Source organism: Phyllobates terribilis, unplaced genomic scaffold (genome assembly GCF_046119375.1).
Source record: "Phyllobates terribilis strain yellow unplaced genomic scaffold, ASM4611937v1 Scaffold_85__1_contigs__length_6476398, whole genome shotgun sequence".
NCBI lineage: Eukaryota > Metazoa > Chordata > Amphibia > Anura > Dendrobatidae > Phyllobates > Phyllobates terribilis.
In genome coordinates this window covers 4249524-4371514 of record NW_027362845.1, presented here as the reverse complement: position 1 = coordinate 4371514, position 121991 = coordinate 4249524, and the positions used below count along the sequence as shown (strand labels likewise).

Sequence of the window (121991 nt, the reverse complement as noted above, 5' to 3'; positions counted from 1 at the left end):
GTTACGCCGTTTACTAAATGGATTAATTTATTTTATATTTTGATGGATCTGACTTTTACAAACGCAGCGATACCAAATATGTGTATTTTTTAAATGTTTTATATTTCTTAATTTTTAATGGAGGGAAAACTGGGATGATTTGAACTTTTATACTTTTTTCATTTTTTTTCTTTTACTTTTCACTGTATTTGTTAGTCTCTTTAGGGGGCTTGAACCTGCAATCATCTGATTGCTTGTGCTATATACAGCATTGCTATATATAGCAGAAATCACGATCTCCTATGAATACTAGCAACAGGCTGGCTGTCACAGGAATACAGTGATGACAGACAGTGTGCAGTGATGGGGCCACATATACCAGGATTGGGGGGTGAGGAGGCCCCACATACCAGGATTGGGGGATGAGGGGGGCATGCATACCAGGATTGGGGGTTGAGGGTGCCACATATAGCAGGATTGGGGGATGAGAAGGCCACACATACCAAGATTGGGGGATGAGGAGGCCATACATACCAGGATTGGGGGATGAGGAGGCCACACATACCAGGATTGGGGGATGAGGAGGCCACACATACCAGGATTGGGGGATGAGGGGGCTACGCATACCAGGATTGGGGGATGAGGGGGGCCACTCATACCAGGATTGGTGGGGGATGAGGGGGGGCACGCATACCAGGATTGGGGGATGAGGGGTGCCATGCATACCAGGATTGGGGATGAGGGGGGCCATATATACCAGGAATGGGAGATGAAGAGGCCATGCATGCCAGGATTGGGGGATGAAGAGGCCATGCATGCCAGGATTGGGGGATGAAGAGGCCATACATACCAGGATTGGGGGATGAGGAGACCATTCATATTAGGATTGGGGGATGAGGAGACCATGCATATCAGGATTGGGGGATGAGGGGGGCATGCATGCCAGGATTGGGGGATGAGGGGTGCTATGCATACCAGGATTGGTGGATGAGGGGTGGCCATGCATACCAGGATTGGGGGATGAGGGGGGGGGCTCATGCATACCAGGATTGGGGGATGAGGGGTACCATATGTTCCAAGATTGGGGGATGAGGGGTGCCATACATACCAGGATTGGTGATGAGGGAACCATACATACCAGGATGGTGAAATTTTCCAGTAGCTGCTGCATTTTCCACCCTAGGCTTATACTCAACTCAATGCGTTTTCTCAGTTTTTTTGTGGTAAAATTAGGGGCCTCGGCTTATACTCGGGTCGTCTTATTTAAAACATACAGTATTTTAAAATCAGTGAGTACGTGGTGCACATAATACTGCAGGACTGTGTGGTGCATTATACTATATGGGGGCTGCATTTTACCCTTTGGGGTGTGAAATATACTGTATGGAGGACTATGGGGAGTGCATTAAATTCTATCGAGGACCATGGGAAGTTCATTATACTATATGGAGGATTATGGGGGGTGCATTATACTATATGGAGGATTTTGGAGGGTGCATTATACTATATGGAGGATTATGGGTGGCATATTATACTATATGGAAGTCTATGTGGGGCCATTATGATATTTTGAGGGCTATGTGGGGGACTGTTATACTGTATGAAAGCAATTATACGGTGTGAAGGTTTGTGTGGGGTCCATCATACTGTTTGGAGGGCTGTGTGGGGCCATTATACTGTTTGGAGGGCTAGTGTGGGCCATTATACTGTATGTAGGCCCATTATACTGTACTAGATGGTGGCCCGATTCTAACGCATCAGGTATTCTAGAATAGGTATGCGGCCGACCGGGCGCAATCAGCAGAGCGGTATTTAAATTTGGCGCCAAAATCGCTGATTGGTCGAGGCCGGCAACCGCGACCAATTAGCAAAGCGGTGTTAAAATTTGACGCCTATATCGCAGATTGGTCACGGCGGGCGGTCGCGACTAATCAGCAGAGCGCGGTTTAAATTTGGCGCCAATAATGCTGATTGGTCACGGCCAGCGAACGCGACCAATCAGCAGAGCGTTATTTAAATTTGGCGCCAATAATGGTGATTGGTCACGGCCGCGACTAATCAGCAGAGCGGTGTTTAAATTTGTCGCCAATAATGCTGGTTATTCGTGACTGGTAACCGCGACCAATGAGCAGAGCGGTGTTTAAATATGGCGCCAATATCGCTGATTGGTCGCGGCCGGCCACCACGACCAATCAGCGAAGTGGTGTTTAAATTTGGCGCCAATATCGATGATTGGTCACGGCCGGTGGTTGCGACTAATCAGCAGAGCGAGGTTTAAATTTGGCGCCAATACTGCTGATTGGTCGCGGCCGGCGACTGCGACCAATCAGCAGAGCGGTGTTTAAATTTGGCGCCAATATTGCTGATTGGTCACGGCCGGCCACCGCGACCAATGAGCAGAGCGGAGTTTACATTTGGCGCCAAAATTGCTGATTGGTTGCACCCGGCGGTCGCGACCAATCAGCAGAGCGTTGTTTAAATTTGGCGCCAATCTCGCTGATTGGCCGCGGCTGACAGCTGCGACCAATCAGCAGAGCGTTGTTTAAATTTGTCGCCAATAATGCTGGTTGTCGCCAATACTGCTGATTGGTCACGGCCGGCGACCGCGACCAATCAGCAGAGCGGTGTTTAAATTTGGCGCTAATATTGCTGATTGGTCGCGGCCGGCCACCGCGACCAATCAGCAGAGCGGAGTTTACATTTGGCGCCAAAATTGCTGATTGGTCGCGGCCGGCGGTCGCGACCAATCAGCAGAGCGGCGTTTAAATTTGCCGCCCATCTCGCTGATTGGTCGCGGTCGGCCGGCCACCGCGACCAATCAGCAGAACGGCGTTTAAATTTGCCGCCTATCTCGCTGATTGGTCGCGGTCGGCCACCGCGACCAATCAGCGTCGTATTAGTGTGGGCCCGGGAGCGGCGCTGCTTGTGCGGCTCTGCATTAGCGAGGACCGGGGCGCGGCGCTGCGAGAAGCCGGGAGATGAGCGGCTGCTCGCAGCAGAAGCATCCCAACCGGCGGCGCCGCTCCCCGGTCCTCCGTTCACACTGGCTGTCGGGAGATCAGCGGGCAAAGCCGCTGATCTTCCGACGTTAGCCGCATGGAGGTCAGCGGCGCCGGTCGGGGTAGTTGTGCTGCTAGCACCGCTCATCTCCCCGCTGCATCGCCGCTGACCTCCGTCCGCCAGATGAGCCGCTAACGGCCGCCATCTTTTTTCAGAAATCCCGCGGCGCTGATTGGCCGCTGCCGGACCAATGAGCGACGCGGAATTTCCAGGACAGACAGAAAGACAGACAGACAGACGGGATAAGACAATTATATAGTAGATGGAGGGCTGTGTGGGAGTCACAGTTGGGGGAATCATACTGTGTTAGGGTCACCATACTTTGCCTTGGGAGTTGAAGTGGGGTACAATAAGGTCATTATACTGTTCATGTAGAGGCTAATGTGGAGGAATGCACCATGGGGGTATCATACTGTGTTTGGGGGGCACTTTTATTGGCATCATAGTTCATGGGGGCAATGAAAGAGGGATCTAGGACTTCAGTTGGAGGAAAATTAGAAAAACGAAGTACACTGTGTTCCAAATTATTATGCAAATAATATTTTCTCAGATTTTCCCAAATTACCTATATGAATTGCAGTCATTGTAATTTTCCAGTCAAATAACTATTAGAGTACAGTTGAAAGGTTTTTGTACAAACTGCCTATGATAACAGTATATTTTTAAAAAAAATAAAAAACTCAAACTGCACTCAAAATGCATGTTCCAAATTATTATGCACAGCAGAGTTTTCAACCTTTTCATTTTAATAAAGAACATAGGACCCCATCTCATGCTGCACATAACACATCTGCATCTCTGGCTGCTATGGGCATAAAAGGGGACAAACTTATGGTGTGGCCCCCATGCTCCCCTGACCTCAACCACCCCATTGAGAACCTCTGGAGCATCATCAAAAGGAGTGTCTATGATGGCGGGAGGCAGTTCACATCTAAGCAACAGCTCTGGGAGGGTATTCTGTCCTCATGCAAAACAATTGAAGCAGAACACATCCAAAACCTGACAAATTCAATGGACGAGAGAGTTCAGAAGCTCTTTTCGAACAAGGGGTCCTATGTGCAAATGTAACATCACCTAGAATAAAGTTTTGAGTTGAAAACTGTTTGATTTCAGTTTGTAATAACCTGCTAATGCTTATAATTTCAAAAATGACCATTTTTTTGTTGTTTATTAAAATGAAAAGGTTGAAAACTCTGCTGTGCATAATAATTTGGAACATGAATTTTGAGTGCAGTTTGAGTTTTTTATTTTTTTAAAAATATACTGTTATCATAGGCAGTTTGTACAAAAACCTTTCAATTGTACTCTAATAGTTATTTGACTGGAAAATTACAATGACTGCAATTCATATAGGTAATTTGGGAAAATCTGAGAAAATATTATTTGCATAATAATTTGGAACACAGTGTAAAGGCTGGAAAGTTGTGAGATCGGCTCTTCTGTGACACAGACAAATATTTCTTTATTTTTTTGGTGGGGGGGTCCAATTAGAGCTTCTGCTATGGGGCCTCATGATTTCTATGTGCGCCCCTGGCCATAATCATCAACAATAATAGAAATAAACACGTGAAATAGATCACTTTGATTGTAATGACTTTATATAATTTATGAGTTTCATTTTCAGCATTGAAGAACTAAAATAAATAAACTTTTTGATGATATTCTAATTTAGTGAGATGCACCTGTATATATAAGGGGTGTGGGTGCCATCATACAATAAGGGGCTATGGGAGTCATCATGCTATATATAAGGGGCAGTGGGGCCATCATATTATATAAAATGGGGAGTAGGTGCCAGAATACAGTTTATAAGGGGCCGTGGGGCCATCATACAGTGTAAAGGGAGCTGTAGGGGCCATAATATAATGTACAAGTGGGTGTGGGGGCCATAATACAGTATATATTGAGCTGCGGGGGCCATCATACAGTACTGTATATATGGGGCTGTGAGGGCCATTATACAGGATATAGGGAGCTGTAGAGACCATCATAGAGTGCATAGGGAGCTGTGGAGACCATAATACAGTGCATAGGGCACTGTGGGGACCATCATACAGTGCGTAGGGAGCTGTGGAGACCATCATACAGTGCGTAGGGAGATGTGGGGACCATTATGCAGTGCATAGAGAGCTGTGGGGACCATTATGCAGTGCATAGGGAGATGAGGGGACCATCATACAGGGCATAGGGAGCTATGGGAACCATTATGCAGTGCGTAGGGAGCTGTGGGGACCATTATGCTGTGCATAGGGAGTTGTGGGGACCATCATACAGAGCGTAGGGAGCTGTGGGGACTATCATACAGTACATAAGGAGCTGTGGGGACCATCATACAGTGTATAAGGAGCCGTGGGGACCATCATACAGTGTATAAGGAGCCGTGGGGACCATCATACAGTGCATAAGGAGCTGCGGGACCATCATACAGTGCGTAGAGAGCTATGAGGACCATCATACAATGCATGGGGAGCTGTGGAGACCATCATACAATGCATAGGGAGCTGTGAAGACCATCATACAGTGCATAGGGCACTGTGGGGACCATCATGCAGAGCATAGGAAGCTGTGGGGACCATCATACAGAGCATAGGGAGTTGTGGGAACCATCATACAGTGTCTAGGGAGCTGTGGGGACCCTCATACAGTATCTAAGGAGCTGTGGGGACCATCATACAGTGTGTAGGGAGCTGTGGGGACCATCATACAGTGTATAGGGAAGTATGAGGACCATCATACAGTATCTAAGGAGCTGTGGGGACCATCATACAGTGCATAGTGAGCTGTGGGGACCATCATACAGAGCGTAGATAGCTGTGGGGACCATCATACAGTGCATAGTGAGCTGTGGGTTCCATCATGCAGAGTGTAGATAGCTGTGGGGACCATCATACAGAGCGTAGGGAGCTGTGGGGACCATGATACAGTGCATATGGAACTGTGGGTACCATCATACAGGGCATAGGGAGCTGTGGGGACCATTATGCAGAGCATACGGAGCTGTGGGGACCATCATACAGGGTATAGGGAGCTATGGGGGTCATCATACAGTGCATAGGGCGCTGTGGGGATCATCATACAGTGCGTAGGGAGCTGTGAGGACCATCATACAGTGTCTAGGGAGCTGTGGGGACCATCATGCAGTGTATAGGGATCTGTGGGGACCATCGTACAGTGCATAGGGAAATGTGGGGATCATCATACAGTGTGTAGTGAGCTGTGGGACTATCATACAATATATTGGGTGCTATGGGGGCACTCAGGACATTATTTCTTTTAAATGGGTGCATCATCAGAAATGTCTTCTTTCACCACCCCGAAATCATCGTCCATACCCTTGAAGAAGAACTTTGTAGTTGGGTGTAGTTTGATTGTGGCTTTAAGGGGGCATTATTACTTAAAGGATATACTCAACAGTATTTGTTGCTTGGAGGGAACACTTCAGATATTGAAACTTTCATACGAGCATATCTGGCATTATTACTTGCTAGGTAGCACAGTGGGGTCTTTACTACTTTCTATGGGACGCTATTATTTTTATAGGTCCACTCTATCTGGCACAGTCTTTGTAGCATTAATTGGTGGAGGGTAATCATAGTAATGACATAATTTTTTAAGTATTGAGGTTCCTATTCCACGTCGGAAGAGCAGGCAGCATGGGGAGGTTGTGCAGGGTGGGAATAGATGGGGACGGTGCTGGAAATGTGAGAAGTCAGATGGTCTTTGTACAGTGTGTTTTTTTATGTAGAGGTAATGGTCATATCATAATACTATGTACTCACTGTGTAGTGTTGATGGTAGAGGGCATTGTGTAGCGGGATTATTATTGCCTTGTACAGAAGTCATTTTGGGAATATTGGTCTTTCAGTTGTGTATTTTAGGTTAGCAACAATGGTGTACTGTAATTATATATGTATAGGTCGTCTTTTAAGTGGCTGGGAGGCTGTATGGGGAAACACCTACTTTGGGGCTTTGGCCCCTGATCTTTTAGGACCCTAGCAACGTCCCGGCATACAAGGGATATCGGGGGGCACAAAGTGTTCTGGCCATTTCCTTTACAGTATGAAGCATTTTCCACACAGTATCCTTCCTCTGTAATATACTCCAGGACTGGTGAGGCGCACTGTCGCTCCCTATTTCACCATAACTCGGCCTCAGCACTGCAGTGCTGATCAGCAGGTCAGCTTACTTGTTCTTCGGTTTCGCGCACTATGTCTTCCACTACTGGTGCCCTTGAACCCTTGCACTCGTGACTCCCACTAGTACATCATATTCAGTGCTGCTTTGGGGTCCGTAACTTGGCGTCCAATCCAAGGACCCTTCTCTGTAAGGCCACTCTGTCTCATCGGTCCAAAAAGTCGGGCGCACTTCATGGCCGCCTCATATAGAATGAATGGAGCAGCATTTTAGCATGCGGACCACCGTTCCAATCTAAAGGGGATGAAGGTTCCTGTAGATTGGAGCTTGTTTTCCTTGGACAACCCCTTTAATTTTTCACACACTGTTTCTGCATTTAAGTCTATTTTTTGGTAAATATTCGGTGACCTGGTGTAATTTGTGATGTGTTGTTCTTCACCTGAGGTTGTATTGGCCTCATTTTATAACTTCTAAGGACCAGACTTTTTTAATGTATCCTGAATAGAACACAATAGAATTGTATGGAAAACATTATTGTGTTCTTCACAATTCAAGGCAACGTGTCCTTATGAGATCTTTTTCTTGAAGGTATATGGCCCTCAGGTTCTTTATCACCATGCAATCTGAAGAGCCAACTTAGACTAAGAGTGGCCTCCACTGGGCATACACCATGGTGCAGCAAGGGCTAGCAATCTGTCCCTCCAATTGTGTGGGTACTTATTGCTTAGGGAATGTCAGTCCAATTCTTCTTTTTAAGAGGGTTCACTGTCTGTGCATCTCTGTGCCCGAAGAATATTAACCTGGTGTTACTGTATTACTGCTGTTCCAAGTGGCAAGCACATGGTTCTCTTAGAGACAGTGCCCTTGTATAAACCCAAGTAGACTTGAATTGGAAAGGCCACTGGTCGGGACCAGGACTCTGGTTGTGGACGGTGATGGCGGCATGCACGGTTTCTATGTACGTGTCTGTGTGTAGTCAGAAAAGCATTTCAGTGGTGGCCTAATAACTGCAAGGACCGACGGAGGTGTTGGACAAAGGTAAACGAGTGGCTGCAGAACGGTTGGTAAATGTGGCCACTTCATGCGAATATTGGCCACTGATGACTGAGGCCTCCCTCCTGGTTTGGTCCTGGAGCCCCCCGGCCACTTGTTGAACATCTTTCCTGTTTTTTACTGTTACACAAGACCCTGTGTCTCCTGTATTCTGCGGCTGCGTCCCATTCTTCAGTCTTCTTTCTGTAGCATGGTGTGTACGACGTCCTGGATACAATGTTACTGCTCCATCACAGACTGAACCCCAGAACAATTGTCATGGAATTTGGTACCAGAGTTCTCTCTGTGTATGGAGCCCCGTATTTTGTGATTACTCTTATCATTCTCACTGTGTAAGGTGAAATCCAGGAAAAAAAACACACAAAACAATATATATATAATTAATTTTTTTATTGAAATAGCAATAAGCAACATTGTAATGAAAATATTACTGGTTCTTTAAGAAATTAAACTATGGTCACAGTCACTCTCAGATTGGCCCCGGTGGAGACCACAAAACGAGCTGCGGTCATTGGTGACCACCTGAGAATCATTGGGACCCAAAGATCCAGAAGAAGGCAAAGAAACCCCCCCAAAAGAATTCTGATTCAGGGGGGAAAAAAATTCCTTCCTGACCCCATTTCTGGCGATCGGATATTTCCCTGGATCTCGTGTATCCTGCTGTATATTGCTGTATATAACATAGGCTTACGTCATGTGAACAATGGCCAAATAGCTGTTGGCTGAGAACTCGTCCTGTATGATAAAATCTGCGATGGAGGTTCCTAATACGGCTTCCAACGAAGATGTGACATCATCCAAATGTGTATAAGAACTAGCGAGTGATAAAGGAGACAATGGCTGGTAGGTAATAAGTCATTACCTGTCTGCCAATATCTTCTTCTGGAAGACTTCAAGATATCATGTATTACATATTACATATTATTCTGAAAGCGAACCATGTAATACCACATGTGTCCTGAAGAGGCCGCTACGTCCAGCAAAACACAGCTGATTGCTGAGGGTGTTCACTGCCGGACCCCCGACTATCAACTGATCGCCTGCAAGTCCTCATTTGGGGACAGGAGTTGTTCACACTTGGCATATTTTGTGATTCATGAGGGGAGGACAGTAGCCGGATATAGACTTTTTCTATAAAGTCAGATTAAAGGGGTTTTCAGGAATGTTTTTATGTAATATATAGGAGGTTCCCAGTGGTAGAGAAAACACACAGAGCTTTACTTTCTCCTGCTGCTCCAGCTCTGGATCTTCAGCGCTTCCTGTGCTCTATTGTGACAGGCTGCAGGGGTGATGGCTCAACTTCAGCACACATCATTGCTGCAGCCAATCACTGAGCTTAGAAGCTCTGTCAGCATGGGCCACTGAGCCAAGTGATTGGCTACAGAGCTGCAGTCATGATGTCACCCTTGAAGCCAGTGACTAAAGATCAGCGGCAGCGGTGAAGTGCTGGAACTGGAGCAGGAGGTAGTAAAGCTTCATCTCTTCTACTTAAGTGACGATTTATAGGATTTATATTTAAGTGATGAAAAAAAATTCTGAAATTTGTAAAAATAATTTGCTTGTGTCGCCACTTTCCGAGATCTGAAAGCCGCGGCGTTTTCATGTTTCGGGAATGGGGCTGCGTGAGGGCTGTTTTTTTGCACCACAAACTGATGGTTATATTGATATCATTTTGGGGTATATACAATGTTTTGATTGTCTGTTATTATATATTTTTTTCTTGTTGCAACGACTGAAAATCTGTAATTCTGGCATTTTATTTAATGTTCTAGTTACGCCGTTTACTAAATGGATTAATTTATTTTATAGTTTGATGGATCTGACTTTTACAAACGCAGCGATACCAAATATGTGTATTTTTTAAATGTTTTATATTTCTTAATTTTTAATGGGGGGAAAACTGGGATGATTTGAACTTTTATACTTTTTTCATTTTTTTTTTACTTTTCACTGTATTTGTTCGTCTCTTTAGGGGACTTGAACCTGCGATCATCTGATTGCTTGTGCTATATACAGCATTGCTATATATAGCAGAAATCACGGTCTCCTATGAACACTAGCAACAGGCTGGCTGTCACAGGAATCCAGTGATGACAGACACAGGGATCTTCAGTGATCAAGTCACGGGTGCGCCAATGAAGAGATGGAATGGTGCACCCCCTGCTGGCGCACATTAAATGCCGCTGTCACACACTGATAGCAAGATTTAATAGGCTAACTGTCGTGGGCAGAGCTCCGCTCAACCTGCGACTGTTAGAGGCATATGATTGCTGAATAACACAGCCATCATCTGCCGAGAAAGATGCAGACTCGGCGTGTGAGCCTGCAAGAAATGCGGGGAGCAGAATTATGACGGATATAGTCCTTCATAAGTTAAGATGCATTTCTTAGTTAAAGAGTGACCGTCATTAACTGTATTTTCTAGACTATATGACTCACTTTTTAACAACAAAAAATCTTGCTCAGTATTGTGTGCGTCCTATAGACCAGAAGCAGCGTCCTATCAAGTATGCTTATCATGTGTCTGGCACCTGCCGGAGCAGAATTCAGCTGATCGTGGGGGTGCCAGATGTCAGACCCTCTGATCTCATACTGAGGAGCTATCTTACAGATAGGTCATCAATTCTTAAGTCCCAAATAACCCTTTAAGGGGACTGGGAATGAAATCACCACCAAGGCACCAACAGAATAATAAATATGTCCTTCTATAAACTGTTGGTTCATTATAAGCTCATTTTCTACACAATGCAGAAATGAATGATTTATACAGGGGCATCTTTATAAACTCATTACACAGTGGTATTTCACAATGGTGGTGGTTTAGGGGCCTGAAATGAAGTGATGGGTTACCTTTAATACATCCATGAACATTCACACACATACACACTCACCTCAACACACACATACATACACACAGACACAAATACACACTCACCTCTATACACATACAATAAACACACGTGCACACACCCCTTCAGTGCTGCAGTGCTCGGTACACAAACACACAGACTGTTAGTCCAGGGACACACAAACCATCACACATCCACCCCTTTATTGATGGGGTCACAGAGACACCCCTTCATTTCGGGGTCACAGACACACATCCCTTTGGTGCTGAGGTCATACAGACACAGACACACACCTTCAGTGCTGGGGCCACACACACAGCCCTTCAGGTGACATGTACACGTGTGCCAAACACATGTGCACACACCCCTTCAGTGCTACAGTGTTGAGGACACAAACACACACCCCATTAGTGCAGGGACACGCAAACCATTACACAGCAACCCCATTATTGATGGGGCCATAGAAACACAACCCCTGAATTGCTGGGGTCACAGACACACATCCCTTTGGTGCTGAGGTCACACAAACAGACACAGACACACACCTTCAGTGCTGGGGCCACACACACAGCTCTTCAGTGCTGCATTTCATGGGACATGTACACTTGTGCCAAACACACGTGCACACACCCCTTCAGTGCTGCAGTGTTGAGGACACAAGCACACACCCCATTAGTGCAGGGACACGCAAACCATCACACATCCACCCCTTTATTGATGGGGTCACATAGACACCCCTTCATTTCTGGGGTCACAGACACACATCCCTTTGGTGCTGAGGTCACACAAACAGACACAGACACACACCTTCAGTGCTGGAGCCACACACACAGCCCTTCAGTGCTGCATTTCAGGCGAAATGTACACGTGTGCCAAACACACGTGCACACACCCCTTCAGTGTTGCAGTGATGAGGAAACAAGCACACACCCCATTAGTGCAGGGACACGCAAACCATCATACGGCCTCCCCGTTATTGATGGGGCCATAGAGACACACATCTTTATTGCTGGGGTCACAGACACACATCCCTTTGGTGCTGAGGTCACACAAACAGACACAGACACACACCTTCAGTGCTGGGGCCACACACACAGCCCTTCAGTGCTGCATTTCATGGGACATGTACACTTGTGCCAAACACACGTGTACACACCCCTTCAGTGCTGCAGTGTTGAGGACACAAACACCCACCCCATTAGTGCAGGAACACACAAACCGTCACACAACCACCCCTTTATTGATGGGGCCATAGAGACACACATCTTTATTGCTGGGGTCACAGACACACATCCCTTTGGTGCTGAGGTCACACAAACAGACACACACCTTCAGTGCTGGGGCCACACACACAGCCCTTCAGTGCTGCATTTCAGGGGACATGTACACTTGTGCCAAACACACGTGCACACACCCCTTCAGTGCTGCAGTGTTGAGGACACAAGCACACACCCCATTAGTGCAGGTACACACAAACCATCACACATCCACCCCTTTATTGATGGGGTCACAGAGACACCCCTTCATTTCTGGGGTCACAGACACACATCCCTTTGGTGCTGAGGTCACACAAACAGACAAAGACACACACTTTCAGTACTGGAGCCACACACACAGCCCTTCAGTGCTGTATTTCATGGGACATGTACACGTGTGCCTGGGACATGTACATGTGTGCCAAACACACGTGCACACACCCCTCTGTGCTGCAGTGTTGAGGAAACAAGCACACACCCCATTAGTGCAGGGACACGCAAACCATCACACAGCCACCCCATTATTGATGGGGCCATAGAGACACAACCCCTTCATTGCTGGGGTCACAGACACACATCCCTTTGGTGCTGAGGTCACACAAACAGACTCAGACACACACCTTCAGTGCTGGAGCCACACACACAGCCCTTCAGTGCTGCATTTCAGAGGACATGTACACGTGTGCTAAACACACGTGCACACACCCCTTCAGTGTTGCAGTGTTGAGGAAACAAGCACACACCCCATTAGTGCAGGGACACGCAAACCATCACACTGCCTCCCCGTTATTGATGGGGCCATAGAGACACACATCTTTATTGCTGGGGTCACAGTCACACATCCCTCTGGTGCTGAGGTCACACAAACAGACACAGACACACACCTTCAGTGCTGGGGCCACACACACAGGCCTTCAGTGCTGCATTTCAGGGGACATGTACACGTGTGCCAAACACACGCGCATACACCCCTTCAGTGCTGCAGTGTTGAGGACACAAACACACACACCATTATTGCAGGGACACACAAACCATCACACACCCACCCCTTTATTGATGGGGTCACAGAGACACCCCTTCATTTCTGGGTCACAGACACACATCCCTTTGGTGCTGAGGTCACACAAACAGACACAGACACACACCTTCAGTGCTGGAGCCACACACACAGCCCTTCAGTGCTGCATTTCATGCGACATGTACATGTGTGCCAAACACACGTGCACACACCCCTTCAGTGTTGCAGTGTTGAGGAAACAAGCACACACCCCATTAGTGCAGGGACACGCAAACCATCACACTGCCTCCCCGTTATTGATGGGGCCATAGAGACACACATCTTTATTGCTGGGGTCACAGTCACACATCCCTCTGGTGCTGAGGTCACACAAACAGACACAGACACACACCTTCAGTGCTGGGGCCACACACACAGGCCTTCAGTGCTGCATTTCAGGGGACATGTACACGTGTGCCAAACACACGCGCATACACCCCTTCAGTGCTGCAGTGTTGAGGACACAAACACACACACCATTATTGCAGGGACACACAAACCATCACACACCCACCCCTTTATTGATGGGGTCACAGAGACACCCCTTCATTTCTGGGTCACAGACACACATCCCTTTGGTGCTGAGGTCACACAAACAGACACAGACACACACCTTCAGTGCTGGAGCCACACACACAGCCCTTCAGTGCTGCATTTCATGCGACATGTACATGTGTACCAAACACACGTGCACACACCCCTTCAGTGTTGCAGTGATGAAGAAACAAGCACACACCCCATTAGTGTAGGGACATGCAAACCATCACACAGCCTCCCTGTTATTGATGGGGCCATAGAGACACACATCTTTATTGCTGGGGTCACAGACACACATCCCTTTGGTGCTGAGGTCACACAAACAAACACAGACACACACCTTCACTGCTGGGACCACACACACAGCCCTTCAGTGCAGCATTTCAGGGGACATGTACACTTGTGCCAAACACACGTGCACACACCCTTTCAGTGCTGCAGTGTTGAGGAAACAAGCACACACCCCATTAGTGCAGGGACACACAAACCATCACACAGCCACCCCTTTATTGGTGGGGTCACAGGCACACATCCCTTTATTGGTGGGGTCACAGACACACATCCCTTTATTGGTGGGGTCACAGACACACATCCCTTTAGATCTGGGGTCACACAAACCTTCAATGCTGTGCCTACACACACAGTCACATGCACGCACACCTACCTTCTTGCTGAATCCCAAAAAGTCTTCTCAGTTGATAATTACCGGACGTATGATAGTTACTCCACAGATCTCAGAACAGCCTTGAGGAAGGTCAGGAAGAAAGAAAACAATGCAGCTAATAATCATCTGGAAATATCATGGGGATGAGGACACAGTCCATACAGCGCACACTGCAGATCTCTTCCTGATCCTGCTCTGCTGTTTGTGCTGTGACACAATGCTGTTCAGCCAGATCTCCTCACTTTCCGATGTGACCCGATCCCCAGCGTTGAGTGATGAGCTACTTACCTGGACTGGTCCTCTTCAAGCTGTGACACAAGATGGCTCACGAATAGAACTTTGTACATTCTGTAGCAGTTATGATGTCATGTGAGGTCTATGATGTCATGTTCTCGGTGCTGTCATGTGCTTTGTGATGTCATCATAACGGACACTGCTGTTTTATGTATCAAGTTTACACTTCAGGAAATAAATTACTAAACAAAAAAGTCACAGACTGCAAATATCCCACAGCCCCATGTTATAATTCATGACAGCTATTTAAATGAACCTTTATTTTAATCCATATAACCTTCTGTTATATGAAAAAAACCTCAAGACCTGAACTGGAATATAAATTGTCGTGCATGCAGCATGTAAGAGCATGTTCACACATGGCCACTAACCAGAAAAAAAACTAAGACAGAAATACAATACACAAACACCCTGCAGTAAATAAATAAATCACAATAGTGCATGAAAATAATAAAGCATACTTAGTTAATAGAATTTTGATCGAAATAATGCGAAAGCCATCCTGCCTCGTCACAGCGACCCTTATGGGACAGTCCTAACTCTAATATTTAAAACTTTACCGTTTGTCAAGTGACGTACATGTGGATAAAGGAAGAGGGACTGAACCAAAACAGTGGACACGGAGACATGGGGAGCAAGATGAATAAGCTTTCCAGCTCAAAGAAAGCATCTTGCGCCCCATGTCTCTGTGTCCACATGACAAACGGTAAGGTGTTAAATATTAGAGTTAGGACTGTCCCATAAGGGTCGCTGTGATGAGCGGGATGGCTTTCGCATTATTTTGATCACAATTCTGTTAACTAAGTCCCCTTTGTTATTTTCATGCACTATTGCGGTTTATTTACTGCAGGGGAATTGTGTATTGTGTTTCTGTCTTTGTCTTCTACTGCTATGTGAGTTACAGGAAAACACTGGACTAAAATCACTGACTGCGGTGGAATCCCCAATAATATGTACATTTTATTTCCGTAAATAACATTTTCCTATACACACCTTACCTAATAATCGTGACATTTTGTGGAGCGTGCCAAATATTACCCTCCATTTAAAGTCTGCCAGCTGTGTTTTGTTGAACCTATTCACACTTGGTCGCAGACCAATACCACACTACAAGGCCAGTGCCTAAAACCGTGGTCATCAGACGTGATCCCATATCACTGCCGTAAAAATCCTGAAATTTTTGGTAGCTGTCAAATATTATACTCCATTTAACCCCTTTAAAGCATGGGGCGTAATAGTACGCACCAGGCTATCACCCCCGGTTCAGTGAGGGCTCCGGCGCTGAGCCGCACTGAACCGGGCACATGTCAGCTGATTTATACAGCTGACATGTGACCCCAACAGCCGCGGGTGGAATCACGATCCACCCACGACTGTTAACATGTTAAATGCCACTATCAATCTCTGACAGCGGCATTTAACAGCGCCGCGCCGGATGTGCGTCACTTATCCCGCCCATCGGTGACCCCGTCACGTAATCGCGAGTCACTGATGGGTGGGCATGACAACCCTGGGTCTGCAGCAGACCCCAGTGATTGTCATGTACTGACGCTATGAGCGCCACCTAGTGGTCGGCGCTCATAGCACAGGAGCATTTCTGATACATAGAGCTGATCTGCTCATCACCTCTATGTAGCAGAGGTGATTGGACAGTTGCTGCTTCTAGCCTCCTAATGAGACTATAGAAGCAAGCAAAAAGTGTAAAAAAAAAAAAAGTTTTTAAAAATATAAAAAAATGTGAAAATATCTAAAAGTTTAAATCACCCCCCTTTCGTCCCATTCAAAATAAAATTCTAAAAATACCACCTACATACACATATTTGGTATTGCCGTGTTCAGAATCGCCCGATCTATCAATATAAAAAAAGAATTAATCCGATCGGTAAAAGGCGTAACGAGAAAAAAATTTCCAAACGCCAGAATTACGTTTTTTTTGTCACCGCAACATTGCAATTAAATGCAATAACGGGTGATCAAAACATCGGATCTACCCCAAAATGGTATCAATAAAAACTTCAGCTCGGCGTGCAAAAAATAAACCCGGTCCCAGATCCCGAAAAATGGAGACGCTACGGGTCTTGTAAAATGGCGCCATTTTATTTTATTTTTTTTAGCAAACTTTTAGATTTTTTTTTCACCACTTAAATAAAAAAGAACCTGTACATGTTTGGTATCTGCAAACTCGTAATGACCTGGAGAATAATAATGGCAGGTCAGTTTTAGCATTCAGTGAACGTGGTAAAAAAAATAAAAAATAAAAACATCTGTGGTATTGCACTTTTTTTGCAATTTCACCGTACTTGGAATATTTTTCCCGGTTTCCGTACATGATATGGTAAAACCAGTAATTTTGTTCAAAAGTACAACTCATCCCGCAAAAAATAAGCCCTCACATGACCATATTGACCAACAAATAAAAACGCTATGGCTCTGGGAACAAGGGGAGCAAAAAATGAAAATGCAAAAACGGAAAATCCCAGGGTCCTTAAGGGGTTAAAGTACAGCGTATATAGTGTGTGTGTGGTGCATACGGCGTATACAGTGTGTGTGGTGCGTACGGCGTATACAGTGTGTGTGTGGTGCGTACGGCGTATACAGTGTGTGTGTGGTGCGTACGCCGTATACTGTGTGTGGTGCATACGGCGTATACAGTGTGTGTGTGTTGCGTACGGCGTATATAGTGTGTGTGTGGTGCGTACAGCGTATACAGTGTATACAGTGTGTGTGTGTTGCGTACGGCGTATACAGTGTGTGTGGTGCATACAGTGTGTGTATGGTGTGTACGCCGTATACAGTGTGTGTGTGGTGCGTACGCCGTATACTGTGTGGTGCATATGGCGTATTTGCATATAAAGGATGTGATGTGATGTTTTGTGTGTAACACAGACCTGTAGACGCGTCTTCACGTGAATCAGCTGTTGTCGGCTTTTTTCTTCCCCGCTCTCCCTGCTCGCCGGACTTTTTATCCTCAGGGAATAAAGATACTGCTTTTAAGGACTGGTGAGTGCAGCTCATTTTTCTTTCTTATGGTTATTTTGGAATTATTGACAAGTTTATTATGACATCATAAAGGTGAGTGCAACCAGCACTTATTTAATATATATTTGAATCTTGATATTGCACTTACAATCTGCGCTCTCTCCCCTCTACTTATTTTATAGTATGTTTTTGGAGTGTGGGAGGAAACTGGAGAACCCAGAGGAAACCCACACAAACACGGGGAGAACATACAAACTCCTTGCAGATGTTGTCCTTGGTGGGATTTGAACCCAGGACCCTAACCACTGAGCCACCGTGCTACCCTACCTTTCCACCCCTCTTTGTTACTTCGGGAGCCGGGCTAACTATGGGGCAGCCGCCACTGGCTGTTGAGCACTGGTCAGCTGCCCATATATTGATAGATTGGATGATTCTAAATGCAGCGACACCAAATATCTGTATATTTTATTTTTTTTGTTATTGTTTTGAATGTGGTGAAAGGGGGCGATTTAAACTTATATTTTTTAAATATTTTTATAAACATTTTTTTTTACTTTTCACTTCCTTCAATAGTCTCTATGGGAGAGTAGAAGCTGCGATCATCAGATCACCTGTGTGTAGCAGAAATGCTCACTGGCTATAAGCGCCGACCGCTAGGCGGCGTTCATAGCATCCTGGCAATGACAACCGCAGGGGTCTCCTGCAGACCCCAGGTTGTCATGCCAACCCATTGGCGATTCACGGTCATGTGACCTGGTTTTGGCTCCCATTCTTGAGAAAGAATACTGACCAAAAACTGATAGTGGGGCCATAGCCTTAATTTGAGGGTATTCACATCCTAATTGAAGGGTTTAGGAATTACAGCTCTTTAATATGGAGCAGTATCTTTTTCATGGGACCAAAGTAATTGGACAATTATCTCAAAAGCTCTTTCATTGACTGCATGGGCTCTTCCCTCATTAATCCATCATCAATTAAGCAGGTAAAAGGTCTGGAGCTGATTCCAGGTGTGGCATTTGTATTTGGAAACTTTGCTGTGAACCCATAATGCGGAAAACAGCTCTCATGGAAGTGAAACAGACCATCATTATATTATATTAATATTAAAGTGTAAGAAATGCACAGTGGCATAAAGTAACCTCACCAGTCAAAAGGGAAAAACATACCCGACGCACGTTTTGCACCTGGCTTCGTCATGGGGAGATGGTGGACTGAACAACATGGCTATTTACATGTAGGACCCAATCAAAAAAGTTGTAACGCATGTGGATTCCTGCACATACAAAATGAATGGAACATCATCCAAGAAGCAGTAGTGACTTCAGACACTATCTTCAGATGGCCCGCCCACTGAAAACAAGGTGCCTGTGCGCATGATTGATGGTGCTGCTTTCATGTGATGCGACAAACACGTGAGAGGAAGCAGTCATCTCACCGGTGACGCGCCAATACTAGAAGTGCTGACGTAATCGGCACATAAAAAAAAATCACATGATAATGAATAATGTGGTGGCAGAACGGGAAGTGATGTACGATCACATCATTATAGTCACGGTCATGTGGCTGGGCGGAGAAGATCACATGGACAGCAGTCACATGATCAGTTCTTCACAATACAGATGGACAATGACCCAAAACATAGTGCAAAAGCAACCCTGGAGTTTTTTACTGTAAAGAAGTGAAATATTCTGTAATGGCGCAATGGTCACGTCAGTCACCAGATCTCGTCCCCATCGAGCTGCATTTCACAGGCTGAAGACAAAACATAAGGCAGAAAGACCCACAAACAAGCAACAACTGAAGTCACTGCAGTAAAGGCGGCAAAGCCTCACAAAGGAGGAAACCCGGCGCTTGGTGACGTCCATGGCTTCCAGACTTCAGGCCGTCATTGCTGCAAAGGATTCTCTACAAAGTATTAATGAGCATTTTATTTATGGTAAAGTTAATTTCTCCAATTACTTTTCAGCCCCTGAAATGAGGAGACTTCGTAGAAAAATGGTTGTAATCTCTAAACGTTTCACAGGAGATTTTTGTTTAATCCTTTTAATTAAACCTGAAAGTCTCCACTACAATTACATCTCAGTTGTTTCATATTAAATCCAGATTAGCGGCCTGCAGAGCTGAAATCACGAAGATTCACTGTCCAAATATTTCTGGACCGAACTGTATTCATATATTTTCACTATATGGACAAATATTGCATCTCTTGCCCCCAAAACAAAACCCAAAATGTTCTCCTGCCCCTTTTCCTAACTCCCAATCCCCAAATAGACTAGGACATTCGGAGTTTCCAATCCTCCCTCTTAGGCCACGGTCCCACTATCAGTATTTTTTCTCAGGAGTGGGAGCCAAAACCATGTGAGGAGCAATCAGAGAAAAGGTATAATAGAAACAAGTCACCAATTCTGCATTTATCACCCACTCCTGAGAAAAAATACTGACCGAATACTGATAGTGGGACTGGGGCCTTTTGTAGACAAAGCGTCTTCAGCCTCGGCTCTTTACCTCCTACAGACAAAATGGTGGGAAAACAAAACACTTTTTATTAATCCGTTATATTTTATTACAGTTTTTATTACAGGGAAATTACAATAAAATGTCTCCATTCTCTTTTTCCCTTCTCCCAATCCATAATGCTGGGGTAAGATTATCTCTACAGAGACCCCTGTACAGGAATATTAGGGCTCCAGCGACATCACATCTATTATACAGAGAATAGCGCCATCTCCATAGCTCTGTACACAAGGACATAGAGATCAGACAAGGTCCTCATATTCAGGCAGCTTCTATTCTACTCCAACCCTCTTTATAAGAACAAGATCAGAGTCTCATTATACCGAGCAGAGAAGCTCCAGGGACAAAGACCCCGTCTGGTCCTAACACGCTGGGGGTCCGGAGTATCCAGCCACGGGGCCCGGATTCTCTCATTTGTGGCCCCAGCGTTTCTTGTAGAATAAATCCCTTTCTCATCCAGTCCTGTAGTAATGACTTTGTTATCAGGTTTTGTAGGAGGGTTCGTCTGACTCCATCTTATGTCATCAATATCTGTGCGAGAAACAAGAGACATCCGAGTGCAGTTTTACCGAGTGTCCAGTGTCAGTTCTTCTACAGTCTGATAAAGAGCCGCGGTGGGACCGAACCTGGGAGTATACAGCTGTATACAGCATACACACAAGGCTCTATACACACACGCGGCTCTGCTCCGTACACGTGCGGCTCCGCTCCGTACACCTCGTACACACGCGGCTCCGCTCCATACACCTCGTACACACGCGGCTCCGCTCCGTACACCTCGTACACACGCGGCTCCGCTCCGTACACCTCGTACACACGCGGCTCCGCTCCGTACACACACGGCTCCGCTCCGTACACCTCGTACACACCCGGCTCCGCTCCGTACACACACGGCTCCGCTCCGTACACCTCGTACACACGCGGCTCCGCTCCGTACACCTCGTACACACGCGGCTCCGCTCCGTACACCTCGTACACGCGCGGCTCCGCTCCGTACACCTCGTACACGCGCGGCTCCGCTCCGTACATCTCGTACACGCGCGGCTCTGCTCCGTACATCTCGTACACGCGCGGCTCCGCTCCGTACATCTCGTACACACGGCTCCGCTCCGTACGCCTCGTACACGCGCGGCTCTGCTCCGTACGCCTCGTACACGCGCGGCTCTGCTCCGTACGCCTCGTACACGCGCGGCTCTGCTCCGTACGCCTCGTACACGCGCGGCTCTGCTCCGTACGCCTCGTACACGCGCGGCTCTGCTCCGTACGCCTCGTACACGCGCGGCTCCGCTCCGTACGCCTCGTACACGCGCGGCTCCGCTCCGTACGCCTCGTACACGCGCGGCTCCGCTCCGTACGCCTCGTACACGCGCGGCTCCGCTCCGTACGCCTCGTACACGCGCGGCTCCGCTCCGTACGCCTCGTACACGCGCGGCTCCGCTCCGTACGCCTCGTACACGCGCGGCTCCGCTCCGTACGCCTCGTACACGCGCGGCTCCGCTCCGCACGCCTCGTACACGCCCGGCTCCGCTCCGCACGCCTCGTACACGCCCGGCTCCGCTCCGCACGCCTCGTACACGCGCGGCTCCGCTCCGTACGCCTCGTACACGCCCGGCTCCGCTCCGTACGCCTCGTACACGCGCGGCTCCGCTCCGTACACCTCGTACACGCGCGGCTCCGCTCCGTACATCTCGTACACGCGCGGCTCCGCTCCGTACATCTCGTACACGCGCGGCTCCGCTCCGTACATCTCGTACACACGGCTCCGCTCCGTACGCCTCGTACACGCGCGGCTCTGCTCCGTACGCCTCGTACACGCGCGGCTCTGCTCCGTACGCCTCGTACACGCGCGGCTCTGCTCCGTACGCCTCGTACACGCGCGGCTCTGCTCCGTACGCCTCGTACACGCGCGGCTCTGCTCCGTACGCCTCGTACACGCGCGGCTCTGCTCCGTACGCCTCGTACACGCGCGGCTCCGCTCCGTACGCCTCGTACACGCGCGGCTCCGCTCCGTACGCCTCGTACACGCGCGGCTCCGCTCCGTACGCCTCGTACACGCGCGGCTCCGCTCCGTACGCCTCGTACACGCGCGGCTCCGCTCCGTACGCCTCGTACACGCGCGGCTCCGCTCCGTACGCCTCGTACACGCGCGGCTCCGCTCCGTACGCCTCGTACACGCGCGGCTCCGCTCCGCACGCCTCGTACACGCCCGGCTCCGCTCCGCACGCCTCGTACACGCCCGGCTCCGCTCCGTACGCCTCGTACACGCGCGGCTCCGCTCCGTACGCCTCGTACACGCCCGGCTCCGCTCCGTACGCCTCGTACACGCGCGGCTCCGCTCCGTACGCCTCGTACACGCGCGGCTCCGCTCCGTACGCCTCGTACACGCGCGGCTCCGCTCCGTACGCCTCGTACACGCGCGGCTCCGCTCCGTACGCCTCGTACACGCGCGGCTCCGTACGCCTCGTACACGCGCGGCTCCGTACGCCTCGTACACGCGCGGCTCCGCTCCGTACGCCTCGTACACGCGCGGCTCCGCTCCGCACGCCTCGTACACGCCCGGCTCCGCTCCGTACGCCTCGTACACGCGCGGCTCCGCTCCGTACGCCTCGTACACGCGCGGCTCCGCTCCGTACGCCTCGTACACGCGCGGCTCCGCTCCGTACGCCTCGTACACGCGCGGCTCCGCTCCGTACGCCTCGTACACGCGCGGCTCCGCTCCGTACGCCTCGTACACGCGCGTCTCCGCTCCGTACGCCTCGTACACGCGCGGCTCCGCTCCGTACGCCTCGTACACGCGCGGCTCCGCTCCGTACGCCTCGTACACGCGCGGCTCCGCTCCGTACGCCTCGTACACGCGCGGCTCCGCTCCGTACGCCTCGTACACGCGCGGCTCCGCGCCGTACGCCTCGTACACGCGCGGCTCCGCTCCGTACGCCTCGTACACGCGCGGCTCCGCTCCGTACGCCTCGTACACGCGCGGCTCCGCTCCGTACGCCTCGTACACGCGCGGCTCCGCTCCGTACGCCTCGTACACGCGCGGCTCCGCTCCGTACGCCTCGTACACGCGCGGCTCCGCTCCGTACGCCTCGTACACGCGCGGCTCCGCTCCGTACGCCTCGTACACGCGCGGCTCCGCTCCGTACGCCTCGTACACGCGCGGCTCCGCTCCGTACGCCTCGTACACGCGCGGCTCCGCTCCGTACACCTCGTACACGCGCGGCTCCGCTCCGTACACCTCGTACACACACGGCTCTGCTCCGTACACCTCGTACACACGCGGCTCTGCTACATCCACACTGTAAACCCCTCCTGACCCCACACATAAACTTCAGCTCATCCAGCACCATGACAACCAGCACAGCAGAGTCCTGCATCCACTGAGGCCCCTGATCATGTGACCCCTGACTCCTCCCCTCCTGTGACCTCATCACAGCTCCTGTGCTCACAGAGCAGCCATATATGTGGTGGCGGCTCTGCAGGTGGAGGTATGTGGAGACCCCCATTACTGGGCGCAGGGGGCATTAACCCCTTCAGCACGGAGACTCTTTTGGGGTCTTGTGTTGCCCCTTTATAAGAATCATAAGGTTTTTGTTCTGTTTCCTGTAATAGATACATACGACCCAACTATGGAGACAGGAAGGGAGGAAACGCATTGTTCTCATAGTACAGGACCCCTTTACTGGCCCCACAGTGTAATGCCCCCATTATGTCCCTTATGCAGGATATATGATGCCCCCACACAGTGTAATGCCCCCATTATGCCCCTTATGCAGGATGTATGATGCCCCCATACAGTGTAATGCCCCCATTATGCCCCTTATGCAGGATGTATGATGCCCCCATACAGTGTAATGCCCCCATTATGCCCCTTATACAGTATGTATGATGCCCCCATACAGTGTAATGCCCCCATTATGCCCCTTATGCAGGATGTATGATGCCCCCACACAGTGTAATGCCCCCATTATGCCCCTTATGCAGGATGTATGATGCCCCCCACAGTGTAATGCCCCCATTATGCCCCTTATGCAGGATGTATGATGCCCCCCACACAGTGTAATGCCCCCATTATGCCCCTTATGCAGGATGTATGATGCCCTCCACACAGTGTAATGCCCCCATTATGCCCCTTATGCAGGATGTATGATGCCCCCCACACAGTGTAATGCCCCCATTATGCCACTTATGCAGAATGTATGATGCCCCCCACACAGTGTAATGCCCCCATTATGCCACTTATGCAGGATGTATGATGCCCCCCACACAGTGTAATGCCCCCATTATGCCCCTTATGCAGGATGTATGATGCCCCCCACACAGTGTAATGCCCCCATTATGCCCCTTATGCAGGATGTATGATGCCCCCACAGTGTAATGCCCCATTATGCCCCTTATGCAGGATGTATGATGCCCCACACAGTGTAATGCCCCCATTATGCCCCTTATGCAGGATGTATGATGCCCCACACAGTGTAATGCCCCCATTATGCCCCTTATGCAGTATGTATGATGCCCCACAGTGTAATGCCCCCATTATGCCCCTTATACAGGATGTATGATGCCCCCACACAGTGTAATGCCACCATTATGCCCCTTATGCAGGATGTATGATGCCCCCACACAGTGTAATGCCCCCATTATGCCCCTTATGCAGGATGTATGATGCCCCACACAGTGTAATGCCCCCATTATGCCCTTTATGCAGGATGTATGATGCCCCCACACAGTGTAATGCCCCCATTATGCCCCTTATGCAGGATGTATGATGCCCCCATTATGCCCCTTATGCAGGGTGCATGATGCCCCCACAGTGTAATGCCCCCATTATGCCCCTTATGCAGTATGTATGATGCCCCCACACAGTGTAATGCCCCCATTATGTCCCTGTAATCAGGTGACAGGATACAACACACAGGTAAACTGAAACCCTTTAATCGTATGTTATTTTACTGACAGGAATGATGGTCCGGACACATATAGGCCATTATGCTCTGCGGCGTGGAACACATAACTACGGTCATGCGCAGTCACAGGTACGAGTGGCGCGACGGCAATCAGTTTATCCGGCGTTTCAGTGTAAAGCGTGTCACTTCCGGACATGCACACTAGGGGATGGACATTATCTGACCTTTAGCTCATGAGAAGTAGCGTAGGCGCAGTACATTACTGTAGACTGACTCCATTCTGTATATCCTATGACAATTCACCTTTAGGAATGGGAATGGGTCTCCTAGTCTGGGAGGGGTTTTGGATGAAGTGGGCTATTTAAACATGGACACCTGGCTATTAGGCACACTATGCTGAACATCATGAATTATCATCCCTGTATCAAGCCTCCTAATGAATCTGTTGGGGAAACGTGTTGGGGCAGATTATTGAACCATTCTCTGATGAGTACCATACCCTTTCCTTTATATATACCTGGAGACATATCTGATCCTATTTAATTTATCAGTGTATTTTTTGATATATATCAGCATGAACTAGAGCTTCGGAGAGACAGCCACCAGTGAGCGGGGGCACCATTGTTGTGGGTGCTAACCTCCGCAGCTAGGCAGTATCCGCTTTGTTTAGGTATGGGATAGGGTATGGTAGCGACTGTATCAATTATTCAGCAGCATCATTGTTTAGATCTGTTTATATACATCCACACCAAGTCATTGCGCTTGTAATTTTGCTAGCTTAAGTATATTGTTGATTTTAGGGATATATTCTTTTATGTTTGGAGGTTCATTGTCTTTCCAGTGCAAAGCTATCAGCTTCCTGGCCTGGTATAGTAGACGGAGGATAGCTATCTGATGGGCCTCTTCAGTTGGTAAGCCACTTACATATCCTAATAGACACACAATAGGATCATGGGGAATCTCACATTCAAACACATTGGACACAAGATCTAGAATCTCTCTCCAGAATCCCCTAAGTTTAGGGTAGTTTCACATTACGTGACTTAGGTCTGCATCAGGATTACCACACCTATAACAGTTTGAGTCGTTTTTGTAACCAAAATTGTGTAAGCGCAAAGTGGTATTATATACTCTATGAATCAGATAGTATTGCAAAAGTTTTTGCCTCTTGCTTGTCGACACTAGTGGTATGGACTTTACAATATCTTCCCATGTGTCTTCCTCTATTGGGCCCAGGTTTTTCCCTTTAGTTTTAAGATTACTACCTTGCTCTTTGAGGACCTGTTCCATTAGACATTTATAATGGAGCGAGATTACCCCTCTCGTTGACCCCTTCCCCACCACTGTGTCCAAGAAAGCTGTTCCTCTACTTTGAATAATAGGCTCCCGACCATTTTTTGTCATGAAGGCGTGCCTCAACTGCAGGTATTTATAAAATCCCTTGCTGGAGACCCCAAACTAATTCTGGAACTCCTGGAAAGAATTAAACTTACCATCCTTGACTAATTGTATGATCTTATAAAGTACCAGTCTTTGCCATTGACCAAACAACTCCAGGCTATCGAATTCTGGATAGTTAGAATTATTCCATATGGGTGAGTATTTTGAGTATCCCACTATCCCCATTGTCTTTTTAACTTTAGACCATATTTTATGAATCCCTCTGATTGTTCCTCTAACTAGCTCGTAATTCTAGCCAATGAGGATGGGAGTTCCGGCTCTCCCACCCCCTCAAATGCTGTAATTGTGAGGAAAGATAATACACCAGTGGGTCAGGAACCGCAAGTGCTCCATCCCCCTTTGGTCTCTGCAGGGTCTCAAGTTTTATCCTTGGCACCTTTTTTTCCATATTAAGTCTCTAAAAATTCTATTAACTTTATAAAAAACTTGTAAAGGAAGCCATATTGATGCATTATGCAGCAGGTACATTAACTGTGGCATGAGGATGATCTTAATTAGATTGGTTCTCCCTATCACCGACAGGGGCAACTTACACCAAGCTGCAATTTTGTTTTGGGGGGGGTCAATATTTAGAGATAAATACTTCTCCATATTCTCGCTTATTTTAATCCCAAGATACTTAAATGAGTGGACAATTTTAAGATGTCCCACTTCCATTGCTTCATTTGAGAGTTTAGTTCCCACCATCATAAGCGCTGATTTACCCCAATTAATAGAGAGGCCTGACAAAGAGCCGTTGTTGTTAATAATTGCCATGACTTCCCTCAATGATTCCGGACAGTTATCTTGAAAAAGAAGTATATCGTCTGCATGTAATGCGATTTTTTTCTTGATGGTCATCATAAGGGAACCCCTGAACCCTTGGGGAGAGGCGAATTGCTGCAGCCAACGGCTCTATAGCAATGGCGAACAACAGTGGAGAAAGTGGGCATCCCTGCCTTTTGCCCCATATCTGATTTATGACTGTTAACTTGAATTTTGGCTTGGGGGGCAGAATAAAGAAGCTTAATCCAGGAGATAAATGTATTCCCAAATCTCATGTGTGACAATGTACTCCACAGAAAGGCCCACTCTATACTGTCAAAGGCTTTGGCTGCATCCAAAGATGCTATAGCCCTGTAGCTGTTATTTTGATTAGGGAAAGACCTAGAATTGTTGGGAAGCTGAAGGTTTAAGTACAGTCTACGTATATTAATCGCTGTTGACATGTTTGGCATAAAGCCTGCCTGGTCTTGGTGGATTATGGACTTTAAGCCTATTGGCTAGTAACTTTGCCAGTATCTTAATGTCCACTGTAAGTAATGAAATAGGGCGATTGGAATCACTACAATTATGGCCTCGTTCATGGACTGTGGAAGTCTCCCACTCTGTAAAGCCTCATTGTAAACCTCCATCAATTGTGGAAGAATATATTTGCTATACTTTTTGTAAACCTCTACCGTGATACCATCCTCTCCTGGTGCCTTATTATATGATAAGGAGCCCAAGGCTTCTTCTAATTCCCCAAGTGAAAGTGGTTTGTCTAAGAGTTGGGATTCTGTGTTTGTCCGTGCAGGGAGAGAGGGGAAAGGAAGCCCTCTAGGTCTTCCGTCGTGGGTTGTACCTTTTGAGGCATACAATGAAGCATAGAAATCTCTAAACACCCTAAGTATATCCGGGGGAGAACAGAGCTCTACTCCCATCGAATCTTTGATAGTCCCAATATATGATGATTTTTGTTGTGTCTTAACAACCATAGCCAACATGTGCCCTGCTCCCTCCCCCTATTCATAAAGTGTCTGCTTCATAAAGAACCTCTTATTAGTCGCTTTTGTGATTTAGACTATGTGCCCACGATGCAGAAATGCTCAGGATTTTTTCCTGAGCGTTTCTGCATCTCCCTGGCAGAAAAAACGCATGCGGATTGTACATGCATTTTTCCTGCCAGGGACATGCGGATGTGAAGCGTTCTTCACTTGCATTTCCGCATGCGGGTTGACAAGCGCTTTCCAAGCAATTTTAGCATCACTTGGAAAGTGCTTGTCAACTTGGTCACACTATATAAATCCATGCAAACGGCATGGATTTATATAGTGTGACCGTAAAGAATGTTTAAAAAAAAAAAATAAATCTATACTTGCCTTCTGATGTCCCCCGGAGTATTGCTTCGCTCCGTCCTGGCATGCTGGCAGCTCGCGGTGTACTACACTGAAGGACCTGCCGTCACATGACTATGACATCAGCGCAGGTCCTTCAGTCCACCGCGATCTGCCGGCAAGGGAGTACAAGCGCAGCGGGGGCCATCAGAAGGTAAATATGATACATATTTTTATTCTTTTTTTTACAGGTTCTATGGTACCTGGGTTCGGAGGAAAGTCTCCTGTCCCCCACACCCGGGTACCATCCACACATTGAATCGCTTGGATTCCACAGATGCAGTGATGCGGAATCCAAGCGATTCAATGCAAGTCAATGGCGGTGAAAACGCAGTGCTTCCGCAAAATAATTGGTAGTGCTGCTTTTTTTTCCGCAATGATAATCCGCAGCGGAAATTTCAGCTGCATGTGCATAGCACATGCGCATTATCATTGGGGAACATGGCTGGCCTTCTACCATGCATTTTTTAAGTGTTTCTGCAGCGTATTTGCCGCTGCGGAAAGCTTAAAAAAAGCATCGTGTGCACACAGCCTAAGTGTTGTTTCAGTTGACCTGGAGAGTCTTGTAAGTTTTTATTTGTTAGAGTGGAGGGGTTCTGCACATGCTAAGTTTCTGCCCTTTGCACCTCCACCATTAGGTACTTCTCCAGTGCTCTGGAAAGTGCTTTAACACCATTAATCTCTTTGATCAACAGCCCCCTTAGGGCCTCCCAGATCATCAGTACAGAGGCCGTGCCCTTGTTGACCTCGAGAATTCTGTTATTAATTTAGGGATATTATTGTCAGGTGGTATGACCCCCAGCCAAAAAGGATTAAACCTCCAGGAACGATTGGGCAAACTGCCATTACCAGAGAAAATTAGTTCCACCATAAGCGGTGATTGATCCAAGAGCCCACGGGGAAGATATTCAATTTTACCAATCATCCCTGCAGCAGAGGCATTGTTTATTATAAGATCTATACATGACAGTGAACCATGCACGGCTGAGTGACATGATAATATTTTATCTTCGGATGTCTTGCCTTCCATATGCCTATCAGTGACGCCTCTTCTAGTACTCTTCCGAATGGGATTTTCCCATCCCTTGATGCACCCCCCGAGAGTCTATCCATCATGTAGTGTACTGTATTATTAAAGTCTCCCACAATCATTAAGGAGCAACCGGGGTATTTACTAGCAAATATTAGGACGTTTTGGAGAACCGATCCCGTATATGGTGGAGGGACATGAATCGTAGTTATAATGACCAGAGTATTAAGTAACTTCCCAAACAGGCATATTTATCTCCCCTCTTTGTCTATCTCTTCATCAGTACATTGAAAGGGAGTGGAGTGATGAAACAAGATACTGACCCCTCCAGAATATCTAGAGAACACTGAGTGATAACCTGATCCTATCCAGGAGGGGGTTAACAATTTGGTGGTTTGTGTTGTTTCATCTGTTTCTTGAAGGCATATTATTGAGGGCTCACTTCGAGATTTACGAGCATACTCGGGCGAGTACCTCTTATCATCGGAGTGCTCGGTGTGTACGTTTTTCCTGTTCCGTGAACATGATAAGAGGTACTCGCCCGAGTATGCTCGTAAATCTCGAGCAACGAGTATACTCGCTCAACACTACTCTAAATATATCCTAAAATGAACCTTTAACAATTGGGTCACTGCGACCGTAGCACAATATTTCCTCCCGTAGGGACTAGGGTAGAGTAATGGGCCGTAACCACACCAAACGGTTGCAGTGGGGGGAGAGGACAAAACGTCCCCAGTCTCACTGTTTGTTCCAACTTTTTTTACAACTACCATATATTTAACAGTTGTCTTAGGCGTCTCTTTAGCGCACAAGTGTGGGCGACCATAGATCTGTGTACGCCTAAAAAGATGGAGACCACTGGAGCAGACGCCAAATGGAGCCCAAAGTGTCTCCATCTGCCTCATTATCGTGGGTGGTTCCATTGGGGGTTTTGTCTGAATCACATTTCTGTGGTATTTACATGGAAATCCCGACGTAAGTGCTGAATGTGGAACACAAGATTGTGATCCCAGCCTTATACTGAAAGTGATCAAAAATGTTATGAACCCCAAAATGTTACCAATAGTGAAGAGCGATTACGCTTCATTAACCCTTTCGGCGAGCTCCGCTTGGGTGCTCGTTGAGTATTTTGGTGTGCTCTTCGTTTCATTCTATGTCGCCGCGCCTGCAGGTATCACGGCTGTTAGACAGTTGTGACACATGCAGAGATAAGCCGCTAGCAGAGGATTATCTACAGGAAAAACAAATGATTAGCCTCTGAAATTGAGGATGCCAGATCCTTCTCTGCCCTGACATCATCTGTCAGGAGGCCCCCAAATACATTATATGATTATAAAGTTGACCAAACCCTCCAAAATCAGTGCTTTCATGCAACTTTAGTCTAATGTATTTGGGGGATGTTAAAATGTAACATATTGGACGCTGTCTCTGGCCCGGCCTAATAGACTTTCGTACATTGCAGGCCCAGACACCATTATTAAACATTTCAGTATCGTGGTAACTAGACAGCCCCATACTATCCAGTACTTGGGAGAGGAGGGTCATTGAGCCGGACTCTGTCAAGCCTTCTGAGATGCCATGTTTGCTTATGATAGCAGCAAGTGGGTAAACTGCCAGGGTTTTGTTGAAGCCCCACCTGTGCCATCCCTGCAGTGTACAACTATGTTCTGGTGCCCAAAAGAGCGATTTTTTTTTTTTTTTTTTTAAACAATGTTTACCGTGTTGAAAATGGCAAAATGTGTTTTATATTTTTTTGCATGTTTTTTTTCTTTTTGCAAGAATTGTTGGTGCCAATTTTCTTTTGAAACAATTTAATATTTGCTTTTTTTTCTGGAGGTTTTCTTGTAATATAGGAAAGCCTAAGGCCAGAAATAAACCCCATAGTACACAGTATATTGAGAGTTCAGTATCAAATAATTTATGTCCGCAGTGTTTGTGGAGACAAAAAAGCTTTTATAAAAGCCTCAAACATCTGTGTGTGAATCAGACATGAGAACTAACATGACAGAAGATTACAGTCCGGGGAAGACGGGAAACATTCATATAGACGGCCGGTGGAGATGTAGTCAGTGATGGACTCTGGCCAAATATGTTTCTAGAGCCGTAGTAGAAGATGAAGATGTCGTCCTCCTCATGAAGTAGTTATTTCTCATGTCACGTGTAATGAATATCTCCTGCAGTATTGCTAATGCCGATTCCAGTGTCGGTAAATGAAATGAGAATTAGCAATAAGGAAGATGAGTCTATGAGAAAGGTATTCAGCTGCAGACTCCGAGGAAGAAACTGCTTGTTGTCTGTGGCCTAAAATATAAAGTTTTTATTAGTAGATGTAAAGAAGGAAACTAGATACGGTAAAATAATATATCTCCTCATATGTTTCCCTTATTATCTCCAGTAATTGTATTATTACACAGGATTTTTATGATGTTACATCGGCTCATCATCTTCTCATTCAGGTCCCTACAATATCAGATCCCCTCAGTGAAGATCTACTATAAAAGAGAATTTTCCTGATTTACCCATCAAAGATAGTTATGGACAGAAACGAGATGGTGGAGAGGATATTACACCTCACCCTAGAGATCCTCTTCCGGCTTACTGGAGAGGTGAGAGATTCTGATGACGTCACATTACATCATTCTTATCTATGGGAATAACAGATGGACAGAACTGGAGAGGTGAGGACTCTGGAAATGTCTGGAGTGAGATTTATTAATGTGTCTCTCCATACCCAGGATTACACAGTAGTGAAGAAGACCTTTAGTGAGCGCTGTCAGGACCCTGTGTCTGAGGGATGGGGAAGACCCCTGAGCCCAATCACGGGGCCTCCACCTCACCCCCTGATACATGAGGACAACAATGACCAGAAGATCCCAGAACTCGCCTACAAGATGATTGAGCTGCTGACAGGAGAGGTGACACTGCTGGGAATGCTGGGATATTATACAGTAACGCTATGAAGGGATCGGGGGAATAACGGTATTATTGTATGTGTCAGGTTCCTATAAGGTGTCAGGATGTTGCTGTCTATTTCTCCATGGAGGAGTGGGAGTATTTAGAAGGACACAAAGATCTATACAAGAACATCATGATGGAGGTTCCCCAGCCCCTCACATCACCAGGTAATAGACAGGACTAAATACACACGGCCTATAATTATCTGTATGTAAAGAATGAATTCAGTCCCTGTATGTGTTTCCTCCAGATCTATCCAGTAAGAGGACAACACCAGACAGATGTCACCGTCCTCTTCTTCCAAAGGACTGTAAACAAGAAGATCCCAATGTTCCTCAGGATCATCAGGTAGATGGAGAGAAGGTGTCATGAGATCTCCCCTATGATGTGTAGACGGCTGTGAAGGTCTTGTGTTCAGTCTTGTTTTATCCACTAGTATTATGTGTTTTATACTTGTGTGATGAGAACGGTGGAGATGGCAGGATTAGAGCTGAACATAGATGGGACTTCTCCATCTGTTTGTGACTTTTACAATATTTGTTTCAGGGTGAAGATCTGACCCATATTAATACTACAGATACATATGTGATGGGTGATGAGTTGTGTAAAGAGGAGATTCCTACATATTACAACCCAGGTGAGTAGTAACCACGAAATGTTGAGACGTCTCCGATTTTTCTCAGACTACAAGCTGTGGCTGCTTTTTCGGTTGTGTAGACTGGCCGTGTCACAATCATGTGATCACCATTTTGCCTCTAGACCACAGCATTCTCCTCCACCCAAATTTGTTCAAATGACTTTGGGTATTGAAAGCCCTTTTCTATAGAACTTACAACCAGGAAGATCCACATACGTAAATTAGAAGATGCTGACTCTGCCCAGATCTGTAAACTACAAAGCCAAATGACAACGTACTTAAAATGTAGAAGCCTATAAACAGACTTTGTAGTGAACGGCACTCCTAACAAGATATAAATTCTATACTAGACAAGGAGTATAACAGGCAAAATAAATAAAATAGTAATGTCATAGAAAATTTGAAAATCTTTTCTTCACCCCTGTCATAGATATTAAGAAGTCTCTCTCCCAGACCCCTCATTGCCTCTCACCCCTCCCTTATCCCTCATTTGTCACAAGAGGAGAGCTGACAGCCCAGCATCTGTCTCCCTGCAAATTATCACCCACAGCCAAAGTAGCTTAAACAAACGCTGGCACACAAGAGGTGTCACCAACTCGATTAAAAATGCGAGGGTCTTTCCCCCTGCAGAGGCAGGAGTTAGACACACTCTGCGACAACTTAGCTCCAGCTGAGGAAGCTTGACTCCCAGGACGTCAAAGGGAATTTATCAGAGGTCTCACAGGATTTTCGGAACCAAAACGAAATATGGAATAACTAAAGTTCCATATGTCCGATAATAACGGGATCTATTTTTAGTGGCAGGGTCAGCCAAGGAACCATCTGCTATTTTTCCATTGCCATAAGCCTCCAGGGATCGGTAATGCAAAAGTTCCAGAATAGCAGATCACAACTGCGCCATGTGAAGTCTCTAAATAAAGGTAAATTCATAACGGAAAATATGGTATCACATTTGGGCTTCTGGGATCAACCAGCGATAAGTTATCCCAAAAAACAGGTATCTTACTAAAAATGTGCAGGCTAGAGCCCAGCCCCTGTGATGTCAGGACAGGGGGGTGTGGGCAGGTTCCCCCTTCAGCATAAAAGAATCTGCTGAGGTTTGAGTAGCATTCTTGGCCCGGGAGTATATGTTTATCATAGTAAAAGATCGCGTTCGATAACGCGCAAATCAAGCGGAGTGCCTCCCCTCCACCTATATTGAACCATCTCAGCGATCGTATAGTAAGTCTTCTTTAATCCTGTTTTATTTTGTGTAACTGTATATGTATTGTAATTGTGCCCTTTGTAAAATTTTTGTATATTTTCCCTAACACTGCCTCCCTTTTGGATTAAATATAAAATGTAATAGTCTTGTTTCTTTTGCTCTGTAATCGTTCCCTCCCCCGAAGCCATATATGCTACCAAAAAGCAGGCATCCGGCCAGCCTCTATTATAGTTCAAACGCGGCCGGTGGTGGCAGCGAATAGTCATAAGTGGGCTATCGTGAAGTTGGCAGCGACCGTACGGGGCATAAACACATATTCCATGCATTGGAATTTGGAGGCGTGTATGCCATACGCTCGCTGTGCACTTGCTGATACCTACGTAGTGAGTAATCAGGATCGTGTGCTCGGAATCCCTGCTCAAATCTATGAAAAATTGTGTGATATTGTGTGATCTCCCCGGTGTCGTCCCTGAGGAACCCTGACAAATTGGTGGCAAGTGGTGGGATATTACAGAACATCAGTGGCTGGACTGAGCAATCATTCCTGTGACTGAAAAATTGCACGGTACTTGCGAGAATTCTGTGCAGAGTTTTAAGAAAGCAGACTCAGTGTTTTAATATTTTTTATCTGGGACATTACTGTACGTGTATCAGTTGCATCCCCTCCCCTTCTCTTGTTTTTCTGTCCTATCTTTTATCTGGCAATAATGGCTACACTGCCCTCTGTGATTTGGAACAGATTGACCCCATGGGCAAAAACAAGGCCCAAATAATTGCTGAACTGTTGGCCAGCCAAGGCCCCGATGGAGCTGTTGCAGGGATGCCACCTGCTATTGCCAGCCAGACCCACAGCCAGGGTAGTGTGGACCCCCACCTGCAGATGGCCTTGGAGCAGCTCGCAGCAGACGATTGTGACGGACGACTGCAGCTGATCCTGAAATTCCAGGAGCGAGCAGAGCAACAGGCCAAAGCTGACCGAGAGGCTGCCGAGCGACAGGCCCAGGCTGAGAGAGCCGAGCGACAAGCCCAGGCTGAAAGAGCCGAGCGACAGGCCGAAGCTGAGAGAGCTCAGTTACAGGCCAAAGCTGACCGAGAGGCTGCTGAGCGACAGGCCCAAGCTGACCGAGAGGAGCGGCAGGCCCAAGCAGAGCGTCTGTACCAGCTGGAGCTAATCCGGATTCAGAAGGAGCCACCCTCCACACGGACATATGAGTTCAACAGTGCCAACAGCTTTAAACCCCGTCCTGAGCTATTTGATGTAATGGAAAAGGACAGGGACTTGGACCTATTTCTGCGGGGATTTGAAAAAGCCTCTAGACAGTATCAGCTGCCTGAAGCCCAGTGGGCCAGGTATTTAACTCCCAGGGTTCTGTGGAAAAGCTCTGGAGTTGTTTGCTTCTCTCCCTCGAGAACAAGATGGAGACTGAGGCTGTTAAGCAGTAGCAGCTGACTCGGGAGGTTTACCGAAAGAAGTTCAGAGCCCACCAGCATGGACCACATGATAGCTACAGTGATGTGGTGGATGGGCTCAGGACCAACTTTGAGCAGTGGGTCCAGGGACTGTCAATCACCATCTTCGAGGACCTGAAAGAGCTATTAGTGAAGGACCAGTTTCTTCTTCTTTGCCCTGTGGAAGTGAGGCAGTTTGTGCTGGACCGGGAGCCGAAGGAAGCCGCCAAAGCTGCCCAGATCACAGATACCTATGAGGCCAACCGCACGCCAGAGGTGCGGAAGTCAGCCGCCGCCAGCTGGAATGGGGGTAAGCCCACAACCACCGACAGTGTTCCAGCAAGCCGGCCATCAGCGGCTCCTGCCCCACCTTGGTCTGTGGCAACTTACAATCAGTCACCGTGGGTGATAAAGTCACTATGGGGCTCAAGGACACCGGAGCCGAACAAACCCTCATCCGCCCTGAGTTGGTGTCCCCTGAAGATCTTATTCCCGGGAAAACCCTGACTGTCACTGGGATTGGGGGTGTTCACCGTCCTTTGCCTGTGGCCCAGGTTTTCCTAGACTGGGGTGCGGGGAGGGACTTGCGGGAAGTGGGGGTATCTGAGAACCTCCTGACAAATGTGCTATTGGTGACTGTTCTGGGATGGTTGATTGCCTAATCTATTCCTGACAACCCTCCCAGATCTGATAATGTCTGTGATGAAAATGCTGATGATATGAACAATAACATGATGCATAATGATAATATGTCTTGTGGTTACCAAGTGCTCAGCCATGTCACCCTGCGGGGTGATGCTGCTTTGGACCCCCAAAATGGAGCCAGTATGCATGCCAAGGGCGATGGGAGCAGGCACGGGGACTTTGAGGCCAGCGGTCCCGTGCCGCTGACCAGTGTCATGATGGACTGTGACCTGGCCGGTCGTAGCTGTCCCATGACTGGCACAGCTCCTGAGGTATTGGGGGCTGATGGGGAGGTGGTGCACCCAGCCTGTCAGGCTGATGGTAAAGGGTTGTTGTCCTCCAGGGAGACGGCCTACATAGCCGCTGTCACTCGGAGTATGAGTACCCTGAACGCACATTATGCGCTGCCTTCTGGGCCCTCATCCCCTGGCGGGACAACAGAACTGGCTGTGGATGCAGAGCCGGTCCCTTCTGGCTACCACCAGCCAGGAGTTCCAGGTGGCCCTGCGCAAAATGCCAGCCTAGAGGCGTTAAGGGACCTCGCAGAGAAGCCCATCTCTGACTCTGATAAGGAGAGGGTATTCTGGTATCAGGGGAGGTTGTACCGGGAAACAGTCCTGTGTAACCCCCAACAGGAGTGGATGAGGAAAAGATAGCTGGTCATGCTCTATCAGTTTAGGGAGGAGTTGTTGCGGGTTGCCCATGAGATCCCACTAGCTGGACACTTGGGTGTCTGCAAAGCCAAGGCCTGGCTGTCGCACCACTTCTATTGGCCCCAGTTGGAGACAGATCTGGCCAACTACTGCCGCTCCTGTTTCACGTGTCAAAGAGTGGGGAAGTCGGGGCATGCACCCATGGCTCCCGTGATCCCTTTGCCACTGATAGAGGAGCCATTACAGAGGACTGCTGTGGACATCATTGACCCACTGGCCAATGAAAAACTTTTCATCCTTACTGTTGTATACTATGCTACCCGATACCCAGATGCAGTAGCTCTGTCCTCCATTCGGGCTCATAAGGTGGCAGATGCCCTTCTGCCCATTTTTTCAAGAGTAGGATTTCCCAGGGACATGCTTACGGACCAGGGAACTCAGTTCATGTCTCGTCTAATGGATGCTCTCTTTTAGAAAATGCAGGTGCTGCACCTGGCATCAAGTTCTTATCACCCACAGACCAATGGTTTGTGTGAACGATTCAATGGTACCCTTAAGCAGATGCTTTAAGATTCTGGTTGAGTCCAATGCGAGCGACTGGGAGCGGTACCTCCCACACCTGCTCTTTGCTTACAGAGAGGTACCACAGGCCTCAACAGGGTTCTCCCCCTTCGAGCTCCTGTATGGCAGATGAGTCCGGGGGCGCCTTGGTCTGGTAAGAGAATCCTACGAAGGGGAACTGAACTCACCCGAAGTGTTCATCATAGAGTATGTCATGCTTCTCTATGATAAAATGCAGGCAATGACGCAGCTGGTACATGAGAATATGGTGCAGGCCCAGGCCAGCCAAAAGCTGTGGTGCGACCAGAACGCCCAGGAGTGGGTGTACAAAGTGGGTCAGAAGGTGTGGGTCCTAGTCCCCAGGACAAGCTTCAGATGGCCTGGGAAGGCCCATACCCCATATGCCAGAGCCTCAATGATGTGAACTACGTGGTCCCCATTGACCATGCCCGTAAGAGGCAGAAGGTCTTCCACGTCAACATGATGAAGGCTCATCATGACCGGGAGGCCTGTGCCCTTCCTGTGTGTAGCATCCCCGAAAAAGGCAAGACAGAAGTCCTTGTGGACTTACTGGCCGCTGCCCGGGACGGAGGGTCTATTAAGGGTGCGAAATTCAACCCGCAGCTATCCCCAGACCAGAAGTCCCAGCTGCGAGAGGTGTTCCAGCCTTACTTGACCCTCTTCATGGGTGTGCCAGGGAGGACACAGCTAGCTGTCCTCCTACAGAGAGTGAATCCGCTTGCCATGTCTCTTTAGAGGTGCAGAAAGACATGAAGGCGGAGATAGATGAAATGTTGGGTTTGGGGGTGATCCAAAGGTCCAAAAGTGCATGGGCTTTCACAGCTCCCCATGCGTACCCAATGCCACACATCGATGAGCTGCTGGATCGCTTAGCTGGAGCCCAGTACTTCACAATTATGGACCTGAGTCGAGGATACTGGCAGATTCCTCTGTCTCAGGAGGTCCAGAAGAGGTCCCCCTTCATTACACCGTTTGGGCTGTATGAATCCCTTGTCATGCCCTTTGGCATGAGGAATGCACCTGCCACTTTCCAGCAATTAGTCAACCATCTGGTCGAGGGACTGGAGGGGTTCGCGGTTGCTTACCTGGATGACATTGCCGTCTTCAGTCCCACCTGGGAGGAACACCTGGCGAACCCTGAGCCCGGGAAGGTTGGTGCCATCACCTCCTGGCTTTCCCCCAAAACCAAGAAGCAGGTGTTGTCCTTCTTGGGTACGGCAGGATACTATAGGAAGTTTGTGCCCAACTATAGTGCCCTTGCTAAGCCCCTGACGGACTTCACGAAAAAGAAGCTACCACAGACGACTGGACAGCTGACTGTGAGTGGTCCTTCACGGCGCTGAAAGCTGCCCTGGCCAGTTCCCCAGTTCTGCAGGCCCCGGACTTCGCCTGGCGGTTTGTGGTCCAAACGGGCAACAGTGCGTTTGGCCTGGGTGCTGTGCTCAGCCAGGTAAACTAGCAGGGGGAAGAGCATCCAGTGATGTTTCTCAGCTGCAAGCTCTTACCCCGGGAAGTAGCATATGCCACTGTGGAGAAGGACTGCCTCAATACAGGGCTGCAGCTTCCGCAGGGCCCACGCTATCTATATGGGTGCAACTTCACCATAGTGACTGACCACAACCCCCTCAGCTGGCTGCATCGGGTGTCCAGTGACAATGGCAAATTACTGCGGTGGAGCCTAGCTTTACAGCAGTACGATTTTACCATTCAGCACAACAAGGGTAGTGAACGACGGGCTGTCCCGTCAAGGAGATACCGAGGAGGTAGGCTTAAGGGGCAATCTGTAAATCCGCCCCTACGCCACCTCAAAGAGGGGGAGATGTCATAGAAAAATTGAAAATATTTTCTTCACCACTGTCATAGATATTAAGAAGTCTCTCTCCCAGACCCCTCATTGCCTCTCACCCCTCCCTTATCCCCCATTTGTCACGAGTAGAGCTGACAGCCCAGCATCTGTCTCCCTGCAAATTATCACCCACAGCCAAAGTAGCTTAAACAAATGCTGGCACACAAGAGGTGTCACCAACCCGATTAAAAATGCGAGGGTCTTTCCCCCTGCAGAGGCAGGAGTTAATTAGACACACGCTGCGACAACTTAGCTCCAGCTGAGGAAGCTTGATTCCCAGGACTTTAAAGGGAATTTATCATAGGTCTCGGAGGATTTTCGGAGCCAAAACTAAATATGAAATAACTAAAGTTCCATATGTCCGATAATAACGGGACCTATATTTTTAGTGGCAGGGTCAGCCAAGGAACAACATGCTATTTTTCCATAGCTGTAATCCCGTTTGGGGAGCATTAATGCAAAAGTACCAGAATAGCAGATCACAACTACACCATGTGTGGTCTCTAAATGAAGGTAAATTCACAATGGAAAATATGGTATCACGTTTGGGCTTCTGGGATTAAACAGCAATAAGTTATCCCCAAAACCAGATATCTTACTAAAAATGTGCAGGCTAGAGCCCAGCCTCTGTGATGTCAGGACAGGGGGGGTTGTGGGCAGGTTCCCCCTTCAGCAAAAAAGAATCTGCTGAGGTTTTCTTTGGCCCGGGAGTATATGTTTATCATAGCAAAGGATTGCGTTTGATAACGCTCAAATCAAGCGGAGTGTCTCCCCTCCACCTATATTGAATTGTCTCAGCGATCATATAGTAAGTCTTTTTTAATCCTGTTTTATTTCATGTAACTTTATATGTATTGTAATTGTTCCCTTTGTAAAACATTTGTAGATTTTTCCTAACACTGCCTCCCTTTTGGATTAAATATAAAATTTAATAGTCTTGTTTCTTTTGCTCTGTAATCGTTCCCTCCCCCGAAGCCATATATGCTACCAAACGCAGGCATCCGGCCAGGCCTGTATTATAGTTCAAACGCGGCTGGTGGTGGCAGCAAATAGTCATAAGTGGGCTATCGTGAAGTTGGCAGCGACCGTACGGGGCATATACACATATTCCATGCATTGGAATCCGGAGGTATGTATGCCATACGCTCGCTGTGTGCTTGCCGATACCTACGTAGTAAGTAATCGGGATCGTGTGCTCACGAATCCCTGCTCAATCCTGTGAATAAATGAGAGTGACGGCAACGGTGAGCTATTGTGTGATCTCTCCGGTGTCGTCACTGAGGAACCCTGACAAGTAATTTTATTAGTTTCCACATCATACATAACACACAAGTAAAATTAAAAGTATGAAAGGAGATGTTAAAACAGAGGTGAACACCTATTGAAAGAATAAAGAAAAAACTGCCATTAGAGTACACTGTAGCTTATCACAGATAAGTATTGAGATTAGATGACAATTTATACCATTCACAAAATACAAGAGTACGCCCAGTCTCGCCCAAATGTGAGACTGATCTACTCCAAGACCAAGCCTGTATAAAACTTATACATAAGTATGTGTAATATTAATATAATCCAAGTGGGATGATAATGTTATATACTGGGTAGCTAGAACAGAAAGGACACAAACAGGATGGTTTGAGAGAAGTCAATATATGTAAAGAGATCTAGACATGATAGCTGAACACACGTTTCCAATGTGACTCGGGGGGAATCAATGTGCATATATTAATACACTGTGTGCAGAATTATTAGGCAAGTTTTATTTTAGAGGATTAATTTTATTATTGATCAACAACTATGTTCTCGATCAACCCAAAAGACTCATAAATATCCAAGCTTAATATTTTTGGAAGTTGGGGAGTTTTTTTTTTTAGATTTGGCTATCTTAGAAGGATATCTGTTTGTGCAGGTAACTATTACTGTGCAGAATTATTAGGCAACTTAATAAAAACCAAATATAATCTCACTTGTTTATTTTCACCAGGTAAACCAATATCAGTGCACAAAATTTAGAAATAAACATTTCTGACACGCAAAAACAAAAACCCCAAAAATTAGTGATGAATATAGCCACCTTTCTTTATGATGACACTCAACAGCCTTCCATCCATAGATTCTGTCAGTTGCTTGATCTGTTTTCGATCAAATCAACATTGCGTGCAGCAGCCACCACAGCCTCCCAGACACTGTTCCGAGAGGTGTACTGTTTTCCCTCCCTGTAGATCTCACATTTTATGATGGAACACAGGTTCTCTATGGGGTTCAGATCAGGTGAACAAGGGGGCCATGTCATTATTTTTTCTTCTTTTAGACCTTTACTGGCCAGCCACGCTGTGGAGTAGTTGGATGCATGTGATGGAGCATTGTCCTGCATGAAAATCATGTTTTTCTTGAACGATACGGACTTCTTCCTGTACCACTGCTTGAAGAAGTTGTCTTCCATAAACTGGCAGTAGGTCTGGGAGTTGAGCTTCACTCCATTCTCAACCCGAAAAGGTCCCACAAGTTCATCTTTGATGATACCAGCCCATACCAGTACCCCACCTCCACCATGCTGGCGTCTGAGTCGGAGTGGAGCTCTCTGCCCTTTACTGATCCAGCCTCTGGCCCATCTATCTGGCCCATCAAGAGTCACTCTCATTTCATCAGTCCATAAAACCTTTGAAAAATCAGTCTTAAGATATTTCTTGGCCCTTTCTTGACGTTTTATCTTATGTTTCTTGTTCAAAGGTGGTCGTTTTTCAGCCTTCCTTACCTTGGCCATGTTCCTGAGTATCGCACACCTTGTGCTTTTTGATACTCCAGTAACGTTGCAGCTCTGAAATATGGCAAAACTGGTGGCGAATGGCATCTTGGCAGCTTCCCACTTGATTTTCCTCAATTCATGGGCAGTTATTTTGCGCCTTTTTTGGCCAATACGCTTCTTGCGACCCTGTTGGCTATTTGCCATGAAACGCTTGACTGTTCGGTGATCACGCTTCAAAAGTTTGGAAATTTCAAGACTGCTGCATCCCTCTGCAAGACATCTCACAATTTTGGACTTTTCAGAGCCCGTCAAATCTCTCTTCTGACCCATTTTGCCAAAGGAGAGGAAGTTGCCTAATAATTAAGCACACCTTATATAGGGTGCTGATGTTATTAGTCAACACCCCTCCTCATTACAGAGATGCACATCACCAGATTTACTTAATTGGTAGTTGGCTCTCAAGCCTATGCAGCTTGTAGTAGGACAACATGTATAAAAAGTATCATGTGATCAAAATACTAATTTGCCTAATAATTCTGCATGCTGTGTATAATCATAATAGGCCGACATTAGCTCATTCAAAGTCAAGTGAAATGAAGTATGGACAAAAGGTATAAATACCTAGAATTCATTCAAAAGCTATACAAGGCACATAGGAGACCACAGAACACAGCAACACTAGTAAAAGTGCTGGTGCATAGATGGCAGTGTCATGTAACAAATATAAGTATATAAAGCAAGACAAACAAGTGTGGATGCCCTCGGGAGAAGCTGATCATGAAACGCGAGTCAAGGGAACATCTCGGCAGGACGTCCAAACTGGTTTGGTTAACGATAAACAACATAAACATTACACGTGTGCCGTGATATATCTGTAAGCTAAATTTAAGACACCTCAGCTCTGCAGTATTATAAAAAGTTCTCTTTCAGGGTATGTGCACGCGATGCAGAAATGAAGCAGAAAATTTCTGCATCATTTCTGCATCTCCCTGGCAGAAAAAACGCATGCAGATTGTGCATGCGTTTTTCCTGCGGAATACATGCAGATTCACATGCGTTTCCGCATGTGGATTGACAAGCGCTTTCCAGGCGATTTTAGCATCACCTGGAAAGTGCTTGACAACTAGGTCACACTATATAAATCCATGCAAACAGCATGGATTTATATAGTGTGACCCGAGAGAGTGTATATACTTACCTCCGATGGCCCGCGCTGTCCCGCTCACTCCGTTCTCCCTGGCCGGCAACTTTGAATTGAAAGACCTGCCGACGTCAGCGTCACGTGACCCGTCACATGATTCTGACGTCAGCGCAGGTCCTTCAACTCACTGCAAAGTGCCGGGAACCAAGCAGGAGCGGTGAGCGGGCCAACAGAAGGTAAGTATACATTTATTTTTTATTTTATTCTTTTTTTTACAGATTTTTTAATGGTACCTGGGAGTGGATGAGACTCTCCTCTCCTCCAAACCCGGGTACCATCCGCACATTAGAACGCATCAATTACGCAAGTACAGATGCAGTCTTGCAGAATTGGCGCGTTCTAATGCAAGTCAATGGTGGCGAAAACGCAGCGTTTCCGCAAAATTAATGGACATGCTGCGTATTTTTGAGCGCCGCGTTTACGCTGCGGAAAAATCCGCATCATGGGCACAGCACATGCGGATTTCAATTGGGGAACATTGCTGCCCTTCTACCATGCGTTTTAATGCGTTTCCGCGGCGTTTACGCAGCTGCAAAAACGCAGCGGAAACGCATTAAAAACGCATCGTGTGAACTCGGCCTCAAGGTCTAATATTTCTTCTTGAAACTCATCTGACATAAAATATTGTCCCTTACGAGAGTTTAGATTGCCAAGAGCCACCGAGCCCCATACTCTAATTACCCCAGAGAGGTTTCACCACTAGTTACTCAATTTTTACTGGTGAAGACTGTTCAGTTTGATCATTTTAGTAGATGTGTTATTGTCTATACTGTGATATAACCACTTCCTGCAGACAGTTTTGTGTTCCTAATCAGCCCCATTCTTCAAATCTGACTTGTGTCACTTTATGTGGTGATAACTTTGGAATTCTTCACAAAGGATAATGGTAAACAATTGGACCTTACAAATTATTTTCCAACTTTTCTTGAATCCAACAATCCCCTATATACGGTTATACACTACTGTCTGGGCACATGGAAGGTTAAGAAGGGAAGGAGCGCCATTTAGCTATTCGAATGCAGATCTTGCTGTTTGCAGACACAATGTATTGGGGGCACTGTTCTTGGTCACCTTGCAGCTCAAAAGATGGCTACCACAAACAGTCTTGGCGCTATCTACTCTATTTTCCAGATCCCATGGATTATCTTGCTCATTAACCTTTAATCATTCTACACTACATGGATTTGGACTTACACGGAGACCCCTAGGCTTGGGCCATGGTGGTATCTGCTGTTCTGTGGTGTGAGATGGGAAGAAGAATAGTCAGGTAGCCGGGTCATAACCATGAGGGCAGTGAAAATACAAAATCAGAAGACTCAAGAGTAGTCAGTAAACGGGCAGGGGCCACAACAGGAGGACTGAACCAGAGGAAAACTAGGCTGTTTCTGGAAGCTTACGACAATATGCTTAAGGGGGCTAACGGACACATAGTTTATAGGAGGTAGGTATCACAGAGATGGCTGTCCTCTGTGATGTAACTCGGAATGTTACTCTAGTACACTTAAGCACTAAGAGGACTGTTTGGTGTATCTGGGACCGGGTTACGGGTAGTTGGAGAGATAGGCGGTTCTACCTACCCACATACCTCACCTCTGGGTGTGGTTAAAATATAAAATGGAGGCCGTTGTTTGGCACATGGTCTGTGTGTTTGGAGAGAGAAGGCCTCCTGTGTGTTGTGGTCTTCCGACTGAGCCAGTGACCTGGATGCCACCCAGCTTGTGTGCCCACAGGACTGGCAAACCAGAGACTTTGCCTTAAGGAATCTTTACTTTGTTTTTGCCTGAACTAGAGGCTGTTTGTATTCCTTTTGCTTTTGCCTGGTTTATGAATTTATAAGCCAACATGGACATTTAAAGGAACATGCTTCTTGTTTGCCTGCCAACGCACCCAAGTGAGTAGAAACCCCACAATGCTTATAGCTTTTGTAGGGTGTGATGCTTGCATATGGGCTGAAGCAGGGAGCAGATTACTCCAGCTGTACAGGACACACACACATACTGCCAGATGGGAAGGTACTACAGGTCCCAGGCACCCTAATCTTAGTGGCTGGACAGAGCCTGCACCACCCAGAGCTTCTGGATCCGACATCTCCTCCATCACCAGCGCTGCCTGCAGGATGAATAAGGCAGCACCTAGTGACAGAAGCAGATGTCGCAGGAGCAGATCCCAGATGAAATGGGACCCACCATTTGCCGAAGCCCCAACATGAAAAAAAATGGCAGAAAACCAGAGCAGTAGAAATCCCCATAAAGTGACTCAATTTTGGAAATTATAACCCTCAGTGAATTAATCTATAGGAGTAGTGACTATATTGACTTCACAGCCACTTTCTGGAAATTAGCACGCAGTGGATGCTGAAGAGTAAAAATTGCCATTTTATTGCCCAACACATAGTGCCCAGATTGTGCTCCTGGAGACACACACTGTAAATTAAGTGGGTTCTTCTCACTATAGTAATGCCAAATACATGGATGCTAAATGTGGTTTGGGCGCACTGCGAGGCTGAAAAGCAAGAGATGATATGACTTTGGGAGAGCGAATATTGCTGGATTGGTTTATGGAAGCCATGTTGCTTTTCAAGAGCCTTTGAGCCAATAATGATGTTCAAACCTTTGTTTTTCCACTGACAGATGATGGACCTGAGTGGGGACTTGTTTTTTTGCAAGATGTGTAGAAGTTATTATTGGTATTATTTTCGCCAACATAACATTGTTTGGTGGATTTTTATAACAAATTTGGGAGGCAGAATGAACTCAGTTGAACACCACGCTCCGTGTGTACTGGTTCATCCTATGAGATTTTCTATTAGACTGTGAACGGTCATTGTCTTGGTGAAAAATTCAATATTTTTAACAATTTGCTGTTTCTAGAGAGAGTTTAAGTAGAAATGTTCAAAAATATAAAATTCAAGGATATTTTATTCAAAAATAATACTTGGTTTTATTCTTAGCAGATCACTGTACCAGGAGATCAGAGGGACTGCCGACATCTTCAGTTTTTAAATCAGATGATCTCGAGATCCCACAGGATACAATTGAAGTGAATGCCATTACTCCAGATATACCATCATCCCTTCACAGCAAAGATCTGTCATCTGATCCTTTGAAAGAGGTCCTGTCTTCTGATTCATTACCGACTACTAAGGAAAATCAAAGTCACAAAATAAGCATTAAAAAACAAACTGCTCCTAAAGCAAATAAGCCATTTTCATGTTCAGAATATGGAAATAGTTTTCCCCCCGAAATGTCTTTTAAACATCCAAAAATTCATACAGTGGAAAATAGATTTTCTTGTTCCGAGTGTGGGAAAGGTTTTAACCAGAAATCAGCTTTTGTTAGGCACCAGAGAATTCACACAGGGGAGAAGCCTTTTTCCTGTTCAGAATGTGGGAAATGTTTTACAGACAAATCAACACTTGTTGTACATCAGCGAACTCACACAGGGGAGAAGCTTTTTTCATGTTCAGAATGTGGGAAATGTTTTAACCAGAAATCAAATTTTGTTACGCACCAGAGAACCCACACAGGGGAGAAGCCCTTTTCCTGCTCAGAATGTGGGAAATATTTTAACCATAAATGGTTTCTTGCTATACACAAAAGAACTCACACAGGGGAGAAACCTTTTTCATGTTCAGAATGTGGGAAATGTTTTAACCAGAAATCTGATTTGGTTAAGCACCAGAGAATTCATACAGGGGAGAAGCCTTTTTTCTGTTCAGAATGTGGGAAGTATTTTACACGGAAAGCAAGTTTTGATAACCACCAGAGAATTCATACAGGGGAGACACGTTTTTTATGTTCAGAATGTGGGAAATGTTTTAACCAGAAATCTGATTTGGTTAAGCACCAGAGAATTCACACAGGGGAGAAGCCTTTTTCCTGTTCAGAATGTGGAAAATATTTTACACGGAAATCAAGTTTTGATAACCACCAGAAAACTCACACAGGGGAGAAGCCTTTTTCCTGTACAGAATGTGGGAAATATTTTACACAGAAATCAAGTATTGTTAACCACCAGAGAACTCACACAGGGGAGAAGCCTTTCTCCTGTTCAGAATGTGGGAAATATTTTACACAAAAATCACATTTAGTTAACCACCAGAGAACTCACACTGGGGAAAAGCCTTTCTCCTGTTCAGAATGTGGCAAAGATTTTACACAGAAATCACATTTAGTTAACCACCAAATAATTCACACAGGGGCGAAGCCTTTTTCATGTTCTGAATGTTAGAAATATTTGAACCAAAAGTTGTATCTTCATAACCCCTTTATCCCCCGAGCCTGTTTTCACCTTCATGACCAGGCCAAATTTTACTCTGGAACTGATTCTGAGAGTGTTTTTTGTGACATATTGTACTTCATGACAGTGGTAAAATTTGTTTGATATGACTTGCGTTTATTTGTGAAAAAAAATGGAAATTTGGTGAAAATTTAGCAAAGTTCAGACTTTTAATTTTTATGCTCTTAAATCAGAGCGCTGTTATGACACACAAAATAGTAAATAAATAACATTTCCCACATGTCTACTTTACATCCATACAATTTTTGAAGCAAAATATTTTTTGTTAGGAAGTTGTAAGGGTTAAAAGTTGACCAGCGATTTCTCATTTTTCCAACAAAATTTACAAAAACATTTTTTTAGAGACCACATCACATTTGAAGTGACTTTGAGGGGACTGTATGACAGAAAATACCCAAAAGTGACACCACTCTAAAAACTGTAACCCACAAGGTGCTCAAAACCACATTCAAGATTTTTATTAGCCCTTAATGTTCTTCACAAGAATTAATGGAATGTGGAAGGAAAAAATTCACATTATACTTTTTTTGCACAAAAAATGTATTTTATACCCTGTTAGTGATTTATTAACTATTACAGTCTGGGAAGGTCATTCAAAACCACCCACTGTGATCTCTTGAGTGAACAACTCTCTGCTGCCCCCTATCGTCCGGACAATTACACGATTGGCTGATGATTGGAGGCCACAGGCTGTTTGCACTAACAGACCGGTTATCAGAAAACTAACAGTGAGCGTATGGTATATACACCTCCGGATTCCAAAACATGGAATATGTGTATATAACCCCGAACAATCACCGCTAACTCCATGATAACTCCAGACTACTCGCTGCCATCACCAATCGTTTATAAGGCCGATTGGATAGTATATGGCTTTGAGGCACGGTTACAGAACAAAAGGAACAGAACTGTTAAATGTTATATTTAATTCCAATGAAAAATATACAAAAGATTTTACAAAGGGGACAAAACAATACTGTATACAATTACATAAAATGAAAATAATAAAAAAGAAACTTACTACGACCATCACAGGTATGATTCGGCCTACCAAAGGAAAGCGCTTCGTTTGAAGAACATCCAGTGGACGGGAATCATGCAGACACCGAAATGTATCTCTCTACAGCAGTGTTTCTCAACTCCAGTCCTCAGGACCCCACAACAGATCATGTTTTCAGGATCTCCTTAGTATTGCACAGGTGAGAGAACTTCCATCACCTGTGCAATACTAAGGAAATCCTGAAAACATGGCCTGTTGCGGGGTCCTGAGGACTGGAGTTGAGAAACACTGCTCTACAGGAACCCAGATCATGATTTGGCTTGATCTTTTATCAACTCCTGATTCCCACCCACACACTCCCCCATGATGACCTCACATGGGTCAAGTTATAGGCTGGTCTCAGCCATTCATGATTTTATGAAATCCCCAACTTATGTGATAACGCCTCTCCGGATGATCCCAAAAGTTCAAGATGCCATATTTTCCATTGGGATTTTATCTTCACTTAGATAGTAAACATGGCATAGCTGTTGTCAGTTATCTGAATACTGTGGATTTGTGGCTCATTGGTAGGGGTTACAGTTCTGAAAAATTGTGTCTTCTTTCCCTTTTAGCCCCTGTGCTGAAAATCTATGTCTCATTAATATCAGATTTGTACAAATTGTAGTATTCTATATTTTATTTCGCAGGCATACTGTCTGCTGAAGCTGTTCTGATAAAAGGAATATGTATGCAGGGTGACAATAGCCATTTCTAAAGAGTGTGAGGAATCTGCTTTAAGCTTCTCCAAAACTTAAAAGGCCTTTTTCTGTGGACAAAAGGCCCTGCCCTGTTTATGTATAAACACATGTACCCTTTTTGTTGTCCAACTCTTTGAAAAGAGTTCTCCTTTCTACTTTAAATCTCTTTAAGGCATCTTCTTTCAGTCTTATGGGCATCAAAAGGTCTTCATGCACTTTAACCCCTTACCGACCTTAGGCGATCTCAGTACGTCCTGGTTGGGAAGTGCTTCCTGACCTGGGATGTACTGAGAATTTCCGGGTGATTTTGCGCACATACAGGCTGTGTGCGCACGATCGCTGCCGGATGTCAGCTGATTCTGACAGCTGACACCCGGAACTCGATACCAGGAGCGGTGCCCACACCGCTCCCTGCACTTTAACAATCGCAGCATTTAGCTGGCAGGCAGAGGGAGGGAGCCCCCTCTGCTCTTGGATCGGTGCCTCCACGTAAAGTCGGAGGAGCCCGATCGTTGCCATAGTGACCCAATGTCGTCATGTTGATATCCGGGTCACCAGGCGCTAGCAAGTTAGGTAGATCATGCGCAGTGCATGATCTGCACTGACACAAGTTAGATCTGACAGTTATAAGGCGATCAGACTATTAAAAGTGAAAAAGTATAAAAAAGTTAAAAAATAAATATAAAAAATAAGTTTTAAAATAATACAAAAAATATATGTATTGTACTTTTATGTAAAAAAAAATACACGTTTGGTATCGCTGCGTCCAAAACGACTTGCCCCATAAAACTGTCACACTAATTAACCCCGTCAATGAACACTGCAAAAAAAAAAAAAGTGGGGGGCTAAAAACTAGGCTTTTTCATCATACTGCCAAACATAAAGTGGAATAAGATGCGATCAAAAAGATAATGTAAATAAAAATAGTATCATTGAAAATTTCATCTTGTCCTGCAAAAAAAAAAGCCATCATACAGCTCCATCAGCTGAAAAATAAAAAAAGTTATAGCTCTCAGAATACAGCAATGCAAAAGTAATTATTTTTTCTATAAAATAGTTTTTATTGTGTAAAAGCGGCAAAACATTAAAAACTCTGTAATCGTGCTGACCCAAAGAGTAAAATCATCTTATCAATTTTACCACAAGTGGAACGACATAAAAAAAAACCAAAAAAAAAAACAATTCCTGAATTGCTGAGTTTTGTTCATTCTGCCTCCCACAAATCTGAATAGAATTGAATCAAAAAATTTAGTGTGCCTAAAAATGGTATCGATAAAAACATCAACTCATTCCGCAAAAAACAAGCCCTTACATGACTGTCGGCCAAAATATGGAAATATTACAGCTCTCAAAATATGGAGATGCAAAGACTAGTTTTTACAAAAAAAAGCGTCTTTTAGTGTGTGACAGCAGCCAAGCATAAAAATCTGATATAAATCTGGTATCTCTGTAATCGCACCGACCCGAAGAATAAAGTTGTCTAACCACTTAGGCTGTGTGCCGACGATGTGTTTTTTAAGCTTTTCCGCAGTGGCAAAAACACTGCAGAAACGGTTAAAAAATGCATGGTAGAAGGCGTGCCATGTTCCCCAATGATAATTATCATGTGCTGTGCACATGCTGCGTAAATTTCCGCTGTGGTTTATCACTGCGGAAAAATACGCAGCATGTCCATTAATTTTGCGGACACGCAGCGTAATTGCCTCCATTGACTTGCATTGGAACGCATGGATTATGCATCACTGCATCTGTAGAAGCGGAATCCATGCGTTCCAATGTGCGGATGGTTCCCGGGTGTGGAGGAGAGGAAACTCTCCTCCGGACCCGGGTACCATAGAACATGTAAAAAAAAAGAATAAAATAAAAAATATATATCATATTTACCTTCTGACGGCCCCCGCTGCTCTTGTCCTCCTTTGCCGGCAGCTCGCGGGGGACTGAAGGACCTGCGCTGACGTCATAGTCATGTGACGGCAGGTCCTTCAGTGTACCGCGAGTTGCCGGCAGCCAGGAGGAGCGAAGCAAGACTCCGGGGGCCATCGGAAGGCAAGTATAGATTTATTTTTTTATTTTTAAACATTCTTAAGGTCACACTATATAAGTCCATGCTGGTTGCATGGATTTATATAGTGTGACCTAGTTGACAAGCACTTTCCAGGTGATGCTAAAATCGCTTGGAAAGCGCTTGTCAACCCGCATGCGGAAATGCATGTTTAGAACGCTTCACATCCGCGTGTGTTTGGCTGGAAAAATGCATGTACAATCTGCATGTACAATCTGCATGCGTTTTTTCTGCCAGAGAGATGCAGAAACACTCAGGAACAAGTCCTGAGCATTCCTGAATCGTGGGCACATAGCCTTATACCGCACAAAAAATAACGTAAAAAATAAACAAAACCAATTCTTTACCTGCTGTTGATTTATTCATTCTGCCTCACAAAGATTGCCGTAAGGCTCGGCTCATGTTTATCCTGTGCTGAGCGCTTACACCGTGGTTTCTATATAAATCTCTGAAATACGTGATTCAGACAGAATTCCCCAGCGGAAGATTCCATATAATGAGGCAGATGAAGGCACTGTGCACGCCGTCTGGCCTGTGATCCGGCGGTATACGCCATTTTAGGCATGCATAAAAGTGCCGTCGGCCACAGTTTTGTCCACTTCTAAAAAAGACTCCATTGAACAGATGCATGAGCTGGGCACTACAAAGTACTGGCTAATACAATGGCTGTTTGCAATTTTCACTCAGCAACATCCACTGCTGCTTGTTTCTGGAAAACTCCCATGGAGACAAAATCATCTCTACACCTGTAGATAAATTCCCAAAGGAGCATAATTTCCAAAATGGGGTTACTTGAGGGGGAATTTTGCTCTTCTAGCATTTCGGGGCTCTGTATAAGGAGTCCACAAACAATTCTAGGAAAATCTGTCTACAGGAGGCAAATAGTTCGCTGTCCATCCCGAGTCTCGCTGTGTGGCTAAGCAGTACTGTACACAATGGGATATTGCCACGTTCAGCAGAAATTGTGGACGTATTTTTGTGCAATTTTTACTCACTTTCCTGTGTGAACATGTAAAATCTGGGGCTAAAACAAAATTTTGGTGGTAAAAATGTAATTATTTTTTCTTCACTGCCCAATGGTATAAAATTCTGTGACACACGCAGAGTGTCAATATGATCACTGCACCCCTAGATAACCTCAGGGGCACTCCCAGCAGGTTATGGCATCCACAAACCAGAACAATAAAATCTGCACTATAATATGGCGCTCCTTCACTTCTGAGCTTTGCACTGTGCCTGAAAAGTATTTCCTATTACATGTAGGGCATTGGTGCACTCAGGAAAAATGGACCTCAGTTTGTTGTAAAAATTTCTTCTATTAGCCCTAAGAAAAATTAAGAACTTGGGGCTAAAGCAACATTTTAGTGGTAAAAATGTAATTTATTCTTTTATCATCGCCCAATGATATAAAATTCTGAGGCACATGTGGTCTCAATATGATCACTGCACCCCTAGATTAATTCATTGGGGGGTGTAGTTTGTAAAATGAGGTCACATATGGGGGGTTTCTGTTGTTCTGGCACCACAGGGGCTCAGCCAATGTGACATGGCCTCCTCAGACCATTCCAGCAAAATCTGAACTTCAATATGGCGCTTCTTCCATTCTGAGCTTTGCACTGTGCCTCAAAAGCAATTTTTGACTACATATGGGGTATCAGTATACTCAGGAGAAATTGCACAACAAATTTTGGGGTACATTTTCTCCTGCTAAGCTTGTGAAAATGAAAAATTTGGGGCTAAAAATTTTTTTTCTGGGAAAAATCTTTTCATTTTTCGTTTTCACAGATCAAATTTGTAAGCACCTGGGGGTACAAGGTTCTCACCAATGTTAGATAAATTCCTTGAGGGGTCTAAGTTTTCAAAATGGGGCCACTTTTTGGGGGTTTCCACTGTTTTGGCACATCAGGGGCTCTACAAACATTACATGCCACCTGCAGACCATTTGTCACACCAGGTGTGGGAAAGACTAAGTGCAACACAAAGGGAAAGGGGACATGGAGACTTCCTAGGCTGATCTGATATCACCCTTTCTTCCCTAAACATCCCTATATTTGTTCCTCATCAATCGCGCACAGGAACCTAAACCCTGTATTACCCTAGCACTAAGCCCTGGATCGGAACGGGGTGAGGATGAGCACTAGTCGATCCCCACTGACTACTAAAGACAACAAGGGAGACAAAGGATAGTAGCTTAGCTTTAGCAACTTCAGAGTGATAACTCCGTCCTCCTATCACCACAGAGGAAATAGCAGTTTGAGAGCTCCAAGCAATCACCGGGAAACATGTGATTATCACCAGTGCCTTCCTATTGCAAAGTGAAAGTATTTATACACTCAGGCCAGGGTATTAATTAGCAAGAGGAAGGTAGCTGCTGTGTCCTAGAGTGAGACAGATCTAAGGTGTCTGTAATGCCAAATGAAGAGATCTTCTGCAACCAACTGCAGGGCGACTGTCTGTCACTTCTGACACACCGGTGACACCATTCCATCAAAGTCTGCGTTCCAAAACATCACTCCTTCCTTCCTTCCTTCCTTTCTGAGCTCTGCCGTGCACCCCAACAGTAGTTTCTTCTCACATTTGGGGTATCAGCGTACTCATGAGAAATTGCACAACAAATTGTATGATGCAATTTCTCCTTTTACCCTTTTGAAAATAAAAAATTGGGGCTAAAATAATTTTTTTGTGAGAAATACTCAATTTTTTATTTTCACATTATTTTTTCATTTTTTTCCACATTCCAAAAATTCTTGTGAAGCACCTGAAGGGTTAATAAACTTCTTGAATGTGGTTTTGAGCACCTTGTGGGTTGCAGTTTTTAGAATGGTATCACTTTTGGGTGTTTTCTGTCATACAGACCCCTCAAGGTCACTTCAAATGTGACATGGTCCCTAAAAAAATGTTCTTGTAAATTTTGTTGGAAAAATGAGAAATCGCTGGTCAACTTTTAAACCTTCTAACTTCCTTACAAAAAAAAATTGTTTCAAAAATTGTGCTGATGTAAAGTAGACATGTAGGAAATGTTAAACCAAGCAATGTGAACTGAGGTCTAAGATGGTAGACATGCAAGAAATAGAAGCATGTTCACACTAGCAAAAATGATGGTAGGGTATGAGATATATTTTTGTCTTTTGTCTTATGTAGGAAATGTTGTATATTAACTGTTTTGTGTGACATATATCTCGCTGATTTAAGGGCATAAGAATTCAAAGTTTTAAAATTGCAACATTTTCGAAATTGTGGCTGGCCAAATTTCCGTTTTTTTCACAAATAAACGTAAGTGATATCGAAGAAAATTTACCACTGTCATGAAATGCAATACATCACAAAAAACAATCTCAGAATCAGTGGGATCCGTTGAAGTTTTCCAAAGTTATTACCTCTGTAAGGTGGCTAATGGTTGCGTAGTCAATGCGAGGCATGTGTCACAGAGATGGCTGGTCTCTGTGATGTAACCCAGAGTGTTTCTCTAGGGCACATAAGCACTAAGAGGATCGTTTGGTGCACCTGGGAGCCGGGTTACAGGTAGCTAGGAGAGAATGGGCGAGTCCAGCTACCCACATACCTCACCTCTGGGTGTGGTTAACAGCCTATAAAATGGAGGCTGTTGTTTGCCCCATGGTCTGTGTGCTTGGAGGGAGAAGGTCTCCTGTGTATGTTTTGTCTCCAGACCAAGCCAGGACACTGGACGCTACACCAGCCTGTGTGACCACAGCGCTGGCCATCCAGAGACTTTGGTAAAAGAACTGTTATCTTTGTTTTTGCCTCCACTAAAGGCTGTTTTGTTTGCATTTTCCCTTTGAACGGTTTATGAAGCTAGTAAACCGTTACAGACATTTAAAGGAACATGCCTCATGTTTGCCTCAAACCGCACCTGAGTGAGTACCATCCCTACACCTCATAAAGTGACACTGGTCAGAATTGTAAAATTTAGCCTGGTCATGAAGGTGCAAACAGCGTTGGGGGGTAGAGTGGTTAACTAAGATGGTTCACATCTTTGTCTATTGTACAATCCTGCATCTAAGAGTGTCAGCTGCTTGTGTTACTGGGAATTTGTGTAATAAGAAAAAGGAGGGAGGGGGGTGAGTGACTTCAGAAATTTTTAATATTTTTACAAGGGTAACAGGAGAAAATGGACCTCAAAATTTGTTGTGCAATTTCTCCTTAGCAAGCCGATACTCCATATGTGGGGGAAAATTACTGTTTGGGCGCACGGCAGAGCTCGGAAGGGAAGGAGCACCATTTGACATTTTGAATGCAAAATTTGCTGGAATAATTAGCGGATGCCATTTCTCTTTTGGAGAGCCCCTGATGTACATGATGAGGGTACTGGTGTTTTTTTTTTTTTTTTTTTTTTACTGATGGTGGTTCTGGTAACCTATTATTTACTGATGGTGATTCTGGTTTCATATTCATGTACTATTAATGGCTCTAAAGTTCTGTTTATATACTAATGATGATTTTGGCTAAATATTAATATACTAATGATGGTTCTGGTGATGAATGCATCACTAGAACACCATCAGTACTTGAACACATCACCAGAGCCATCAGTAGTACATGAATATAGCACCAGAACAACCATCACTACATGAATATGTAATCAGAACCACTATCAGGACAGGAATATAGCACCAGAAACAACATCATTTTCATTGTAAGCTGTATTTTTTGCATAATTGAAACCAAATGGCCCCCATTATAGTTAGCTATATTAGTTTCCATGACTATGCATGGGTCTGACATTTAAAATATAGAATGTCAGAGATTTATATCGCCATTTGTCCCTGGAATTCTTTAAGTGGCCCTTAACATTGAATGATTCTATATGTAACTCTGAAATTGCAATCACCACATTATAATGGCTTTGCAAGTCTAATCAGATCTTGGTACCTGACCAATCTGGGCAGGGGGATGTGTTAGGGGTCATATTACCTTACTCTCTGACCCATTCCTTTGCTTGGGGATGGGGTGCCATTGGCATTATCTGCCTTGGTCACCAAAATGCCTTGTCCTGGATGACTGCAATGTAATACTGACATGTGGACATTGTAATTGAGGACTGGTTGCAGGACTGATTCTAACTTTCCTGATAACTGAGGTGAACATTAAAATGGCATTCCTTCCCAGCAGTGCATCTGACACATGTAGTGAATAAACGCAAATCCTCTTATTTTTGTTTTCTTCTGAGGGGAGGGACGTGTGAAGGATATTGGTTTCAACATTAATGGCATTGTAAAATATGATATGGTCAACATCATTCTCCAGGTCTATATGATTATGGTGATGTTAAACTTTTTTATTGATTTTTTTTTCTTTAATCTTGAAAAATATGTGTAAAGGGAATCTGTCGGTAAGATCAACCCTCCTAAGCCACTAATATGGGTATGCAGGTCCTAGAACATTGAATAATACGATACCTTGATATATGCAATCTGATGTAAATGATCGCCCTCAGAATCTGCCTTCAGAGCTTATTTTCAATGAAAGGGGCGATAACTGTCCCTCATTACATGTCTCATACTGGTATCATACTTAGCAAAACAAATCTTTTTCTTATTACAAACAAATCTTATGTATGTAACTCACTCATACACTGGTAACGGGAATAGTAAAGCCTACAACACCGAGGAGCTAAACCCACACCCTACAGGTCCCTGTACAGACCAGACAATCCCTAGCTGCAGAACTGAAAACACCACCTCTGTCCTGACTCCCTAAAAGGCCACTGTGCACAGATAACTAGGAGAGGGAAAGTGTGCAGAGGGATACGAGGATAAAGGCAGAGGAAACTTAAAGCACATGCACAAAGGAAAAATAAGGAGAACTAAGGAGAATAATAAATTAAACAAGAAGAAGTTCCCACCAACCTAACTGAGGAGAAAGGAAAGGAACTGGGACATGAGACGTCATGTCAGAGGGCAGAGTTTTGAGTAGTGACGTGGCCGAATTGGATAGGCCCAGTATTGGCGGAATAGCGCTGTGCTTAATCAGCGAGTGCTTTGATTGGCTGCCTAAACTTTAAATAGTCGTGATGCTCCCCACCCTGACATGCCGACAGGAAGAAGCAAGGAGAAACGCGTGTCAGGGTGAGGGGAGCAAACTCAGTGTTCACACATGGCCTGGTCTCTGATCTGACAGGTAATTCCTTTATACCATCTTTACACTCAGTATTTTGCTAAGATAGCTACATGGCATATATCTAGGCACTGTCTGATTAACTGTCTTAGCTGATCATGTGTTAGCAGTATCGGTGTTTACACAGGGAAAAAGAGGAAATGTCCAGCGATAAAATAAAAGTATCTTCCTTTATTGATTCCTTTAAAATAATCCTGAATAGAACAAATCCAACCAACACAACTTTAGAAAGTCTTAGTCATGATCTAGATAGATCGAGCTGTAATGTGTTGGTTGGGTTTCTCCTACTCAGAATTGTTTTAAAGGAATCAATAAAGTGAGATACTTTTATTTTATCGCCGGACATTTCCTCTTTTTCCCTGTGCATTTGCTTGACCTGAACCAGGGCGTCTCCGTGCGATATCATTCCCAATAGAGGACGGCTTTATTCACCGGTAAGCTGACTCTCCTTTTCCCTTTTCCTATGCTTGGTATATCCGTGTTTACAGCGCTGTCTGTTTGGGTAAGTTACATTAAATATAAGTACATGCTGCCAGCCTGACTAGATAATGGGCAATGCTTGGCCTCATCTGATTCTGCAGCACTCTATAAAAGCGAGCTGCACCGCATTTCATAAAAGCGAGCTGCACCGCATTTCATAAAAGCGAGCTGCACCGCATTTCATAAAAGCGAGCTGCACCGCATTTCATAAAAGCGAGCTGCACCGCATTTCATAAAAGCGAGCTGCACCGCATTTCATAAAAGCGAGCTGCACCGCATTTCATAAAAGCGAGCTGCACCGCATTTCTCAAAAAGAAGATTTGGAATTAAAAATTGTTTGATTATTTTGAGTCAATATGTACATATATTTTAATCGTAAGAATATACTTTTTTAATGATTCACAGTCGCATATAAGCAAATTATGCCAATATGGGAATATACTTTTTTGATTGTTTATAGCTGCATATATGTTAATTATATTAAGATTTGTATAACTATTTCCATTTATTTAAGAATTACTTGAATTATTAGAACATGACTCAGTTTAGTTCCATTTTTGTTGTGATCAACATTAGAAGAAAGCTTAATCTGCTGCTCCTCTTACAGGCACCGTGTGTAATTTCAGATTATTACGTCATTATTATTAATTAAGTTTTGAATTTTCTCTCTGTGTGGGTCTCCCCGTTTGATTGGAGGTACCTTTTTAACATTTTTTCTGTAGTTTATTATTTTAAATGTTATTTAATAAAGAGATTACTTTATATCATGCACTTCAATCGTTTTTCTGTGATGAAATTATCATAGAACTGGTATGTTATAATTGAATCCGAAGTGTTGCGCTCTCTTGCATAGAGAGATTCAATTTGGGTAATATGATTACTAGTGTTTAATAAGTGGCCAGCTGATCACAGAAGCATATATTGCAGTATGGAAAGACAGGGAGAGTGAAAGCCCCGCATAAAAAATGACATAAATATACATGGTATAAAGCAATAAATCCCACTATGAATCTATACTAGTGATGAGCGAGCACTAAAATGCTCAGGTGCATTGGGTCGAGCAAATCGTAATGCTTAGGTGCTCGACCCGAGCAACGAGCCCAATGTAAATCACTAAGAAACTCGAGCATTTTTCCTGCAGCCCCCCTCAGAGGTCTGCAGGGGGCCCAAAAAATGACGTGGAAACAGCGTGGGGAAGACCCCTGGAAACATCTCTGACTCCCAGGTCACTGCTGTGAACAATGTTGTCAGAGTATTATGCCACTTTTACAGACTCACAATCACAAAAAAAATGTTCTTCCACACCTTGGGCTATGTTCACACGTAGCATTTTTGATGAGTTTTTGCACTTTTGCATTGCTATCAACGGTGAAAAATACATTCACCAGTAAATGTCATTGTCAAGAACTACATCGGGGGATCACACAATATCTCACCGCTGTCGTCAGGGATTTGCGCACACACGATCCCGATTACTCACTATGTAGGTATCGACAAACGCACAGTGAGGGTATGGCGTACACACCTCCGGATTCCAACGCATGAAACTTGTGTATATGCCAGAGTACGGTCACTGCCAGCTTCACGATAGCCCACTTATTATTATTCGCTGCCAGCACTATTACATTTTATATTTAATCCAAAAGGGAGGCAGTGTTCATGAAAAATATACAAACGGTTTTACAAAAGGAGACGTTTACAATACAGAATGTACAGTTACACAAAAATAAACAGGATTAAAGAATTACTTACTAAAAAGATTGCAGAGACAATTCAGTTTAGCTGGAGGGAGGCGCTCCAATGACCTTTATGGAACGGGACCCCTTGCTTACAAATATACATTCTCTGGCAATGAATACTGACCCACCTTCGTCTGTGTCTTTTATTCCAAAGAAGGAGACCTGCCTACACACCCCTTGTGCTGACATCATGTGGCCTGGGCTCCAGCCTTCTTATTTTTATTAAAATATCTGGCTTCTGTGATAACTTATCGCTGGTTGATTGCCGAAGCTTGAAAGTGATACCATATTTTCCATTATACATTTACTTTTCTTTAGAGACCACATGACATAGCTGTGGTCTGTTATCTGATAAATTTGCATTACCGCTCACTTGAGGGGCATACAGCTACGGAAAATTATGCATCTTGTTCCTTAGCTGACCCTGCCAATAAAATTATGGACCCCATTATTGTCGGATATATAGAACTTTAGATATTCTATATTTCGCAACGGTGCCGGCCAAACTGTAGAGTTCTTTTGAAGCCAGGGGCTACATCTTTATTAGCTGGGTGTAAATTTGTCACAAGCCTGGGCCACTGGAAAACACACTCTCATGTTAATTGGGTTAGTCACCTCTCATGTGTGCTAGCATTTGCCTGAGGACAGCTCTTGTACTGATAAATGGTTGATAAGGGAGGGGTGAGAGGGGCTTCAGGGGGAGAGACAGTATTTTCAATATTTCTATGACAGAGGAGAAGAGAGATTTTCAATATTTCCATGACAGTCATTTTAACATTTTACTACCTTATTTGCCCATGTGGTGTGTGAGACATGATCAGAAGATGCTTTGAACTTCCCATTATTAAAGAGTGGGTCTCTTATAAAGTTATTGCGCATGCAGTGACTCCAAGGGCTGCCAAAATTTGGACGCACTCCAATACCCCTTTGAAGAGACGTAGAGGAGGGCCTCAATAAAAAAAAGTGTTACCATTGTTAAGGAGTGGGTCTGCTTGTTTCCTAGGTAGACTGTGATGAGCATAGGGTCTCCGGGCCTCATATAGACCCGATGACGCTATGCGGCCAGCCAATCGCTGTAATGCCACAATCATCATGGCTTTGGCATTACAGTGAGTGACAGGTAATCCCTGCATGTTAATTGGCTCTCTAAAATGCGCCAAACATGCGGGGCCCGGACCCAAGCTCCCGCCCAAGCAATCCGGAAGTACTCGCTTAGCAACTCGAGCAGTGAGATGCTCGGGCGAGTAACAAGCAGTGGTGAGCACGCTCGCTCATCACTAATCTGTACTTATATATGACCATAGGCGGATTATAATGAGGGCAATCTGGGCTACCGCCCGGGGCCCCCGAGCCTGAAGGGGGCCCGCGGCTGCGGGGGGGGGGGGGTCTAATGCCGGATTGCCCTCATTATATGTGCGGGCCGCCGCGGCACATACCGGTAGCAGTGGTGGGAGGGGGGCCCCGGAACGCTGCACCAGCAGCGGCCGCCGCTACTTCTTCATCGGCCGGGCCAGCACTGCAGCAGTTAACTTCCCTGTGCTGGCTCGGCCGCATCACTGCTAGGAGACACGGCCCTGTGCGCAGCCGTGTCTCCTAGCTGTGACGTCACACAGTGCGTGCCCGGCCTGCACTGCTGCAACGGAGAAGTCAGAGCAGGCCGGAAGAATGGAGCCGGGGGATGGTGAGTCTGTGTGTGTGTGTATGTGTATGTATGTGTGTGTATGTATGTATGTGTGTGTGTGTGTGGGCAGATATTTTGTGATGTCTGTTTATATGTATTTTTGTGATTCAAATGTGTTTATGCGTGTATGTATATGTCTGTATATGTTTGTGTGTGTGCGTGACTGCGTGCGGCCTCCTGCTGAGTATAGTTGGCGCCGTGCTGCCTCCTGCTGTCTCTGCGGGGGGCGCCGTGCGGCCTCCCACTATGTATAGATGGCGCCGTGCGGCCCCCCGCTGTGTATAGATGGCGCCGTGCGGCCCCCTGCTGTGTATCGGTGGCGCCGTGCGGCCCCCTGCTGTGTATCGGTGGTGCCGTGCGGCCCCCTGCTGTGTATAGATGGCGCCGTGCGGCCCCCTGCTGTGTATAGATGGCGCCGTGCGGCCCCCTGCTGTGTATAGATGGCTCCGTGCGGCCCCCTGCTGTGTATAGATGGCGCCGTGCGGCCCCCTGCTGTGTATAGATGGCACCGTGCGGCCTCATGCTGTATATAGATGGCTACGTGCGGCCTCCTGCTGAGTATAGATGGCACCGTGCGGCCTCCTGCTGTCTCTGGGCGGGCGCCGTGCTGCCTCCCGCTGTGTATAGATGGCGCCGTGCGGCCTCCTGCTGTGTATAGATGGCGCCGTGCGGCCTCCCCCTGTGTATAGATGGCTACGTGCGGCCTCCCGCTGTGTATAGATGGCACCGTGCAGCCTCCCGCTGTGTATAGATGGCTACGTGTGCTCAATATTGAGTCATACAATTAATTTAAGGCTATGTGCCCACGATACAGAAATGTTCCGGATTTTTTTTGAGCGTTTCTGCATCTCCCTGGCAGAAAAAACGCATGCGGATTTTACATGTGGATTGTACATGCGTTTTCCTGCCAGGGACATGCGGATGTGAAGCGTTCTTCACTTGCATTTCCACATGCGGGTTGTGATTTTAGCATCACTTGGAAAGTGCTTGACAACTTGGTCACACTATATAAATCCATGCAACCGGCATGGATTTATATACACTGTGTTCCAAATTATTATGCAAATAATATTTTCTCAGATTTTCCCAAATTACCTATATGAATTGCAGTCATTGTAATTTTCCAGTCAAATAACTATTAGAGTACAATTGAAAGGTTTTTGTACAAACTGCCTATGATAACAGTATATTTTTAAAAAAATAAAAAACTCAAACTACACTCAAAATGCATGTTCCAAATTATTATGCACAGCAGAGTTTTCAACCTTTTAATTTTAATAAAGAACAAAAAAATGGTCATTTTTGAAATTATAAGCATTAGCAGGTTATTACAAACTGAAATCAAACAGTTTTCAACTCAAAACTTTATTCTAGGTGATGTTACATTTGCACATAGGACCCCTTGTTTGAAAGGAGCTTCTGAACTCTCTCGTCCATTGAATTTGTCAGGTTTTGGATGGTTTCTGCTTTAATTGTTTTGCATGAGGACAGAATACCCTCCCAGAGCTGTTGCTTAGATGTGAACTGCCTCCCGCCCTCATAGACACTCCTTTTGATGATGCTCCAGAGGTTCTCAATGGGGTTGAGGTTAGGGAAGCATGGGTGCTACACCATAAGTTTGTCCCCTTTTATGCCCATAGCAGCCAGAGATGCAGATGTGTTATGTGCAGCATGAGACGGTGCATTATCATGCATGAAAATTTTGAGTTGAAAACTGTTTGATTTCAGTGTGTAATAACCTGCTAATGCTTATAATTTCAAAAATGACCATTTTTTTGTTCTTTATTAAAATGAAAAGGTTGAAAACTCTGCTGTCCATAATAATTTGGAACATGCATTTTGAGTGCAGTTTGAGTGTTTTATTTTTTTTAAAATATACTGTTATCATAGGCAGTTTGTACAAAAACCTTTCAATTGTACTCTAATAGTTATTTGACTGAAAAATTACAATGACTGCAATTCATATAGGTAATTTGGGAAATCTGAGAAAATATTATTTGCATAATAATTTGGAACACAGTGTAGATTAGAGCTGATTCGGTAAGATCCTCACAGGAGTAACTCTAATCCAGCGAAAAAGTAGGAGAAACAGGTCAGCTCAGTCATATACAGAAGAGCTGTGCAGAGGAAACTTGCGGTGACACAGGAAAAAGGTAGGAAGAAAAATTGCAGCATTCAAATCTTCGTAAAAACACTTTATTAAAAAAATACTTAAAAGGTCACAAGTCCAGTAACCATCTGTTACCAGCAAATGTTCACACTGCTGTCTATATTCATTGCATATACAATTGTGAATTGGGAAGAGTCTTATAGGATATCCTGCAATGCACATGATCAAACACGACCAATCACAGGAAAGAAGGTCACAGCAGGTAACAAAGCAGGTGAGTAATAAAGAGAAAAATTGCATCATAATAATCAGGGGCCCAGAAGAGCAGATCTCACCACTTTACCGCACGTACAGAGTAATTTTCCTCCTATTTAAGCCCTAGATTCCCCTTTCATTGCTCCTATAAAGTATGATGCCAACTAAAGTGCCTCCCCAAACACTGTAAGATACCCACACAGTGTATTCCTACACAGTACCCTCCACACCACATTATGATGACCTTACTGTACCTAGGGCCGGGACAAGGTGCTTTGGTGACCTGAAGCCTGAACTCACATGAACTTTCCCACGGCCGCACAGGTCAGCCTCACCTCCCAGACCATCAGATCGGTCATGATTAGTGTGTGTGCGGGTGTCTGTGCGTGTGTGTGCGGGGTGTGTGTGCGATGTCTGCGTGTGTGTGCGGGGTGTCTGTGCGATGTTTGTGCGGGTGTGCGCGGTGTCTGTGCGTGCAGGCAGACATAGGCCGATGTGACACTACTACTCCCATCGGCCTATGTCTGTCCCCCGTCCACTCGTGCCAGCAGGATCAGCTCGATGGGAGCAGTAGTTCCCATCAGCCTGATGCTGCTATTTAAATTGCCCTACTGTGTCCCCAATAAATTTTAAATACATGTCATTGGTGGCCAGTGGTTGCCTACAATAAATTAGTTCATACATTACCTGTCCCCGCCGATAGCCACCTAAAATAAAATAAAAAACTACACCTATACTCACCTAGACACCTAATTCCCCGAAGCCATTGATCTCCTGTAATAAAATATAAAATAATAAACCACAACCTTATCCTTACCCCTCCGTAGTAGTCCACGAGTGTCCCACGAAGATCTCCAGTTCAGAGAAGCCACATAGAATGTGACCGCTCTAAACCACTGCCGCCGCTAGAATGACGGGGCCGTAAGGGTTTGCCGGAGTTCAGGCAGTGCTGCTTCGGTTAGCTGCTTTACGGCCCTGCTGTATCGTGAGAAATTCCCACGGTACAGTAGTGCCGTAAAGGAGGTCTCCGGAGCTGCGCTGCCTGAATGCACTCCGGTGACCTCAGTCAGTGGCTCCCGCTGCCGGGAGCGGACGTGTTCCCGGCAGCGTGAGCTTACAGCAGCCATGCACAGCTGTCACCATCTCCAGATGTGACAGCTGTGCATGGGAGATCAGCGCAGGAACGTGGACAGGTAACTATTATTTTTAGTAAACTAAGAATTAAATAAAATGGTGTGTTTTATTTCAAATAAATTATTTTTTTCTGGGTGTAGTGTGTTTTTTCTTTTTAACACTTTGTAGGTTAGTAATGGGGGTGTCTTATAGACGCCCATCATTACTAACCTGGGCTTCATGGCAGCTGGCGCTGACATGAACCCCACCACTATTACCCCCTGCCACCGCACCAGGGCAGCGTGGAAGAGCGAGGCTAAGTGCCAGAATTGGCGCATCATATGGATGCGCCATTTCTGGGGCGGCTGACGGCTGGTGTTTCTAGCCTGGGAGGGGGCCATTATTCATGGCACCCTTCCTGGGCTATTAATATCAGCCCCCAGCTGTCTGCCTAGCCTTTGCTAGCTATTAAAATAGGGGGAACCCCACGTAATTTTTTTGGGGGGGGTCCCCCATTTTAATAGCTAGTAAAGGCTAGGTATTCAGCTGGGGGCTGATATTAGTAGTCTGGGAAGCTCCGTGGGTATTACCCCCTTCCCAGGCTTCAAACATCTGCCCCAGCCGTCTGCTTAACCTCCGCTAGAGACTAAAATTATGGGGGATCCCACGTCATTTTTGTTTTAAATAAATCCTTTATTTTAACACTAAATGACATTTGAGGAGTTAATAAAGATGCAGTCCCTAAATTATTATTTATTTTTTAATTAATTTTTCCCAAAACTTTTGACGTGGGCTTCGCCATATTTTTGTATGCCAGCCAGGTACAGCATCCAGCTTCTATGAACGCGCCATTTTCCGGGGCGGCTGCGGACTGCAATTTTCAAATTTTCAGCGGGGGGGGGGGGGGGGGCAGAAAGCTTGGGCCTCCCTGCGCTGCAGATTCCATCCCCCAGCTGCCTAGTTGTACCTGGCTGGACACAAAAATAGGGAGAAGCTCCACGTTTTTTTTTTTTTTTTAATTATTTCATGAAATTCATGGAATAATTAAGAAAAAAAGGGCTTCCCTATATTGTTGTGTCCAACCAGGTACAAATAGGCAGCTGGTGGTTGGGGGCAGCCCGTTCCTGCCTGCTGTACCTGGCTGGACACAAATATAGTGCAAAGCCCCACGTCAATTTTTTTTTAATTATTTCAGGAAATTCATGAAATAATTAAAAAAAATTGATGTGGGGCTTCGCCCTATATTTGTGTCCAGCCAGGTACAGCAGGCAGGAACGGGCTGCCCCCAACCACCAGCTGCCTATTTGTACCTGGCCGGACACAACAATATAGGGAAGCCCTTTTTTTCTTAATTATTCCATGAATTTCATGAAATAATTTAAAAAAAAAATACGTGGGGCTTCGCCCTATTTTTGTGTCCAGCCAGGTACAACTAGGCAGCTGGGGGCTGGAATCTGCAGCGCAGGGAGGCCCAAGCTTTCTGGGCCCCACCCGCTGCAAATTGCAGTCCGCAGCCGCCCCGGAAAATGGCGCGTTCATAGAAGCGCCATCTTCTGGCGCTGTACCCAACTCATCCAGGGCCCTGGTGCGGTGGCTCACTGGGTAATAAAGGGGTTAAGGCCAGCTTGGCATTATCAGCTGGCCCTAAGCCCGAAATTCATGGGGTCACGCCAATATTAGACATGACCGCCATGAATTTCTAGTAAAGTATTTAAAAAAAACACAAACACCCAGAAAAAAGTCCTTTAATTGAAATAAAGACACAATTCTTTATTGTTCTAAATTAAACCATACTTACCGTCACGCCCATTCCAGCTGAAGCCAACGATCTCCTTCAATAAAAGAAAAATAATAAAGCAACCTCATCCTTACCTTTCCATGGTTCCCACGACAGCTTCAGCTCTGCTACATCGAGATGACAGGCTGGACCGCAGCAGAACGCTGCCATCCAGCCTGTCATCCCGCGGACACTGAGAAGCGCAGGCATGCTTGCGCTCCTCAGTGTCAGGCTGTGACGGTATAAAGATGAGCCGAGGTCATGTCCAATGAACTCAGCTCACCTCATGCACATCACTGACAGCGTGGGAAAATTCTCCTGCACTCAGCGCTTCAGCATGAGAATTCTCCCACGCTGTCAGTGACATACATGAGGTGAGGTCATGTCCAATGAACTCAGCTCACCTCATGCACGTCACTGACAGCGTGGGAAAATTCTCCTGCACTCAGCGCTTCAGCGTGAGAATTCTCCCACGCTGTCAGTGACGTACATGAAGTGAGCTGAGTTCATTGGACATGACCTCGGCTCATCTTTATGCCGTCACAGCCAGACACTGAGGAGCGCAAGCATGCCTGCGCTTCTCAGTGTCTGCGGGATGACAGGCTGGATGGCAGCGTTCTGCTGCGGTCCAGCCTGTCATCTCGATGTAGCAGAGCTGAAGCTGTCGTGGGAGCCATGGAAAGGTAAGGATGATGTTGCTTTATTATTTTACTTTTATTGCAGGAGATCGTTGGCTTCAGCTGGAATGGGCGTGACGGTAAGTATGGTTTAATTTAGAACAATAAAGAATTGTGTGTTTATTTCAATTAAAGGACTTTTTTCTGTGTGTTTGTGTTTTTTTTAAATACTTTACTAGAAATTCATGGTGGTCATGTCTAATATTGGCGTGACCCCATGAATTTCGGGCTTAGGGCCAGCTGATAATGCCAAGCTGGCCTTAACCCCTTTATTACCCAGTGAGCCACCGCACCAGGGCCCTGGATGAGTTGGGTACAGCGCCAGAAGATGGCGCTTCTATGAACGCGCCATTTTCCGGGGCGGCTGCGGACTGCAATTTGCAGCGGGTGGGGCCCAGAAAGCTTGGGCCTCCCTGCGCTGCAGATTCCAGCCCCCAGCTGCCTAGTTGTACCTGGCTGGACACAAAAATAGGGCGAAGCTCCACGTATTTTTTTTTTAAATTCATGAAATTCATGGAATAATTAAGAAAAAAAGGGCTTCCCTATATTGTTGTGTCCGGCTAGGTACAAATAGGCTGCTGGTGGTTGGGGGCAGCCCGTTCCTGCCTGCTGTACCTGGCTGGACACAAATATAGGGCGAAGCCCCACATCAATTTTTTTTAATTTGCCCCCTCCCAGGCTGGTGTTTCTAGCCTGGGAGGGGGCCAATATTCATGGCACCCTTCCTGGGCTATTAAAATCAGCCCCCAGCTGTCTGCCTAGCCTTTGCTAGCTATTAAATTAGGGGGAACCCCACGTTATTTTTTTGGGGGGGGTTCCCCCATTTTAATAGCTAGTAAAGGCTAGGTATTCAGCTGGGGGCTGATATAAGTAGCCTGGGAAGCTCCGTGGGTATTACCCCCTTCCCAGGCTTCAAACATTTGCCCCAGCTGTCTGCTTAACCTCCGCTAGAGCCTAAAATTAAGGGGAACCCCACACCAATTTTTTTTTAAATAAATCATTTATTTTAACACTAAATGACAAGTACAGTAAGCAACACTGTCACTGTACTTCATATATATGTGACTGACATGTTTCTATCTATCTAATCTTTGTGTGATGCTCTATTCTGTCTGTTATAAATTGTCGGGTACAGATGCTGAATTGCCGGCCGGCTTTCTTAAAGAGACGGTGCACGAAAACACTAATATTTTTTTAAATAAATCCTTTACACTAAATGACAAGTACAGTAAGCAACACTGTCACTGTACTTCATAGATATGTGACTGACATGTTTCTATCTATCTAATCTATGTGTGAAGCTCTATTCTGTCTGTTATAAATTGTCGGGTACCGCTGCTGAATTGCCGGCCGGCTTTTTTAAAGAGACGGTGCACGAAAACACTAATATTTTTTTAAATAAATCCTTTACACTAAATGACAAGTTCTGTAAGTAACACTGTCACTGTACTTCATATATATGTGACTGACATGGTTCTATCTACCTAATCTATGTGTGAAGCTCTATTCTTTCTGTTGTAAATTGTCGGGTACCGGTGAATGCCGCTGATGAATTGCCGGCTTTTCATGTCATTCTACATTATTCTTAGTTGTTTTACTTCATGTAGAATTAACTTACAAGGAAAGAAAGGGTTTATTTTCATTCCGATATTTGTGTCCCATTGACTTGCATTGGTTTCCGGTATCGGAATCGGCGATATCCGATACTTTTTGGGTATCGGCCCGATCCAATCCGATACGATATTTCCTGATATCGGAAGGTATCGCTCAACACTAGTTCACATACAATGAGCCTGAGAGATTAGCGCAGTTATATCTGTCCTCCTGAAGCTCTGCAATCCAACTGTGGTATGAGGTTTCACAGAGCTGCTAGAGACAGGAGACTACCTGGAGGGAGGGGATTTCCTCACAATCTGGTGAGGAAGGAGAAATGAAAGTAAAAGAGATGTCTGTCAGGCCTATTGTATGTGACGGAGGGTTAATGAGAAAAACAGCTTTATGTACCCACCACATGCAGACCCATACAAGTAACACAATACTTCCCTGTGCAACCTACCGTATGAAGGCCAACTCAAGGGACATTATTATTATTTATTATTATAGCGCCATTTATTCCATGGCGCTTTACATGTGATAGGGATATACATAACAAACGCATTTACATAATCTTAACAAAACGAGTCAGCGACTGGTACAGGAGGAGCGAGGACCCTGCCCGCGAGGGCTCACATTCTAGAAGGGATGGGTGAGGATACATTAGGTGAGGGTAGAGCTGGTCGTGCAGCGGGGGTTACTGCAGGTTGTAGGCTTGTCGGAAGAGGCAGGTCTTCAGGTTTCTTTTGAAGGTTTCCACGGTCGGTGAGAGTCTGATGTGTTGGGGTAGAGAGTTCCAGAGTAGGGGGGATGCACGGGAGAAAGCTTGTATACGATTGTGGGAGGAGGAGATAAGAGGGGAGTAGAGGAGGAGATCTTGTGAGGATCGGAGATTGCGTGCAGGTAAGTACCAGGAGACTAGGTCACAGATGTATGGGGGAGACAGGTTGTGGATGGCTTTGTATGCCATGGTTAGAGTTTTGAACTGAATTCTCTGGGCAATGGGGAGCCAGTGAAGAGATTGACAGAGAGGAGAGGCTGGGGAATAGCGGGGGGACAGGTGGATTAGTCGAGCAGCAGAGTTTAGGATAGATTGGAGAGGCGCAAGAGTGTTGGAAGGGAGGCCACGGAGCAGGAGGTTGCAGTAGTCGAGGCGGGATATGATGAGGGCATGCACTAGTGTTTTTGCAGAGTCTTTGCTGAGGAATGCACGGATCCAGGAGATGTTTTGAGTTGGAGTCGGCAGGAAGTGGAAAGAGCTTGGATATGTGGCTTGAAGGAGAGATCAGAGTCCAGGGTTACTCCAAGGCAGCGAGCTTGTGGGACTGAGGAGAGTGAACAGCCATTGACGTTGATAGCTATGTCAGTTGGGAGGGTTGAATGAGATGGCGGAAAGATGATGAACTCTGTTTTATCCATGTTGAGTTTTAGAAATCTGTCAGAGAAGAAGGATGTGATGGCGGTCAGACATTGTGGGATTTTGGTTAGTAGGGAGGAGATATCGGGTCCAGAGAGGTAGATCTGTGTGTCTTCAGCATAGAGGTGATACTGAAAACCGTGAGACTCTATGAGCTGTCCCAGGCCAAAGGTGTAGATGGAGAAGAGCAGAGGTCCTAGAACTGAACCTTGGGGGACACCAACAGATAGGGGGCGAGATGAGGAGGTGGTGCGTGAGTGGGAGACGCTGAATGTCCTGTCTGTTAAGTATGAGGAGATCCAAGATAAAGCCAAGTCCGTGATGCCAAGAGATGAGAGAATCTGGAGTAAGAGGGAATGGTCCACTGTGTCAAAGGCAGATGACAGGTCCAGAAGAAGGAGGATGGAGTAGTGTCGCTTGGATTTGACATTTAGTAGGTCGTTGGTGACTTTGGTCAGGGCAGTTTCAGTCGAGTGATGCGATCGGAAGCCAGATTGCAGGCGGTTGAAGAGGGAGCAGGCGGTCGAAGAGGGACATGATATATTATCCTGCGCAGCACTATGTAACATCATCTTCTTCCCCACACAGCTATGTCGCATCATCCTCTTCCTCCCTCACACAGCCCCCAGCATGCAAGTAATAGCACCCCCTCCTTCCCGACGCAGACCTCCATCCCCACACAAATAACAGGACCCCACTCCTTCCCCATGCAGACCCCCAGCATGCAGCCCAATGCAAATAACAGGACCCCCTACTTCCACATGTAAATAACAGGACCCCCCTCCTTCCCCATGCATACCCCCATCATACAGCCCACCGCAAATAACAGGACCCCCTCCTTACCCATGCAGCCCAACGCAAATAACAGGACCCCCTCCTTCCTCACACAGACAGTAATAACACCCCCTCCTTCCCAACGCAGACCTCCAGCCCCATGCAAGTAACAGCACCAACCTCCTTCCCCACGCAGACCTCCAACACGAAGCCCCATGCAAGTAAAAGGACTCTCTTCTTCCCCACGCAGACCCACACATTAAAAAAATCCACCTGTTCCCTGTGCAGCCCTCATGTAGGAGCATCTTCTACTTCTGTAGCCCCAAAAACCCTTCATCTCCTCAGTCTAATCAATACAGCCACAGCAGCAGCCACAGCAGAAGTACATACACACGGCTCCGCTCCGCCCAGTACGCCTCGTACACGCGCGGCTCCGCCCAGTACGCCTCGTACATGCGCGGCTCCGCCCAGTACGCCTCGTACACGCGCGGCTCCGCCCAGTACGCCTCGTACACGCGCGGCTCCGCCCAGTACGCCTCGTACACACGCGGCTCCGCTCCGTACACCTCGTACACACACGGCTCTGCTCCGTACACCTCGTACACACACGGCTCTGCTCCGTACACCTCGTACACACGCGGCTCCGCTCCATACGCCTCGTACACGCGCGGCTCTGCTCCGTACACCTCGTACACACGCGGCTCCGCTCCGTACACCTCGTACACGCTCGGCTCTGCTCCGTACACCTCGTACACACGCGGCTCTGCTACATCCACACTGTAAACCCCTCCTGACCCCACACATAAACTTCAGCTCATCCAGCACCATGACAACCAGCACAGCAGAGTCCTGCATCCACTGAGGCCACTGATCATGTGACCCCTGACTCCTCCCCTCCTGTGACCTCATCACAGGTCCTGTGTGCACAGAGCAGCCATATATGTGGTGGCGGCTCTGCAGGTGGAGGTATGTGGAGACCCCATTACTGGGCGCAGGGGGCATTAACCCCTTCAGCACGGAGACTCTTTTGGGGTCTTGTGTTGCCCCTTTATAAGAATCATAAGGTTTTTGTTCTGTTTCCTGTAATAGATACATACGACTCAACTATGGAGACAGGAAGGGAGGAAACGTATTGTTCTCATAGTACAGGACCCCTTTACTGGCCCCACAGTGTAATGCCCCCATTATGCCCCTTATGCAGGATGTATGATGCCCCCCACACAGTGTAATGCCCCCATTATGCCCCTTATGCAGGATGTATGATGCCCCCACAGTGTAATGCCCCCATTATGCCCCTTATGCAGTATGTATGATGCCCCCACACAGTGTAATGCCCCCATTATGCCCCTTATACAGTATGTATGATGCGCCACACAGTGTAATGCCCCCATTATGCCCCTTATGCAGGATGTATGATGCCCCCACACAGTGTAATGCCCCCATTATACCCCTTATGCAGGATTTATGATGCCCCCACACAGTGTAATGCCCCCATTATGCCCCTTATGCAGGATGCATGATGCCCCCACACAGTGTAATGCCCCCATTATGCCCCCTATGCAGGATGTATAATGCCCCCAAACAGTGTAATACCCCATTATGCCCCTTATGCAGGATATATGATGCCCCCACACAGTGTAATGCCCCCATTATGCCCCTTATGCAGGATGTATGATGCCCCCACAGTGTAATGCCCCCATTATGCCCCTTATGCAGGATGTATGATGCCCCCACACAGTGTAATGCCCCCATTATGCCCCTTATGTAGTATGTAGTATGCCCCCACACAGTGTATGCTCCCATTATGCCCCTTATACAGGATGTATGATGCCCCCCACACAGTGTAATGCCCCCATTATGCCCCTTATGCAGTATGTATGATGCCCCCACACAGTGTAATGACCCCATTATGCTCCTTATGCAGGACGTATGATGCCCCCACACAGTGTAATGCCCCCATTATGCCCTTTATACAGGATGTATGATGCCCCCTACACAGTGTAATGCCCCCATTATGCCCCTTATGTAGTATGTAGTATGCCCCCACACAGTGTAATGCCCCCATTATGCCCCTTATACAGGATGTATGATGCCCCCCCACAGTGTAATGCCCCCATTATGCCCCTTATGCAGTATGTATGATGCCCTCACACAGTGTAATGCCCCCATCATGCCCCTTATGCAGTATGTAAGATGTATGATGCCCCCACACAGTGTAATGCCCCTATTATGCCCCTTATACATTATACATAGAGTGTGCAAAGCAGTCATCAAAGCAAAAGGTGGCTACTTTGAAGAACCTAGAATATAAAACATATTTTCAGTTGTTTCACACTTTTTTGTTAAGTATATAATTCCACATGTGTTAATTCATAGTTTTGATGCCTTCAGTGTGAATGTACAATTTTCATAGTCATGAAAATACAGAAAAATCTTTAAATGAGAAGGTGTGTCCAAACTTTTGGTCTGTACTGTATATACTGTAATACAATAGAAAAACAGAACTTATTTGGTACAGAAACCTTTGTTTGCAATTATATAGGTCAGATTTTTCCTGTAGCTGTTGACCAGGTTTGCACACACTGCAGCAGGGATTTTGGCCCACGCCTCCATACAGATCTTCTCCAGATCTTTCAGGTTTCGGGGCTGTTGCTGGGCAACATTGAGTTTCAGCATCCTCCAAAGATTTTCTATTGGGTTCAGGTATGGAGACTGACTATGCCACTCCAGAACCTTGACATGCTTCTTACAGAGCCACTCCTTTGTTGTCCTGGCTGTGTGTTTTGGGTCATTGTCATGCTGGAAGACCCAGCTATGACCCATCTTCAATGCTCTTACTGAAGGAAGGAGGTTGTTGGCTAAAATCTCTCGATATATCATCCCATCCATCCTTCCTTCAATACGGTACAGTCATCCTGTACCCTTTGCAGAAAAACACCCTCAAAGTATGATGTTTCCCCCACCATGCTTCATGATTGGGATGCTGTTCTTGGGGTTGTATTCATCCTTCTTCTTTCAAACACGGCGAGTGAAGTTGATAACAAAAAATTCTATTTTTGTCTCATCAGACCACATGACCTTCTGTCATGCCTCCTCTGAATCATCCAAGTGGTCATTGGTGAACTTTAAACGGGCCTGGACCAGAGGGAACTTTACATGCCCTGCAGGATTTTAATGACAGCATAGTGTGTTACTAACAGTAATGTTTGAGACTGTGGTCCCAATTCTCATTAAGTCATTGACCGGGTCCTTCCGTGTAGTTCTGAGCTGATTACTGACTTTTCTCAAAATCATCCTTACTCCACAAGGCGAGATCTTGTATGTAGCCCCAGACAGAGGAAGATTGACAATCATCTTGTGTTTGGTCCATTTTCTAATATTTCTGCGAACAGTTGTTGCCTTTTCACACAGCTGATTGCCTATTGTCCTGTAGCCCATCCCAGCCTTGTGCAGGTCTACAATTTTGTCCCTGGTGTCCTTAAACAGCTCTTTGGTATTTGCCATGGTGGAGAGGTTGGAATGTGATTGATTGAGTGTGTGGATAGGTGTCTTTTATACAGGTAACAAGTTCAAACAGGTGCAGTTAATACAGATAATGAGTGCAGAGTAGGAGGGCTTCTTAAAGAAAAATTAACAGGTTTGTGGGGGCCAGAATTCTTGCTAATTGGTAGGTGATCAAATACTTATTTCATGCAATAAAATGCAATTTAGTTTTTTTTAAAAATCATACAATATGATTTTTCTTGTTTTCATTTTTAGATTCTGTCTCTCATAGTTGAATTGTACCTACGATGAAAATCACAGACCTCTCCTTTCTTTGTAGGTGTGAAAACTTGCAAAATCGTCAGTGTATCAAATAGTTATTTTCCCCACTGTATATACCATGTGTCGTATCTGGTCCTATTTAATGTATCAGTGTATTTTCTTTATATATAAATACACTGCTCAAAAAAATAAAGGGAACACTTAAAGAACAGAATATAACTCCAAGTAAATCAAACTTCTGTGAAATCAAACTGTCCACTTAGGAAGCAACACCGATTGACAATCAATTTCACATGCTGTTGTGCAAATGGAATAGACAATAGATGGAAATTATTGCCAATTATCAAGACACCCTCAATAAAGGAGTGGTTCTGCAGGTGGGGACCACAGACCACATCTCAGTACCAATGCTTTTTGGCTGATGTTTTGGTCACTTTTGAATGTTGGTTGTGCTTTCACACTCGTGGTAGCATGAGATGGACTCTACAACCCACAGAAGTTGCTCAGGTGGTGCAGCTTATCCAGGATGGCACCTCAATGCGAGCTGTGGCAAGAAGGTTTGCTGTGTCTGTCAGAGTAGTGTCCAGTGGCTGGAGGCGCTACCAGGAGACGTGGAGGGGGCCGTAGGAGGGCAACAACCCAGCAGCAGGACCGCTACCTCCGCCTTTGTGCAAGGAGGAACAGGAGTAGCATTGCCAGAGCCCTGCAAAATGACCTCCAGCAGGCCACAAATGTGCATGTGTCTGCACAAACTGTTAGAAACCGACTCCATGAGGGTAGTATGAGGGCCCGACGTCCACAGATGGGGGTTGTGCTCACAGCCCAACACCGTGCAGGACACTTGGCTTTTGCCACAGAACACCAGGATTGGCAAAGTCGCCACTGGCGCCCTGTGCTCTTCACAGATGAAAGCAGGTTCACACTGAGCACATGTGACAGACGTGACAGAGTCTGGAGACGCCGTGAAGAGCGATCTGCTGCCTGCAACATCCTTCAGCAAGACCGTTTTGGCAGTGGGTCAGTAATGGTGTGGGGTGGCATTTCTTTGGAGGGCCATACAGCCCTCCATGTGCTCGCCAGAGGTAGCCTGACTGCCATTAGGTACCGAGATGAGATCCTTAGACTCCTTGTGAGACCATATGCTGGTGCGGTTGGCCCTGGGTTCCTTCTTATGCTGGACAATGCCAGACCTCATGTGGCTGGAGTGTGTCAGCAGTTCCTGCAAGATGAAGGCATTGAAGCTATGGACTGGCCTGCCCGTTCCCCAGACCTGAATCCGATTGAGCACATCTGGGACATCATGTCTTGCTCCATCTACCAACGTCACATTGCACCACAGACTGTCCAGGACTTGGCGGATGCTTTAGTCCAGGTCTGGGAGGAGATCCAACAGGAGACCATCCGCAACCTCATCAGGAGCATGCCCAGGTGTTGTAGGGAGGTCATACAGACGTGTGGAGGCTACACACAATACTGAGCCTCATTTTGACTTGTTTTAAGGACATTACATCAAAGTTGGATCAGCCTGTAATGTGTTTTTCCACTTTAATTTTGGGGGTGACTCCAAATCCAGGCCTCCATTGGTTAATAAATTTGATTTCCATTGATTTTTTGTGTTATTTTGTTGTCAGCACATTCAACTTTGTACAGAACAAAGTATTCAATGAGAATATTTCATTCATTCAGATCTAGGATGTGTTATTTGAGTGTTCCCTTTATTTTTTTGAGCAGTGTATAAACGTAACTCAAAGCAAGCCGGGGCAAAATCTCCTCAATTCCATAGATGTCAAACCAGAGCCATCAATCATAGACCACATATCTTGTCAAATTTAGAGATAGCATCTCTTTTTAGGTATATGCCTTTTTCCAAATTTACTAGGCAGTTAACTTTATCAATAAATTCTGATATCATAGGCTCCTGGTCTGCTATCCATTTTTTGGCTATCTATTTTCTTGCCATATAGAACATACGTGCCGCCGCAGTTTTCAACATATCCCAGTATACATACTAATGGTGAAAGCTCTGCATCAATTGAATAAACCTTGTTAATCATTGCTACAACACTCTTCCAAAAGGACACCAGGTTAGGACAGTTCCACTTCATATGAAGCATATGTGCTATGTTAGTTTTACATCTAGGACAGTGGGGACTGGAACGTAATCCTATGTTAAATAAAAATTGAGGTGTCCTGTATACTTGGTGTATCACATATATATGGGACAGTCTATGGGATTCACTTAAAGACAGTTGTGGAACTCTTTCCAGTATATCTGACCAGCGATTTTCCCCTACAGATCCCATTACACTCTCACATTTCTCTTTTGATTGCATCAGTTTGTCAATATAATGTCTAGGAGAGTGTTATAAAGTAACTAGATGGTGACCCGATTCTAATGCATCGGGTATTCTAGAATATGTATGCGGCCGACCGGGCGCAATCAGCAATGCGGTGTTAAAATTTGGCACCTATGTCGCAGATTGGTCACGGCCGGCGGTCGCGACCAATCAACAGAGCGGGGTTTAAATTTGGCGCCAATAATGCTGATTGGTTGCGGCCGGCGGTCGCGACCAATCAGCAGAGCGTTGTTTAAATTTGGCACCAAAATTGCTGATTGGTCGGGGCTGGCAGCCGCGACCAATCAGCAGAGCGTTGGTTAAATTTGGCGCCAATGTGGCTGATTGGTCGCGTCTGGCGTCCGCGACCAATCAGCAGAGCGCTGTTTAAATTTGGCACCAATCTCGCTGATTGGTCGCGGCTGGAGTCCGCGACCAATCAGTACAGCAGTGTTTAAATGTGGCGCCAAAATCGCTGATTGGTCGCGGGCAGCGTCCGCGACTAATCAGCAGAGCGTTGTTTAAATTTGGCATCAATCTCGCTGATCGGTCGCTGCTGGCGACCGCGACCAATCAGCAGAGCGCTGTTTAAATTTGGCGCCAATCTCGCTGATTGGTCGCGGCTGGAGACCGCAACCAATCAGCATAGCATTGTTTAAATTTGGCGCCAATCTCGCTGATTGGTCGCGGCTGGCGTCCGCGACCAATCAGCAGAGCGGAGTTTACATTTGGCGCCAAAATCGCTGATTGGTCGCGCCCGTGGGTCGCGACCAATCAGCAGAGCGGGGTTTAAATTTGGCGCCAATGCTGCTCATTGGTCGCGGCCGGCCACCGCAACCAATCAGCAGAGCGTTGTTTAAATTTGCCGCCCATCTCGCTGATTGGTCACGGCCGGCCACCGCGACCAATCAGCACAGCGGCGTTTAAATTTGCCACCCATCTCGCTGATTGGTCACGGCCGGCCACCGCGACCAATCAGCACAGCGGCGTTTAAATTTGCCACCCATCTCGCTGATTGGTCGCGGTGGCCGGCCGTGACCAATCAGCAGAGCGGTGTTTAAATTTGCCGCCCATCTCGCTGATTGGTCGCGGCCGGCCACCGCGACCAATCAGCGTCGTATTAGTGTGGGGCCGGGAGCGGCGCTGCTTGTGCGGCTCCGTATTAGCGAGGACCGGGGAGCGGCGCTGCGTGTGAGGCTCCTTCTGCTGCTAGAAGCCAGGAGATGAGCGGCTGCTCGCAGCAGAAGCATCCCGACCGGCGGCGCCGCTTCCCGGTCCTCCGTTCACACTTGCTGTCGGGAGATCAGCGGGCCAACCCGCTGATCTCCCGACGTTAGTCGCATGGAGGCCAGCGGCGCCGGTCGGGGTAGTTGTGCTGCTAGCGGCGCTCATCTCCCCGCTGCATCGCCGCTGACCTCCGTCCGCCAGATGAGCCGCTGGACGGACAGACAGACGGGATAAGACGATTATATATATAGACTAGATGGTGGCCCGATTCTAACGCATCGGGTATTCTAGAATATGTATGCGGCCGACCGGGCGCAATTAGCAAAGCGGTGTTTAAATTTGGTGGCAATATCGGAGATTGGTCGCGGGCGGCGGCGGCGACCAATCAGCGAACCATGTTAGTGAGAACTGGAGAGCGTGTTTAAATTTGGCACCAAAATCGCTGATTAGTCGCGACCAATCAGCAGAGCGGTTTTTAAATTTGGTTCCAATACTGCTGATTGGTCGCGACCGCCGACCGCAACCAATCAGCAGAGCGATGAAGAGCGTTGTTTAAATTTGGCGCCAAAATCGCTGATTGGTCGCGGCCGCCGCCCCCGACCAATCAGCAAAGAGGTGTTTAAATTTGGTGACAATACTGCTGATTGGTCGCCGGCCGCGACCAATCAGCAGAGCGTTGTTAAAATTTGGCGCCAAAATCGCTGATTGGTCGCGGCCGGAGGCCTCAACCAATCAGCAGAGCGGTGTTTAAATTTGGCGCCAATCTCGCTGATCGTTCGCGGCTGGCGACAGCGACCAATCAGCAGAGCGTTGTTTAAATTTGGCACAAAAAACGAAGATTGGTCGCGGCCGGTGGTTGCGACCAATCAGCAGAGTGAGGTTTAAATTTGGCGCCAATACTGCTGACTGGTCACGGCCGACAACCGCGATCAATCAGCAGAGCGGTGTTTAACTTTAGCGCCAAGATCACTGATTGGTCGCGTGCGGAGAGCGCGACCAATCAGCGAATCGTATTGGTGAGGAGCGGGGAGCGGAATCGTATTAGTGAGGACCGGGGAGCGCCGCTGCCTGTGCGGGAGCTTCCGCTGCGAGAACCCGGGACATGAGTGGGCGCTCGGAGCAGAAGTATCCCGACCCGCAGCGCCGCTCCCCGGTCCTCCCTTCACACCCTAGCCGCTGATGTCCCCACAGTATCCGCATGATGTTACAAAGGTCCGGACATTTGTGTTAAAAATCGCTGATCGCGGCCGATATTTAAATTTGGCGCCCAAATCGGTGATTGGTCGCAGGCAGCGCCAGCGACCAATCAGCGATTTTTAACACAAATGTCCGGACCTTTGTAACACCATGCGGATACTCTGGGGACATCAGCGGCTAGGGTGTGAAGGGAGGACCGGGGAGCGGCGCTGCGGGTTGGGATAATTCTGCTCCGAGCGCCCGCTCATGTCCCGGGTTCTGGGAGCGGAAGTACCCGCACAGGCAGCGCCGCTGACATCCATGCGGCTAAGGCGTGAAGGGAAGACCGGGGAGCGGCGCTGACATCCAATTGGTCGCGGCCGGTATTTAAATGTGCCGCTCAAATCGTTGATCTTGCGGCCAAAGTGAAACACTACTGTGCTGATTGGTCGCGGACGCTGCCCACGACCAATCACCGATTTGGGCGCCAAATTTAAATATCGGTCGCGACCAATCACCGATCTTGGCTCCACATTTAAACACCGCTGTGCTGATTGGTCGCGGCCGATATTTAAATGTGGCGCCCAAATCGGTGATTGGTCGCGGGCGGCGTCGCCGACCAATCAGCACAGCGGTGTTGAAGTTTTGCGCTAAGATCAGTGATTGGTCTGGTCCGAAGACCGTGACCAATCATCGAATCGTCTTGGTGAGGACCGGGGAGCGGCGCTGCCTGTGCGGCTACTTACGCTGCGAGAACCCGGGACATAGCGGGTGCTCGCAGCAGAAGTATCCCGACCCGCAGCACCGCTCCCCGGTCCTCCCTTCCGCATGGAGGTCAGCTGCTACCGGCCGGGAGATGAGCGCCTCGCGCCGCTCATCTCCCAGCTGCATCTCCGTCCCGCAGATGGGTCCGGCGGTCGGGTTCCTTCTGCTGTTGCCGGCCGGGAGATGAGTGCCTCGCGGCGCTCATCTCCCGGCTGCATCGCCGCTCAGCTCCGTCCCGCAGTTGAGGCGCTAACGGCCGCCATCTTTTTCCAGAAATCCCGCGGCGCTGATTGGCTGCTGCCGGACCAATGAGCGACGCGGGATTTCCTGGACAGACATACAGACACACAGACAGACACACGGGATAAGACGATTATATATATATAGATGAGATCAGTCCACGAGAACTGTGTAGATTAGCTATTCTCTGTATTATTGAGTTTCGGAGTACCCCCCTTCCCCTTCCAGAACAATGCCTTCTGCCCGATATGCGTTCCTAAATTGTAAATATTTATAGAATTCAGAGTGAGGTAACCCATATTCGTTTTGCAGCTGATGATTGTTCCTGGGTAGAAATATGTGGAGGAAAAAGAGAGTGCTACCTAAGCTTAGTAAGTAGAGACTAAAAACTTTAAAAGAATAAAAAATCTTTTATGCTCACCTGAGCAAGTTGTGCTGATAGGCACAACTCTATTTGAGGAATTTGCCTGTTATTGAGGTTCTCAGACCACGGTTTTCAGCTCTTCCATAGACTGTGGTGGTATATTTGTCCTACCCGACAGACAGCTACAACGTGAACAAGTTGAGACAAATGAATTCTGGAGGCGCTTCCAAGGAAGAAAGAGTGACCAAAAAATTGTTGAGTCTTCCAAATATGGTGCAATCACAAGGAGGATATTCCACAAGGGATTAATACTCGTGGGTTTATTAAAAAATCATAAAACCATGAATACACATAAGGGACATGGATACACAAAAAAGGGGAGGGAGAAGGGGGTCTTAAAAAGGATTATACAATGCGTTTCCGCTCATAGAGCCTTGATACACACCTGATGAAGGCACTATGAGCAGAAATGCATTGTGTGATCTTTTTTTTATCCATTGTGGAATATCCTCCATTTGATTGCACCATATTTGGAAGACTCAACAATTTTTTTGGTTACTCTTTCTTCCACGGGAGCGCCTCCAGAATCCATTTGTCTCATTTTGCAGCTGTGAGAATTCCTTAATCATATCACGTATCAGCACTTGATTAAGTCTGTTTAAACCCTTGGAGCTCCAGGAGCCAAATCCCACCAGGTATAGATTTGGAAGCCATGGAGTGTTCCATAATGAAGTAAATTGTGAAACACCTTCTCTTCCTTGTAATTTTTCCACCGTCCCCCAAAGTTTATAACATAACAGCATAGTCGGTATTTTGCCTCCAAGTGTCCCAAACGTATGCACCCTCCAATACCTCATAGAGTTCATCTGACTGGAAATAACGCTGTAGCAATATACTCCGAGATCCCCCTCCCCCAGGGTCGTCCCATCCCCGAATATGTTGAAGCTGAGATGCCACATAATATACCCATGGGTTAGGAACCGCAAGCCATCCCATTGTTTTGTTTCTTTGCAATGTTTCCAGTTTAATTCTCGGAGCCTGTTTGCCCCATATTAATTTTCTAAACTCCTTCCTAAACTCCTGACTGACTTTAAAGAAAAATCTCAGATTTATCCATATTGGGGAGTTGTGTAGAACATACAGCAATTGTGGCATCCAGATCATTTTGACCAGATTAGGACGGCCCACAACCGACAACGGTAACTTAGACCAGGCGCCTAGTTTACCTCTAAATTTAATTAAGACTGGGTCAGGATTCAACATCTCATAATCATTTATTTTTGCCGATATATTGATGCCTAAATATTTAAACTCCGATACCACTTGTAAACCCAAATTAATGTAGTTGGAAGCATTCTCATCTATATTATCCAATGGAAGTATTACTGATTTGCTCCAGTTTATCTTCAGACCAGAGTATTTTCCAAATGTTTCTATCGTTTCTAATGCTGTAGGAAGGGACTCAGAAGTTATAGCCAACTATTCCTGGATGCTCCCTGATAACTGGTGCCAGAGGTTCAATGGCCAGTGCAAAGAGCAGAGGGGACAACGGGCACCCTTGTCGCGTACCTCTACTCAGTCCAAAGGCCGGGGAGAGGCGTCCATTTACCCGTATTTTAGCCATCGGCCTACCATACAGCAATTTAACCCATGAAATAAAACTTGGTCCTATACCAAACTTTTCCAACACAGGTGACTTGAGCGGTATCTCACCTTTCTCTTCCCTTTTATAACCCTCTTTACAGTATTTCCACTTAGTCAGCTTGACCGCTAGTATTTGCAGAACCAGACAAGAAATTATAGAAACAAAAACCCCACAAACACATTTAAACAAGTCAACATTAATCCATCCATGCAATCTGCATGAAGAAAGGCACCAGTCCATCCTGTAGCCGTATATAAGGCAAACAATAAACCTAAAATGAACAGGGTTAAACACTTCCTGGGGGCCTGCAATATTCGGATATACAACCCCTGGCAAAAATTATGGAATCACCGGGCTCGGAGGATGTTCATTCAGTTGTTTAATGTTGTTAAAAAAAAAAGCAGATCACAGACATAGCACAAAACTAAAGTCATTTCAAATGGCAACTTTAGGGCTTTAAGAAACACTAAAAGAAATCAAGATTAAAAATGTGGTACTCAGTAAGGGTAATTTTTTGCAGACCAAGCAGAGGGAAAAAATTATGGAATCACCCTGTAAATTTTCATTACCAAAACTAACACCTGCATCAAATTAGATCTGCTCGTTAGTCTGCATCTAAAAAGAAGTGATCACACCTTGGAGAGCTGTTGCACCAAGTGGACTGACATGAATCCTGGCTCCAACATGAGAGATGTCAATTGAAACAAAGGAGAGGGCTATCAAACTCTTAAAAGAAGGTAAATCATCACGCAATGTTGCAAAAGATGTTGGTTGTTCACAGTCAGCTGGGTCTAAAATCTGGACCAAATACAAACAACATGGGAAGGTGGTTAAAGGCAAACATGCTGGTAGACTAAGGAAGACATCAAAGCATCAAGACTGGAAACTTAAAGCAATATGTCTCCAAAACAGGAAATGCACAACAAAACAAATGAGGAACGAATGGGAGGAAACTGGAGTCAGTCTGTGACCGAACTGTAAGAAACCGCCTAAAGGAAATGGGATTTACATGCAGAAAAGCTAAACATGAGACATCATTAACACCTAAACAGAAAAAAACAAGCAATCGTGGACTGTGGATGACTGGATGAAAGTCATATTCAGTGATGAATCGCAAATCTGCATTGGGCAAGGTGATGATGTTGGAACTTTTATTTGGTGCCGTTCCAATGAGATTTATAAAGATGACTGCATGAAGAGAGCATGCAAATTTCCGCAGTCATTGATGATATGGGGCTGCATGTAAGGTAAAGGCACTGGGGAGATGGCTGTCATTACATCTTCAATAAATGCCCAAGTTTACATTGATATTTTGGACAGTGTTCTTATTCCATCAATTGAAATGATATTTGAGGATGATGACATAATATTTTTCAAGATCATAATGCATCCTGCCATAGAGCAAAAACTGTGAAAACATTCCTTGAAAGAAGACACATAAGGTCAATGTCATGGCCTGCAAATAGTCCGGATCTCAATCCAATTGAAAATCTTTGGTGGAAGTTGAAGAAAATGGTCCATGACCAGGCTCCAACCTGCAAAGCTGATCTGGCAACAGCAATCAGAGAAAGTTGGAGGCAGATTGATGAAGAGTACTGTTTGTCACTCATTAAGTCCATGCCTCAGAGACTGCAAGCTGTTATTAAAGCCAGAGGTGGTGCAACAAAATACTAGTGATGTATTGGAGTGTTCTTTTGTGTGTTTGTTTTTCATGATTCCATAATTTTTTCCCTCTGCTTCGTCTGAAAAAAATTACCCTACTGACTACCACATTTTGAATTTTGATTTCTTTTAGTGTTTCTAAAGCCCTATAGTTGCCATTTGAAAAGACTTTACTTTGGGACCATGTCTGTGATCTGCTTTTTATCAACAAGATCAAACAACTGAATGAACATCCTCCGAGCCCGGTGATTCCATTATTTTTGCCAGGGGTTGTAGCTCAGGATAGTTGTGTCCACTGGGCCGTGGGCTAGGGAGTAAAGGATATGACCCCAATATTCAATCGGGAAACTCCGATGGTATACAGTGCCTACAAGTAGTATTCAACCCCCTGCAGATTTAGCTGGTTGACACATGCGGAATTAACTTGGCATTGTGACATTTGTACTGTAGATCAGCCTGGAAGTGGGAAATGCACTGCAGCAACTTTTTTTTAGTTTTTTTTTTAAAACGTTAAAAGTTAATTCAGAGTGTCATTTATTATTCAACCCCTCAAACCGCAAGAATTCTGTTTTGTCCCCCTAAAGTATTAAGAAGTAGTTCAGGCACCAAGAATAATGAGCTTCACATGTGTGGATTAAAGATCTCTTTTGCCAGCCTTTTCTGACTATTTAAGACCCTCCCCAAACTTGTGAACAGCACTCAGACATGGTCAACATGGGAAAGACAAAGGAGCATTCCAAGGCCATCAGAGACAAGATCGTGGAGGGTCACAAGGCTGGCAAGGGGTACAAAACCCTTTCCAAGGAGTTGGGCCTACCTGTCTCCACTGTTGGGAGCATCATCCGTAAGTGGAAGGCTTATGGTACTACTGTTAGCCTTCCACGGCCTGGTCAGCCTTTGAAAGTGTCCTCCCGTGCCGAGGCCAGGCTTGTCCGAAGAGTCAAGGCTAACCCAAGGACAACAAGGAAGGAGCTCCGGGAAGATCTCATGGCAGTGGGGACATTGGTTTCAGTCAATACCATAAGTAACGTACTCCACCGCAATGGTCTCCGTTCCAGACGAGCCCGTAAGGTACCTTTACTTTCAAAGCGTCATGTCAAGGCTCGTCTACAGTTTGCTCATGATCACTTGGAGGACTCTGAGACAGACTGGTTCAAGGTTCTATGGTCTGATGAGACCAAGATCGAGATCTTTGGTGCCAACCACACACGTGACGTTTGGAGACTGGATGGCACTGCATACGACCCCAAGAATACCATCCCTACAGTCAAGCATGGGGGTGGCAGCATCATGCTGTGGGGCTGTTTCTCTGCCAAGGGGCCTGGCCATCTGGTCCGCATCCATGGGAAGATGGATAGCACGGCCTACCTGGAGATTTTGGCCAAGAACCTCCGCTCCTCCATCAAGGATCTTAAGATGGGTCGTAATTTCATCTTCCAACAAGACAACGACCCAAAGCACACAGCCAAGAAAACCAAGGCCTGGTTCAAGAGGGAAAAAGTCAAGGTGTTGGAGTGGCCTAGTCAGTCTCCTGACCTTAACCCAATTGAAAACTTGTGGAAGGAGCTCAAGAATAAAGTCAACATGAGACACCCAAAGAACCTAGATAACTTGGAGAAGATCTGCATGGAGGAGTGGGCCAAGATAACTCCACAGACCTGTGCCGGCCTGATCAGGTCTTATAAAAGACGATTATTAGCTGTAATTGCAAACAAGGGTTATTCCACAAAATATTAAACATAGGGGTTGTATAATAATTGACCCACACTTTTATGTTTAAAATTTAATAAAATTCAACTGAGCAACATAACTTTTTGGTTTGTAAGATTTATGCTTCTGTTCATAAAACCTACTCTCGTTTGCAGTTTGAAGGCTCTAACTTATTTGCATCTTATCAAACCAGCTAAATCTGCAGGGGGTTGAATATTACTTGTAGGCACTGTATATCTTTAATTATCCAGGTTCAAAGTTACTGATTTTGACGGATCCTCTGCTCATTCAGATCAGTCCAAAGGAGTGCGTCTTTCGGATGTTCAAAAAAGAAAGTGGCTCCCAGAGCCGCCACTCTAAGTTTCGCAGGGTAAATCATGGAGTATGAGGTTTGCAGACTTCGTTTTACATCAAGTAACTGCGCCCTACGTTTTGAAACTTCAATGGTGTAATCCGGAAAAAAAAAAAATTCTTTGGCCATTAATAGAAATGTCCCCTTTATCACAGGGAGTCTTAAGGATGGCATCTCTGTCTTTGCAGTGCAGCAGCTTTATTAATACTGGACGTGAAGGGGTCCCTGGTGGCAGTGGCCGGGTTGGCACCCTTTCCACAGCAAAGAGGGCAGACAGGCAATCAGTTACAAACAAAAACGTAACCATGTCTCAAAGCACTCATTCGGATTATTGCTCTGTTATTTCAGGGACCCCAATCACTCTTATATTATTTCGCCTGAGTCTGTTTTCCAAATCATTTGTTTTAGCTAATAGGGCCATGATTTGTTATTCATGTCTCTGGCTGTCCAGTATTTGAGGCTGCTTATGTGACGCCCGGGTGGAGGAGAGAGATGGTTAATAGCAATACGTCTGATTCGGTTGGACTAGGGGACGCCTCTCCTTCCCCTCCCCGCTCGCTAGCCCACCCTGAGAGTTGGGGTACTCAGAAGCCGGGCCACTGTGCAGGGTGGATGTAGTCGCGTCCTAGGCCCGGTCCGTGCCCAGGGTTGTCACATTAAAAAGTTAAGGGCTAGGAGGGACGGTGACAGTGTTTCGAGTGGTGTGAAAGACTACGCCCCCTGTGGTTTTTGGTGATCCTCCACCAGCGCTGCGTTCAGTCCCCTGAGGCGGGATGTAGTGGCAGCAGCAGATGGTACTACTCCCCACAGGCGGAGCAGGGCCTCAGGGCAGAGGAAACAGGAGGATGGGAATTGTAGTGGGAGATGTGGTGTGGTGTCGTGCGGTGCCGTGTTACAATAAGAAACCGGAGGCCATAGGGGTAGTCTTCCAAGCTTTACTCACGGTAGAATGCACAGCTGCAAGGCTTCTCCCTGCTCCTCACGGCGCACTGCGGCCACCAGGACCAGGGGTCGACAACCTCCGAGTAGTTCAGGTGCTTTGGTCAGGACCCCGCACCAGAGTGTTCCTAGACTTTTCCCACTAGGTCCTCTCCTATCCGTGTGTGGTACTTGTACTAAGGCCGGGTCTCCCTCTGGACTATGCACAGAACAAGGGTATGCGTGGCTACTCCGCTCCTTCCGTTACCCGGTGGGATCCACTGAGCCTCCGGGCTTCTCCGACTAAGACTTAAAGTGACAGAGAGATATCGGGGGCCGGCACCCCTTTTGCAGCAGGAATCCCTCTGACTAGGCCAGAATAGTGAGGACAGGTGGCGTATACCGCTCCGCTGCATCCCCCTGGGATCCTTTTGCCTGCGGAGCTTGTCTCCTCTGCTCCCCTCCAGGCCTTCTTGGGTAGGGACCTTGACCGGGTAGAGACAACCGTTAACTCTGACTCGCTCCTCGTCTCAAGGCAAGAGTACGAGGATCGTGTCCCCATCGGCTGCAGGTTCACACAGAAAGCCACATTCAGTGATGAAGATCAGAGTCAAAGACCTTAAGCCCAAGATGGCTGTTTATTAAATATGAATTTTTGTTGTGTAACCTAAATGTGCGTCCTCCACCCTCACCCACTACCAGGTTCCCCCTATCTTTTGGTTCCCCCCATCTCCACTTATCCCGGGTGTGGCAGCACCCTGGTGCATATGAGCCCCCCCCCCCTCGGGTGGGAGAGGTGTAGTGTTGGATGCAGAGGTGGGGTCCTGACAGTTACACCATCCTTACCTCGAAGGAGAGATACCACACCTCATTAAAGAGATGCAGTACCCCTGTGGTGACCGAACCCTCAGGGGCGCCACGCTTATCCTCCAGATCACTGATTTTGCCCTCTGCTGCTGTAGTGCGTTCATTAACCCTTTGTATCACTTGCCTCATAAAAGAAAGCTCCTCTTTAATCTCTCCCATCTGACTGCTAAGTGAGGCTAAAGCAGATCCATACTGTGTTACAGCTATAAACACATCCTTTAACGTGGGCTCCTTAATGTGCTGATCTGTATTAGGCTATGTGCCCACGTTGCGGAACTGAAGCATATTTTTTACGCTTCTCCCTGGCGGGAAAATCGCATGCGGATTTTACATGCGGTTTTCCCGCCAGGTAGAAGCGTTTGTGAGGCGTCTTTGCAGCGTATTTGCATGCATTTCCGCATGCGGGTTATCAAGCACTTCTCCAAGTGATTTAAGCAGCACTTGGAAAAGTGCTTGACAACTTGTTCACACTATATAAATCCATGCAACCGGCATGGATTTATATAGTGTGACCAAGTAATAGTTAAAAAAAAAAGAATCAGAATGGTAAAAAAGAAAAAAATAAAGTTTATACTCACCTTCTGATGCATTCTCTGCCCCGTCCGGAGTCTTGAGCTGCTCACGCTGTTGTATGCAGGACCTGCGGTGACGTCATTGAGTCATGTGATGGGTCACATGACTCATGACGTGGCAGGTCTTTCACACAGCAGCGCGACGGCGGGAAAACATCAGAAGATAAGTATAAACTTTATTTTATTCTTTTTTTTACAGGTTCTTTGGTACCCAGGTCTGGAGGAGAGTCTCCTCTCCTCCAGACTTGGGTACCATCCGCACATTGATTCCGCATGCGGAAACGCAAAATTAATGAACATGCTGCGGATTTTTGACCGCACCATATACGCTGCGGAAAAATCCGCAGCATGGGCATTGACATTGCGGAATGCCATTGGGGACCATGGGGTGCGGATATACATGCGTTTTACAAGCGTTTACGCTGCGGAAATTCCGCAGCATATACGCTTGTAATACGCAACGTGGGCACGCAGCCTTATGGTGGGAAGCTGTGATTTCTGGCTGAGGTTGCGGGGCTCAGGGACTTTCAGAGTCATTATTAGCAGTGTTCTTGAATTCCTCTGAGAGCACAGAGAAATGATTAGACACCGCCATGATATGTACATTACAGACCAAAAGTTTGGACACACCTCATTTAAAAATTTTACTGTATTTTCATGACTTTGAAAATTGTACTTTCACACTGAAGGCATCAAAACTATGAATTAACACATGTGGAATTATATACTTAACAAAAAAGTGTGAAACAACTGAAAATATGTCTTATATTCTAGGTTCTTCAAAGTAGCCACCTTTTGTTTTGATGACTGCTTTGCACACTCTTGGCATTCTCTTGATGAGCTTCAAGAGGTAGTCACCGGAAATGGTCTTCCAACAATCTTGAAGAAGTTCCCAGAGATGCTTAGCACTTGTTGGCCCTTTTGCCTTCACTCTGCCAAACCATCTCGATGGGGTTCAGGTCTGGTGACTAGGTCATCTGGCGTAGCACCCATATATGTGCCTCATTGCCAGTTCAGGCTCCTGTGCTTGCAGCTTTAACGAAGCCAGCCTGCCTCAGTGCTGTGCCTGCAGCCACTGACTTCCTGTACTGGTGCCTGTTGCAGAGGAGTATGTGCCATCTTGGATGCCTCTATTCCCTCCTGCTGCTGCTCCCCGTCGTCTCGCTGCTGCTCCTCCGGCCATGATCGCGCCTCCTATGCACGTCGGTCAGTGCTAGGACGTGTATAGAAGGGCTAATACCACTTCTTATGTAGTTAGGGGCCCAGTGGATCCTCCATTAGGATGCTTATCCCAGGAGCACTCCTAGCACACTTCCACTCACATGTCCGGCCAGGCCATGCACCCTACAGGGTGATGTCTTTATCTCAGCCAGGAGGCCTACTTAACCAGTACAGAACTTTGCCCAAGGGCAGCAGAAGGCCTGGAGACTTAATTATAGGGATACAACTTTGCTAAGGTGAGCAGCAGGATGAGGCACATGGCTCAGGCCAGGAGGCCTACTTAAACACTACAGTACAGAACATTGCCTTGGGGGGTGTGACAAAGTCACTGGCAGAATACTGGAGGGGAGATATGTTTTACTGAGACTATTTGCTTCAGTGATGCGAATGATGGAAGTTTCTCCTGCACATTAGGTGCAGAGAGGGTTAATAGCCAGGTTTACAAGGGCATGCTTTACAGGTGGATGGCTTGGAGGGACGCCATCCACCCTATCTCCACTTCAGGGCGTGGTTTGGGCTATAAAGAGCCAGCCTATTGACTCAGGAGATGGTCATATCTGGAGGCCAGCTCCAAAGAGAGGAGCTTGTGTTTGTTTGTGCTAACCTGAAGCGTGTGGTTTTTGCTAATCCTGAGTGGCCGTTGCTAGGACTTTGCTGGACACTTTCTTATTTTGTTTTGCCATTAGGCCAGATGAGCTGTGTTTATTTTCATGAACTCTACATTGGTTTATGCTGCTTCATAAACCAACTGAAAATTTAAAGAGACAGTATTCCTTTTCTACCTCCATGTGCAGCCGAGTGAGCAGATCTACCACTGGTGGTGTTAGAAGTGCGGGCAGCATTCCCAGCAAACACGTGTGACTGCTACAAGTGAGTGAGTGTCCTGGGTGAAGGCGGAAGTGAGCCAGGAGGCGGAGTCAGACAGCATGGAGGACCTGCTTCAGCGCCCTGTGAAGGCCCAACAGCAGCAACAGATGGCCCAACAGCAACAACTGGAACATCAGGAGATGAGTAAGCTACTGATGCAACAGATCTTACAACAGCAGCAGCAACAGCTACAAGATCATACGGACAGCAGCAGCAGCAACAAGACCAGTTCCGACAACAGCAGCATCAGCAAGACCAGTACCGACAGCAGCATCAGATTGAGTTGCTCACAGAGGCGGTTTGTGGGAGGCCGGCAGCCCCTCCCCCAAGTCCAGGTGATGACTTGTACGTCCGGAAAGCAGTAAGACGAGCCATGCAAAAGATGACCCCAGGTGATGATGTGGAGGCATTTTTGACAGGTAGCAGAGCAAGAGAGGCTGCCGCCGAAGCAGTGGGCGGAGGTGCTAGCTCCCTATCTAACTGGCGAGTCGCAAAAGGCTTATTATGACCTGGCATTACAGGATGCACAGGAGTATGCTAAATTTAAAAACGGAAATTTTGGCACGTGTTGGAGTGACTGTCAGTTTGAGCCCAAAGGGTCCACCACTGGGCGTATTGTGGTGACAAACCCCCTCGCTCCCAGATGTTTGACTTACTAAATCTTGAAAAAAAGTGGTTGCAGCCGGACTCCTCAACTCTACCCCAGATGGTCGAATGAGTTGTTTTAGACAGATTTATACACTGGCTTCCATGGCCGGTGCACACCTGGTTTGTCCAGGGGGACCCCCAAAATGCAGACGACCTAGTTGGACTAGTAGAAAGGTACCAGGTGGTCGAGAGGTCCCTAAGGAAGTCGGGTGTGGTCGCATCCCCATACTGGAGTACCCAGAAAGAGCCCGAATTCTCAAAAGAGGGGTAGTAGAGCCACAACTGGGGGGAGTTCGAGATCCTAAGGGGTCGATGAGGGATTGCCAAAAGTCGCTGGTAAAAACTTGACCTGTTAGAGATGATACGGTCCCGGACACATAGCTGCCCGTTGTCTTATGTCCTCCGAGCAGATGGATTGCAGCCTGCGCAGGCGCTGTTCATATTATGCCTAGCCAGCTTGCAGTGTGGACTGACGGCTCGGTGAGGGGCCATAGGCATGTCCCGTAACAATCAATGGGATACTGGTAACGGGACTCTTGGACTCAGGGAGTTTGGTGACTCTGATAATGGCCACACTCCCCGACAGGTTGATACCCGGGAAAAACGTGGGTGTCCGCTGTATTCACGGGGATGCTAAAGACTGCAAGTTGCCAGAGTGACTATTAAACTAACTGCGGCGCTGAGTCCCATTAGGTGGAAGTAGTTAAGGACCTGCTACACCCAGTGATAATAGGGCGGGACTTTAGCCTGTTCTGGGAATTATGACAGAAAGCAGGTGTACCACGTGACTCAGGAAGCAGCCGATCCCACTATGTTGAATTCCCAATGCAGACTGAGACGGTCCCACATTGAAAAATGCATTTGATAATGTGTCTGTGGTAAATGGGGTTGCTCAAGAGCCGGGGGCTGAAACCAGGTTCCCATATTTCACACTAAATGAGGAACTACTTTATCGGGTCACTAAACCAAAAGGGGAAGTGGTAGAGCAGTTGCTGGTGCTGTGTCCCTATAGACGTAGAGTGTTAGACCTGGCCCATTCTTATATTTTATGTGGACATCTGGAAGTAGAGAAAACCCAAGAGTGGGTCTTGCAGAGGTTCTACTGGTCTGGATGTCACAGGAAAAGTTAATTACTGCCAGTCCTGCCCCACCTGTCAGCTAACTGCTCCCGTGTCCCACTTCCGAAGCCCTCTAGTGCCATTTCCTATTATAGAGGTCCCATTTGACTGGATTGCAATGGACCTTGTCGGGCCCCTGGTCAAGTATGCCAGGGGGCACCAATACATCATGGTAGTGTTGGACTATGCAACTCGGTATGCAGAGGCGGTACCATTGAGAAACTCCTCTGCTGCGAGTATCGCCAGAGAGCTTGTGCATATTTTCTCCCGGACGGGCTTTCCAAAGGAGATCTTGACGGACCAGGGAACCCCGTTTATGTCAAAAGTGATGAGGGAGTTGTGTACGGCTCTCCAAATTACACAGCTCAGAACCTCCATGTACCATCTGCAGGCGGACAGCCTCGTGGAAAGATTTAACAAGACCCTGAAGTGTTATGTTCTGCTACCAAAGCTAAGGAAAGAGAGGAGATCTGTCCCTACTATAAGACTCAGCTGAATCCCTACGATGTAACAGGGAACCTGATCCTGCGATCAGACCTGCTAAAGTCCTAATCTAGTCTGTACGGAGACCTATAGATGTGAGGAGGGAATCCCTACAAGTACTAAGGACTGGGAGGAATATGGGACACCTCCTAACAGAAATAGTAGCAGACAGACGAACAAACAAAATAGATAGAACATAGAGGTCCGTAGACCAAGCAAACTAACAGAGTTAGATACAGAGCACAGGCTAGCTAGAAAGTAGATATACAATGAAGTCCAGCAAAGCCAGAAGGGCGGAGCAGGATTAAATAGGCCAACAAGGTCATGTGACCAGCAAAGGAAAAAAAACCTAACAGCAAGGTTCTAACAGTACCCCCCCTTCTAAGAGGATCCTCCGGATCCCCTAGGACCAGGCTTATCAGGAAATCTCCTGTGAAACGCTCTGATAAGTCTGGACGCGGAAACATCATCTGACCTCACCCAAGAGTTATCCTCGGGTCCGAAACCTTTCCAGGCCACAAGATACTGCAAACTACCTCTATACCGTCTAGAGTCAAGGATGCGAGAAATTTCATATTCCCCGTCCTCCACCACCGGAGGAACAGAGGCAGAGGCGTCACCATCCGACACAACAGCTTTTTTTAACAGAGAGACATGAAAGACCGGATTAATTCTCCAGGAGGTAGGAACCTCCAACCTAACAGCAGATTGGTTGACAACCTGAAGCACCTTAAAGGGCCCTACAAACTTGGGACCCAATTTCTTAGAAGGAATCCTCAACCGCAGATTCCTAGAGGACAACCAAACCATGTCACCAACAGCGAACAAAACCTCCTGTCGTTTCCTATCAAAGTAGTCTTTAGATTTTCTGTTGGCCTCCTGAAGATTACCACGCACATCCGTCCAAACTCTTTCCAAATCACCGGAAAAATTCTCCTCCTCAGGCACGGCAGATCCCAACTTGGAGAACGACCCAAACGACGGATGTCTCCCAGAACAACAAAAAAAAGGCGAACAACCAGCAGAAGAAGATGTATGATTGTTCAGAGCAAATTCGGCAAGTGGCAGAAACTCAGACCACCCCTCTTGATTGTCTGCCACAAAACAACGCAAGAACTGCTCAACATCCTGGTTTTTCCTTTCTGTCTGGCCATTAGATTCAGGATGATATCCGGACGAAAACGACAAATGAATTCCCAACCTGTCACAAAAGGCACGCCAAAAACGAGCCACGAACTGAGGACCCCTATCAGAAACAATGTCAGTAGGAACGCCATGAAGTCTGACAATTTCCTTGACAAAGGCCTTAGCGAGAGTTTTAGCGCAGGGCAGTTTGACGAAGGGAACCAAGTGACACATCTTGCTAAAGCGGTCCACGACCACCCAGATGACAGTAAAACCCTCAGAGGGGGGAAGGTCAGTTATAAAGTCCATAGCCAAATGTGTCCAAGGAGCACTGGGGACCTCCAAAGGACAAAGCAACCCCGCAGCAGGAGTATGTGAGGACTTAGATCTAGCACATATAGTACATTGGCGCACCCACTTAATGACTTCCTTCTGCCATCCAGGCCACCAAAAACTGCGACCCACCAGTCTCTTGGTCTCAGAGATTCCGGGATGACCTGCCAACCGAGATTCGTGACACTCAACAAACAAATCTCTCCTAAAGGTCTCAGGCACAAACAACCTCCCATGAGGAGTGTTAGATGGGGCATTCTCCTGAGCTTTAAGAATCTCATCTTCCAAAACGGAGTCTAAAGCAGCTATCACAACACCTTCTTGTAAAATGTTTTCCTCTTTCTCAGCACCGACTATGGGAGAAAAACTGCGAGACAAGGCATCCGCCTTAACATTCTTAGTACCAGGGATGTAAGTAACGGAGAAATTAAACCGCGAGAAAAACAGTGCCCACCTAGCCTGACGGGCATTCAGGCGTTTGGCAGCATCAAGATATATCAGATTTTTATGATCCGTAAGAACCTGAACGGGAAATTCCGCACCTTCCAAGAAGTGGCGCCAGTGTTCAAATGCGAGTTTAATAGCCAATAATTCCCGATTACCAATATCGTAATTCAGTTCAGTCTCCGAAAATTTTTTTGAAAAAAAAGGCACAGGGATGTAATCCATCCCCGTTATCCTGAGACAATACTGCGCCAACCCCCACAGAGGAAGCATCAACCTCAACCAAAAACGGCCTAGTAGCATCAGGCTGCATAAGGATGGGAGCAGAGGTGAACCTCTCCTTGAGATACACAAAAGCTTCAATGGCCTCAGAAGACCACTGAACCGCATCAGCACCTTTCCTGGTGAGATCAGTCAGAGGTTTGACAATACTAGAAAAATTTTTTATGAATTTTCTGTAGTAATTGGCGAAACCCAAAAACCTCTGTATCGATTTCAAACCAATAGGCCTAGGCCATTCCTGCACAGCCTGAACCTTAACCGGATCCATCTCAAAACCTTTGCTGGAGATAATGTAGCCCAAAAAACTAATTCTCTGTACAGCGAACTCACATTTCTCCAGCTTAGCAAAAAGCGAATTGTCCATTAATAACTGTAATACCTCACGCATGCTCCGCCAATGAGACTCCAGATCTGGCGAATAAATCAAAATGTCATCCAAATACACAACCACATTTTTACCGATCAAAGGTCTAAGGATGTCATTAATCAGATTCTGAAAAAATGCAGGAGCATTAGTAAGACCAAAAGGCATAACCAGATTCTCAAAATGACGCACAGGAGTGTTAAAAGCAGTCTTCCATTCGTCACCCTCCTTCATGCGCAACAGATTGTATGCCCCCTTAAGGTCAATTTTAGAGAACCACTTGGCCCCCAATAACTGGTTAAACAGATCAGGAATCAATGGCAGTGGGTAAGGATTGCGTACCGTAATTTTGTTAATCTCACGAAAATCCAGACAAGGACGTAAACCGCCGTCCTTTTTTTTTACAAAAAAAAATCCAACCGCCACAGGAGACTTAGAGGGCCTAATGTGACCGGCGGCCAAACTTGTCTGTATGTATTCCTCCAAAGCCTTCCTCTCAGGAATGGTAAGGTTAAATAAACGACTTTTAGGAAGAGTCGCTCCAGGGACAAATTCAATAGAACAATCATAGTCTCTATGGGGAGGCAAAACCTGCGATTCCTTCTCAGAAAAAACTCTCCAAAAATCCTGAATAGGAACAGGCAATTCTCCCCTATCCAAAGCTGCAATACGCCCGTTACAACACTTGTCATAACATTTATGGCTCCAGGATTTAATTTCACTGGTAGACCAATCCAGTACAGGATTGTGAAATTTTAACCAGGGCAAACCCAATATTACTGGAGAAGGCAAGTTATTCAACACTACCAAATCCAATTTCTCATGGTGAACACCATTAATAGTGAGAGGAAATTCACTGACCTTGAGAGTAATATTCTTCAAAGGGGAGCCATCCACAGAAACCACAGCAATGGGGGATGATAAAGGTTCAGGTTTTAAATTGAGTTTTTCCACGAATCCCCCATCAATTACATTCAGTGTAGACCCGCAATCAACAAACACCCGAAATTCCATTAATTTTTCCTGAGCAATCGTGGAAGCAGCTAAAAATATACCCTTGGAATTTAAACAGGCAATACGGGCGTGACTGACCTTTTTTTTTTCTTTCTTCATACGAAGCTCACAGCCTTTAATCAAATGACCAGATTTTCCGCAATAGAAACACAAGCCTTCTGAAAAACGACGGTCTTTTTCTTGAGAGCGAGGTGCCACCGATCCAATCTCCATCGGTTCACCACTGTTAGTACACACATTATCATAACCAGAAACTGACATAGCAGAGGATTTGCTCTCATTAACCCTAGCACGCAGTCTTCTATCCACCCGTATAGCTAATTGCATAGCCTGTTGCAAATCCTCAGGTGTAGGATAAGCAATTAGCAGGTCTTTAACCCTTTCACTGAGCCCAGCAAGAAATAGACTTTTCAGAGCAGAATCGTTCCACCCTGTTTGAGTGGACCAACGACGAAAATGAGTACAATATTTTTCGACATTACCTGATCCTTGTTTTAAACGTCTCAACTCAGTCTCAGCTGATGCCACACGGTCAGGATCATCATATAATAGTCCTAAAGCAGAAAAAAAACTATCCACTGATCTGAAGCATGTATCACTAGGTTGCAAAGAAAAGGCCCACTCCTGAGGCTCTTTGCGCAAAAGTGACATTATGAACCCTACGCGCTGGGATTCATCCCCAGAGGACTTGGGTCTCAAACGAAAATACAATAAGCAAGCATTTTTAAATGAAAAAAATTCTTGATGTTCACCAAAAAATAAATCCGGCAAACATACCTTAGGCTCCAAGAAATATGCTTCAGGACAGTTACTCACGTGCTGACGGAGCTCGGCCACTTCCAGAGAGAGTCCCTGCAGGTGTTTAGCCAAATCCTGAACCGACACCATGATGGAACAAAAAAAAAAAAAAATCTTTCCTTAGAGAATTTGCAGGCTGGACTTACTGTTATGTTCTGCTACCAAAGCTAAGGAAAGAGAGGAGATCTGTCCCTACTATAAGACTCAGCTGAATCCCTACGATGTAACAGGGAACCTGATCCTGCGATCAGACCTGCTAAAGTCCTAATCTAGTCTGTACGGAGACCTATAGATGTGAGGAGGGAATCCCTACAAGTACTAAGGACTGGGAGGAATATGGGACACCTAACAGAAATAGTAGCAGACAGACGAACAAACAAAATAGATAGAACATAGAGGTCCGTAGACCAAGCAAACTAACAGAGTTAGATACAGAGCACAGGCTAGCTAGAAAGTAGATATACAATGAAGTCCAGCAAAGCCAGAAGGGCGGAGCAGGATTAAATAGGCCAACAAGGTCATGTGACCAGCAAAGGAAAAAAAACCTAACAGCAAGGTTCTAACATGAAGTCCATGTTGAAGAAGGTGATGGAAAAGGATGGCAGAGACTGGAATTGTCTTACTCCCCTACCCGCTGTTCTCAGTTAGCGAAGTTCCCCAGGCGTCTACAGGATTCTCCCCCTTCAAGCTGCTATATGGTCGGCTCCTCACGGACTTCTGGATATTGCAAAGGAAACTTGGGGAGCCAAGGTGACACCCCACAGGAGCGTCATCGAGCATGTGGCCCAAATGCAGGACCGGATAGAGAAGGTGATGCCAATTGTGAGGGAGAGCCTCCTTCAATCCCAAGAGGTTCAAGCTCGGGTCTACAACTGGGCGGCGAGGCTGAGACAGTTTAGCTTGGGTGATGGTGTTAATACCCACTGTGGAAAGTAAATTCCTGGCCAGGTGGCAAGGGCCATACGAGGATGTCGAAAAGTTGAGTAATGTCAACTACAAGGTACACCAACCAGGAAGAAGAAAGCCATACCAGGTATATTACATTATCCTGCTCGAACCCTGGCAGGACAGGGAACTGGTGGAACCTATGTGCTTGGAGAACCATCTTGAAGTCAAGGCCAAGGATGTCGCAGTAGCAGAGATCCTGTCACTGGCCCAGAAGCAACACTGCAGAGAGTTGCTTCAGCGAAACGGAGACCTGTTTTCGGAGTTGCCAGTGTGCATGCCGGTTGTGGAACATGATATCCAGACGGAACCTCATGTACAGGTGAACCAGAGGCCGTATCTAATCCACGAGGCCCGCCGCAAGGTAATCTCCAAGGAGGTGCGGAGAATGTTGAACCTGGGTGTCGAGGAGTCAAAGAGCAGCTGGTCCAGCCCCATTGTGCTTGTGCCAAAGCCGGACGGAGAGTGGCGGTTCTGTAATGATTAGAGAAGGCTAAATGAAGTGTCTGAATTTGACATGTACCCGATGCCCCGGGTAGACAAACTTATTGAAAGGCTAGGGCCAGCCAGGTACATCACCACCCTGGACCTAACAAAAGGGTTCTGGCAAATCCTCCTGTCTCCAAGTTTGAAGGAGAAGACTTCCTTCTCTACACCAGACAGGTGTTTTCAGTACACCCAGATGCAAGGAGCCCCGGCTACCTTCCAGAGGACCATGGATCGGATCCTAGCCTCGCACAGGAAGTACGCCGCCGCTTATCCTAGACTACATCGTGATCTTCAGTCCAGATTGGGAAGTCACCTACAGAAAGTCCAGGCGGTTCTGAATGCGCTGAGGAAGGCCGGCTTTACCATTAACCTGTAGAAGTGTGCTATGGTGAAAGAAGAGGTGAAGTACTTGGGCGATATTGTCGGAAGGGGCGAAATAAAGCCGCAAGGAAAGAAGGTGGAAGCAATCCAGAATGGACCACAACTGGCCTCCAAAAAACAGGTTTGACCCTTTCTAGAACTGGTGGAGTACGATCGGCGGTTTATCCCAAATTTCTCCATCATAGCCGCACCACTGACCGACCTATTGAAAGATACAAAGATGGAAATGGCCAATTGGTCTTTTGAGGCAGAGATGGCTTTCCAGGAATTGAAGCTTGCCCTGTGTAAGCAGCCGGTTTTGATTGCCCCTGATTTCAATAAGGAGTTCATAGTCCAGACGGATGCCTCAGAAGTTGGGGTAGGAGCCGTGTTGTCTCAAGAAATAGAACACAGGATGTTCCACCCCTTTTATCTAAGCAGAAAACTCTCGACTTGTGAGAAAAACTATGCTATTGTGGAAAAGGAGTGCGTGTCCATAAAGTGGGCAGTTGACACTCTGAGACACTACCTGTTAGGTCAGACGTTTAGGTTAGTTTCAGACCATGCACCCCTGAGATGGATGGGGAAGAATGCCCGGGTGACTAGGTGGTTTTTAGCACTCCAGGACTTTAGTTTCTCGGTTGAACATAGGCCCGGGAAGCTACATAGGAATGCTGATGCCCTGTCCAGACTTCCATGTTTAGTAAGTGAAGGTGACAAAACCCCTGGCTTGGGGCAGAGCGGGGGGAGATATGTGACAAAGTCACTCGCAGAATACTGGAGGGGAGATATGTTTCACTGAGACTATTGGCTACAGTGATGTGAAATATGGAAGTTTCTCCTGCTCATTAGGTGCAGAGAGGGTAAATAGCCAGGTTTACAAGGGCATGTTTTTCATGTGGATGGCTAAGTGCTGGGCGGGACGCCATCCACCTTATTTCCACTCCAGGGCATGGTTTGGGCTATAAAGAGCCAGCCTATCGACTCAAGAGGTGGTCAGTATCTGAAGGCCAGAGAGAGGAGTTTGGGTTTGTTTCTGCTAACCTCAACCGTGTGGTTTTTGCTAATCCTGAGTGGCCGGTCCAAGTACTTTGCTGGACACTATCTTATTTTGTTTTGCCGTTATGCCAGATGAGCTGTGTTTACTTTCATGAACTCTACATTTGGTTTATGCTGCTTAATTAACCAACATAAAATTTAAAGAGACAGTATTCCTTTTCTACCTCCATGTGCAGCCAAGTGAGCAGATCTACCACAGTGGTCATTCATAAAGTGTTGTGCCTACTATCTGATGTATATAATTCTCATCAAGTTCTTGTTAAGTAAAGAAAAGATTATTTTTGGAATTTAGTCTCCCTCATTCATCTTCATACCATCTGGTCCAGGGCTGCCAAGTAATACAGTAGCATTCGATCTGCAGAGTTGGGAGATATGATATATATAATACTTTTTTTTTTTCCCCTTTTCAGCTGTTTGAGGAACCTGTGATTTCTATCTATGCCATTGTGTATAGGATAATAGAGTATAATAAAGTTGTTATGGACATGATTTACCTAACATTGTGCAGGGAGTCTGTTTTCCCTATAGTGACGGATATTTCTTGTTGCTAAAACTGATATTATTGTTCACGTTAAACCTTTCTTTAAACTTTTTGAAACAACTTTCATTAGTGCAATCCTACAACATACCGGGGTCTGATTGCTCAGGTGATGCACTGTACTACTGTAGTGCCGTGTATCATCACTGCCTGTCAGTGTAATACTAACAACCCCATACAGCCAGACTCTGTCAAACCTTCTTAGATGCCATGTTTGCACTTAACAGCAGCAAGTGGGTAAACTGCCAGGGTTTTTGTTGCAACTGCACCTTTGCCATCCCTGCGGTGTACATCTATGTTCTGGTGCTGAAAAGAGTTAATTTTCTGTTATTTAAAAAATAATAAAATGTCTTCTGCTTTTTGCATGTTTTTTTTCTTTTTACAAGAATTGTTTGTCAAATTTTCTTTTGAAACATTTCAATTTCTGCTTTTTTTCTGGTGTTTTGTCTTGTAATATAGGAAAGCCTAAGGCCAGAACTAAACTCAATAAAACACTCTACATGGAGACTTTGGTATCAAATAATTTCTGTCCACGGTGTTTGTGCAAACATAAAAGCTTTTATAAAAGCCTCAAACATCTGTGTGTAAATCAGACATGAGATCTTACGTGATAGAAGATTACAGTCCGGGGAAGACGGGAAACATTCATATAGACAGCCGGTGGTGATGTAGTCAGTGACGGACTGTGGCCAAATATGTTTCTAGTGCTGTAGTAGAAGATGAAGATGTCATCCTCATCATGAAGTAGTTATTTCTTATGTCACGTGTAATGAATATCTCCTGCAGTATTGCTAATGTTGATTCCAGTATCTGTAAATTAGACAAGAATTAGCAATAAGTGAGATGAGTCTGAGAAATGTGTTCAGCTACAGACTCAGAGGAAGAAACTGCTTGTTGTCTGTGGCCTAAAATGTATATGTTTTATTAGTAGGTGTAAAGAAGGAAACTAAATACTGTAAAATAATAAATCTCCTTATATGTTTCCCCTTATTGTCTCCAGTAATTGTATTATTACACAGGATTTTTATGATGTTACATCGGCTCATCTTCTTCTCATTCAGGTCTCTACAATATCGGATGCTCTAAGTGGACATCTACTATAGAAGAGAATTTTTCTGAATTACCCATCAAAGATGGAAATGGACAGAGACAAGATGGCGGAGAGGATATTACAACTCACCCTAGAGATCCTCTTCCGTCTTACTGGAGAGGTGAGAGATTCTGATGACGTCACATTACATCAATTCTTATCTATGGGAATAACAGATGAACAGAACTGGAGAGGTGAGGACTCTGGAAATGTCTCGAGGGAGATTTATTAATGTGTCTCTCCATAACCAGGATTACACAGTAGTGAAGAAGACCTCTAGTGAGCACTGTCAGGACCCTGTGTCTGAGGGATGGGGAAGACCCCTGAGCCCAATCATGGGGCCTCCATCTCACCTCCTGATACATGAGGACATCAATGACCAGAAGATGCTAGAACTCACCTATAAGATGATTGAGCTGCTGACTTCAGAGGTGACACTGCTGGGAATGCTGGAACATTATACAGTAACGCTATGAAGGGATCGGGGGCATGACTGTATCATTGTGTGTCAGGTTCCTATAAGATGTCAGGATGTCGCTGTCTATTTCTCCATGGAGGAGTGGGAGTATTTAGAAGGACACAAAGATCTGTACAAGGACGTCATGATGGAGGTTCCCGAGCCCATAACATCACCAGGTAATAGACAGGACTAAATACACACGGCCTATAATTATCTGTATGTAAAGAATGAGTTCAGTCCCTCTATATGTTTCCTCCAGATCTATCCAGCAAGAGGACAACACCAGAGAGATGTCCCTGTCCGCTTCTTCCACAGTACTGTAAACAAGAAGACCCCAATGTTCCTCAGGATCATCAGGTAGATGGGGAGAAGGTGTCATGAGATCTCCCCTATGATGTGTAGATGGCTGTGAAGGTTTTGTGCTCCGTCTTGTTTTATCCACCAGGATTATATGTTTTACTAGATGGTGGCCCGATTCTAGCGCATCGGGTATTCTAGCATATGTCTCCCGACCCTCCTTTATAATGCCCCATGCAGGAAGTCACATCCCCAGTATATAATACCCCATGCAGGAAGTCACATCCCCCGTATATAATGCCCCATGCAGGATGTCACCTCTCCCCCATATAATGCCCCATGTAGGATGTGACCTCTCCCCCCATATAATGTCCCATGCAGGATGTGACCTCTCCCCCCATATAATGTCCCATGCAGGATGTCACCTCTCCCCCCATATAATGTCCCATGCAGGATGTCACCTCTCCCCCCATATAATGCCCCATGCAGGATGTCACCTCTCCCCCATATAATGCCCCATGCAGGATGTGACCTCTCCCCCCATATAATGCCCATGCAGGATGTGACCTCTCCCCCCCATATAATGCCCCATGCAGGATGTCACCTCTCCCCCATATAATGCCCCATGTAGGATGTCACCTCTCCCCCCCCCATATAATACCCCATGTAGGATGTCACCCCCCCCCCCATATAATGCCCCATGCAGGAAGTCATATCCCCTGTATATCCATCCCCCCATAGTGCCCCATGCAGGTCCCCTATGGCCCCATACAAAAAAAAAAATCCAATACTCACCTCCCTTCTACTGCTTCTCTGGACTCCAGCGTAGCCCGCATGTTGACGCTGTGCGCTGTGACCGGTCAGGAGAGAGCGCGGTGTAAAGACGTCACCGCGCCCTCTGACCTGAGACGTCACAGAGCATCAGCGGAAGACACAGGAGCTGCTGCGGAGGCACGGGGAGGGGTAAGTATGACGCCGGTGCCGGGGTCCTGATCGAGCAGGGGGAGGGACGGGAGGAGAGGAGAGGGGAGGGGAGGGGTAAGTATGACGCCGGGTGCCGGGGTCCTGATCGAGCTTGGGGAGGGACGGGAGGAGAGGGGAGGGGAGAGGAGAGGAGAGGAGGGGAGGGGTAAGTATGACGCTGGGTGCCGGGGTCCTGATCGAGCGGGGGGAGGGACGGGAGGAGAGGGGAGGGGAGAGGAAGGGAGGGGAGGGGCGTCACACTTGTCCTCGGGAGATAAGTGGCCGTAGCCGCTGATCTCCCGATGATAGCCGCATGTAGGTCAGCGGCGCCTGCAGTCGGTCGACTTAAGCTGCGAGATATCCGGCTGCATCTCCTGGCTGCATCGCCGCTGACCTCCGTGCCACACATGAGCCGCTAACGGCCGCCATGTTTTTCAGAAATGCCGCATCGCTGATTGGCCGCGGCCGGACCAATCAGCGACCCGGGATTTCCAGGACAGACAGACAGACCGAAAGACAGACAGACAGACGGGATAAGACAATTATATAGTAGATACTTGTGTAATGAGAATGGTGGAGATGGCAGGATTAGAGCTGATCATAGATGGGACTTCTCCATCTGTCTGTGACTTTTACAATATTTGTTTCAGGGTGAAGATCTGACCCATATTGGTACTACAGAGACATATGTGAGGGGTGATGAGTGGTGTAAAGAGGAGATTCCTACATATGACTACCCAGGTGAGTAGTAACCACTAAATGCAGAGAAGTCACAGATTCTTCTCAGTCACCGACTGTGGCTGCTTTATCGGTGGTGTAGTCCGGCCATATCACAATCGTGTGATCACCATTTTGCCTCTAGACCACAACATTCTCCTCCACCAAAAATTGTTCAATTGACTTTGGGCAATGAAAGCCCTTTTCTATAGAACTTACAACCTGGAGGATCCACTTATTTCTTGGGATTAGAAGATCCTGACTCGATCTGTAAACTACAAAGCCAAATGACAGCGTACATAGAATTTGCTGACAAGTTAGAAAATCGCTTGAAGAAAAATATTATGATGGGCCTGTAAGAGAAAGCGGAGGGTAATGATGCTGTTGGCTTCCTAGAACCCTGATATCTTATTGGATGAATCTACCTTCTCTCCCTTCTGTGCTGCTGAATGTGCTCATATGGTTCCTACAAGACCAGGTCCAGTCTTTCTGGCTAAATTTTACCTTTATGATTGCCAACATTAAATGTGCAGTGAGGCCAAGTGTGAATTTCTGTACAATAACAACAGAATTTCAGTTTATCCTGACTGTTCAATTTCTTTTAAAACCGAATAACTAATTTCTTGAAACTCCTCTGACTGAAAATATTGGCCCTTTCGTTAGTTTATATTGCCAAGAGCCACCGAGCCCCATACTCCACTTACCCCAGAGAGGTTTCACCACTAGTTACTTATTTTTTACTGATGAAGAATGTTGAGTTGGATCATTTCAGTAGATGTGATATTGTCGTTACTCGCAGTTTTTTGCTACAGTAGTTAGTTCCCAAAATACCCTGACTTAACCGTTTCCCGCAGCTAGTTTTGTGTTCCTAATCAGGGCCATTTTTGCAAATCTGACATGTGTCACTTTCTGGTTCTGATGTCTCCTCCATCACCAGCGCTGCATGCAGAATGAATAAGGCGGCTCCTGGTGACAGAAGCAGACGTCACAGGAGCAGATCCCAGAGGAGATGGGACCCACCATTTACAGAAGCCCTAATGTGACAAAATGACAGAAAATCAGAGCACTAGAAATCACCATAAAATGACTCCATTTTGGAATTTTTAACCCTCAGTGAAATAATCTATTAGAGTAGTGACTATTTTGACTCCACAGGCACTTTCCAGAAATTAGCACGCAGTGGATGTTGGAGAGTGAAAATTACAAATATATAATTTCATTACCCAACACATAGTGCCCAGATTGTGCTCCAGGAGGCACACACCATCAATTAAGTGGGTTCTTCTCACTATAGTAATGCCAAATACATGGATGCTAAATGTGGTTTGGGAACACTGCAAGGCTCAGAAGCGGAGGGGAGCTTTGATTTTGGGAGAGGTAATTTTGCAGGATTGGTGTATGGAAGCCATGTTGCTTTTCAAGAGCCTTTGAGCCACTAATAATGTGGAAACCTCTGTTGTTCCCCTGGCAGATGATGGACCTGAGTGGGGTTTGTTTTTTGTAAGATGTGTACAAGTTTTTATTGGTATTATATTCACCTACATAATATTGTTTGGTGGGTTTTTATTGCATATTTAGGAGGCAGAATGAACAAACAGTTGAACACAACACTCCACTGGTTCATCCTATGAGGTTTTCTATTAGACTGAACTGTCATTGTCTTGGTGAATAATTCAATATTTTTACATAATTTTCCATTTCTACAGTCAGTAATAATGATTGGTTTTATTCTTGGCAGATGACTGTACCAGGAGATCAGAGGGACAGCTGACATCTTCAATTTCTAAATCAGATGATGTTGAGATCCCACAGGATACAATTGAAATGAATACCATTACTCCAGATATACCATCATCCCTTCACAGCAAAGATCTGTCATCTGATCCACTGAAACAGGTCCTGTTTTTTGATTCCTTAGCGACTACTAAGGAAAATCAAAGTCACAAAATAAGCATTAAAAAACGAACTGCTCCTAGAGCTAAGAAGCCGTTTTCAGGTTCAGAATATGGTAATAGTTTTCCCCTCCAAAAGTCTTTTCCTAAACATCAAAAAATTAACACAACACAGAATAGATTTTCTTGTTCCAAGAGTGGGAAATGTTTTAACAAGAAATCAGATTTTGTTAGACACCAGAAAACTCGCACAGGGGAGAAGCCATTTTCATGTTCAGAATGTGGGAAATATTTTAACATGAAATCAGAATTTGTTAGACACCAGAGAACTCACACAGGGGAGAAGCCGTTTTCATGTTCAGAATGTGGGAAATGTTTTAACCAGAAATCAGACTGTGTTAAGCACTATAGAACCCACACAGGGGAGAAGCCTTTTTCATGTTCAGAATGTGGGAAATGTTTCAATGATAAATCAGCTTGTGTTAAACACCAGAGAACCCACACAGGGGAGAAGCCTTTTTCATGTTCAGAATGTGGGAAATGTTTTAACAATAAATCAGCTTGTGTTAAGCACCATAGAACCCACACAGGGGAGAAGCCTTTTTCATGTTCAGAATGTGGGAAATGTTTTACACAGATATCCGGTTTTGTTATACACCAGAGAACTCACACAGGTGAGAAGCCTTTTTCTTGTTCAGAATGTGGGAAATGTTTTAACAATAAATCAGCTTGTGTTCAGCACCATAGAACCCACACAGGAGAGAAGCCTTTTTCATGTTCAGAATGTGGGAAATGTTTTACGCAGATATCAAGTTTTGTTATACACCAGAGAACCCACACAGGGGAGAAGCCTTTTTTATGTTCAGAATGTGGGAAATGTTTTACCAGTAAAGCTTATCTTAAAAACCACCAGAGAACCCACACAGGGGAGAAGCCTTTTTCATGTTCAGAATGTGGGAAATGTTTTAACGATAAATCAGCTTTTGTTAAGCACCAGAGAACCCACACAGGGGAGAAGCCTTTTTCATGTTCAGAATGTGGGAAATGTTTTAACGAGAAATCAGATTGTGTTAAGCACCAGAGAACCCACACAGGGGAGAAGCCTTTTTCATGTTCAGAATGTGGGAAATGTTTTAACCAGAAATCAGATTGTGTGAAGCACCAGAGAACCCACACAGGGGTGAAGCCTTTTTCCTGTTCAGAATGTGGGAAATGCTTTGTGAAGAGATCATCTCTTCTTAGTCACCAGAGCAGTCACACAGGGTAGTAGCCTTTTTTTATATTCTTAATGTCGGAAATGTTTTCTTTGAAAATCAAGTCTTAATACACTTTAGAGAAGTCACACAGGGGAGAAGCCTTTTTCAATGTTGGAAATGTTTTAACCGAAAATTGTATCTTCATAAAGGAGTTGTCCACTAGTAGGACAACTCCTTGTCATTCCTCATGTTTGGCCTAGTTAAAATAAAAACACTCCTACTCTCAATTCCCGGGCCAGCGCCGTTCCAGCGGTTTCAGGACTCACGTTCCCGGGGTTGTTATATCACATGAGTGCTGCGCTCAGTCAGTGTCGACTTAACTGTCCCCGCCTTCAAATGTATTGAACATCAACAGGAAGCCAGGGCTGTGGCTGCTCTGATTTCCATGTGATGTTCGATTTTTCTGAAGGTGGGGACAGTGATTCCAGCGCTTATTGGGCTCACAGGACGTAACAACCTCACATGACCCCCGGGAACGCACGTGATGACGCCACTGGAATGGCGCCAGCATCGGAGGTTTGTATAAGTGTTTTGTTTTTTTTTACCAAAAACCTTTTTATATTTGTATTTAACACAGAAACACCACAATTCCAGGATTTCAAAAAACTCTACCAATCCGCTCCCCCCCCTTCCTTTTTCCCTTACCCATCTGATTTTGCATAAGACTATCGTCTTGGCTATAAAATCTTGGCTATTGCCAGTTGTATAGGAGGCGAATCTCTAACCTCCGCCACATACCTAGCACACTTACCGTGGAAGCTAGAGGAATAGGAGTATTAAAAACCTCTGAGATCAGCTTACCAACATCTTCCTGCAGCTCAGCTAGATGAGTACAGGATCAGAACATATGGACCAAATCTGCCTATTCCCTCCACACCGTGGACACAGATCATCGGCCTTAATGTCCATTCTAAACATTATTCTAGGAGTTCTATAGGCTCTGTGTATAAGAAATAATTGAGATTTTGTTTGGGTCGTATTTATAGATACTTTTCCTGGTGTCTCCAGGCTATCCTTCCACTCCTCCTGAGTGACTAATCCCACATCCCTCTCCCATTTAAGTTAAAGGGGTTGTCCGGGCTTTCTGTATAATTTGCGTGTGTATCTAGGCTGCAGAATGCTGACAGTTTGTACTATTCTCCCTGTCTGCATGGTGTCGTAGATAGCACACCTAGTCATGTGAGCAGCTCTCTCCTGATTCTAGAGGAGATGCTCACTCCCCGAGTAGAGCTTTCCTGTCTAGCAGAGTCTAGTTGGTGATGTAACAACAGACACCATCCCGAGTCTCTGCCAGACCCTCCCCATCCTCCTGCTTCAGCCACAGACTCCGCCCCCAGTCTGTGCAGACCCTCCCGCTCCTCCTGCTCCAGCCACAGACACCACCTCAATCTCTTCCAGACTCTCCCCCTCCTCATGCTCCAGCCTCATGTTCAGCTCACACCAGCCTCATGTTCAGCTCACAGTGCCTTTGAGGCTGCAGGGGAATGACTCAGCTGATTGGACTAACCAGTCCAATCAGCTGTTACCAGAGACAGACTGCTGAACTGAATGGTGGAGAATAACGCTGAAAGCTTTCTCCACTGTTCAATCTCAAGAAAGTCTGAAGCTCCTGCCAGGACCTTTGGGTCACATGACAGCCTCATGTGACTAGGTACCGAACACCCAGTGCTCTCCAGAAACCCCAGGAAGGAAAAGGCTTCTTCATAGGTGAATATAATGTGCTGTGTGTCTACTGATCTATCTTTCTATCCCATATCTATTATCTATTGATCTATTGTCTATCTATTATCTAAACAGAGTAATATAGGTTGAATAAAGACCTATGTGACATGCAGAAGTAGTGCTGTTGCAGAGTGTGACAGTCACAAGTAGTGCTGTTGCTTTAAAAGCATTCAGCAACTATTAGAAGTAACACAAGCACATGAGACAGGAAGTGTTGTGCTCCAGAAGCATCCAGCAACTAGAGGGGTTAACACAGTCACAGGAGACAGGGAAGGTTTTAGCAGAGCCCCAGGGGGATTGTGGGGAAGTTGTTTACTGTCTGGCTGGAGCCGAAGAGAAAGGTGGTGTGTGTGTTCTGCATCTGACGGAAGCGCCCCTGCAAGTGAAAAGGATTCAAGTCAGGAGAGAAGCCAAGCACAGGTCAGGTAGAGTTCCTGAACTAGCAGTGCAGAGTATTGTCAAGCAGAAAGATAAGGACTATAAGAAATGGTGTCACGGGGATCATCTCCCTCAGCAAACCCTCCTCCATCTCAGTGTGCTGTAAAGAATGCTGTGTTCATTAATGTGCCTTTGCAATAGAACTGTGCTCTCCTGTACTACTGGGAAAATTGTGAACTGTTGTGCTGCGAAGGAAACTGTACTGTTTGTCACTGGAGCGTGTTGTTGATAAGACTTAACTTGCACTGGCTGTGCGGCTTCTTCTTAAATGCTACTGTTCTACCGTTTGAGGACTCTTGTCAAGTGTGTCTGGTCAGCAAGTGAAACAAACTATGTGTCTGTGCCTGAGGGTCAATACCCCTGTGTGCCTGAGAGAAGCTGCAGCACATGGTCTATTGTCGCCCTGAGTAACGGTTCCCCCAGGATTCCAAAGAATTCATGTAACCTGTCTTGCCCCATCTGAACCTAGGAGCGTGCGTGTAACACCTAGGTCCATCAAGTTCAACCTTTCTCCCCATCTTTCTAGTGTAGAGTTGCCTAGTCACGCGCAGCGCACCTTGACCCTGAAGTGGCTGTCGGCAAAGTCTAACTATAACGAGTCTCCATAGACTTTTTGTCGGATTCAATGGACTACGTCAGGTTAGGTGGACTACGTCTGACCTGCGTGGGAATTTTTCTTTTTTTTTAAATAAAGTGATGAACGAGGGAAAGTGTTTATTTCAATAAAGTATTTTTGTGTGTGTTTTTCATTTTTATTACTGGGCTAGTAATGGGGTTGTCTGATGGACACCTCTCCATTACTAACACCAGGGCTTGTTGCTAGCTGAACATTACACAGCTGACATGAACCCCACAAATATTACCCCAATTGCCAAAGCACCAGGACAGTCGAAAAGAGCCAGGTAAAGCGCCAGAGTTGGCGCATCTCATTTGATGCGCCAATTCTGGGGCGGCTGTGGGCTTGTATTTTTAGGCTTAATAACCAGGGACCTTCCCAGCCTGATAATAGCACAGCTGTGTGACGATACAGAGTAAAATTTCTTACAGTAATGATGGCCACTCGTTTTTCTTTACTTAGCTGCTTTTTTCTTGCCATAATACAAATTCTAACAGTCTATTCAGTAGGACTATCAGCTGTGTATCCACCTGACTTCTGCACAACACAACTGATGGTCCCAGCCCCATTTATAAGGCAAGAAATCCCACTTATTAAACCTGACAGGGCACACCTGTGAAGTGAAAACCATTTCCGGTGACTACCTCTTGAAGCTCATCAAGAGAATGCCAAGAGTGTGCAAAGCAGTCATCAAAGCAAAAGGTGGCTACTTTGAAGAACCTAGAATATAAGACTTATTTTCAGTTGTTTCACACTTTTTTTTGTTAAGTATATAATTCCACATGTGGTAATTCATAGTTTTGATGCCTTCAGTGTGAATGTACAATTTTCATAGTCACGAAAATACAGAAAAATCTTTAAATGAGAAGGTGTGTCCAAACTTTTGGTCTGTACTGTAACTCTAATGTAAATGCTAATTTGCATGAAAACTACTTTAAAATTTTGTCTCGCTGTTTTTTTACACCACCCAGACTAAATAAAGCTTTTGTGGACTACTCTGATTCATGTTGGAGAAACTGCGGACAAAAAGCCAACTTATTTCATATCTTTTGGACATGCCCTGGAGTTGTGTTATTATGGAAAGAGATCTTTAAATTGTTGAATAAAATCAACAATTCTATGGCTAAAATTTCACCACAATTATCCCTTTTATCTCTTGACTCAAATACACTCCCACAGAAGATAAAACATATTTCCATTCATATATTTGCTATAACAAAGCTACTTATTGCATCTAAATGGAAGTCAGTAAATGTTCCTACTATCTCAGAAATTATAGATAAAATGTTTATTCACAATTCTTTTGAACATTCTTATGCTTTAAGAAACAATTGTCTTAAGAAATACTATTCTATATGGTCTTCCTGGAACTCGTACTTTTCCCTGAATAAGAATACCTCTCCAAACAAATAACAACATCTTCTTTTAGCCATAAAGTATACAGATCATTTATTATTTTAATATAATTAAACTGAAATCCTGTGATGCCATAACAATGATTATAATGTATCATGTAACACTATTGTGTTTTCACCTTCCTTTACCTATTTTCCTCATTTATCCTTCCCTTTTGTTTTCCTTTTTCCCATTGCATCCATCCCTCCCTTTCTTTCCTTCCTTTCTTTCCTTCCTTTCTTTCCTTCCTTTCTCTCCTGCATCCTTTCCCAGGTTCTTCTTCCAAGTTGTAAGTTTTGTTGTTGGGATAATATAACTGTTGTAATGCTACTATACTGTCTTTATCATATTTTATTTCCCCTTTCCCTTGTTTTGTAAAAAAAAGCCCTTAATAAAAAGTATATTATTGAGAAGGAAGTGTGAGACTGTGTAATGTTGTACCATCTTGAGTATTTGCTAGGACTGTTTTGTGTGTTTATTGTCCACTTTGTGGTTCAATAAAGTATTGCCACGCTGTTTTACCCTCGCCCTGTGTTGTCTGAGTAGCGTTACGCCCACGGAAGACCCCGGGTCTTCACAACCAGCCAAGGGGAAGCATACAGCTGATCAAAAATAAGGGGGCCCCACACCATTTTTTCTACTTTTTTTTATTTGGTTAATACAAAGCTGGACAACAAGCTTCACATGCCAGTCACTAAAGGGTGCAATTTTATAATATTTTGTGTGGTTGTGAAGTTATATATCTATTAACAATCTATCTCTCTATGTATCATTATCTTTGCACATCTTTAAAGGGAATCTATCTCCAGAAAAAAACTCTTATTAACCTGCAGATATGGGGTTAATCTGCAGGTTAACAGCGTTATTATGCTGCTCGGCGCCCTCACTTAGCCAAACGCTGCAGGGAGAAAATTAACTTTATTTCCCCTGCAGTGCTTCGGTTTCAGTCACGGGGGCGACGCTGGTTCAGTCTCTGCTCTGTGTATACAGAATGGCGGCTGTAACCCCCCCCCCCCCCAGTCCTGGCTGACAGCCGGCCCCAATTCAGAGCCGGCTGTCAGTCAGGGTCGGGGCGTGGTTAGAGCCACCATTCTGCATACACAGAGCGAGGACTGAACCGGCGCCGCCCCCGTGACTGAAACCGGAACGCTGCCGGGGCGAATAAAGTTCATTTTCTCCCTGTAGCTTTCAGCTAAGTGCGGGTGCTGGGCAGGTTAATAGTTCTATTAACCTGCAGATTAACCCTATATCTGCAGGTTAATAACATTTTTTCTGGTGACAGGTTCCCTTTAACACATAAAAATCTGTAATTTCTTGAATGCATTTTATTCTGGTACATGTCACACAGACAGTACACACAGATGGTAAAAATGAACCGGGCCACACTTTAAGACGTACATGTGAAGGTGGCCCAAGGTGAATTATAAGGTTCTGCGCAGCTGTGGTGTATTATGAGGTTCTGCAGCAGCTCTGGTGTGTTTTGAGGTTCTGCAGCAGCTGAGGTGTATTGTGAGGTTCTGAAGCAGCGGAGGTGTAACATAGTAACAAAGGTTGAATAAAGACCTAGGTCCATCCAGTTCAACCTTTCTCCCTCAATTCTACTCCATACACTAACTTACTTGGATTATGCCTCGCAAATGTATTACCATTTTTATTATTGATGCACTATTACAATTAAAAATTAACAAGGTTATAATTTATTTAGTTTTATATTTTACTCTTGTGATACCAATAATGGTATTACTAAAATCTGCCTAAATCTGTTGATCCAGAAGAAGGCAAAAACCCCAGGACACATTCAGCCAATTTGCATCACGAGAAAAAATTCCTTCTTGACCCCAAGAAAAGGCGATCAGTACAAGAACCCTGGATCAATCCTAAGGCTATGTGCCCACGATGCAGTATTGCTCAGGATTTTTTCCTGAGCGTTTCTGCATCTCCCTGGCAGAAAAAACGCATGCGGATTGTACATGCGGATTGTCCATGCGTTTTTCCTGCCAGGGACATGCGGATGTGAAGCGTTCTTCACATGCATTTCTGCATGCGGGTTGACAAGCGTTTTTAGCATCACTTGGAAAGTGCTTGTCAACTTGGTCACACTATATACCAGTTCTGTCTGCTGCTGCTGTTACAGATATTTCTACAAATAGCCCGAGGTATCTGGGGCGAGGGATAATTATTTTTTTGATCTTAATCCTGATTATTTGGTTAAAATAGCAATCCAGAGAACACAGTTTTTCTGCTCCATTTGTTTGTTGCCACAGCAGAATACAGTCAGATTCTTTCCATGTTACAGCGATAAAAAAACAGAAATTTATAGTGAACGTGAAAAATATTGACCTCCATTTAAATTTTGTTGCAGTGTGTCAGTGAAGTTATTGACACCAGGTCGCTGGTATTGACACCTACAGGCCAGCTATTTAAAACTGTTTTTCCATCACACGTATCACATACAAGTTTGCTCCAAATTCAGCCATTTCTGGCCTCCATGTAAATTTTGTTGCAGTGTGTCAATGAGGTTATTGACACCAGGTCGCTGTGAAAAATAGTAACCTATTACAGTGATAAAAAAACTGAAATTTGTAGTGTACGTGGAAAATATTGACCTCCATTTAAATTTTGTTGCAGTGTGTCAGTGAAGTTATTGACACCAGGTCGCTGTGAAAAATAGTAACCTACTGGCCAGCTATTTAAAACTGTTTTTCCATCACATGTATCACATATCACTGCAGTTCAAATTCAGCCATTTGTAGTAAGCGTGGAAAATATAGTCCTCCATTTAAAATGGGCAAGGCGCGTGGCAAGGGACAGGGAACTGGATGTGATTGTGCATGTAGAGGACGAGGCCGTCGGAAAGCTGAAATTGTGCCACAACAAACGCCCACATCTTGTCGCTCGACCTTCCTGTCCTAATAGGGGACCGCAGTATACCACTATTGAACACAGAGCAGTGTGAAAAGGATATTGGTTGGATAGCAGATAATGCTTCCAGTCACTTAGCCACCACCACCACCACCCTGTCTTCCACACGGTCAAGTCTCAGTAACCGTGAGTCTGGACTGCATATTCCTCACCCAGATCCTCCTTCCTCCCACCATGCCGAGTGCCTGGAGCCAACTGATCCCACACTTGGACACTCCGAAGAGCTGTTCACTTTTCCATTTATAGATTCGGGCCTCTCGCCCAGTCCAATTGAAACGGGGCAAGAGGAGATCGCATGTAGAGATGCCCAAATATTTGAACAGCCATGGTCACACAAAGGTGGATGATGAGACACAATTGCCAGAAAGTCAGGAGGAGGACCAGGGTGCAGAAGTGGAAGATGAGGTGGTGGACGATGAAGTCACTGACCCAACCTGGCAAGGTGACATGCAGAGCGAGGACAGCAGCACACGGGGAGAGAGGCGTAGCACCACAACAGGCAAGAACAAGCAGTGTAGTGACCGCAGACAGAAGGCGGGCAACCGTTCATGGTGACATCATCACGACGGACGTTGCCAGCACAACTGTTAGGTCTTCCCGAGTCTGGTTGTTTTTTAAAGACTCTGCCGATAACCCTAAAAAGGCCATTTGCACCACCTGCCAGGCCAGCATCAGCAGGGGTAGCAAAACTAGCAGCCTGACCACCACCAGCATGATCAGGCACATGGCAGTAAAGCACCCGACTAAGTGGGCCGAACCCCAGAGTCCAGCAACAGTGTCTGCGAGTGACACCACTGCGTCTTCCGCAGTTGTGCGTGTATGCCAATCACCCTGTCTATGGTGCATGCCAAGATGCCTCCCGCTCTGCACGTGTCTTTGCACACTCTCAACTAGCACCATCATTGTGATACTTTATTTTATCCCGGAGGAAATTGCGGTATGTGATGTGATGATGTGATATCAGCAAGCACGTCCTTGTCCCAGCGCAGCAAATCAGTTGTCCCTACCCCAGTCCTTGGAACGCAAGCACAAATACGCAGCCAACGCCCCACAGGCCACACTACTAAATTTACACATTTTGCAATTGCTTGCTCTTGAAATATTGCCATTTAGGCTCGTGGAGACTGAAGCTTTCTGCAACCTGATGGCGGCTGCCATCCCTCCGCCACTATTTCTCCCGGTGTGCCGTCCCCGCATTACACAAGCACATATCCCACAACATTAGCCGTGCCCTCAACAATGCAGTTACTGGGACACTCCACCTAACCACGGACATGTGGACATGTGCTTGTGGACAGGGATGGTATATTTAGATGACGACACACTGGGTTAACATAGTGGAAGCCGGGACCCAGTCGGAACTTGGGACGGAACACGTTCTCCCGACGTCAAGGATTGCGGGCCCTGGGTCAATCAGGGTTGCCCCCACTTTCTACATCTCCTACACCTCCTCCTCTTCAGTATCCATCTCCAAAATTACCACATCAGTCGCAAGCTGGAAGCACTGCAGCACTGCCTCGGCCAAGTGGCAACAGTTTGTGCTGAAGCTAATATGCTTAGGTGACAAACCACACAACACTGAAGAGTTGTGGACAGCTCTGAAAGAGCAGGCAGATATGTGGCTGACACCGCTGAACCTACAGCCAGGCATGGTCGTGTGTGACAGTGGCCAGAACCTGGTGGTGGCTCTGAGGCGAGGCAAGCTCTCACACGTACCATGCCTGGCCCATGTGCTTAACGTCGTGGTTCAGCTGTTTCTCAAAACCTTCCCAGATCTGTCGGAATTGCTTGTCAAATTACGCTGCCTGTGTGCCCATTTTAGAAGGTCAGCTACAGCTTGTGCCACTCTTGCCGTGCTTCAGCAGCATTTGCAGCTTCCGGCTCACCGACTGGTGTGTGATGTCCCCACACGTTGGAACTCTACATTGTAGATGTTGGGAAGGATTTGTGACCAGAAGAGGGCAGTTGTTGAATACCTGCATCAACAAGGCCGTCGTTATTCAGGTCAGACTCCACACATAAAACTTCAGGAGTGGACATGGATGTCAGACATCTGTACCATCCTCCAAAACTTTGAGGACTCCACCAAGATGGTGAGCGGTGATGACGCCATAATTAGCGTCACCATCCCGCTTCTCTGTCTTCTGAAACGCTCTCTGCTCGCAATTAAAGAGGGTGCATTGCAGGCTTAGCACGATAAGATGGAGCAAGGAACCATACAGGGTGATTACACACAGCCCAGCCTCATCTCATTCCAACGTGGATTGGGTGACAATGAGGAAGAGGAGGAGGAAGAACAGGAGCTAGTTTCCTGCGCTATAGACGGTATTACCTGCACAACTGCCATACCATCGGTTCAGAGCGGATGGCCCGAGGACAGGAAGGATGAGGAGGAGAGCATGGTCAGTTGTCCTCTTGGTGAGGACACGGAAGTCTTGCCTCTTTGCAGTCTAGCACACATGGCTGAGTTTATGCTACGCTGCCTTTCCCGTGACCTTCGCGTTGTCCAAATTTTGGGTGACAGTCATTACTGGTTGGTGGCGCTTCTGGACCCACACTACAGGGAGAACTTTATGTCTCTTATTCCTTTGCAGTATAGGCCTAATAAAATGGGGCATTTCGAGAAGGCCCTTGTTGTGGAATTAGTGAAAAAAATTCCCATCTGAAAATTCTGGAGGCATGGGTCACAGTTCGTTGGACAACCAAGGAGTATAGGCGAGAGAGCCACAAATGCAATCCAGCAGAGGCAGGGGAACACTGTCAAAATTCTGGGACAGTTTTCTCAGACCCTCCCATCGCAAAGGCCCTGAGACGGGGGGTACTCTCACAAGGATTGCAAAGTTTCAGAAGATGGTGAGGGAGTACCTTGCCAACCGTACGAACGTCCTCTGTGATTTCTCTGTGCCTTATAATTATTGGGTATCCAAGCTGGACACGTGGCATGAACTGGTTCTCTATGCCTTGAAGGTCCTGGCCTGCCCTGCCGCTAGCTTTTTGTCAGAGCGGATTTTTAGTGCTGCCAGTGGAATTATAACCGATAGGCGCATTCGTCTGTCAACTGAAAATGCTGACTCTTATAAAAATGAACAAGGGCAGAATTGGGCCAGACTTCTCAATACTACCGAATGATAGCAGCGTAACATAAACTCAAATACAGTGTCTTTTTTTGGGGGGGAGGTCTAATCCTACACCACCATATCACCACCATATGTACCATATCAACATATCTACGTCTCTTGCAAGGGGCATTGGAGTTCCTCCAAATTGTGGCAGCCGTTGCTTCACTGCATAGGCAAACACTATGGGAGACCCACTTCCTAATAATGGGAACATTGTTTTTAGGAGGCTCTCTGACCTCTACGTCTCTTCCAAGGGGCATTGGGGGTCCTCCAAATTTTTGGCAGCCATTGCTTCACTGCATAGTCAAACACTATGGGAGACCCACTTCCTAATAATGGGAACATTGTTTTTAGGAGGCTCTCTGACCTCTATGTCTCTTGCAAGGGGATTGGAGTGCCTCCAAATTTTTGCAACCCTTGCAGTCACTGCATACGCAATAACAGTATAGTAGACCCACTCGTTAATAATGGGAACAACAAAGCATAGCCAACTGCTGGCCCTTTAAGAATAGTAATGGCCGCCTGATGGCCCTATAAAAATAGGCTTTGTAGCTTTCAGAGTCCCTCCATCATAAATGAAACAGGATGTGTCTGATGAGGTGTCACACACCACATGGCCAGATAAGGTTGTAAAATGTTAAAATTATATTTCCTGGTGAATGCACTTGTCTTGGTTGAAAGCAATGCAAAAGTGCAAAAACGTGTCAAAAATGCTACGTGTGAACATAGCCCTAGGTGTGGAGGAGCATTTTTGTTTTGGTTATTTATTTTGCCTTATATACAAGTCATTACCCTGGAAAGGATGTTCTTTTACCCCTTTCCGACGAGGTCAGTAATAGTATGTAGCTGCGCCCTGGGACTTATGGACCAGCTACGCACTATTACGCGTGCGGCGATCGCGCCCGCACACAAGCAGTGTGAAGTGCTATGTGCAGGGAGCGTTCCCGCTTCGCTCCCTGCACATTAACCCCCCCAATGCTGCGATTCTAGTCGCAAGTGGCAAGGGGGGAGGTGATTGCAATACTCACCTCTCCTGCCGGCATCCAGCGATGTCTGCGGCAGCCTCCGGATGTTGTCATGATGACCCAATGTCGTCATGACAACATCCGGGTCACCAGGAGGCAAGACGTTACTTTGGTCATGCGCTGTGCATTACCAAAGTAATGTCTCCCTGTGTGCAGTGCTGACAGGCTGCTGCTCTCTATGCCATGCAGCCGATCAGGCTGCAAAAAGTGAAAGTCCCATAGTGGGATAATGTGTAAGAGTAAAAAAAAAAAGTAGAAAAGTGAAAAAAAAAAATAGAAATTTTTTAAAAAAAAATATTAAAAACAAAATGAAAAAATAGAATCCCCCAAAAATAAAAATATATTGAACCCATAATATTTATTTATTATGAAAAAAAAAAAAATAAACCAATAAAAGTACAAATATTTGGTATCGCCGCGTCCGGAACGACCTGATCTATAATACTGTCCCACTAGTTAACCTCTTTAGTGAATACGATAAAAAATAAGAATAAAAAACGAAGCAAAAAACAATGCTTTATCCTCATATCGCCAAACAAAAAATGGAATAACACGCGATCAAAAAGACAAATGTAAATAAAAATGGTACCGCTGAAAACATCATCTTGTCCCGCAAAAAACAAGCCGCCATACAGCTCCATCATCCGAAAAATAAAAAAGTTATAGCTCTCAGAATAAAACGATACAAAAAAATAATTTTTTCTAGAAAATAGTTTTTATTGTGTATAAGCGCCAAAACATAGAAGAACTATATAAATGCGGTATCGCTGTTAATGTACTGACCTGAAGAATAAAGCTGCCTTATCAATTTTACCACACGCGGAATGGCATAAAAAAAAAACATGAAAACAATTCCGGAATTGCTGTTTTTTGTTTTGTTTTTGTTCTGACTCCCAAAAATCGTAATAGAAAGCGATCAAAAAATGTCACATGCCCGAAAATGGTACCAATAAAAACGTCAACTTGTCCCGCAAAAAACAAGCCGTCACATGACTGTCGGGCCAAAATATGGAAAAATTATAGCTATCAAAATATGGCGATGCAAATACTAGTCTTTGGAAAAAAATTCATCTTTTAGTGTGCGACAGCTGTCATAAAAACCCAATATGAATCTGGTATCACTGTAATCGCACCGACCTGAAGAATAAAGTCATCTAATACCACACGAGGAACGGTGTAAAAAAATAAACTATAGGGTTGTGCTAGGGTTAGAGTTGTATTAGGGTTGAGCTAGGGTTGGGGTTAGGTTTGGGGTTGTATTAGGATTGGGATTTTTTTAAAAGTAAAGAAAAAAAAATTATGACAATATGGCGACCAGTATTGAGCGCAAGTGTTTGCTACTTGAGTTTGCATTGGTGCTCGTGAATGCACTGAGTATCATGGGTGTTCTAGTGACATTCTCGAGTCTCTGCCCCATATGCTTCACTGCCAAAAAAAACGTTGCTGGGATCGCCTGCCATGCACGAGCAATCCCCGCATGTTTTTTTTGGGTGTCAAACAACCATGAAACATGTGGGGCAGGGACTCGAGCTTGTCACTCGAGCACCCATGATACTTGGTGCATACCCGAGTACCCGATGCAAACTCAAGTAGCGAGCACTTGAGCTCAAGACTAATGACAACTTATTCAATATGATGACCTAATGTAATCAAATTCTGTCGTACCTCTGGGTTCAAAATGTACACTATACCCCTTAGTTATATATACTATACTATATATAGGTTATATATACTAGATTCCTTGATAGGGCGTTGATCCAGGGAACTAGTCTGATTGTCGTATGGAGTCGGGAATGAATTTTTTTCCCCAATGTGGAGCTTAGTGTTTGCCACGTGGTTTTTTTTTGCCTTCCTCTGGATCAACACGTTAGGCTATGGGTTGAACTAGATGGACTTAGTCTTCCTTCAACCTTAAAAACTATGTTACTATGTCTCGCTCCATCCACCAACGTCACGTTGTACCACAGACTGTCCAGGCGTTGACGGATGATTTAGTCCAGGTCTGGGAGGAGATCCACAGGAGACCATCCGCAACCTCATCAGGAGCATGCCCAGGCATTGTAGGGAGGTCATACAGGCACGTGGAGGCCACACACAATACTGAGCGTCATTTTGACTTGTTTTAAGGACATTACATCAAAGTTGGATCAGCCTGTAGTGTGTTTTTCCACTTTAATTTTGGGGGTGACTCCAAATCCAGGCCTCCTTTGGTTAATAAATTTGATTTCCATTGATGATTTTTGTGTGATTTTGTTGTCAGCACATTCAACTTTGTACAGAACAAAGTATTCAATGAGAATATTTCATTCATTCAGATCTAGGATGTGTTATTTCAGTATTCCCTTTATTTTTTTGAGCAGTGTATATACAGTGCCTTGTGAAAGTATTTGGCCCCGTTGAACTTTTCTACCTTTTGCCACATTTCTGGCTTCAAACATAAAGATATAAAATTCTAATTTTTTTGGGACACAATCGTAAAGTGGAACGAAATTTATTGGATATTTTAAACATTCTACTTTGAAGAACCTAGAATGTAAGACATATTTTCAGTTGTTTCACACTTTTTTGTTAAGTATATAATTCCACATGTGATAATTCATAGTTTTGATGCCTTCAGTGTGAATGTACAATTTTCATAGTCATGAAAATGCAGAAAAATCTTTAAATGAGAAGG

The 121991-nt window shown here is 45.8% G+C and overlaps 1 protein-coding gene across 1 annotated transcript; it reads left to right on the top strand.

Moving 5' to 3' along the window:
- The first annotated feature begins 23779 nt into the window (after positions 1-23779).
- On the top strand, positions 23780-112649 carry LOC141197630 (uncharacterized). Its single transcript, XM_073662713.1, has 15 exons — positions 23780-23861; positions 25333-25409; positions 32363-32512; positions 32642-32821; positions 32905-33028; positions 33112-33209; positions 33408-33498; positions 46817-48091; positions 50078-50152; positions 99967-100187; positions 102681-102926; positions 103008-103131; positions 103215-103312; positions 104866-104956; positions 106671-112649. Exons 3-15 carry the CDS (start codon positions 32441-32443, stop codon positions 108089-108091), a joined length of 4116 nt encoding a protein of 1371 aa, XP_073518814.1. The 5' UTR covers positions 23780-23861; positions 25333-25409; positions 32363-32440; the 3' UTR covers positions 108092-112649.
- Positions 112650-121991: the final 9342 nt, after the last annotated feature.

Bases quoted from the DNA above. Each gene is read 5' to 3' on its own strand.
- LOC141197630 (XM_073662713.1), top strand. From the start codon at position 32,441: ATGGACAGAAACGAGATGGTGGAGAGGATATTACACCTCACCCTAGAG. The intron at 33,499-46,816 runs GTGAGTAGTAAC...TTTTATTCTTAG, and splicing joins TCCTACATATTACAACCCAG to CAGATCACTGTACCAGGAGA. The intron at 103,313-104,865 runs GTAGATGGGGAG...TATTTGTTTCAG, and splicing joins ATGTTCCTCAGGATCATCAG to GGTGAAGATCTGACCCATAT.